This window comes from Poecilia formosa, unplaced genomic scaffold (genome assembly GCF_000485575.1).
Source record: "Poecilia formosa unplaced genomic scaffold, Poecilia_formosa-5.1.2 Scaffold0, whole genome shotgun sequence".
NCBI classification, from domain to species: domain Eukaryota; kingdom Metazoa; phylum Chordata; class Actinopteri; order Cyprinodontiformes; family Poeciliidae; genus Poecilia; species Poecilia formosa.
The window spans coordinates 2,753,160-2,881,193 of NW_006799939.1; the positions used below are offsets into that span (position 1 = coordinate 2,753,160).

General features: G+C 41.7%; 11 protein-coding genes and 1 long non-coding RNA gene across 24 annotated transcripts in view; 7 read left to right on the forward strand and 5 right to left on the reverse strand.

The window, feature by feature from the left end:
* Positions 1 to 592: 592 nt before the first annotated feature.
* On the reverse strand, positions 593 to 23,109 carry LOC107836148 (uncharacterized). Its single transcript, XR_001662010.1, has 3 exons — positions 23,009 to 23,109; positions 6,600 to 6,603; positions 593 to 604 (listed from the first exon to the last, which is right to left on the reverse strand). It is a non-coding gene; the product is annotated as an uncharacterized LOC107836148 (long non-coding RNA).
* On the forward strand, positions 14,559 to 19,966 carry LOC103135444 (kelch-like protein 38). 3 transcript variants are annotated; one of them, XM_016671070.1, is made up of 6 exons: positions 14,559 to 14,846; positions 16,281 to 16,503; positions 16,609 to 17,501; positions 17,592 to 17,733; positions 17,827 to 17,932; positions 19,047 to 19,966. In XM_016671070.1, exons 2-6 carry the CDS (start codon positions 16,282 to 16,284, stop codon positions 19,334 to 19,336), a joined length of 1,653 nt encoding a protein of 550 aa, XP_016526556.1. In that variant the 5' UTR covers positions 14,559 to 14,846; position 16,281; the 3' UTR covers positions 19,337 to 19,966. The 3 variants fall into 3 exon arrangements, with proteins under 3 accessions (XP_016526556.1, XP_016526499.1, XP_007548273.1); XM_016671013.1 differs by having other exon boundaries at positions 16,281 to 17,501; positions 19,047 to 19,336; XM_007548211.2 differs by lacking the exon at positions 14,559 to 14,846 and having other exon boundaries at positions 16,282 to 17,501.
* A 2,195-nt stretch (positions 23,110 to 25,304) lies between the features above and the next one.
* fbxo32 (F-box protein 32) lies at positions 25,305 to 32,992 on the forward strand. The gene is made up of 10 exons (XM_016671134.1): positions 25,305 to 25,546; positions 26,024 to 26,145; positions 27,025 to 27,074; positions 27,192 to 27,284; positions 29,981 to 30,074; positions 30,892 to 31,076; positions 31,151 to 31,333; positions 31,594 to 31,737; positions 31,817 to 31,914; positions 31,945 to 32,992. The coding sequence occupies exons 1-9, from the start codon at positions 25,434 to 25,436 to the stop codon at positions 31,904 to 31,906; spliced, it is 1,074 nt and encodes a 357-aa protein (XP_016526620.1). The 5' UTR covers positions 25,305 to 25,433; the 3' UTR covers positions 31,907 to 31,914; positions 31,945 to 32,992.
* Positions 32,993 to 34,466: 1,474 nt separating this feature from the next.
* On the reverse strand, positions 34,467 to 42,026 carry prelid3a (PRELI domain containing 3A). 2 transcript variants are annotated; one of them, XM_007548645.2, is made up of 8 exons: positions 41,897 to 42,026; positions 39,355 to 39,411; positions 38,142 to 38,310; positions 37,926 to 38,015; positions 37,675 to 37,745; positions 37,412 to 37,514; positions 36,322 to 36,398; positions 34,467 to 36,241 (listed from the first exon to the last, which is right to left on the reverse strand). In XM_007548645.2, exons 2-7 carry the CDS (start codon positions 39,387 to 39,389, stop codon positions 36,327 to 36,329), a joined length of 540 nt encoding a protein of 179 aa, XP_007548707.1. In that variant the 5' UTR covers positions 39,390 to 39,411; positions 41,897 to 42,026; the 3' UTR covers positions 34,467 to 36,241; positions 36,322 to 36,326. The 2 variants fall into 2 exon arrangements, with proteins under 2 accessions (XP_007548707.1, XP_007548627.1); XM_007548565.2 differs by lacking the exon at positions 41,897 to 42,026 and having other exon boundaries at positions 39,355 to 39,835.
* LOC103135593 (elongation of very long chain fatty acids protein 4-like) lies at positions 41,337 to 47,978 on the forward strand. 2 transcript variants are annotated; one of them, XM_016671199.1, is made up of 7 exons: positions 41,337 to 41,576; positions 42,552 to 42,627; positions 43,047 to 43,234; positions 43,395 to 43,475; positions 44,459 to 44,630; positions 45,663 to 45,790; positions 45,892 to 47,978. In XM_016671199.1, the coding sequence occupies exons 2-7, from the start codon at positions 42,561 to 42,563 to the stop codon at positions 46,216 to 46,218; spliced, it is 963 nt and encodes a 320-aa protein (XP_016526685.1). In that variant the 5' UTR covers positions 41,337 to 41,576; positions 42,552 to 42,560; the 3' UTR covers positions 46,219 to 47,978. The 2 variants fall into 2 exon arrangements, with proteins under 2 accessions (XP_016526685.1, XP_007548504.1); XM_007548442.2 differs by having other exon boundaries at positions 41,337 to 41,571.
* Positions 47,979 to 52,260: 4,282 nt separating this feature from the next.
* On the forward strand, positions 52,261 to 88,478 carry LOC103136326 (protein SOGA3). 8 transcript variants are annotated; one of them, XM_016671475.1, is made up of 12 exons: positions 52,262 to 52,657; positions 53,611 to 54,513; positions 67,136 to 67,360; positions 67,800 to 67,958; positions 68,901 to 68,972; positions 69,344 to 69,663; positions 69,826 to 69,982; positions 70,110 to 70,179; positions 70,791 to 71,337; positions 71,417 to 71,546; positions 71,639 to 71,972; positions 76,206 to 76,291. In XM_016671475.1, the coding sequence occupies exons 2-11, from the start codon at positions 53,734 to 53,736 to the stop codon at positions 71,747 to 71,749; spliced, it is 2,571 nt and encodes an 856-aa protein (XP_016526961.1). In that variant the 5' UTR covers positions 52,262 to 52,657; positions 53,611 to 53,733; the 3' UTR covers positions 71,750 to 71,972; positions 76,206 to 76,291. The 8 variants fall into 8 exon arrangements, with proteins under 8 accessions (XP_016527048.1, XP_016526961.1, XP_016527028.1 ...); XM_016671542.1 differs by lacking the exon at positions 76,206 to 76,291 and adding an exon at positions 73,902 to 73,988; XM_007549560.2 differs by lacking the exons at positions 52,262 to 52,657; positions 53,611 to 54,513 and adding exons at positions 64,689 to 65,084; positions 66,038 to 66,940.
* LOC103136405 (elongation of very long chain fatty acids protein 4-like) lies at positions 54,599 to 60,405 on the forward strand. Its single transcript, XM_007549680.2, has 6 exons — positions 54,599 to 55,054; positions 55,474 to 55,661; positions 55,822 to 55,902; positions 56,886 to 57,057; positions 58,090 to 58,217; positions 58,319 to 60,405. The coding sequence occupies exons 1-6, from the start codon at positions 54,988 to 54,990 to the stop codon at positions 58,643 to 58,645; spliced, it is 963 nt and encodes a 320-aa protein (XP_007549742.1). The 5' UTR covers positions 54,599 to 54,987; the 3' UTR covers positions 58,646 to 60,405.
* Positions 88,479 to 91,894: 3,416 nt separating the features above from the next.
* On the forward strand, positions 91,895 to 96,440 carry echdc1 (enoyl CoA hydratase domain containing 1). 2 transcript variants are annotated; one of them, XM_007548931.2, is made up of 7 exons: positions 91,895 to 91,985; positions 92,479 to 92,560; positions 92,799 to 92,977; positions 93,439 to 93,581; positions 93,651 to 93,703; positions 94,050 to 94,130; positions 95,005 to 96,440. In XM_007548931.2, the coding sequence occupies exons 2-7, from the start codon at positions 92,493 to 92,495 to the stop codon at positions 95,420 to 95,422; spliced, it is 942 nt and encodes a 313-aa protein (XP_007548993.1). In that variant the 5' UTR covers positions 91,895 to 91,985; positions 92,479 to 92,492; the 3' UTR covers positions 95,423 to 96,440. The 2 variants fall into 2 exon arrangements, with proteins under 2 accessions (XP_007548993.1, XP_016527336.1); XM_016671850.1 differs by lacking the exon at positions 91,895 to 91,985 and adding an exon at positions 91,998 to 92,150.
* Positions 96,441 to 97,481: 1,041 nt separating this feature from the next.
* On the reverse strand, positions 97,482 to 101,702 carry LOC103136488 (E3 ubiquitin-protein ligase rnf146-like). Its single transcript, XM_016671639.1, has 3 exons — positions 101,539 to 101,702; positions 100,817 to 100,874; positions 97,482 to 100,018 (listed from the first exon to the last, which is right to left on the reverse strand). Exon 3 carries the CDS (start codon positions 100,004 to 100,006, stop codon positions 98,834 to 98,836), a length of 1,173 nt encoding a protein of 390 aa, XP_016527125.1. The 5' UTR covers positions 100,007 to 100,018; positions 100,817 to 100,874; positions 101,539 to 101,702; the 3' UTR covers positions 97,482 to 98,833.
* A 2,026-nt stretch (positions 101,703 to 103,728) lies between these two features.
* On the forward strand, positions 103,729 to 104,942 carry LOC103136570 (malate dehydrogenase, mitochondrial). The gene has a single exon (XM_007549917.2). It carries the CDS (start codon positions 103,832 to 103,834, stop codon positions 104,843 to 104,845), a length of 1,014 nt encoding a protein of 337 aa, XP_007549979.1. The 5' UTR covers positions 103,729 to 103,831; the 3' UTR covers positions 104,846 to 104,942.
* Positions 104,943 to 104,974: 32 nt separating this feature from the next.
* Positions 104,975 to 123,806, reverse strand: LOC103136649 (R-spondin-3-like). The gene is made up of 6 exons (XM_007550031.2): positions 122,850 to 123,806; positions 116,133 to 116,327; positions 115,386 to 115,529; positions 115,149 to 115,295; positions 114,611 to 114,796; positions 104,975 to 108,420 (listed from the first exon to the last, which is right to left on the reverse strand). The coding sequence occupies exons 1-6, from the start codon at positions 122,947 to 122,949 to the stop codon at positions 108,203 to 108,205; spliced, it is 990 nt and encodes a 329-aa protein (XP_007550093.1). The 5' UTR covers positions 122,950 to 123,806; the 3' UTR covers positions 104,975 to 108,202.
* Positions 123,807 to 127,943: 4,137 nt separating this feature from the next.
* The window catches only part of LOC103150320 (E3 ubiquitin-protein ligase rnf146-like), a 2,486-nt gene continuing 2,395 nt past the window's right edge, over positions 127,944 to 128,034 (reverse strand). The window contains exon 4 of the mRNA XM_007569923.2: positions 127,944 to 128,002. Within this exon, the coding sequence (XP_007569985.1) occupies positions 127,944 to 128,002 (59 nt within the window). The remainder of the gene's footprint in view (positions 128,003 to 128,034) is intronic.

The following is a 128,034-nucleotide window of genomic DNA, read 5'->3' on the forward strand; positions in this document are numbered from 1 at the left end:
CGGAGGGTGAGAAGGGAATTTTATATATATATATATATATATTTTTTTTTTCATATTTATTTGTAAAACCTTTAAACGACTTTCCAATTACTCACTACTCTGTGTTGGTCTTTCACATAAAATACCAATTAAATATAAACACTCTGGTTGTGAAGTGACAACCTGAGAAAATAAGTTAAAGGGGTAAGAACGCTGTTGCAAGGAACTGCGCCTCAGGGGGAACAACACAACCTACAAAATAAAATTTCCCCATCATTACATTTCTTTCTTCTCTGCTTTTTTCCTCTGGAACTGAACTCTTGTTAGAGCCAATTTCCGCCTTGCTGGATGAAAATGCTTTGTGCAGTTCATAACTTTGAGTTCACACAAAGTTTGTCGAAAGAGATTATAGTGAAGGTGATAGAGGGGGACTGTGCAAAATGTTAGGAGCTAATCCCTCAATAATAGTCTAGTTCTGAATGCTTTAAAAGAAAACGTTTAACACTGTAATAGTTTGTGTATGCACTCCTGAAACACAGGACCGGGGTTTCACAGCAGAGTTAAACTGGATGTGAGTGCACATGCATGGCGTGTGTTTCTTTCAGGCATCGTGTTTTAATGTAAACTCAACTTTCAACATTCCAACACTGTGGCATAACTCCTCTCTGTGCATTACGTCAGATGCTAATATGTGCTCAAGTTGTGTGAAAATGCTGACTCAATGTTGGACATGGAGAGCAATCTGACCATGAGCCTCAAAATTAAACTGCTTTGTTTTTGAAAACGACATATACTATATGCACATTATATGTCAAATTGCACACACATGCACACACTAGTTTTTCACAGGGCCAAATCCACTGTTAGATGAAAGACATAAAAACCTGTGAAACTGGTTTGAAATATTCATCTGAGGGACGGAGATCTTTGAGAGTGCGCCAGTAATAACCCACAAAGGTGCTGAACCATAGCTGGGAGAAACATGCCAGGGGCATCTACTGCCTGAGATTTCTGTGGGAATCTCTGATGGTGTGCAAAGGGTCATTTGCATTACCCCCTTTCAGGTGCTTTTTATCTAAACCTGCCTGCACGCAGCATGTGTCGCCGTAGTAGCTGCTGCAGTTGCCTGGACAACTGATCTTTGGAATCAGGTTGTGAGACAAGAGAGGAGAGATGCACTGAGGGGTGAATTGCGGAGATTGATGGTTTTGTTTTGGCAAAGTAAAAAGTAACGCAGAACGGTAAAGTACCTGGAATCCACCTGGAACGCAATCACCGTCCAGTTCTTTACGTTCGAATTTCGTCCTTTAGATGTCCTGCCGGTGAAATTGTTTTTTTGTGGTAATGCAAAGATAAAATTGTAAACTCCTTTTTATCTGCCAGAGTCTCTTACATGCTGTCTCATTAAATAGTATAATTTAGTAACTGAAATAGTTGCAAGAAGGAAAATGTCGGACATCACTTTTACTTTTTCAGTTGTGTTTTAGCTTGTATCCCATGTTTCCTAGTATGGAGATCTAACATACTGGCACCCTATTCAGTAAATTAAGACTTCTGTAATGTACCCGGTCACCCTTAAATTTAGCACAAAGATGAATGCTTGCTTGCAACAACAACTGCAATTTGATATACAAGAATTTTAAGAGACTAAGGCATACAATGATTCCTACTCCGGTGCTTTTCATTATTGCCACCGATGCACATTAGCACATTATTTTCTGATAACTGTGTGACCGGTCTACGTTATTTGCATCAGCAAATGGAAACAGCAAAAAACTCTCATTTCTAAAACATGTTTCTCACTGTAAATCTATGCTAATTTAAATAATCACATCATTTAGCCTTAAAATAGCGCAGCAAAAATCATGCCACATTTGTGGCGTTTGGAAATGAAGCTAAAATACTATAATTTGCCAGAAAGCATTCACAGCACTTCACTTTTTCTGCATTTTATTATGTTACGGGCTAGTTTTCTAATTTTAATACATTTGCAAAAAATCTCCAAAAACATTTTCCAACATTGTCATAATGGGGTATTTTTGTGTACAAGTTTGAGGAAAGAGATTATGGTACTTTAACACAATTTGGAATAAGGCTGTAATATAAAATGTGCAAAAGTGAAGTGCTGCGAAGGCTTTTCAGATATGCGTTACAATCAACAGTTACAGTCAAATGCTCTGATTCATTTGGCTCAGACACTGAGAAAAATAAAAGTGGCTACTGCAGTCATTTACTGAGAAGAACACATATGTGTGGAGATGAAGGTGACTGATTTCATTTAACCGTGCAATCTTCGGAAATCAACAGACATTTTCTACTCATTGATATATTTTATTGCAGTGAAGACCAGCATGCAAGAAAAGCTGAAGTGCTTAGAAAGACCTTCAGTGCACATTACCTCAATTCATTCTGCATAGTATTGCAGAAAAAAAAAAAAAAAAAACTTCTCACATTTCTGTTTGACTCTGCTTCCATGTAGACCCGACCACCAAAGTTTAGGAGATGGGGAGCTCAAATCTAATACCTCCAGGGAGACAAAATGTTTCTACTTCTATTGCATATTAAAGGCAAGCTATTTCCTCCGAGTGTGGCATGTCTTTTTTCAATATCAGGGGCTCCTCGGAGACACATACGGCTTTGGGCTGGCAGCGGCGCGATGAGACTGCGAGTTGCTATCTGACTGACTGATCGTTTTTAATAATACCCACTCTCTTGCCCACATTTGTTCATATCTAACCAGGGAGGTGTTAGAGTGGAGCAGTGCAGCGCTGTTTTTCTATTATCATGAAACCGGGACAGTGGACACATCGTCTGCGGCGTCAGGAGGAAGAGATTTCTCTGTCTCATGTTCTGAATAACATCCCAGAGCAATGTGCGCGTCATTCGTGCTCACTTTTACAGTAAATATAATGCTTTGTGTCAGTAGCCGTGTCTGTGGTGTATTGGTTGGTGCCTGCAAACAACACGTAGGAATGAGTCCTGAGCAGAATGTCGTTCACTTTCAGCAGGTGAGCAAACAGAGGGCAAAGGCTACACGATCCATGAGGTAACACCTCTCCACTTTGGTCGACTGATTATCAAAACACTGATAATCGATCCGATATTAATATCTGTATCAGTCCGATACTGAAAAAAAGTTCTAGTTCGGGACTTACAGATTGGGTGACAATGTGCCCAATCCATAAGAGCAGATCTGTTCAGTCTAATTCTATACTTTTTGCTCTGAGTGACTTAATTAATTATTTTAAATCATATTTAGAATTCCTGATTGCACTTTCTGAACCATATTTTTAGTTTGACCAAGGGAGTCAGGCTATTGTTTTTTGTTTTTTATCAGTTTCTTTGTGATTCATTTTACATTGGCTGTTGTACTCCCAATTCCATTGACTGAACAAATTAAAGTTGTGTCGTTCTTACATATTTGATCAAGCTTGTGAAGCTATTGGTCAAATATGTATAGACATCAAACAAGTTTGTTATTTAGCACATTCATGTCTGTATTTTAACAAAAGGTTTTTTTCTTAAAATACTGTTTTTCTGTATCGAATCGGTATCGACTGATACTAAATCTCAGATATCCGTATCGGTATTTCAAGGTTCATCCCTAAGACCACAAACTGTTCCCTAATGGACCGACAGACCTGAAGATGTCCTTGCTGTTCTACCTAAGCCAACTCTACTCCTCCAATGTTAATGTTGTGAGGTCCACATGAACTCATAAAGCCTCCTGGAAAATCGGGCTTCAAGCTAGGCTGATTGCGCACAGACATAAAATTGCCTTTATCCACTTCATCAGCTTCTATGTTGACTCACTGCATTGACATGTACTCCTCCTCTCCGGTTTAAGCCACCTGTCTCCTTCCTCTTGTTGAAACCATGGAAATCTTGTTTAGCCCTCTGGATGTTTTGCCTACTCATAATTTAACAGGATCACTAGCTCAAATGTTGCATATATTTATTATAAATTCCCACCCTTTGGGTCTGAATATAAGTATTTTGAGCAGGTGGGTGTTCATTCATCTTTAAAGAGACCTGCACCTTAGCCAGCAGCCTCACAACAAAGGTACACCCAGTCCTAAATATATTTTCCAAGTCCAAAACAAAAACCAAAAACATTAAAATGGAAAATTCAATTAACAATCTAACTTTTCAATCAGGCACATTTTATTTGAATTGTTGCTATAGGTCTTGTACTTGCCTTCACACCAAGATAATGTTATTTTAAAATAATTCCTATCTCCAAAGTGCCAAAGATCTTTATGCAAAAGCTTCTAAATAAACTACATATTTTTCCTAACAGGATTATTTACATATAAATCCATGGTTATTTAAAACTAGAGCTGAGATATGAATTTTTCAGCTGCTTTTCTTTTCTCTGGTTCTTGTGAAGCTTTAACCTCTTAATACCAATTTTTACTAATTCGGATTTCTCTTATATATCGTCTTGCAAACCATCATACAACTCTGACCTGTACACACCGGGGGTAAGATACTCTTTGCTCATAGCATCTCCACAGAAACCCACACTTATTGTGCCATAAAACCCAGACCATCTGTTAGCATGAATATGTTGGGGGTTTTTTTATCCAAACTGCTCTGTTAATGATAAACACTGGCTGCAGGTAAGACACTGACAGCTAATAACTCTGTAGATAACCATTTTAGCAACTTCAGATATTTGCCTTTTTTCCTAATTTTGAAGAATCTTTCTCTATAAGCAAAGTCAACGGCATTTGGTTGGATTGATTTAATAAAAGTAGCTGCCTTTAAGAACTAAACTTTGAAGATAATAAAAAAACAAAACACAACTAGACTATCTGCTTTAATAAACTCTGTAAGCGGTGGAAGCCAGAAGCTCAAAAAAGGGTTATTCACTAAATGTGAGATTTCTTCACATTCCTCGTGGTTGGAAAAATGTAACTTTTTATGTACGCTGCGATTTAATGACACAAGTGTGGCCTAGCTGAAGAAAACATGTTTTCTGCTTATGACACTGATTGATCCGTCGCCGCTTCCATGGAGTCAACCTTGTCCTTCAAAATTTCTGTAAATTACACATCTACCGCAGTGAATGCTACGTCCTCTGTAGCTATTTTAAAACTGAATAAAGAAGAAATACTACCAATTATTTTCACAGGCAGACATTGCATGAGAGATGAAATGAGAACTCGGCCCCAATAGAGCTCTCTGCGCCATCGACGGCACCTGGGTTTGAAACGCAACATGCTGAACATGTCTGAAAGCTGCGAGAAACGCAGCGGCAATGCAAACAGGTTATGTAAACTGTACATTTGTCGGTAAAGAAAAGCTTCTTTCTTTTCTTTTATTTTCCTCCAGCAGGTTGAGGTCAGGGTCATTTTGACGTGACGAAGGAGAGAGAAAAGAACAGATGGTGATAACCGTTATTCCGAACAGCACAAATGTACACACTATTTTATCTTTTCAGACACGCTGTTCTGTGCTGTTTACCAAAAAGTAACCTTGTTTTTCAGTTCTCACTTAACTCGCGTGGAGTTGGGGAGGAGACGGAGCAGAAGCGGGCAAAAATACAAAAATACAACAAAAAAAAAAGCTGACTGCAATGCACTCGGACGCTTTTTGTCGCATTTTCTAAATATGGAATATTTTTGCTGTTGTCGGAACTATATCCATTTGACGCTTGATATTTAAATACAGTGTATAAAAACACACATGACCTTTCCAGGTGACGCCGTCTGTTTTGTGGCGCATATCTCCTCCCTGAACGTTATCACTGGTAAACATCTCCATGGTGTTTAAACCTGGAAGCAGCCGTCTGAACAGGTGAATGTGAAACCTTCAAGAATCTGGGAATTGTGTGGTGGGGGGAAGGAAAAATTAGACTTCTGTAGGTCTACAATTCTCCTCCAGATGTTCTTACAAATCCATGACATTAACATTCGAGCTTCCCCATGTTATTTAAAGTACTATTAATCAAGTGTATGCAGAAGTAGTGATAAAAAAATAAATATTCTTCATCTAATAGAAATATTTTTTTTAATCCTGAGTGATGTGAAATGTGAAACATTTAGTCTGAATTAATGTCAAGCAGACAAAGGAAACTTTTTCTGCTTTCTAACCATAAGACCAAATAGGTGGAGCAGCAAAAGCAAATGAGGTGGATTAGCAGTGCTTGTCAACAACTGACGGTTTCATCCATGAAATGTTACTGTGGAAAACTACTGCCTGAAAATTAGACTGTTAACATGACATGACAGTTTTCAGTCAGAGGCCTCCTCAGATTGGTTGCAAGACTGACTGCTACTGGAGCTTCGCCGTCCACAACATCTCTTTGAGGATACTTGGATGAGATGCATTGCTGCAAAATGAGGTATTGTTGAATTTAATGTGTAGGAAAAATTCTCTGTAGTACTATTTTGATAAAAAGCACTCAGGCTTTAGATTCTTATTTTTCCATTTTCCAAATCACCACCAAGACACTCATGTCAAAATACTGTGCGGGTCCTAAGAGTCAAACTGCTCATGCAATGGTTGTAACCATTCCTGAAAAGAGGTTCTGTAAGAACAGTATGGCGGTTCAGCATCAGAAGCAGGAAGTCATACTTTTTACCCCCCCGGAATATTATCCCAGAAAATCGGACGTTGCTGTTTAGAAGATGAGCTTCTGATGTTCCCTCAGAGTGATAATCTCTACAGGCGCCCGAACGGATCCGTTTTTTTTCCTACAAAACACTGCCAGCATTAGACAAGGTCAGAACAGTCATCATGATCCCCACAAGCTGCATTTGCACAAAAAGGACACTCCATTAATTTGGACGTTATTTAAAGAAGCGAGAGAGGCCGATATGGGGGAGGAAAGAAAAGAGGAGTGCTGGAGGAATGAGGGAGGAGGAGAGGTGTAGCAGGTTTCCAGGAAGCAACGGGGACGGAGCAAGAATGATAACATAATGAAACCAAGAAGAAAAAAAAAAGGTGGATGATGCATGGCTGGGGAACTCTGTAACATTCAACCAGAGCTAAAAGCTTGGCATTGTGAAAGAGAGAGAGAGAAAAATAAATGATATACAGCTTTATTGTGGTGCTCATTACCACTGCTGATGTGCCTCTGAACGTGAACGTTGACCCCTGAATTATGAAGCGGCGGACTTGTTGCTTTTGCAGCCTCTTTTTTTCTCTAAATGAGCAGCATCTTCATAAGTAGAGAGAGAAATGCTCTCAATAGAAAAGGTTCAACAAACATTCATTGGTGTGATTTGTTGCTGTGGAAAGCAGACGACCCACAGTGTTTATTTGTCTCTGGTTGTTTCCTTGCATATACGGAGAAATGCGTTTGAGATTTCATCTGGTAGGTTTTACGAGGAAGAGACTGTGCAAGATTAGCACCGGCAATCTATAGTTGTCATTTGATCCAAATGTCCAGTTGTTAATAAACATAGTTTGTCAGTTTAGAAAGAGAAAGGCGATTGGATCAGACGACAAAAGATATTTTTCAGGAGAAACTTTTGAAGCATTTTAATCAGAACCCAAATATTTGTATCATTTGTTTTGCAGACTGTTCACAGAATTAAGTTTGCATAAGAAGCAAAACAAAACAAAAAAGATAAACTGAGATTGAACTATGAATTCTTCTTTTAGAAAGAAAAGGCAACTTTAATCTTTACTTAGAAGAGTTCTCATATTTTCATGTTTGTTACATAGAATACAATGTTGTCTCTTCTGAGTGTTTTTGCTAAAAAAAAAAAAAGTGGGTCAAGGGTTAAATTGGTCTCATTGGAGCAGGATGGGCTTTTGATCAATCTGGATAAAAGTTTACATAAAACATGTATGGCGTTACCATAGTTACTTACCGGCTTACCAGAGGAGACAGTTATCTTCAATAAACTCAAACTTGCGCGCCCATGTTTTTTTAATGATGTTGTGCAACATTAAAAGCTCAAAATGAATGACATACATGCTTATGTTTGAGAGCATCTACGCTTTTTCACGCTTATGTTTGAGAGCATCTACGCTTTTTCACAGAGCCTCCCATGCTTTAGCCAGCATGCAAATTCAATTCAGTTTATTGAATTTAAATGCATAGCGCCATTTCACAACAAAGTTTGTCTCAAGTTGCTTTCAAAACAACAAAGTCTTGTGATCAATGTGACGTAATTTCTGTCTTGTTTTTAAATATAACACAAGAAATTAATTTCCCCTTGATTTAACTGAGGTATTGAATTTTTTTTTTTCATCCTCCGGTGATGCTGTTTGAATATTTCCATGTTGAACTAGTGAACAATTCCTGAACAACGTATCCAATTTTTCACATGACTGAATGCCCACGAGCTAGTTTCAAGACGTGTCTTCTGATTAGGCAAATGTCTTACAAGGAGATTTTAGGATCACTTCATCTACCATCAGCATGGCAGGTACAGACAGCTGGAAGAAGGGAGGAGGAACCCAGAGTAAAACTGAGGTTTGTAAATGAGCCAGAGATGTTATTGTTTCATGGGGCTGTCACACAGAAGCATAAAACTACTAAGGTTCATTTATCCAACACTTATTTCAACTATTGAGTGGAAATAAGAGTTAACAGATTAGCTCACGTCAAGAGGAGAAGTAAAGGAATCCGCTTTAATCTTTAATCCACACCAATCAAACTCCCAATTTGTTTGTCTACAAAGTCCGGTTGGTCTGAGGAGGCGTGAATGCGCAATCGAATGAGCTGAGAGACCAGGAAGCGAATTACAGCGCAGAGCATTCTGGGTAAACAAACACACAAGGCTAACGCTAGGAGTAAGAAATGACTCGTGGTCTGTTACCAAAGACAAAAGAGAAATCTTTTTTTTTTTTTTTTTTTTTTTTTTTTTTTTTACATTTAGTGAAGAAGGAAAGTTGCGCTCATGTATTCTTCAGGGGGTTTTGTGTTGTTTCTTTCAATGGTTCTTGATGCAGCGCCACCACAGGCCAGGAGGGGAACAGGCTTTTCAAAGGTTTGTTTTGTTTGAGACAGTGAAGTGTGAAAGCAAACACCACACTAGCTGAAAATGTAACAAATGTTACCAAGTCTACCGCATTATCAGAAGCCTAAGATGTATAAAATAAACACACATCTAAGACTGTTGCTGTCTTTATTTTTATTTTTTTGAGTAAAAGCCGCCTGTCCTTTTTCGCTGTTTTTCTACCACAAACTTGTCGAACCTTTCTGCACCTCATGAGCAGCGATTTGCTGTGTTTTCCAGCCTGACATTTTCCCTGTCTGTCAGTCTGTCCCCGGAGCCACTGCTCCCTGAGCGTCCATCTGTTTTCCAGCGTGTGTCTGCATGTGGCCCAGAATACAGAGGGAGACGAACGCTGTCAGGGGCCTTCAAAGCCATCGGAGTAATTTCACCTCCAGAAATCCCACCAAAGTCCTCCTTTCCCTCCCTCCTGTCTTGATGTGGTCTCCCCTCCCACCTCCTCCCCTCCTTCTGTCTCTTTATCTTTTTTCTCCCTTTGTATTTCTACTCTCTTTCATGCACCACCCTCTATTTTTCTCTGTATCTCTGTCTCATTCCTGTGCTAGCCCTCCCTCACACCAACCCAACCGCTCTACCCTCATCTGTCTCTTTCTGTCTCTCTCTTTCTCTCTCTCCCCCCCTCTCTCTCTCGACCATACCTCAGGTACACCTGGCTGGCTGCTGAGGGCTGACACTTTAAAGACACTGGCTTCAGCTCCGGGTGCAAGTGGAATATCAATAGCCGCCGTACGAGTGCTCGCCATCGTCGTTCTATCTCTCACACACGGAGCAACATGGAACACACACCCAATATCCCCCACGCACCCCGTTGACCTCCAGCGCAGCTCACTGGTGCTTCTGACTCTATCAGAGGGGATGTTCAGCGAGGTCGTGTTTGTCATGTTGCGTGGTGGCATGGGCTCAGGGACCGAGGAACCTTGGGAAGAGGGCGCAAAGCGCCTGCCACTCCACCTCCACATTGCTTCGTTATTACAATGCACCGTTTTTTTTTTCTTTTTCTAAGTAACATGTCCTGCATGTGTTGGTTACATCAGAGGAATTTTAAGCAGCTAACTGTAAGGCCCCCTAAGACCTTATCCGTGCATAAAAGCGTGAGTGTGTGTGTGTGTACGGAACCCTCCTGTTTCTGTGCACCCCTGCTAAAGCCTCCATCCCCTTCCTTCAATCTTTGTTGGTTTTTGTTGTTTCCTTCAAAGCTGAATGGATTTCTCTGCACCTGGGAGCAAATTTTCTCAGCAGACTGACTCAGAACTTATACTTAAATCATTTAATAACTTTTTATAAAAAATAATCCCAAAATTTGATGCACTAGCCATAACTTGTGTCTTTGAAACCTAACAGCTGTTTAGATATCCAGCAAACACTTGTCTTTTATGCTCATGTAAAACACTGCAGTTTTGTTGGCCTCAAAATAGCAAATCATTTATTCATAAAGGGTTTTACAGACCGAGTTAAACTGACCTGATGCCTTCTCCGAGCCTCGTGAAGCAAAGCTGGGCTTTCTCGCTTTGAAATTTCCACAACGTCAGGCCTGACACCTAGTGGATACAGAAACCGCCTGGAGGATCACAAGTTCACACGAACTTAAAGAAAACTAGGCAGAGCGATTTTATTCATCCCTCTCAACTCTTAACCCCCCCAAATAAAAACCAGGGTAACTAAAATGCATTCAGAAGTCCATAGAGTCCACCTCTGTGTCATTCATAGAAAATATAAGGGAACAAACTGCATCATGAAGACCAGCGAACACAGCAGACAGGTCAGAGACAAACCCAAAGAGATGTTTTTTTCAATAAATCAATCAAATAATAACTTGTTGGAATGGCTCACTCAAAGTCCAGACCAAAAATATAATTGAGAATATGTATCACAGTTTTTCAAACCAATGCTTGCAGATCCTTTCCGTCCAGTCGGACGAAGCTTGGGCTATTTTTTAAAGCGCAAATTTTCTGCAGTAGTTTATTGGTATTTCCTCATAGAAACACCACACTGGAATTTATGTTTGTGACGTGACAAAAGCTACAAATACTCTTAGCTCCTTAACAGGGTTTCTATTTTCATTAAAGGTAGCCCCTTCTAATCCAGCAGCAACAAAAAAGATGACCAGCGTTTCTTTTTCTTTTTTTTTCTTTTCTTTTTTTTATTATGGCGCTCTGGACAAGTTTGTGCCAACAAATTAACAGCAGCATAACACGCTTTCAGTGAAGGAAGGAAGCATTTTATTGGTCGCATCTTTAATTAGCAAATGGGACATTAAGACAGTTATGCAGACAATAACCGACCGGCTGATGTGTGAATGAACAAACCTCTCGATCACCATGACTGTCTGGGGAAAGTGGAGGCAAAGAAATAGTTGTAACATTAGTTGTAATTCCTCCAAATTTTAATCACATTGCATCTGATTTCTTTTTCTTTAATGCAGATCATGACTTGCAACACTTCCTCTATTACTAGGAGTTTTCATTGAGAGCAGCACAGAGCTCTGAAATAAAGGACTTGCAAGAAGATTTACACCATCCAAGTTTACGCTGCGTAACTGTGGCAACACATGAGTGTATTCCTGGTAGAGTGGCTTTCTTAAGTGTGTTATATCAATAGATAAATCTGTTTGGGCTAAACTCTCTCATTTTTTTTAAAGCTCAGAGTGTGACCACATGGTAGCAATCTGTGTCTTCAAAATAAACTGACCTGAAATAGCAAGGATTACAGACGTCTGTGGTCCATAAATCCAAATTGCCTCGGCTTTAAAGGTTTGTGGAGCTTTTGACACAGTATAGCTCAAATCATAACCCATCTCTCTGGGCAATGACTCACTCTATGAAAAAAGAAAAAGAAGAAGAAGAAGTCAGTGGTAGAAAATCACAGGAATTTAGCCAGCTTTGTCTGACTCTTCTCTGGAAGTGAAGCTTGTTTTGGGCTGTAAGTCTCAGCAAGCTTAGTCAAGCACAGAATCGGCTCCTCCATGCCCCCCGGCGCCAGAGTGAGGCCATCTAAACAGAAATGACAGAGTGACAGGCCGGGGCACATGCAGCCCAAATTTCACAATGGACACAAAATCTCCTCCAAGGAGGAGATTTTTTGGGAAAAAATGTGGAATCGAAGCGATAGCTGGTGCAGTGAGGCGCAAGGAGGCGCCAGTGGCCATTATCGTTTCAACAGAGGATTTTAATACCTCTGTTTTTTTTGTAGTTTTTTTTACTCCTCTGCAGAGCTGGGGAGATTGATGAAAATGTTCTTCAGCAGTTTCCCATTGATTTAATAAAAAGGGCCTTAACTGAGCAAACACTGATGAAAGGGAATCATTATCTGGGCTTGTATGAGGTCCAGAGCGCTTCGGTTCTTCCATATTTATTGCCGGCAGTTTGCCTTATCTGCAGCCCCCGAGATGTTTTTAGAAAGCACCACACACATTTTACAGGGGAAAAACCCCCTGATATAATTTAAACTAAGTATGGACTATTTACAGTGACTTTCAAACAATTTCCTAGCACTTGTTGTTGATTGACCAACACAAAGCAGTACACCATGGGATTAAAGAAAAAAAATGCATTTCAAAATTATTTACATATAATCTGGAAAAATTCTTGTTTATTTTTACAAAAAAAACCCCAAAAAACAAGGTATTTACTTTGTGGGCTGCATAGAAAAGCACACCACACTTTTCAAATATTCACAAAAATACACTAAAACTCATTCAACTGCATAATTATGAAAACCTTTGCGTCACCAAAAGCTCATTTAAAGCTTGTAGTTATAAGAAAAATGAATAAATAAATAAGTAAAAAAGTGAAAACAGTACATTTTTGCAAAGCCCTGAAAGGGGAACGCTTACATAAAGTTAAGCACCAACTGAACTCTTAGTTACTTTCAAAAAGACATTTCACTTTACTAAGGAGAAACATTTTCCCCTCCCATTCACCACCTCCACATACACACGCGCACACACGCACACACACAAATGCACAGACAAATCAGTGAGACTTAAACCCCCCTGTGTATTCCTTCTATTAAATCAGGAGAAGATAATCATTTGGTGATATGAGGGATGCAACAATGGTAGTGGGCGGCAACAGTATTTTTGATCTTTTCTCTTTTTTTTGCTCCTGTATGAAAAAAAAAAAAAGCTTTGCAGCAGCGTCGACTTTTAATATAGCTTGTTGCCTGCAGGCAGACATTAATGAGTCCTTTTTGTCAAGGTGAAGGAACAGAGACAGCAGGCAATGTGCCCAAGTTTAAAAGGATGCACTCACAGAAGTGAATGGGTGTAATGTGTGGGTGATGAGTTGAGACTGCTTTGCGTTCAAAACAAAGACGCTAAGCTTTTTTCTCTCTCTCTCTCTCTGTCTCTCTCTCTTTACAAAACAAGATCTGTGACACAGCTGAAGCACGCTTATTTTTTTGAGAATCTTAAAGTAAAAGCTAATCATCTACGCCCGCAATAAATCTACTGTTTTATTGCTGACGATAAAAGCAAATCAAACTTTGGAAGCAGTTTGGTCTCAGGTTGTTCTTGGTACTGATTTTGACCGCGCAGCCACTAGATGGTGCTGTTTAGTTGCCACTGTTTTTGAGAAAGTTTCCCTGGCTGCAATGCCAGGATTATCATCCCACCAAGTGTCTATTAGCCGGCTAACATTTAACCTTAACTTTAGCGTGCTTGCTTTTGCATCAGACGCAGCACGCAAACTGCATCATTTTGAGATTAAACCGCGAATTCACACGCTGAATAAAAACCTGTGCCCACGTGTAGCTCAAGCAGCTTATTGTGTCTGATTTGCCATGCTGGGTACAAAAGCTCTGGTACAAGGAAAACACGGCATATCTGTAAAAGGCGATGACTGAAAGCGCTTTTTTTTCTACTGTTTGTTTTTGTTGCTTTTCTTTTCTGTGCCCACATTTCAGGAACACGCTTTGATTCTTTTCCAGCTGTAAAAGGGAAACGAGCAGACAATCCCATTGCCACCTTGTGTGGACGTCCTCCACAAAAGCTGAGCAGAACGGGGCCTTTTTCTACCTCAGGGGGGAAGACAAAACAAATAGAGATGGAAATTAGCTTAAAACAAACAAACGAACAAACAAAAAAGAAAAAATAGCGCAGCCGAAGGGAAAAGAGAACATCTTTTTTGTTAAATAAGAGTTCTCATGAACACCATCTGTAAAAAGTGAAGCCAGACCCTTCTTTTTTTTTTCCTCAGCTTGATTCTCAAAAATCCCAAATCCCAAAGAACCTGTCACGACTTGTGTGTAAAACAGAGCAAGAATATTTTGTCCATTCTTCTTGAATGCCAGGCTCCTAATTTCTCTGTTTATGTTGCTTCAACGGTAACATAATCTTGTTTTTTATACCCTGCCTGGCAGAGCGAGCAGACAGCAAAAAAAATGAGTGTTATCAAGTATCAGCGCTGCTATTACTGATATAGTTATGTGCCAGATGGAGATACAGATGATTGGGTGGTGGGGGAGGGGGGTTCAGAAAGGCAAGCTGTATAGCTGACAGGGGGGATCACGTATGTTTGACACAGAAATGGAGGAGGGAGTTTAGAAAGAAAGAAGTTTAGGTGATGGAGTCAGTCGGATTCTCAGAAAGTTCTCTTCCATGTCACATGTGAGTCTGCGGCGCTGTTTGCCAAAGAGAGCGGCTCTATTTTTAGGGGAAGGAATGTACACAGGCCTTGTGGAAAGAGACCATAACAACAAACAGTGTGCAACACTCTGCCTGCAAAGAGAGAGAGAGAGAAGCACATGCAGTCGCACAGCATCACCACAACAACGAGGAAAAGAAAGTACAGCAGAATGCCAAGATGTCTTTTTTTTTTTTTTTAATCTGACCTTGTTTTAAAGACGGCACCCTCTGCAGAAAACAACCAAGACGACAAAAACACGAGACAGGTAAGAGATGTTTGGGAGGGTGGTTTTGTGATCAGCAATGTGGCATTTCATGTGTTGCATAGAGACACAGAATATTGTTTTTTCCAGACAAAGTGTAGTACTGATGAATTGCATTTGTATTATTTTTTTTTAGCATAAAACAACACATTCCTGCACTTTAACAAAACATAAAATGAAAAAGGCGAGGACATTTTGAAACACACAATTGACAATGTTTAAGCCAGAAATCTGGATGAGTAACCTGATCGTAGCCTGATCAGATACGCACAGCCACTTTTTAAAAAAATAATATATCTGAAAGCGGAAGTGCTGAAACTGCCGGCAAAAACAAACTACAAGACTGCAAGTGTTTACACGAGCTCACTGGTGTTTAAGCTGTGGTTAAAGCACCACAGGTGGGACTTTGGTTATTTGGTGGCTGAAATTTGAATGCTACATTATCTTAGCAGAGCTAAAAAGCACCAATGGCCAAAATACTGATTTGCATAAGCAAATTGACGTTTCCCTCAGCAGAAACTAGTCAAGAGAGAAGTGCAGTGGAGAACAAGAACAACATGTAAACTAAAGCAGACCAGGAACAAGTGCTGTTCATGTTCAGTGTGCTTTTGAAGATTAAATATTGGAAATCAGAATGACATTTATGTCGTGTTCGAAATCAAAGTCAGAAAAACATTAGAATTTTCTCAATTATATGCTAAGTGGCCATGCTAGTTCATGTTAGCAATACAAGCTAATAACCAAGGATTTCTCTTCTTTACATACTTTTTAAATTGCTTTCGCAACATGTTCAACACAAGTGGGTATGGAAAAAAGAGAACTCTTCTGAAGAGCAAATAAACAGCTTTGGAAAGCATCTTGGATTTTTAAGGTTGATGAGAAACCTCTGACTTTCCTACTTATAGCATTTTGCTAATTATTACAATTTGAAACTTGAAAATGAGTGAATCGGCTAAACTGAATTACTCACACAAAAACATTTAGCTCTTTTTGGTTTACAGCAGCTTTAAAAGGCCCGTCAGAAAGGGGATACTTGAGAAACTTGGTATTTCCTGCTATGGAACTTGTCATAAAAAGTTTGAAAACCATTTGTATTTGACACTTGTGATGCTACGAAAGATACAAGTAATCCAACAAATCCAGGTGCCTGTTCAGGATGCGGGTTGTTTTAGTAAAACAGGCAGTGAAAAATGAAGGCATCTTTCTAAGAAAGAAGTTCTACGCAGTTTGTTAAAGTTATTGTAATTTTTCTCTAAAAATACATGAATTATTTAATGTCATCTTCCAACAATAGGAAAAATAAAATCTTTACCATCAAACTTTATAATTTAAGCTCTGAAATGCTGAGCAATACCTCAAAACAGGCTTGTGAAACCATAAGGGTGGAACAACACGTACAAACATGGAACCAAATGGGCTGGCATGATCTGTTCTCAGCATGGATCCACCAGCTGCTGAAGTCCTTCACTACAGCGATGAGGAACAGTCCTCCACCCTGCTTCTGCAGCTGCACAAACTGAGGGCGGAGAGCATCCTGACAGACGTCATCCTGTGTGCTGGTCGCACTGAGATCCCCTGCCACCGTAACGTCCTGGCGTCCAGCAGCGCCTATTTCCGAGCCATGTTCTGCAACGGCTTCAGGGAGACGAGACAGACCAAGGTTGATATGAAAGGAGTTGGACCTGTCATTCTGACCAGTATTGTGGACTATGTTTACACTGGACTCATTAGCATCGGCCTGGATAATGTGCTTCATCTGATGCAGGCGGCGTCCATGCTGCAATTTGGCCGCCTTTTTGAGGCCTGCTCCCGTTTCCTTCAGTCACAGCTGAGACCAGACAACTGCTTGAGCATGTTCAGACTCTCAGATCTGATGAACTGTGACAGTCTGAGAAAAAAGGCAAAAGAGATGGCCATGGAGAGCTTCACTGACGTGTCCTCGTCAGAGGACCTGTGTGAACTTTCTTTACAGGAACTAATGGGGTACCTGGAGGACGACAGCCTTTGCGCTCAGGAGGAGGAGGTCTTTGAGACACTTGTTGCTTGGATCCGTCATGATCCCGTCTCCAGGCGGGGGACCGTAAGCAACCTTTTCAAAAAGGTCCGTCTTCGACATTTACACCCCACCTACCTCTTCCAGTTCATTGCAAACGACCCTCTGATCCAGTCTTCCACCCTCTGCACCGAGATCATTGAATCTGTAAGGCGTCTCATGTTTTCGATTGGCACAAGAAGCATCAGGGACTTTGTGGTCGACTTTAAACCTCTCTGGGCTGCACCACGGCGCTGCAGCCATGATGACACCTTGGTGGTGGTTGGAGGAAGGAGGAACAATGAGCTGACTTCGAGAGAGGCACTGGTCTTCGATGAGAAGAAGCAGAAGTGGCAGCGGCTCACCAAGCTGCCTGTACGTCTTTACAAAGCCTCCCACGTAGCCCTTCACAGCATACTGTACGTTCTGGGAGGCCTGACCACAAACACAAGCAGCAGCCAAGTCAGCCGGACGGTGTACACCCTCTCCCTCAAGACCAACCAGTGGAGGACAGCAGAGCCCATGCTGGAGCCTCGCTTTGCCCATCAGACCGTCTCCTACCTGCACTTCATCTTCGTCCTGGGTGGCCTCGGGTCTGATAGACAGCTGACAGCCGGTGTTGAAAGGTGAGACCTCAGTCAAAGCCTCCTGGTGGTAATAAAAGTGAGGCGCCACGGTGAAAACATTCACAAACACTCTCCCGACATTGTTTTAAGGTACAACAGTATGTTCAACCAATGGGAAGCCGTGGCACCAATGCCAGAGACGGTGCTGTATCCTGCGGTCGCCGCTACCAACCAGAGAATCTACATGTTTGGAGGACAGGATGCCACACACGACCCCGTCAGACTGATACAGGTGAACTCAAGGGACAAACTTCTCCTTGTTCCTTTGTTTCCTCCTTTTTCCCCCCATTTATCCACTCATCTATTGTCTCTCCCCCTGCCTCAGGTATATCACATCGGCAGGAACATGTGGTGTACGATGGAGAACAGAACAGTGAAGAACGTGTCTGCTCCTGCTGTTGTTCTGGACGAAACAATCTACATCATTGGCGGTATGTAAATGGAGCAAATACTTTTTAAAACCGGATGCACAAACAGAAGATAGAAGTGTACTTTGGAAAACATAGTTTAAAAATAAAATAGTAAGGCTTCTCTGGTTAGCTTGACGGCTACTACAGTAAATGTTTGAGAAACGTCAAACATTGCTAAAGTCGACAGCAACCTTTGGTCTGGGAGCGTTAGCAGGGAGCTGTCAGCAGGGAGCCTTCTGGGTCAATAAGGTGGCGATGTATTCAGAGGCCAGGCCGTTTAAAGCTTTGAAGGTGAGAGGGAAGATTTAGAAATCAATTCAGAATCTATCAAGCTACCAGTGAAGGGAGGAGGGAAAGTGCAGCTTTCATGTCCTTTAGACCTGTAATGAGTTTAGCATCAGCAGGTTGATGCTTGGAGAGAGGGAAAGCAGCTCTAACACCTGAGTAAAATGCATTTCACACTTTAAGGTGAAGGTAGACGCAACTGTAAAGCTGAAGGAAATGACCCAATATATGAGACTGCCAAGGTGGGACCAACAAGGTTGAGTGACAGCTTTAAATTAAGAATCAACGTTAAGCTTGGGATAAAATATGACTGTTTGATTCAAAGCAGCAGGAGCAACTTTAACTAATAGATGATATTTGATAGAATAGCAATGAAACAATTACGTGCGACAACCAAAAATCACGTTGACCCAATTTAAGATAATTTTGGGCCAGTTTAGAATGTAATGGCAAAAAGACAAACCTCAGCTTTTATTTCATGTGTATCCAAGTATCATCCGTGTAGATGGTTCACCATCTAAATATTAACTAGAGGAATCATGTAATGGAGAATAGAATTGGCCCAAATACTGGTCCCTGAGGGACACCAGAACTCAATTCAGCCACTATCCAACCGCCATTTTCTAACACCCTTGTTTGTGTCCTTTTATTCTGTGTATGTAAATATTTGCTTTCACCTGTAATTGCAGATGTTTATGGTTGTTCCTGAGATACGTTTGCCCATTTAAAAAAGATCTCTTGGGGTTCAGCATATGAAGGAAAACATATTACTCTCACGTTTCGTTTTAAATGCCTCTGTGGATTGCGACACTGTCCCCTCTCTCTCATATTAATGCCTCTGCTGTCACAGGATACACCAGGCGAGTGATGGCCTACGACACCGAGGCCAACAGGTTTGTCAAGGGTGCCAGCCTGAAGGAGCGGAGGATGCACCACGCTGCCACCGGCCTCAACAACAAGCTCTACGTCACAGGCGGACGCTACGTCAACGGCCATGACGCCATAGAGGACACGGACGCTTTTGAGTGCTTTGACCCAAAGACGGACACTTGGACATGTAAAGGGAGGCTGCCCTTTAAACTGTTTGACCACGGCTGCCTGACTCTGACATGCGTCACGCAGAATTGGAAGAAGTCATGATGAAAGCAAAGGACAATTTTTAAAAGATGTTTACACTTTTTCATTTGTTTGAGTAGTAAGACATTTTTATTAAATTGATTTAAAGCGTGTTTATTGAAAAAAAAAAGATCAAAGCACCCCTTTTTTTTAAAAAAAAAAAGAGAAAAAAGTTTAGCATCTCTTTGCGAGAGGTTTCTTTTCAACACCTACACCTTTAAAAGAGAAGTGCTCCGCTGCACAGCCTGTTCTTAACCTGTCTAACTTCACAAAGGGTGAAAGTGCTATTTTCAGCCGGCTCTGAATCATGAGATTTTACTTGTCATCTTTGAATCCCGGAGGCTCTTTGGTTTCAGCTCTCAGGTCTCTCTGACTGCAGCACGTGTGTCTGGCAAAGATTATCCCAGCCTTTAATGAAAGCAAAAAAATCAAATGGCCCCAATAAGATTTTTAACGTTTCTTTCATGAAACGCTACGAATAACGAAAATTTAAGTCAGTCTTCGTTCAACAGAGGCTTTCGATCTAGACCCTTTAATTTAGTGTCTTTTGCTATTTGAAAATTGTTTGTCACTGTCTTTTTGGAAATGTTCTGGGGTTTTTTGTTGTTCTTTTTTTTTTTAGCTTTGAAGTAATAAAATTTGATTCCAAACATGCGACTTGTCTTTATGTCTCAGCGTGTCACAGAAAAATACAATGACTTGAAAAAGAATCTCAGAAGTAAGTGCCTATTTGATCCTCTACTTCTCACTCAGTGCCCATATATTCAATGTTCTTTCCCTCCCCACAAGTAAAGAATTCAAAAAGTTACACAAAAAACTTATTTCTCTCTGACATGCGTTCAGCATCAGGAATTGTAAGTGCTGACTTTCACAGAATCTACAACAAATCACATTTAAATTTCCACGTTATGTCTTGGAGAAGCACTTTCTGATCTATATGTGGGACTGTACGTCCACTTCACATTCACACACTGCTTTATGTTGGTTTGTGGCTCTCATGAGGAAAATGTGAGAAAGTTTGATCTGTGTGCGCACTTAAAAGCTGAAAAAAGCAAATATAAACATATTAACATATTAAAGTTTCTGTCAAACCACAACTCACTTGTGTTTCTGTGCGGTGATTTCAGGAAAGTGAGGCCAGAAGGGCGAGCGAGGGCGGGGAGGAGAGCAAGGCTGGAAAAACTACAGGTGATCTGACGTTATTTTGAGTAACAAACAAGGAGGCAAATGTTACACCACGTGAATCATGTGGCTCTGATGGTGAGCTGGCAGATGTGGGAGAGAGAGAGCAGAGACAGAGAGAACCCGATGAGCCGTGTTTCACAACAGAGAATCTGAGCGAGTGATGAAACTCAGCCACAAGATGCAGCAACAGGTGCATGTTTGAGCAATCGTGTGTGTATTCGTGTGTGTATTCGTGTGTGTGTTTGTTCCTGTGATTTAGGTTCTTAGAGGGTTGGGCATGACAGACCAGCTGTTGTGTCTTATCAAAACAAAAACAGAGATAGTGGAAATGAGAGCCAAAGTGATATTAGAAGCAACCTCCCAGAATAAAGTTCATACAATCCTGCAACAAGGTTTAAATGTTTATCACTGATTCTACATTACATATTTTAACAGGCTGTAGGTCAGGGGTGTCAAACTCATTTTCGTTTTGGACCGCATCCCGAAAGAGTTGTGGTAAAGAGTTTTTGTTTTGTTAAAATATTAATAAATGTCTGTCTCTGCATTTGATAAGAACTTCTTGAAATTAAATGACGTTAAACATCTTTTCATCTTGATCTTAATTGGGCAGAATACAGATAAAACTACTGATTTGACTAATAAAATAATACTTAAGCACACAAACGTAATGCTAAAGATTCTGGAGAGCAACAAGAAACATCTGGTGGGCCAGATTTGGCCCACGAGCCTTGAGTTTGGCACATCATGTGCTGAAGGAAGATCTCAACTAAAATGTTCCTAACAGCAACAAAGTCATAAATGCCACGGTGAAAATATCCCAATTATTAGCCTGAGTTAAGAATAGCTGGTGCTGAGGAAAGGAAACAGTGTTACCAATTTTCAAAGATGTTCTGACACAATGTTTTCAAAATATAAACAAAACTTAAAAAAAAAGACAATTAAAACAACAAAACCTGATATTGTAATGGTGTAACAACAAAATCCAAAGTATTTTATGGTAAAAAAAAAAAAATCCCCATTTTGGTTCAGGACACAAGAGGAGCGGAAAACACGTGGCTGTGAATGCACCATCCTCACCTGTAACACATGGTGTTGGCAGCATTAGGCTGTGGGCTGCTTCTCTTCAGAAAGAACAAGGAAGAAAATAGACTCTAATAGGAAACCTGTAAAACCCAATCAAAGCCCAAAACCGAATCCAAATGAGAATCTGTGGTAAAACTGGAAAACTGATGTTTACACTCAGTCTGATCTGAAGCTGTTTAGATGTGTGAAGTTTTGCTTCAGCTGATTCTGAAATGCAGTTTTTGCTAAAAGATACTACTTGTTGTTTATGTTCTTTGGAGTTGAATTAGGTTGTTTTTATAAGGCATAAAATCCAAATTGTGCTCATTATTCTCTAACCAGAAGATAAATAATCTCATGTTGGTCCACTTTGTAAGCTAAACAGGATCTATTCAGTCTCTGAGAACATGGCTTAGTCACCCACTGACCAGATACTGCCTGGGACTTTCCATGTCATCCTCTCGTTGAGCCTGTTCTATAAATAGAACTAAACTGACCCCACAAACAGATGGCAGCGTATTATTGGGGCACTCCATTAGCATTACATAGGGAGTCACTGCCTCCCATGTAATGCATGGCAGGCACCTATTGTTTTACACCCAACAGAATGTCTCTTTATTATAGCTTATTTATTATTCTTCCATTACCATTAATTATTAATTAATTAATTATTGCACTGCCATAGACGTTTTTTTTTTCCTCAGGACATTAGCATTTCACTGCCCCCACTACTGCACTGCCTTGCTGCACTGCCCCTAAAGTTAGCTATTAGCTAATTTTCTTACTTATAAACGATGTTTAGTATACTGAATGGAGTAAGTCAATGACAGACAGCATGCGAATGATGTCCCACATGCTACTGATAGTCTTCACGCTAACATTAGCACTTTGGACAATTTTAGCTTATGCATTAATTTTAACATACTGAATGGTACAAGTACAGCTTAGTCCACATGCTTCTGCCTCTCCACAGGTTATTGACTATGATTTAGCTAAACTTAGCATTGATGATTATTTTTAGCAGCAGAACGCTGGGTCCAAGCCGACGGGCACACGTTGGCATGCCACGGTTAAATTTCTTCAGGAATTTTCTAGTTTACTAAATGTTCTTCAAGTTCTCACTGTCATGCATTGTCAGCCTTAAAGTTCTCTTCTATTTTTCTTTACAAATATAACACCATCTCAGTTAACCACATAGGAAACTACTTCAAGCCTCGCCATCTGAAGTGTGAGTGCAATCATACATAGACAGTGGACTGCATGGCCACATACAGAGCGTGCAGTGATCTTTCTTGTTTTGTTTACTCCTTATAAATATTACAACACCTTGTAAATGTCATTTAAATTATGCCAACAGGGATTTTGTGTGACACACCAAACACTAAATATGCATTTGTACTCAGCCCTCCTGGTTCATTTCTTTGTAGAACCAACTTTGTCCTCAGCTACCTCAGAAGTTGCCTTGAAAGTTCATTAAAACTGCCAACTTTGCATTAAAGTCTCATTATTTATAAAATAATGCAAAGTTGGCACTTTTAATGGACTTTCAAGGCAACGTCTGGAGGAACTTTGCATTAAAAGTATCATTGTTTACCGAATCACACTTCATGACAACAGTCATAGACATTCATAGACTCCTTCATGTTCATGACACGTGCTACGTCATGTTCATGACGATGTCATGTCAGTCTTATGCACACCCCGTCACATAAAGTGTTACCAAATAATCTGCCAGTGGAAGTAGTACTTTTTAAAAAAATCAGTATTAAGGATTTACTGATTTAAGACTAGCTCTGTGTTTGTGCAATGCATCGACTCTGATCAACTTCCTGCTAAACAATAGCATCCCACAGCATGATGCTGCCACTCCCATTTGTCACAGTGGGGATGGTGTACAAAATTAGCTGAAAGCTATCATTTCATTTTCTGCTCTTTTCATAGTGATGCACTACTTTATGTCAGCCATCGCATAAAGTATCAATAAAAAAAAACATTGAATTTTTATGTTAGTAAAGTGACTAAATGTAAACAAAAGTCAAACACTTCACTAATGAAGCCCTGCAGAAAAGGATGCAGCCACCAGTGAATCTTGTGCAGTAAAAAAAAAAAAAAAAACCCACATCAGCCACATGTGCTAAACTGGTCGCCCTCAAGAGACAGGACATAGCACAACACACACGCAGAAGGTGAGCTAAAAATTGCCCGTTGCTTCTCGTAAAGGTTTATCTGATGTGCACAGTGGCTGACATGTTTTAGTGATCACAGAGTGTCCCGTGAGTTAAGGGAAAGAAGAAACATTTACTCCTCTACTAGCCTGTGTTTCAGTGCCGCATCTCTGCTATGCTAACATCCTTAGTTTAAAAAAAGAAATTGTATCCTCCTTTGTGGCCTTTTGACCTGAATGATTGCATCAGCTCCATTTCTGATGTGCAGGACTACTTTGAGAAAGTAGCTAAAGATGAGGACATCTAGACTGTATGCATTTCCCTTGGTTGAGATAGTAAAGGCAAAGTTAATATTTGTTAATAACACAAGATCGAATAACAGTGATATAACAATGATATAATTAAGTCTTACAACAGAGGTCAAAATCAACCAAGCAACCCTAAACGTTGTTTTTTTTTTTTTTTTCTGGATCATAGTTGATGTTTAAAAAAAAAAAAAAAAAAAAAACTTAAAATATCATGAAAATAAAGTTTAGCTACTTTCTCAGCATTTAAACAACTTCTGGATCCAGTTCTGTACATATACACACACAGTCATGTTCATTAAATTATAATATGCATTCCATCCAACTGTGTGAATAATCTATATAATGTGTTTCACTTAGTGATAAAGTTCCTGAAGGAAATGGACTTTTCAATAATATTCAAACTTATTATTAATGGGTGTGCTAGGACACCAGAACATATCAACCCTCACACACACTCTGTCGTATTACGTGCCCAACATAGATACACAGGTGCAGGCACAACATAATTACATGCAGACACAGAAAGGAGACAATAAAAATATGCCCGGTAAATAAATAAATACACTAGAAACCCTTCACTCAATACAAACACAATCTGCATTGCAACCAAATGCTCTGGAAGAATCTAAAGCACAAGTCAATCTATTTATAAACTCAGGATTGACAAAGAGGACTGGCGGGCTTCACAGCCAGTTCACTGGATGTGCTTTCATCCTAATATTTACATTCACAGACATGTTCCCCGAACATGAATACATTATGTGTTATAAAATGTAGTCAATCCCACCTCAGTAGCCCCCAGGCGGGGTCTTATTGTGGAAATATGCATTAATCAGAACTGGATTCTGAATTTAATTCCAGCCAACACTATGCATTTAGGCCAAAGAAGATCCTAAAAAACAATTCAGCAAAATAAGATGGGATTTTTATATTTTGTATTAAAAATAGCATGAAAACTAAAACGTCAGGACAAAATACAACCCAAGTACTAAACTCAATTGTTTCTTCCCAGACAGTAAACATCATAGTAAGTATGTTTTTCAAAATATTCATGCTTCTACGCTTTTTTAAAACACTCTCAGGTGAATCTGATCGGTGTCCTGTGCTCCTATCTTTCCATGACATCGAAAGATCTTCACTCCTCCTCTCCTTTCGCCGTGAGCTGTCGCAACGCTGAGGTTGATAAACAAAGCCACGTGTTGCGAGGAAGTTTCCAAAGTGGGCGGAGCTTCGTTGCTTCCGGGTTCCGAGTCGGAGGATAAAAGGCGAGCTGCGCAGAGTCAACACAAGCACACAAACGCACTTAACATTAAGAAGGAACAAGGAGTTTTGCAAAGCAGAGGCCTGCGCGTTTTTCTACGGCTTTCTCTTCGACGTTCGGCTGTCAGTAACCGAGTCGACATGCCTTTTCTCGGACAGGACTGGAGGTCACCGGGTCAGAACTGGGTGAAAACCGACGATGGATGGAAAAAGAGGACAGCAGACGACAAAAACAACAACGTCTCTGTGGGGAGGTTGGTTGTTTGAACGGCCTGGCCTGAGAAAAATGTAGCAGTCTGACAGAGTTAGTTTGTTGCTTAGTGTTAGAAATATAACGGGGGGGGGGGGGAGAGAGAGATAAGATGTGGGAGATGTTTTGAAACGAGTCCAAACTGCATTGCAAACAAAAGGCAGAGTGAGGGGCCTTCGTGTAAGTTTCCATCAGTGTTTTTTTTTTCTTTTTTCTTTCTGGTTGGCAAGTTCCTTTTCAGGCTAATCACCCAGCTAATAATAACCTGACAACAAGTCAAGGGATTAACAAACGTCTGCTGAACCTGGCCACTTTCCAAAATAACAGCATTTGCTTTCTAAAACACACACCAAAACAAAACAAACAAACAAAAAAATCCATATTTGATCATGGGCCATCGTTACATGAAGTCAGAATTAACTTCTGCATCATTCTCTTAACTTTTGTGTGGCTCACACATGAACTTTGTTCCCCTCCCCAGCTTCTGCAAAGACAACAAGCCGGAGTGTTTTAACAAGGAGAACCTGCTGCTCTCTCTCAGCTATGAGATGTCTGCCAAGAAGAGGAAAAAGGATCTGATGAACAACAACAGCAAGATCCCCTGTGAGTCCCCGCGAAGAGAGACCCAAACACACGCAGAATAAATGAGTTATGTAATAAGGCACGAGAAATGCGGTCCAGATCAGAAGCAGAACGTGTCAGAACTTTTCCTCCCCCCCTTTTATTTAATTTTGATACAGCGGCGCACAAGTTGTTTAGCCAGAAATCGAAACGTTCAAAATGTCCTGTGTCTAACAATGTCACCAGATCAAATGCTGCATTCTTTGTTTTGTTTTTTTTTTCCACAATGATAAAGTAGATAATAAATTGGTTCATTCGATTGGCCTTGAAGCCGGAGCTTAGGTCTAGGATTAGCAGGGACACTCCGGTGGGATCTGAGATGAATTTAGCACTATCGGTTTAATGCGACAAGTTCATACCTGCAGCTTCAATCAGTTTTATTTGTTTTTGTTTTCTGCAACTATACAGGATGCTGACCTTTTATAGAGTTTCAATTTTTCCAGCCAACAGGGCATTTTTTTTTTTACCCCCCTTTTTTTGACTTGGAACCTGGATTTTTGGACTTCCAAGAACAAAGGGCATAAATCTCAGCCTCAAAAGTTAAAGATATTTACTTTGATGCCAATGCGATCTCTTTTTATTTATCCCCAGAAGCAACAGTACATTATTTTATGCGTTCTAGTCCTTTTAGAAATAAAACCAGCAACCAGAAACCTGTATTGGCTGTGTAAAGCGCGCTTGCTGCATCTCTAAATTTGGAGCATTTCATTACCGTTCCGTCAACAACTAAACCAGCTCTGAAATTGTATCTTATTTGCGTCGCGTGCTCATGCATTTATCCCAGAGCTTATGAGCAGCTCAGTGACGGCGAGGCCACTAACGTAAAAACACTTTCTTCCTGGCTTCTCTCCGTCTTTCCAGATTTCCACAGGGAAAAGTGGATTTACGTTCACAAAGGAAGCACCAAGGAGGTAAGACCGTCTCAATTAGCTTTCCATCAACTTTCGCAATCACAGTTGCTAATGTAAACAACTCGGCGCTCTTGCGCGGGATTGCAGCCTAATACTCTGATAATTAAATTCTCCCAGCGCCACGGATATTGTACGTTGGGAGAGGCCTTCAACCGCTTGGATTTCTCCAGCGCCATCAAGGACACGAGGAGATTTAATTACGTTGTCAGAGTGAGTCCTCCTCTTTTCTTTGCTTTTTAGTCGCTTCTGTCTCTCTGTGTTTGCCAGGGGAGGTGTTTTTTTTTTGTTTTCTGTCAGAGGCTGAGAAGGGGAACTGGGAGGTTGGTGGGGGGTTAAAGTTAAAGAGGGTGGCTCTTATCAAGGCTCTGCAGACTGTGGTGATGATACTGAGGAAAGTTTGCGTTATTTATGATTACTGAAAACTCCGTCATCCCCTACCTCAACTTCAAACGGGGGTTTTATTAAAAATCTAGGTCTGTTTTTCTCAAACTCATTTTTATCCCACACAAACCGTCAAGGTTTACACTTGGAATGCCAAACGGCTCATCCTTGTTACATTAGTGCAGAAAATTTTGTTTCATTTCCACTGCTTTGTTCCTCTTCTTGATGCTATTACACACTGCCTCCCCCCGCCTTTACCCTTTTTATGTGACCATGAAGTGTCACCCTGTGCTGTTCAGTGGGGAGGGGAGGTTTGAGGACGTTTGTGACAGCTGTGTTGTGCGGTGAGGTGTGAACCCCCGTCAGGAGTTTATGAAATCAGACCTGATGCTTGTCAGGTGATTCAGACCCCTAAACACGTACACACACTTGAATCTACCCGATTAGGCCCGCCATCTCCTCTTTCCCCTCTGTTTTCTGTCTCATTCCCTTTGGTCACTGGTGCATTTTGTCTGCTTACTGGGGACACAAGTCATCGATTAACGAGTTGATTTAAAGGAGACTGAATCGATTGACAATTAATACATAAGAGGCCATTTTCTTAAAAACCCGATTTTCCGCTTGTGTCAAGAGGATCCATATCAAAATGCTGCATTTTTCATAATATGGAGAATTAAAAAAAAAAAAGCAAACAAACAAATATATTCTAACATAACAATTTCTTGTATTAAGTTGATAACTTAAGGAGCTTCTCAACTGTTTATGTTTCAAAACAGAACCGCATAAATACATTTTGTGTCCCATACTGGACTGTTTCTCTTCCCAGTTCTGGTATGGCGCCGCCATCTTTGTTTCTATATCAGTTGGCTCTGCTCAAGAGTACTAGTGCTGCCCTCTTCTGGATGGCGGCCAAACTGCAACACTGAAAGAAGATACATTCTTAATTGACTGGAAGTCATTTTGATCTAATAAACCATTAATCAACAATTAATCATAAGTTGATTGTTTGCCTCATTACTGCTTACGCAAGTTTCATCTCAAACTCGCAGAATTTAAAGATTTAGCTGAGATAAAGGCATCAACATGATGGTTCTGATTTTGTATGTCATTGATTCAAATCGGCAGGGTTCTTCTTCTCGGCCCCAAGGAGTTCTGGAGCTGTCCAGTTTTGAGCGGGTTCTAGATAGCAGTGTGTTAGGTCCAGAGAACAATAAGGGTGTAACTCTAGCATCCAGCCGTGTCGGAGCCGGGTCGCCGCTCCTCGCTGTCTGACGACATTTTAGGGTTCGTTTAACTCGTTCTCAGTTACACAGATCGTCTTCTTGTTCAGCACAGATGAGATTCTCTTTTCCTGGGTCGGACAAACTAAATGAATCAACCTAAACCTTTTAAATGCTAGATTTGGCTCTTTTAACATGGACTATAACAGTTCTTAAATACTTTTCAACTTTAATTCCTAGATGTGTGTCGACAAAAACTAGAAATGTCAATTGGAAGTCTGGGGTTGTTTTCTCAAACAGTAATTGTGTATATATAGAATGTTAATAATTAAATTTGGTCATGTATTTCTTGTCGTTTAATGGCCCCACTCCTACAGCAGAAAGTTTTGTATGAATCTGAAATATGATGATGGAGAAATTAAGTTTAAGATTACTTATAAACTTTTTGGTTTTAACCAAAGACTTGGTTAAAACCAAAAGTTCTTGAGGTTTTTGCAATCTACATTACGGGTCTAGCTTATCTCCATAGAAACGGCGTGCACATGGGTCAGAAAGTGGATGCGGAAGCGCACACCGTTCTGCCCGACTGAACTCGTCCTGAGCAATGAAAGGAAGGGGATTAAGCATTAGGAATGAAGAAGAATGGCATGTGGAAAGTTTGAGTCTGCCAAATCTACATTTGTTATAAAACCACTTTTTGCTCCATTGGGATCCCGTAAAACTAAATCTGACATCGAAGTTATGGGACAAAAAGTGGGTAACTTTTCTGTTTATGCCTCAGATGTTTTGGGTCAGATCTGAACATGGCTCTGATTTTGAGTTTCTCCATGACGTCACAGTGCCTGTCAGATGAGCCACCCTTTTAGCCCGCTGCATGTCTGTGAGCCAGTGGCAACAACTACGCATGCACGAACACACACACACACACACACTCTGAGAAGTGAGTCAGCTAGTTCGCAAGGCTGGATGATCAGGGGTCAAATAACTTCAAGCTTATGTTTTCATCAGCCAACGTTGTTGATTCCCGTCTAGGCCGTTGCCCAACACTCTTCCAGAAGCTTCACCTCCGCAAGGCGACTCTGATCAAAACAAATCAGAGCTGAGGCTAATGGACCTTCAGTCGAGAGCAGTAACCAGGTGGACAGCTCCCAGTTTTGTTACAAATGTTCAAGCATGGAATTTGTTTTTCTAAGAATCCAGCAGCCTACTAAACACAAAGTAAGGAGGCGGTGGAACAGAGCGTCTCGGAGGCTGACGGGGAGAAATTTATGTTTCTTTTTTTTTTTTTTTCTTTTTCTGCTGCAGCTCCTGGAGCTTATTGCCAAGTCGCAGCTCCCCTCGCTCAGCGGCGTGGCGCAGAAAAACTACATGAATATTCTGGAGAGGGTTGTTCAGAAAGGTGAGCCCTGTCACGCCTCCTGTGCGTGGGTGTGTGTGTGTTTGTGTACATCCACGCTGATCACTTGGGTCTCAGGAAAAAACAAAAACAAAACACAAGTAGTAATATTTGGACAAGCAAACTTGAGAATCTACTTCCTGTTTTTGCCCTTTTCCGTTTCTTTGCATCTGTATCTCTTAGAATTTCTTTTCTATTTTTTTCTTCAAAGTGACTATGTATTTCTTAAAGGCAATAAGTGAAGCTGGACACTTCCGCAGGAGTCTGCGGAAGTGTCACCTCTTGAAAGATTCGCTATCTTCATCACATTACAACTACAAGCATCAGCTGTAATTGTAGTAAAATGGGATTAGAAGAAGTATCAACCTGGGTGGGAACTTAACTAACAAACTACGTTAAAGTTTGTGGTTAAAGTGCGACAAAACGTGGGGTGTGAAGAAGTGTTTTAGTATTTATTATTGTAGGTGAGAAAATGAGCCAAGACAGCTTGGACTTGGCTCTCTAACTTCACTGTGTAGAACCCTGACAGTCAGCAGACCCTTCTGCAAGCTGCAGTGTAAACTAAATGTTCCTTCAACTAAACAGACTTCGGTTGTTTAGGGAGCGTCACAAAACCTTCTGGCCAAATCGCATACATGCAACTGAGAAGATCGCAGCCACTCATTTCAGAGGCTGCGATCTGTAGCTAAAAATCTGTTGTTGTTGTTGGGGTTTTTTTTAGCTACAGATTGAAGCTTTGCTGTTGAAATTTCCATGCAACATCCTAAAGATTTGAATTTTATTTTATTTTTTTAACATCAAGATTAATGATCCGTTTCAGTTCTCGATGACCAGCAGAACGTCCGTCCCATCAAAGAGCTGCTGCAGACGCTGTACGTGTCGCTGTGCGGCCTCGTCCAGGACATGGGCAAGTCGGTGTTGGTGGGGAACATCAACATCTGGGTCCACCGCATGGACAACATCCTGCAGTGGCAGCAGCAGCTGGACAACATCCAGATCAACAGAGTGAGCGTCTGTCCGCATCGCACATCCCGACAAGGTCACGACTCTGTTTCTAACGGCATCTCGCCCTCCTGCAGCCTGCGGCCATGGGCATGTCGCTGACTGACCTGCCTGCCAGTCTGCAGCTGAACATCATGCAGCGGCTGACGGACGGCAGGGACCTGGTCAGCCTGGGACAGGTGTGTCCGGAGCTGGGGGCCCTGACGGAGGACCGCCTGCTGTGGAAGAAACTCTGCCAGTACCACTTCACAGACAGACAGGTATGAAGATGACGAGGGGAGGAGGACATTGGTGTGGGGGACCACACCAATGTCTGATAAAGTCGTTTATTGGCCAGTTTGCAACTTAAGACTTATTTTTATACCACAGCATTTCATAAAGGTTCTCTACATTCAGCTTGTATTCAGTTTGGCAAAAATATCTTAAGACCTCTACCAACTTCCTCCTGGGTTTTTGTAGCTGTGAATCTTTCTCTTACGGGTTAGGGTTTCCTTAAGCAGTCTGTGTTCCCCTTTTTTAGATCCGCAAGCGTCTGATGGTGTCGGAGAAGGGTCACCTGGAGTGGAAGAAAATGTACTTCAAGCTGAGCCGCTGCTATGCTCATAGAGAGCAGTACAGTGACACGCTGCACCTCTGCACACACTGCCACATCCTCTTCTGGAAGGTACATCTCCGTCTTCTGCTCCGTCGAAAGGAAGCGTTTCGACTCACCGTCTAACGACTGTCTCCGCTTTTGTTCTTAGGATACGAACCATCCCTGCACGGCCAACAATCCCGAAAGCTGCACCACGTCCCTCTCCCCTCAGGACTTTATCAGTCTGTTTAATTTCTGATCTCTGCAACACACGCGTGTGCACACGCACCCACACACACACACACACACACACACACTCCCCTACTTCTTCAGAAAACTCCAGAAGTATGGACTGGACTGTACATATTGTTCTTGTACAAAGATGTTTTTCTTTTTTTGTTTCATAAACCGATCATGTCCTGGATGTACATTTACTTGCAACACGGACCTGGAGAGGACACAGGCTGTGGGACAACTATGCAATTTTATTTGGTTTGAATATTTGGATGAGATCAAAAGAAGCATTCGAAAGTGACTGAATGTGATGGAGAATGAAAGGAATGTGGTGAGGAGGGGGGGGGAGGGAAAGGGAATATCTGGCTGAAGTTTTCAGTTTTAATACGGTCTATTCCCTTGTTTATGGGATGTAAGTTCTATTTTTGTTCAAATTTGTTCGATTTTTTTTTTCAATCGAAAATGGATTAAAGTAGTGATGCTAAAAGGCCTCCACTCTTGGGAAGGTGCAATATGTTTTATGTGGAACTGTGGTCTGCTTTAATTGGAAGGGGAAAATGCATACGGGGAAGAGAAACAAGATGTTTTGTTTTTATGCTTTTTTCCACTTTTATATGGATTTGATATGGGTTTTTTTTTATTCTGCTTTGGCAGTCATAGCAGCAACTGAGTGCAGTATTACCAAATGTAATCAAAGCCACTGTAACTGTGGTGTGCCTTTACAAAACTTGAAGCAACACCGGCAAAATCTCCGTCTTGGTTGCACCTTTTCTAAACTCTGACTATTATTGGGGTTTTTTTCTGCGTTTAATTTTACGGAGGAGTTAATTAAGGTGCAACGCTCTGAAACCAAAGTTGGTTTTTTGTTTTGTTTTTTTTTTTGTGAAGACTCCTGCATGTTTTCAAACACCCAGCTGATTGTGTTGTTTACATATTTATTTCTTGAGACTTTTGGTGACTGGTTCAACTTTCACACTTTAGGTTTAAAGAAGTGGACTTTCTGTGTAAAAGGGGCCTTTGTCACTGCTCAGACTTTGAGGAACTATGTACATGCTATGCAATGCGGTCTGTTTTTATGTTTAATAAATAAGCTGATCAGTGCTGTCTGTCCTGTTTTGTAGGACTGTGAAGTTACTTAAAAACATGAATTCATCAGTACTATACACAGTTTAATAGCCAAACACTTCATTTTGTGGTTGAAAACATGGGACCTCTTGGCGTTGAACTGGCTTTAGAAGTAGATTGTAACGGCAAAAGTGTGCCATCTATCGGCCAAAGGGGGAACTGTAGCACCGAATTGATGGGTGTTGCTGTTCAGTAACCATATTGTGGTTGTCCAATTTTTTTTGTTTTTTTTTTAAACAATGCAAAAATATTAATTTTTTTTAAGCACTACGTTTTGGGTTGAGACATGGGGGGCCATTATCAAAATTGATGTGATGCAAATATTTGACAGAAGTTTTGACACACACAAAACATTGTATTTATGTTTTTAGATTTTTTTTTTATACTATTCTTTCATTCAGTCACAGAACATTTTAAACTTTGTAGCTTGCAAAAATTTTTATTGCTCTTGTTGAGGTAGAAAACCTGTCATTCAGAAGACTGTGCTCATACACCTGTGGAGGCGTATAAATATTTATCTGTGACACTCTGCGGGTCAAGATGGGATGACTGGGTCAGCCTTTTATGCTGCAGAGACGTGTTATTCTCTGTGGAGCCAGCAGATATCTCTGGAATGGAGCACAGACACACACACACACACACACACACACACACACACACATTCTCTCCTGTATCTCTCAAGCAGCTATGACGTCCAGTCAGTCTTGGTCACTGTTTAACCCTGTGTCAACCGGCGTCGATGAATCTAATAACGTCCGGGGAGGAATCAGCGACTCGTGTTTCTCTAATCAAAACAAACACCCAAATACATGTTTTTGAATTTTTGACACTCTTGAGCTTATCGCACCCGATGTCGGAACCATAAATTTCACTTCCTCTTCTCTGTCGAATAACGGCTCCATCTCAGTCAGATTGGAAGGACGGCATCGATAAACATTGTTTTCAACCTTTTCCTGCAAATTCTCAATTGGACTTTGGAGTATTTTAACACCTGCAGTTCACTACAGACAACGAAACCCGAAAAAACTTGAATACTACATGAGAACAATAACAAAAGGTACTTTAAGTAAAAAAAAAAAGTCAGGCTTCTGAATGGTATGTTCATTCCTATGCACACAATATTTGGTTAGTCCTCCGGCTGCATGAATTACTTTAATCTAATCTACATTGTAGCCGTATGTTTGCTTAAGCACAGCGATGGTGGTGGTGCATTTAGGGTGACGTGTGTTGCTAGTTTTCAGCCACATGCAGACTTTTCCTTGTAAGCAAGCAGCTCAGTTTCAGTCTCATTTCACAACATCTCTGTTCTCGCTGGCCTGTCTGGTGGAGCCATTGGCTTACAATTTTTCACTACTTTATAACCATCAGTTTGGCTTTGGGTCAGAGTTCAGACACCGTTTTATATTTCAGTCCAATTTGAACTCATCTTTTCGAAACGACAGACCAGTTTGGATCACTCATTGTTTTCACTTCTGCTTTAATTATTTTAGCATCTCTTTCATTGCAGCCAGGCAAATGTTGCGCTTCAAAACAAAAAAGTATACAAATGTTTTTTATGCAACACAAAATGAAAGCAGTAGCATTCACTAAATGTATGTTTAAAATATCATTTATACAAATATGCTATATTTACTGCTATCCAGAAACATGTTTTAGCACATTAGTCCCAGTTTGCATCACCACACATAAAGTACTGCTCCTGATCTCCAGGACACGAAGGTTGCATCTATGGACAGGCGCGTCGTCTGGAAGCATGAGGTGTATGACTGGCAAAGGCATGAAAGCAAAACACTCGTGTCGCTTTAAGGCCAGATAAATGCCAACATCTGCCCACCTTGGACACCACCATGTCTTCTTCTTCATCTGTTCTTGGTACGTTTCCAAAACACTCATTGATGTTAAATATCAGATGAAGGGAATTTTGATGGTACAGTCCGGTATTTCATTCATATCCATGTTTTTTTTTTCTTTCAGATTCATCTTTTTTTTTTTCTCCAAAGTCCTTCATGTTTTGCAAAATTGTGCAAGATTTGTACTTTCCATGTTGGTTTCAGACCTGGATGACCACATATTGTGTTTTTTTTTTAAACACATCCCCTGGGATGGTGCATAATCTAAGTATTGTATTGGTATGACTCCACAAAGGTGATCTTAAAATAGTATGCCTTTCAACTTGATTAGATCGATAAGCATAAAATTTATTACCCAGGATGAATATTTGACCTCTCAAAGTGGTGGATTTCCTGAGACAGAGTTAGCTCTTAAATGCATTCTATACATTTTTAATTGTGTTGAGGCTTAATGCTAAACTGTTATAGCAATTTTAAAACCACCTTTACCAGAATATTCAATGGTTTCCAATTCAGACATTTGGCTGTTGTGTCAAGACACAGTTGAAAAATTCAACGATCACGTCTGCGGAGATATCAGATCCAAAAATACCAGTTGGGGGCGGGGGGTGCAAATCAGTCCCACAGCATGATGGTACCACCACCCTGCTTGCAGTGTTTTCAGGTACAAATGCATCATTTTTGTCTCATCTAATCATATTTATTTTGCATGGAAAACAAATGAAGACTATGAAGACTGACACAGATAAAGCAGATGTTACACATGAAAAATATTGGCGATCCAGGAGTGAAACTAATGCGGCAAATATAAATCATGCCCAATCAGTAATATAACATTTTTTGTCCAGTGTAACACAAATTAAGCACCAGTAGCATCTCCATATTTTAACCCGTTTCCCACTGTAGGAGTTTTCATATGGTATCAAACTAGTCCAAGTAAAGCCTTTGAGACAGTTGCATGACAACAATACGCTGTACCTTGTTTAAAAAAACAAACAAAAAAACATTGGTGTGTACCTTCTTGTTGCGTCCGTCTTCCATATCGAGTGTTTTTTCTAAAGTGTCACTTCATAAGTACAATAGTGACATTCAAGATTGTAAAGTCTGCTAGGTTTGCTTAGCAGACACAGGTCTCTGTTTTGTTGCCATGTGGTTTAACCGTTATTGGATTATAAATGAGGAGCTGGAAATGAGTCACAACCGCCAAACCTGGCAACGCAGTCCCAGAAAGTTTCAAGAACCATTTTTGCTTTGGCAAAGGTTTAGTTTTCTTCACATGAAAGAACCATCTGCAGAGGACCGGAAGATGCTCAGAATTCCCCCCTCATTCCCCTTTCAGGCACGAGGAGCGGCTGAGGAAAGCAGTCGTCAGTGGATCTGGAGTCCTACGATACGAATAACAGAGCATGTTCTATGGTTTCTTCTGGGGATCTAGTAGAAAATGTCTAAAGGAAGGCAGAGTTACCAGTGTTAGTAAATGTCACAGAGTGGTACATCGTCCCCTTCAGAGTTCTGGATGACCCACTCAATAGCGTCCCAGCCCTATGGATGGACAAAAGACAGTGAGCACAAACGTACAAAATACTGTAAGAAATGCTATGAATGTTAATGTTCACTTCTCTGGCAGCTAAAGTGTTACCACAAAAAGCAAAGTAACCAAAACATGACCTTATATGCAAAGGTCATATGAGGATAACACATCTTTATTATTTCATGTAATGAAGTGAGTTTGACAAGTATCACCACTTCTAAATGTTCTCACTTTTAAAGTTCAATCTTTCCGGTCTCGTTTGGACATTTTCATAAAGCAACAGACGTCCGTCTCAGCAGGACAGTTTAGCTCTCCTGCACACACTGTCTTTGAGTGTCTAGTGATTAAAAGATACTGAAACTGGGAGCCATGTTGATCTTACATCTCTCTGTGGAAATTATGCTTAAGATCTTTTCAAAGCTGCAGGAGTCATTTTCAGTTTGTTCATAAATAGCGTCACATTTGCCAGGAGTATGTTACGGCATTTATAAGCATCTGCATGAAAAAAAAAAAAATGCTCCATGTGCGTTTGGTTATGAAAAATGACCAAATCATGATCCATCCACCTTCATTGGAGAAGGGTTCTTTGTTTTTCTTCTTCCAAAATAATCACTGTTTTGTAAACATTTTGCATCTAGAGCAAGATGGTTGACTTTCCTGTGCAGCAAATCTCTTCAACAAAACAACTTCATGCACAACATTCTTGCAAGCTGATGTTAGGAAAGCGGAGAAAGCCACCAGACCTAAGTCCAATTTTTAAATCAGTGTCAGGACTGAATATTCAAAGCCTGAATAAATGAACATTGGACTTTTGAGTTTTCTAAAACGTATCTTCAGACTCGTGTCTTTCAATTTGACAAATATGTGATACATTCTGTTGGTCTGTCACATAAAATCCCAATAACAAACATAAAGTTTGTGGTTGTAGCGTTACAAAGCATGAATGCTTCTGCAAGGCAGAATTTAACTAAAGATCTTCACTCAAAGAGAAACTATAGATAAAAAGGTTTTATTTTCGTCTTACCTTCCGGGCGTTGGCAGACATGCTCCTGACCATTAGGCCCTCCAGATAGCTGCTCAGACTGACTCCCTTCACCGTGATGATGGCTTCCTGTGTCAGTACAGTACTGAGGAGCAGACACGGACACATACAGAAAGATAAGAAGTGATCGTCGTGACATCTTGGGAGATGTCGCATCTTATTGTCCTCCTAAACTCCGTGTAACATGCACTCTCTGACAACAATCTTCAAGAAATTAAGTGAAAAATGGAGAGATGGTGACTTACACCTCTGGGTTTTCTGGGTGTGGTGTGTAAACAAGCCTCTCATCTACGGATATCAGGTTGGTGAGAGTAATCTGGTGGGTACAATTTATTCAAAATATGTTACGACTACGACATTTATATGTACATTTTTATACTGGAGAAATAATGATTACAGATAGGTGTAAACTGTGCCACAGTTCACCCACTCACATTGGCAGATTTTCAGGTTCAAAGGCAGCACATTTCTGAATAAAATGTTGGGACTGACTCACATTTGTTGAGGACAACTCCATCTTTTTCACCTCTGGGTCAACTATAGAATGTTCCTTCACATATGTCTGTGTGTGGTTGGTCCCCAGTATCTACACACACATAAATACTCAAGCCAGTCTGAAGGAAGATGCTTCAAGAACAGTGACAGGAATAAACTCCCTGTTTATGACCTAAATGTAGAAATGTTTCTGAACATCTCAGTGGTTTTGACTGACCGCTCGTACAATAGACGGTAGTCCCCACTCTGTGCTGAGGAGTCTGTGGCTGTGAAGGCGTCCCTCTGAGTCCAGACTGCGATCCAGCACGTCCACGCCAACCACATTGGGGTTCATGGGGTTGGGGTACTTCCTCATGGCAGCCTTGATCACAGTCTCCCACGGGTAACTGCACACAAATCGGAGCATAATTAGTCAGAAGCAAGAAGATGGAAAACATCAAATATTTGCTGTTGTCGGACAAAATAGGGCTTGCTCTGTGTTGAAAAAGAAAAAAAAAGAATTCAATCTACCTGGGTTACATAAAATGATGTAAACACATCTATAACATCTTTGCTATGTTTTGTTTTGTTTTTTCTTCCAAAAGGGATCAGGGATAACATTATATCCATTGAGAGGTGACGTTAACAAAAATGATTGTTCATTAGTAATCACACATATTAGTGGACGGACTCTTTTACAGCCTCAGAGTGACAAATGACAGTGAAAAGTTACAGTTTTCTGCCATTTGGGGTGATCCCAACACATGAAACGCGATAGTGATGGTACTGTCAAAAGTTGAACATTTTTCAACTTTCTTGTATTGCATCGGTTAACCACATGTGTACCTCTATGTGCACGAGCTTGAAATTTTACACGCACAAATTTTGTCCACCACTTGGAGGAGGAGGGCAAGTTGTCGCCTCATTGCACATGTTCCACAGGAAATGAATGGAGAAGTAGCGACACATCACCTCCCGTGTCTATCCCATTAGTCAGCAAGTGAACATTGTGTCCTAAAGGCTGTTGTGTTAAAATCAGGAACAATTTAGGTGAGTGGAGTGATTTAAGCAAGTTTGACAAATTGCTTGTTACACTTCAGCCCATGCAGAGTCGAATTGTAACAACTGGATGACTGGGTCACCTCATCTAGAAAACTCAAGCTCTGCTAGGGTTTTCCTGGTCCGCAATGTATTTATCAAAGTAGGTTTATTTTGTTGTTGCTTCTTTGTTTTGTTGCCAATATGGATTCCCTTTTTTTGGTTCAGAAGGAGGGGCTTGCCCAGGGCATCATTAATGCAAAAACCGCCACTGCCCATTGGTCAAACAGGACTTACTGACTGAAAAACAATCATTATGAAGCTACATATTTCACCATCGCAGAACTACAATAACATACAGATTGTTTGGAGCTTTAATAAAGCTCCAAACAACAAATCTCAGCGGTACCAACCTGAAAATATGCTCGGTGCTCCAAATCTTCATCATACCAGTGAACGTGTTCTCCTCACTGTTAGAAAAAAAAGAGAAGAAAATCCAAAACTACACCTTATCGGACCATCATTATCATCATATAAGGAAATAGATCCGAGATGTTGGAACCGGGCCTGAAAGCTGTGGATGAGCTCACGACAGTCAATGAGACGAGCCCAGAGGACCCATCACCGTGGTTCCTGTCATGTCTGGGCCGTGCAAAAACTGCGCAAAAAATCCTCTGCTGATTCCCAGCCAGAAAACAGATAAAGGGATAAAGAATGGCTGGGACAAGAGCCGGTGCAGGAGCCGATTAACAAAGTGTCAAGAGTCACCGAGTAGCATGCGGCATTCTGCTCAAATGGTGCCAAAATAAAACGTCGCTGACCTCTTTAATCAACGTTTTATTGAAATGTGAAGCCCAGAAATATAATTTGAATTCATATAAAGACGAATATCAACCACGCACAATGCGGCTGCAGCTCTGAATGATATTCATCCCAGCAAAATGATTTGGCGATACTTTTACTGTGGTGAACCCACGGACAACTGCCCACGGGGCTCTGCTCCTTCCTGTCTGCTCCGTCCGGCTGACGTGATGCAGCTGATGCTTTGCTGCTGCATCCGCCTCCCTTTGTGCGCATGCGCATAGCATCTTCACTCACTTCTCTTCTCCCTCACTCACAGCCCCGCACAAGTGGAAGAAAAGAGGCGCGCTGAGTCAAGTCACCCAAGGACAACGCGAACCGCACCGGAAATTCATTTAACGACCTTCAAATAATAATAAAAAAAAGATAAAAGGTCACTAGTAACACGCACACACAATAAAACCTTTTTAATACTAAAATCTGGACCGTAAATTGACAAAAGCATTGTCATGAGTGATGAAAACCCTTAACTAAATATCACAATTATTATTATATAATATAAGATACAGGCACATCAAAATAAATTGAATACAAATTCTTTCTACTTAAGAAAAAGAGTTGGATTTACAATGTTTTTAACTTACAGTTGTAAAAATTATCTTTTTTATCAAGTGGAAGGAAATTAAATCAAGTAACGAAACACAGATTAACACATGCCTACAAACTGTTGACTTAAAAGATTAAAGTAAACAAAAGAAATACCCCCTTACCCCCCAAAAAAAACTGTTTGATAGTGCAGAAAGAAAAATATAATGATAAACAATATGTATTTCAAAGTCATTTAAACGGAAAAAAAATATTTAACAAGTCTATCTCCCTTGGGAGATTGCTGCAAATAAATTCTGCAAGAAAACTAAAAATCTAACCTCATTGGTTCTCAGATGAGACTGTAGCACAACCAATATGGCTTTGGATGAGGAATTTATTTGGCCAGGGACTTACGGTGTTAGGACATCAGAGAGGTGTACAATGGTGTAAACTGTTGGACATCAATAAGATCTTACAATCAAGTAAAAAATTACCGCTAGCTAATGAAGAGATGCTAAAACGTGAATAATGTGCTCTCTTTTGATGCCTAGTTTGGTCATTCATCTCTGTTCCCTTGTTCTCCCCATAAAACACTTTAAACCACATTGCGTTAATATGAAACTGAATATCAACATGGCATGGGCATTAACGTCACACTATGAGTGCAAATGGCATCCCTCAGACTCAAAATGTGCAATAAAAACTGAAAAGGATCCAAGTGCACAACCCTGAGGTACTTCACACTTCATCTTCCTTGATGACACTTCTCAAGGATCTTTCTCTAAGTCCTTCAAATACCAACAAGTCGCCTAGAAACCGTAACACAAGAACCAACCCAGAGTTGGAAACACTAAGATACAAAACGGATTCAAAGAGTTTCAGATTTCATCATAAAAAGCATCTGTATCTTAACAAGCGGCTTTAGGTGCCTCTTTATTTTTAAACACCTGTGCATTCTTTTGAAAGATAAACCGGAAGTGTAAGATAGGATGGTGTGTGACTTTCCCCTCCCCTTCCACGGGTCTGGGGTGCAATTCGTAGAAGCAGCCTGGCATTGGAGGATAGGATGGTACCTTGAGGAGAAATTTGCTGTTGGACCAGCGGCCCCCGTCCATTTCACTCTGGATGCAGATTCATTAGTTTGCACTGAGCGGGATCGGCAAACAGTAGCGGTATCAGCTGCATCTGCGTGACCTTGCGCTGACTGTAATATCAGAGGGATTTCAGAAAGCAGCTGCGCGGTAAGGTAAAGAGCATCCCTACAGGCGCAGGGCAGCAGAAGGCGACATCGGTGCCGATTGTTATTATGTTTTAATGCGTGCTTCACACACATAAGTAATTAGTTAAAAAAAAACAACAACAACAACATATAGATCATTTGTTTTGATTCGAAAGTTTAAGCTTTTGGTCACTCTGGGACGAAATGTAAAGGAATCGGATTGGAAGCAGGCCTGGGTAAGCCTTGCATTGCAGTTTTAAGGCCGCGCTGCTTCCCGCTGAATGTAAATTCTAAGACATACAATAAAGCTCCTTCAATATATATTTGAACCAAAAATATAATATTACATTGCCAGCCGTTTATTCAGATGGTGATGTGGATCCTGTGCTTAGTTTGTCGGTGGAGCGCATGGTGGATGGCAGATGCTGCAGTAGCGCTTGATCCGCTCCGAAGAAGAGGAGGAGGAGGAGGAGGCAGGGGGCTGATTTTTATTCTTTTTTTTTTTTTTTTTTTTTTTATCAAAAAAAAAAAAAAATCCCCCTGTATGTGCTCCGCAGTGTATTTTTTATTATTATTATTTTTATTCTTTTTGTTTGACTTGTCGGGATATGATCTGTTTTACTAGAGCCTGACACAACCGCCCCCCAAACCCTCTCCACCCCAACCCCTTTCTCTCCTCCCGCTGGTGGTCGTGTTTTGGCCAGAGATGCGCTGACACATGCGCTCTGCGGACCGGTGCTCCCCTGTGTGCGCAGCGAAGTCTGTGGCTCACCAATCAGAGCCTCGTGGGACAACAGCCTTATTAAAAAAAAAGACCAAATGATTGCCACAGGCTTTGATTATCGGACACCTATTAACGGGTTACTATTTCAGAACAACGCATATGGAAAACGGAAGGAGCAAAAATGATTAGATTCAGCGCGACATTAGCAATGACTGCTCTTCAGACTCAACAGATTATGAGCTAAGCTATTTTTTTCTTACCCGTCTCTTTGATTGCAGGTCGTTACCATGGAGATTGTCACGCATTTAATAAACGACACCATAGAGTTCTACAAATGGACCCTGACTATTGCAGGTAATACTGAGCAGCACGTTGCTGGCTCCGAGGGTGGGATCCATGAGAAACTGAAGATAGAGATTTTGTTTGCGGTTGCCAGAATTTGACCGTACTCCATAAACTAGAAACTTTGTGGCGGACTTCTCAAACATCGTCTTGTGCTGCTAAAAATGACCGTGTAAAATGAGTCTGTGACACACATCACTGTTATTTCCTAAAGGACAATGTCTACATCTTCAGCTTTCAGACTTGGTTAATGCTTGGAGGAAATCAGCTTGGTGATGGCACTGAAATTGAATTTTATGTTACTGTAAGAAAGATGGGGAGAGAGAAAAAAAAAAAGAAACATCCTGTAAGCTTTCTGACAGCAGGTCCTATAATGTGAACATTTAGCATTTAGCATTCTTCATGTGTAAGCGGGAATGTGTGTCTTGCAGATAAGCGAGTGGAGAAATGGCCTCTTATGGACAACCCGCTCCCCACGCTGGCTATCAGCAGCTCCTACCTGCTCTTCCTCTGGCTGGGGCCCAAGTACATGAAGAACAGAGAGCCCTTCCAGCTCCGCAAGACGCTCATTGTTTACAACTTCAGCATGGTCTTCCTCAACTTCTTCATCTTTAAAGAGGTACATGCTGCACTTTTTTTTGTTGTTGTTGTTGTTGTTATTGAAACAGATTTAGCCGCACACCCATGTCCTTTCTCATCCGTGCATGTCCCCGTCACAGCATTCCCAAAATTGGTATTGTGCAGCGACGATGAGCCTTTTGCTCTTTTTGTTTTTTCAGCTCTTTATGGCAGCCCGGGCAGCGCAGTACAGTTACATATGTCAACCTGTGGACTACTCAGACGATCCGAATGAAGTCAGGGTGAGTGTTGTGGAGTCTTGAAAGCTGAAAAACATTTTAAAAAAAACAACCACATGCACACTATCTTACAAGATACTGTATCCTGCTAATGTATTCCTGCCACTGTTATACATGTTGTTAGACTTCTACCACAAACCTCAGAGTTTTTATTAAGATTTACTGTCATGCACACACACACACACAATATATATATATATATAGAGAGAGAGAGAGTCAAATGGAAGAAAATGGATAATTGGTTTTCAGAATGGTTTTGCAAATAAAAAAGTTGTTTCAAGTTTTCCTTCCAGGATTTCTCAGAATTTACTTCAGTTCATTGACTGTAATAGCATTTTGTACGTCGGGCAAGATGTATCAACTCAGTTAGGCCAAATACCAATGCATGTTACACTTCTGAGATATTTTTATTTCTAAAATATATATATATATATCTTATATTGTTCCACCTTAGAATATAACTGCATGCACTGAAGTGAATGCACTGAATACAGAGTACATTTAGTCTCAGAGTTTATTCCAACTGTTGAATAACTTGCTTGCAAGCTTGACAAAGTCTCTAAAAGGTATCAAGGACTAGTTTTTGCACGTTTTGACATTTCTTGTGTACAAAGTTCTAATGTACCAAAAGTGATTAGGATGGGCAACGTGAGCATTTCATTGTCACTTCACTTTCTGGCGTCGGAAACCTGATTAGCGTCCGTTCAGCCGGACCACGGAAGAACGCGTGAGCTGACGGAGGAGTCGGTGTTCTGTTTCACCTCACTCTTTGTTGCTCCATGACATGGATACAAGCTCGACACAGAACCCGTGAGCACATTGTTCTCATGTTTACGGTGAGGTTAGGATGTCAAAGATGAGAGGGAAAGAGAAACACGGTTCCCTCGCACACGTTTGGCTTCTGGTTTTATTGTTGTAGCTCTGTTTGTGTTCAAGTGTTTTTACCTTCACCTCCCTGATTCGCCACGTGTTCCTGTGGGAGACAGGTGGCAGGAGCTCTCTGGTGGTATTTCATCTCCAAAGGCATCGAGTACCTGGACACGGTGTTTTTCATTCTGAGGAAAAAGTTCAACCAGGTCACCTTCCTGCACGTCTACCACCACTGCACCATGTTCACGCTGTGGTGGATCGGCATCAAGTGGGTGGCCGGAGGACAGTGTGAGTTGCTCACAACGTCATGAGTCTCTGCGGTTAATGCAAAATACACACTTTTTTAAACAATTCATACGTAACGATTATGTCGAGCTTTTAAAATAATGACTAAAAAGCTTCTTCAAATTTAAAGCGTCAGTGTTTGACCTAGTAGATTACTGCGGAAAAAGACGGTACATTGCAAACTGAACTCAACAAACTGTGAAAAATTCAATATGTTGGCCTTTCAAAAACGATGGTCACTCTTCAAAATAAAAGTTTTTGTAGAGTTTATGATTGCAATAAATCGGCGCCACATTAATAATGGGACTAAACTAATCTTGAAAATATAAAAAATCATGTTGATTTTTCAAAATGAATTCAAGATTACTCTTCAAAACAAAAGCCTCAACATTTTGTGGAATACATTGGAATATATTACAGCAAAAGGAGATTACATTAATCATGAAACTAAACCAGACATGAAAAGGGGATTATGTTGAGTTTTGAAAATGAAGCTTGAAGATACTCTCCAAAATAAAAGCTTGATTACTGCAAAACGACATCCCACGTTAGTAATATAACTCATCCAATCATAAAAAGGGGACTATACTGACCTGTCAAACTAAAGTCTGAATAAAGCTGTGAAATGAGCCATGTTTTTCTAAATGAATAAATGGGGGAGGGAATAGCTATACTTATACTTCTATACTTGATGTTTCAAAATATTAAACATAATCTATTTGCTTTAAAGTGAAGCTTAATTTTAATTCAATTCCATCCTTTGTTATATATGTCAGATATAAAAAATACTTCCACAAAGATGTGAGGCCTTAAGAAATTCGTTGACTAGAACTAGGCTGAAACTAAAATGATAAGAAATGACTAATTGTGATCAAAATGAAATCAATCAAATTTAAATTAAAATATGTGGTCTAAATGAACACTTCTCCAAAGGGGCCTTTGCTGAAGTTTTACTAAAACTCTTTGTTGCTTTAATGGAAAAGTACAAGAAGTATTTAAAGACACCCTGACTTTACTTTGTTTATGCCCCTGCAGCGTTCTTTGGTGCACACATGAATGCTCTGATCCACGTCTTGATGTATCTGTATTACGGCTTGGCCTCCTGCGGACCGAAGATCCAAAAGTACCTGTGGTGGAAAAAGTACTTGACCATCATTCAGATGGTAAGAAACAAAAGGCTTTTTGGGGGAAAGAACATGTAGGTTGGATTTTATTTAAATTTTTTTTAGAGTAATGGATTTTTTTTTTTAAATAAATGCCTCAGGTCCAGTTCCACGTCACCATCGGCCACACCGCCCTGTCGCTGTACGTCAACTGTGACTTCCCCCACTGGATGCACTACTCCCTCATCTGCTACGCCATCACCTTCATCGTCCTGTTCGGCAACTTCTACTACCAGACCTACCGCCGCCAGCAGCCCGCACGCCGCGACACCGCCTCCTCTTCGAAGGCGGGCAAGGCCGTCTCCAACGGCAACCTGAACGGCCTGAGCCGAGCTGCCAACGGAGCGCCGCTAACGGGGAGCAAAGAGGAGAAGCCCCAGGAGAACTCTGGCAGGAGAAAGAGGAAAGGACGCGCTAAAAGAGATTAGACGGGGGGATGGGGAGGTAAGGCGAAAGGCAGGCGAGGGTCTCCACTCGAAACATGAAACGCTTAATTTGAGGAAGATATAGAGGGACGGACGTGTCCGGGTAAGTTTATTTCTTTAAGTCATGTCGACCTGAGTTGTTCAAGATAAAAAAAAAAAAAATATATGATGAGATCTTCTGTGGGAGGGAATTGATCTGTTTAATAGAAGGTGTCAAAGGTCAGACGCGAGAGGGCCACTAATAACCCAAAAGTGTCATCGAGGGGCGGTTTGGATATATCGTAGTATTCTGTCTTTTTTTGTCGTGGTTTAGATCTGGTATGAAAACGAGTGTTAAGTTTCCCCGACATGGAGCCTGAGAAGAAAACGTCTCACGGATCCGCCTCGGCGGCGCCGCCGCAGCAGCTCCGTCAGAGGAAGTCTGGGGCTGTAAATAGCAAACACTGTAATGAGGCAGGAATACAGACGGCAACACACGCACAAATGTTTCAGTTTCTACTTGAAGTTTGTTTGCTCATCATCTTTTTAGCTATAAAAATGACAACGTCGTTTTGTCCTCCTTTTTCAAGCTCGTTGAAAACGAGACATCTTTAGATTTATTTGTTTAGATGTGTGTTTCTTTTTAATCACTGTTCACTTTCGTATAGGGAATCTGACTTTGAGGATGCCATCTACTTACACGCAGCAAAGAGTAAAATGTACATAGAAGCAAAAAAAAGAAATGAAATGAGAGCGGGATGACGTTGATCCATCTTTGTTCACCAGACGGGATAATGATCGTCTGTTTTGTCTGTATATGACTAGAACTGATTTTTGTATATCCATACTCGTTTGTCATGTGATGAAATGTTACCAATGTTCTCTGATGAGAGTCTCTGTTTCCCCCCTTTTGACAGAAAAACGGGTGGATTTTTGTCGTTTGACATGTTTTTCTGTCTTTTTTTATATATTATAAATTTTCTTATCTCGCGGTTTTGTCTTGGAACCGGGAAGGAAGGCGTCATCGCGGTTCTGGGTTCGCTTTTGCGTTTACACTGATTTTTTTGTTTTTGTTTCGGTGACTACCTTTTAGCACCGCTTCAAGTAAAATATGTTTGAGCTTCTCGTCTGTTTGCAGCCAACGCTCAGGCTTGAGCTAAGTTGAATGTAAATTTATCTACAAAAGACTCGGATTGAAAGAGGTGGCCTTTTCCCTCTTTTCAGTCCGAGTCTGTCTTCTATTTAAAACTAGAGCTGGTGACAGGGATGCTATTTTACTGTAAGAAAAAGAATAAAAAGAAACTTTTCATTGCCTGTCAGATACAGTGTACATCAGCTCTATATCAGCAATCAACCAATGCATTTATTATTATTTATGATCAAATATTTAATCTTATGTAAATACCTGTTTCCATCTAATTGAGCGTGCTCGTCTGTGTATTTGTCTTATTTTTGTGATGTACATATTTCATTGTGATATTTTGTACTCCTCTCATTTAAGAGTGGGCATTTATCCGTCCACATGGCTAATGTTTATGTTTATTTATTTTTTTTTTTGCTTTTCTTTTGGAGTCATATCTTTGAACTTTCTTTAAATTTAATTAAAATTAATGCCTGTACAACTTACCTGTCTAGATCTTGTGAAGCGCAATACATTTTCACGGACACTAGAGGGCACTCTAGCGACACAACTATAGCCAGCTGAAATTTCATGAACAAGACGCTGAATCCCCGTGTTTAAATCATTTATTGTAATGGCGGTTTAGACCTTTTCATTTAAAAAATATTTTTTATACGAGATTAGTGCAATATCTGTGAATAATATGATGAAACAATGGTTTTCTAGTTTTAATGGTGGAAGAAAATGTTTCTCAAACTGTTTTACAACTGGGGTCACAAGGTGATATCACCCTATTGCAGGTTAGAAAAATACATATAATAACTTCACACAATCTATCTTGAAAACATCCAAACCCTTTACACCTGAAAGTTGTGAACAGACTTTGACTTCATGCCTTTAGAAATAAAAGCATTTCTTGATTCTTTGAGAAATGTGTGCTGGTCATTTGATAGTGTTTGTTAAACATAAGTGCATCTTCATATTTTTATTACAGGAAATGCTACGCATGGTCAACCTTTAAAATAATTCAGTGCAATTAACAATTTTATCATGATAATTTTCATAAAGCCAATGCAGCCTCGTAGACAAATGTTGAATCAACATGCTCTCTAAAACAGGCTGTGGAATACTTCGTAAAATATTTAATATGATGAAAATTGCTGAAGTGAAATTAAGGTTATCACTACGTTATATAGAGAAGACTCCAATATTTCAAATTGGATTTTAACTATCTGTCTCCTGATTCTTAGACTAAATATGGAAAGCATAGATACACCAGATCCTTCAATTAGTAATAAAGTCTCAATTGATATGTTTATGTTCTGTTTTTTTTGTTTGTTTTTTTTTAACGCTTTTCTTATGTATATAACAAACTAAGCAGGGCCAAAATGTATGCAAACATGGCTGCACCTATAAAACTTATACTAAATAAATAAGCCCAATTTTGCGCTACAGTTCCTGCTGGCGCTGTGTTATTTGTACAGATGAGCTGAAAAAATAAAACCCATGTGTTTCAAATTAGGTTTATTGAAATGACTTGCTCTTGTGCCAGTCTCAAATTTAGATGACTTGTTATTCCTGGGGTTTGTTGTCAAATAACACCCAGGTAAATTATGGTGTCTGATAGTGGTCTGAAATTAAACACGGTCGCATAAAAACACGGGTACCGTGAAAGAAATGAAAAACTCTTTTGTGTTTTATTTCTTTTTTTATTTCTTTCTTTTCTTTTTTTGTGTGTGTGTAGCCTCTTAGAAAATGCCCCTCCCATTTCGATGAATTTAGACAAAGGTTTCCATGGTTACTTCACACAGCAGCTGTGCGCCTGCCCCCACCTCACAGGCAGAAAGAAACCCTCCCCACCCAACCCCTCATCGCCTCTCTCCTACAAACCTTTTCTCCCTAAATCAGCTGGCATCTACATGGGAAAGCACATTGGTGCAATAAACCATTAAAAAGGGTGCATGTGTGTGTGTGTGGGTGTGCGGTTGGAGCAGTCAGAGGAGGTATTTTGTTGTGTGTTAGATTGTGAAACTTGTTGTTCTCCATGCATGTTTGTGCTGCACCCCCATAGAGTTTCAGAGTGGGAGGCCTGCAATTGCAGAGGGCTATTTTATGGATGGTGTTTGCGTTCTAGTTCAGATTTCACAACTTGTTGATTCAGTTCCACGTTTTCAGCAGCAGCGTTTTCTTTGGACTAGACTCAAGTCTCTTTTCCCACAATCTGTTTGGGTGCAAAAAAATAAATAAATAAATAAAATAAAATAAAATAAAATAAAATAAAATAAAAAGACATTTTAAAACCTAAAAACACTATTTCTGATCATAACTTATATGCTTGAGTAAGTATGAATGTAGCTTTTGCATGCAGATCAATGAAGCATCCTTTCCAGAGGAAGCGAATGTTGTCAATGCCAAGTGTTAGCCTGTCAGAGTGAATCAGAGCTAAGCTAATGATGTAGTTTCTTTAGGTTGTATAAACCTATCAGCTTCACAGGAATCCCACAGTTGTTCCTGCCTCAAAGTTACAATATGCAGAATAGAAAGAAAAAAAAAACTGACTGAACTTATAATAATTTAACATGATCAGCGTCAGCAACGCTGTTTGATGTATCTGATTAAAAACATGTGTATGTGATTAAAAAGAGAAATCTGAACACGTATGTTTCTTTTACGTGGTTGAAAAGTCCTCGTGCGGTCTAAATGTGGTTGACGAGTTGTTGACTAAATGAGGCTAACGACTTGTGGTTTTGTTTTTAAAGGCATCACAAAACCATCACAACATCTTAAAATCTTTGCTTAGTGAGCAAAGATTTCTCCTTTTTAGGTGCTTTGAAGTGTTGACCTTGTATGCTACCGGTGCGCTCCGTTTCTCCAGGATGTCTCCGGTCTTTGTTGACCTACGCACAGCTTGTGACAGAGATCTGTGCCGATACAGTCAAATACTCCAAATTTATTTTCATTGGATCAGCATTGATGGACTCGTCTGAGTTCTGCTGAATGGTATGCGCTCTCTATCTTACAGATTTATTTATTTTTTATTTATTTACTGGGTTTATGTTAGTCCTCTTAGTTAACGCAGTGTGTGGACAATTCCAAAGCTAATTTTGTTTTCATTCAAGGCCGGGATTAACACTAAATACCATCTTAATGAGATAAAGCTTAAGCTCATTAAGCAACACATAATGTATTAATGTATTCCTGTGTGGGGTTTCTACACCGGCTGAACCTGATGTTTGAAAGCCCCTGCAATGAATTAAAAAAGTTAAGACCCCTAATAAATGACGAGCTCAAAGATGCTGAATTAGCAATGAGCTAAAGAATAGGTGCTATGCGTGGGAAAACACGTTTTGATTTTTCTGTCATTATCCTGCCTTGAAAAAACAAAAGAAAACACTAAAAGACATTGGCAATACTGTGTGCTGCCAGTTTGGTATTTATTTCCTTAAAATACACGTAGCTACATCGTATCGTTTCTGCACATCCCTGTAGCACAGAGTATTTGAGTTTAATAAGTGAAAAAAATCAGTTTGATCAGTTAAGAAGTCTCACCCAGTTCCCTTTTTGGCAATTGTGTCAAAGCACGACAAGTTATGTGGAGCAGAACAGCAAACCTTTCTACACAAATAAACGCTTGATCATCTCTGATTACGCCACGCACAGGGCAGATTAATAATGACTGGTAGACAAAGGCCTCGGTGATGCAGACATCTGTCACTGAAAATGACTGAATGGCCGGGGTTTAAATGTGGGGGATGTGGCCACGTCGCAGTGAAAAGGGAGAGCGAGACCCCGAGCATCTGTCGTCCTATTCAAAGAAAACAGATCTTCATCCTTAAGTTGCAGCTTATTGGTCCTGCAACATTTTTTCCCCCTCCTGCTAATTAAACTGAGATTACAAGAGAGAGAGCAGCCTGACTTTTCTTCACAGATCAAGACAGAGTGTTTCCACAATCTGCAGAGACAGAAGGTAATGGATTACACGTCAGTACGGGGCCAAGAGGTGTGGCCTCGCTGAAGCCTTGACAAGAGTTAAAATCCAAGCTGTAAAACATTCGGGCCAGAGCAAATCCCAGCTGAAGACTTTGTTTCACTGACATACACGAAGCAGTGGATCGTGTGTTCAACAACAAGCCAGCAACCGAGAGCGTAGGTGGGCACCTATCTATCAACCATGAGTAATGTGGCAAACTTTACTGTTCTGTACTGTTGCGATTGTCCCGACTCAGACAGTCAGGAACACATCAATCATTGAAAGCGAAGGATTCTGGTCTGTCTCCAAACGCAATACAGCTTCTTGTTTTCATGTCTGGTTTGACTTTTTTTTTTTTATTATCTGCAACACTATATTTAAAATAATAATAATAATAATAATAAAAAACAGCTGGAAAGAAATGTCACAGTCGGTCCAAGTTGACATTTGCTGACCAAACCAGGCTTTATTTCTTCGTCTATATTGTTGACTCTTTGACACCGAGTCGTTTTGTGCATTCTGAGATTCGAAGAGGAAAAACGAAAGGTTGACCGGTGGTTTGCAGAAGTGTTCGTGAAATGTTTGCATGTTTTTCACATTGCAACCACAGACTCGGTGTGTTTTGGAGGGAATTTCATCTGGAAGTCAAATATGACTTAAAGCGCAGGGGAAAACGACCCGTGTGTTTCTAAATCACTCACAATTAAAATGTAAAACGCAGCTGTGCATTCAACCCCCATTTACTTTGACACCCCTAAATATAACCCAGTAAAGACAAATATTGTCAGAAATGACCTAATTACTAATTATTAGACACCAGCATAAATACAACTGTTTGGAAAGTCTTTCGTGACGTACTATAAACGCCTGCAGCAGCTGTAATTGCAGTGGTTCAGAAATCATTTTCCAGAATTATAACTAATCAACTACACAAGACAGATCTTCTTTCTCAGTGTGCTCATTTATTTATTTATTTATTTATTTATTGCAAACATTCTGGCCTCTCCAGCTGAGCTTCCATTCAAAACCTCATTAAGCTAAAAGTCCTGCAGTTGGGAAAATGTCAGAACTCCGTGTATTCAACCTCAGTGCCCATCTCACAGTCCGCCGGTTTGGAGCAGAGGACCCTACTGTCCAATCGGGATGGGACAGACATGGAGGACAGCAGGACCGGTAATGTCCCGTCTCTCCTTCCAATGAGAGCAGCCGGCCGCCTGCGCCTCCATCCCCGGCCGCGGCCCTCCCAGTGATGATGTAATGTCATGAATATTGAAACAGGTTGGCTGGAGCTCGGGAGGCGGTCCAGTCAGCATCTCCTCTCTCCTCTTCATCACCACTATCTGCCCGAGATTCGACAAAGCGGAACAGAAAAGGTAAGAAATTGATTCCGGGATGATTATTTTCAGAATTAAAGGTTTAGTTTGTTTGTTTGTTTGTAAAAAAAAAAAAAAAAGAAAATAGAAGAAAACACACAGGTTTTGCGTGAATTAGGCAGCAGTAACCGGGATGAAGGACAACGTTGGACTGTTGTCCATATTGTTTTCTGTAGCTGCTGTCAGGCCGGCAACGTGGCTGGTTTGCTGTTGCTTCTCCTAGAATGTGGAACGGAGTTGCGCTTTCTCTTTATTCAGACTCATTTAATGTCGCTCAGCTGAATGAATGGATGAAAAGGAAGCTCTTCATTATTAGAGCTTTAAAAGCCCCACACGCACACAAAAGAAAAACTAAACGAATCATGTTAGCAATTAAATAGACTTAAAAAAAAGAGATATTTGTTTTCCCATCAAGTGGCCTAAGACACTTCTGTTTATCTGCTCCTCCATCCGTTCGAGTCGGCTTACTGAGTCATCCGGCATGTAGGATGTGGCGGATAAAATGATGGCTGACAGGAAGCAGCTCCACTCTTTATGAGTTGGTGCTTCTCGTCCAGCGTCGAAGCTGCTTTTGTTGCCGTTGAATCCGATCAGAACCGTTTCACTGACATCAGCGCTCTGGTGTCAGTGAAACGGCAGCGAGGTTTAATTGGTTGTCTGCCGCCTCAGGTCAGTGACATTACATTTCCCTCTCTGCCCGCTCGTTGGGCGCATCTGACGCAAATGTCTAACTACCCGGACTGCAGCTGATCTCACACAAAAGGCAGGAATCAAACGGAGACCCAAAAGGGCAAACTGCATAATCATTGATCACATTGTATCCCCCCCTAGCCCCACCCCCGCCTTTTGCTGGCAACTTTCCACTGACAAGAGCCTAATCTTATTACCTTCGATTGGGTTCAGGGGGAACCATTTTTCTTCTTCTTCTTTCCCTAATTCATTGTTTTCCACAGGGCAAGACAAAGAAACTTGGGAGACATTGGTGGACCTGTAGAGCGATCTCTACAGATTCTTATTAGTCTGGACACAGATGGAGAGGGTGGATACTAACGAGAATGAACTGATCCTCTGACACCATGATGAACCCATCCTCTGCCGACTCCTCTCGGCAGCCAGACAATAGCAGCCGGAAGCAGGCGCGCTCGTCGTCTCCAGCCGGTGTCAAGGAAACCGGATCTAAAACTGTGCAGAAGGGCAGCGGCTCGGCTAAGCCCGTCACACCAAAGCAAGCGGCAGCAAGTGGAGCAGGAGGAGCAGGAGGAGGAGGAGGCAGAGGTAGTCGAGGTCATTCTCCCGTTTCCACAGGCAGGGAGCGGCAGGCCGGAAGTGCTCCTCCCGGCAGAGGCGCGGCCGCTGTCCAGTCTGCTGGTGCTGAAAGCCCGACACCGAGCAGGCCCGCGGCGGCGCAGGCAACCGAAGACTCCGCCCGCCCCACCACCGCCGGCGCCGCCGGCGACGCCTCCTCGCCCTCCAGAGCCGATTCGAGCCGCGTTGTCTCCGACCAGCCGTGCGCATCCAAGTCCCCGAAACTGAGGAACAAAAACCCGAGAGGCGCAGAGTCCGCCTCAGCTGGAGGCGGCAGCAGCAGCAATAAGAAGAGCTCTAAAAGCACTGTGGGATGCGGACCCGGTTTCTGGAAGGAAGGATGCTTGCAGTCCGAACTGATACAGTTTCACTTGAATAAAAGCCTGGGGAAGAAAGGAGCCAAGATGCAGACAAAGTCCGCGTCTCCGCCAGCGTCGGAGCCGGAGCCGGAGCTGTCCCCCGAGCCCGCCGCTCCACAGCCGTCTGCACAGCCCGACGAGAGGCTGCAAGAAGAAATCGAGAGGCTGGAGGACGAAAATGAAGATTTAAAGGTAAATATAGCTAAAGATGCACACACACAAACANTTATTATTTTTATTCTTTTTGTTTGACTTGTCGGGATATGATCTGTTTTACTAGAGCCTGACACAACCGCCCCCCAAACCCTCTCCACCCCAACCCCTTTCTCTCCTCCCGCTGGTGGTCGTGTTTTGGCCAGAGATGCGCTGACACATGCGCTCTGCGGACCGGTGCTCCCCTGTGTGCGCAGCGAAGTCTGTGGCTCACCAATCAGAGCCTCGTGGGACAACAGCCTTATTAAAAAAAAAGACCAAATGATTGCCACAGGCTTTGATTATCGGACACCTATTAACGGGTTACTATTTCAGAACAACGCATATGGAAAACGGAAGGAGCAAAAATGATTAGATTCAGCGCGACATTAGCAATGACTGCTCTTCAGACTCAACAGATTATGAGCTAAGCTATTTTTTTCTTACCCGTCTCTTTGATTGCAGGTCGTTACCATGGAGATTGTCACGCATTTAATAAACGACACCATAGAGTTCTACAAATGGACCCTGACTATTGCAGGTAATACTGAGCAGCATGTTGCTGGCTCCGAGGGTGGGATCCATGAGAAACTGAAGATAGAGATTTTGTTTGCGGTTGCCAGAATTTGACCGTACTCCATAAACTAGAAACTTTGTGGCGGACTTCTCAAACATCGTCTTGTGCTGCTAAAAATGACCGTGTAAAATGAGTCTGTGACACACATCACTGTTATTTCCTAAAGGACAATGTCTACATCTTCAGCTTTCAGACTTGGTTAATGTTTGGAGGAAATCAGCTTGGTGATGGCACTGAAATTGAATTTTATGTTACTGTAAGAAAGATGGGGAGAGAGAAAAAAAAAAAGAAACATCCTGTAAGCTTTCTGACAGCAGGTCCTATAATGTGAACATTTAGCATTTAGCATGCTTCATGTGTAAGCGGGAATGTGTGTCTTGCAGATAAGCGAGTGGAGAAATGGCCTCTTATGGACAACCCGCTCCCCACGCTGGCTATCAGCAGCTCCTACCTGCTCTTCCTCTGGCTGGGGCCCAAGTACATGAAGAACAGAGAGCCCTTCCAGCTCCGCAAGACGCTCATTGTTTACAACTTCAGCATGGTCTTCCTCAACTTCTTCATCTTTAAAGAGGTACATGCTGCACTTTTTTTTGTTGTTGTTGTTGTTGTTATTGAAACAGATTTAGCCGCACACCCATGTCCTTTCTCATCCGTGCATGTCCCCGTCACAGCATTCCCAAAATTGGTATTGTGCAGCGACGATGAGCCTTTTGCTCTTTTTGTTTTTTCAGCTCTTTATGGCAGCCCGGGCAGCGCAGTACAGTTACATATGTCAACCTGTGGACTACTCAGATGATCCGAATGAAGTCAGGGTGAGTGTTGTGGAGTCTTGAAAGCTGAAAAACATTTTAAAAAAAACAACCACATGCACACTATCTTACAAGATACTGTATCCTGCTAATGTATTCCTGCCACTGTTATACATGTTGTTAGACTTCTACCACAAACCTCAGAGTTTTTATTAAGATTTACTGTCATGCACACACACACACACAATATATATATATATATAGAGAGAGAGAGAGTCAAATGGAAGAAAATGGATAATTGGTTTTCAGAATGGTTTTGCAAATAAAAAAGTTGTTTCAAGTTTTCCTTCCAGGATTTCTCAGAATTTACTTCAGTTCATTGACTGTAATAGCATTTTGTACGTCGGGCAAGATGTATCGACTCAGTTAGGCCAAATACCAATGCATGTTACACTTCTGAGATATTTTTATTTCTAAAATATATATATATATATCTTATATTGTTCCACCTTAGAATATAACTGCATGCACTGAAGTGAATGCACTGAATACAGAGTACATTTAGTCTCAGAGTTTATTCCAACTGTTGAATAACTTGCTTGCAAGCTTGACAAAGTCTCTAAAAGGTATCAAGGACTAGTTTTTGCACGTTTTGACATTTCTTGTGTACAAAGTTCTAATGTACCAAAAGTGATTAGGATGGGCAACGTGAGCATTTCATTGTCACTTCACTTTCTGGCGTCGGAAACCTGATTAGCGTCCGTTCAGCCGGACCACGGAAGAACGCGTGAGCTGACGGAGGAGTCGGTGTTCTGTTTCACCTCACTCTTTGTTGCTCCATGACATGGATACAAGCTCGACACAGAACCCGTGAGCACATTGTTCTCATGTTTACGGTGAGGTTAGGATGTCAAAGATGAGAGGGAAAGAGAAACACGGTTCCCTCGCACACGTTTGGCTTCTGGTTTTATTGTTGTAGCTCTGTTTGTGTTCAAGTGTTTTTACCTTCACCTCCCTGATTCGCCACGTGTTCCTGTGGGAGACAGGTGGCAGGAGCTCTCTGGTGGTATTTCATCTCCAAAGGCATCGAGTACCTGGACACGGTGTTTTTCATTCTGAGGAAAAAGTTCAACCAGGTCACCTTCCTGCACGTCTACCACCACTGCACCATGTTCACGCTGTGGTGGATCGGCATCAAGTGGGTGGCCGGAGGACAGTGTGAGTTGCTCACAACGTCATGAGTCTCTGCGGTTAATGCAAAATACACACTTTTTTAAACAATTCATACGTAACGATTATGTCGAGCTTTTAAAATAATGACTAAAAAGCTTCTTCAAATTTAAAGCGTCAGTGTTTGACCTAGTAGATTACTGCGGAAAAAGACGGTACATTGCAAACTGAACTCAACAAACTGTGAAAAATTCAATATGTTGGCCTTTCAAAAACGATGGTCACTCTTCAAAATAAAAGTTTTTGTAGAGTTTATGATTGCAATAAATCGGCGCCACATTAATAATGGGACTAAACTAATCTTGAAAATATAAAAAATCATGTTGATTTTTCAAAATGAATTCAAGATTACTCTTCAAAACAAAAGCCTCAACATTTTGTGGAATACATTGGAATATATTACAGCAAAAGGAGATTACATTAATCATGAAACTAAACCAGACATGAAAAGGGGATTATGTTGAGTTTTGAAAATGAAGCTTGAAGATACTCTCCAAAATAAAAGCTTGATTACTGCAAAACGACATCCCACGTTAGTAATATAACTCATCCAATCATAAAAAGGGGACTATACTGACCTGTCAAACTAAAGTCTGAATAAAGCTGTGAAATGAGCCATGTTTTTCTAAATGAATAAATGGGGGAGGGAATAGCTATACTTATACTTCTATACTTGATGTTTCAAAATATTAAACATAATCTATTTGCTTTAAAGTGAAGCTTAATTTTAATTCAATTCCATCCTTTGTTATATATGTCAGATATAAAAAATACTTCCACAAAGATGTGAGGCCTTAAGAAATTCGTTGACTAGAACTAGGCTGAAACTAAAATGATAAGAAATGACTAATTGTGATCAAAATGAAATCAATCAAATTTAAATTAAAATATGTGGTCTAAATGAACACTTCTCCAAAGGGGCCTTTGCTGAAGTTTTACTAAAACTCTTTGTTGCTTTAATGGAAAAGTACAAGAAGTATTTAAAGACACCCTGACTTTACTTTGTTTATGCCCCTGCAGCGTTCTTTGGTGCACACATGAATGCTCTGATCCACGTCTTGATGTATCTGTATTACGGCTTGGCCTCCTGCGGACCGAAGATCCAAAAGTACCTGTGGTGGAAAAAGTACTTGACCATCATTCAGATGGTAAGAAACAAAAGGCTTTTTGGGGGAAAGAACATGTAGGTTGGATTTTATTTAAATTTTTTTTAGAGTAATGGATTTTTTTTTTTAAATAAATGCCTCAGGTCCAGTTCCACGTCACCATCGGCCACACCGCCCTGTCGCTGTACGTCAACTGTGACTTCCCCCACTGGATGCACTACTCCCTCATCTGCTACGCCATCACCTTCATCGTCCTGTTCGGCAACTTCTACTACCAGACCTACCGCCGCCAGCAGCCCGCACGCCGCGACACCGCCTCCTCTTCGAAGGCGGGCAAGGCCGTCTCCAACGGCAACCTGAACGGCCTGAGCCGAGCTGCCAACGGAGCGCCGCTAACGGGGAGCAAAGAGGAGAAGCCCCAGGAGAACTCTGGCAGGAGAAAGAGGAAAGGACGCGCTAAAAGAGATTAGACGGGGGGATGGGGAGGTAAGGCGAAAGGCAGGCGAGGGTCTCCACTCGAAACATGAAACGCTTAATTTGAGGAAGATATAGAGGGACGGACGTGTCCGGGTAAGTTTATTTCTTTAAGTCATGTCGACCTGAGTTGTTCAAGATAAAAAAAAAAAAAATATATGATGAGATCTTCTGTGGGAGGGAATTGATCTGTTTAATAGAAGGTGTCAAAGGTCAGACGCGAGAGGGCCACTAATAACCCAAAAGTGTCATCGAGGGGCGGTTTGGATATATCGTAGTATTCTGTCTTTTTTTGTCGTGGTTTAGATCTGGTATGAAAACGAGTGTTAAGTTTCCCCGACATGGAGCCTGAGAAGAAAACGTCTCACGGATCCGCCTCGGCGGCGCCGCCGCAGCAGCTCCGTCAGAGGAAGTCTGGGGCTGTAAATAGCAAACACTGTAATGAGGCAGGAATACAGACGGCAACACACGCACAAATGTTTCAGTTTCTACTTGAAGTTTGTTTGCTCATCATCTTTTTAGCTATAAAAATGACAACGTCGTTTTGTCCTCCTTTTTCAAGCTCGTTGAAAACGAGACATCTTTAGATTTATTTGTTTAGATGTGTGTTTCTTTTTAATCACTGTTCACTTTCGTATAGGGAATCTGACTTTGAGGATGCCATCTACTTACACGCAGCAAAGAGTAAAATGTACATAGAAGCAAAAAAAAGAAATGAAATGAGAGCGGGATGACGTTGATCCATCTTTGTTCACCAGACGGGATAATGATCGTCTGTTTTGTCTGTATATGACTAGAACTGATTTTTGTATATCCATACTCGTTTGTCATGTGATGAAATGTTACCAATGTTCTCTGATGAGAGTCTCTGTTTCCCCCCTTTTGACAGAAAAACGGGTGGATTTTTGTCGTTTGACATGTTTTTCTGTCTTTTTTTATATATTATAAATTTTCTTATCTCGCGGTTTTGTCTTGGAACCGGGAAGGAAGGCGTCATCGCGGTTCTGGGTTCGCTTTTGCGTTTACACTGATTTTTTTGTTTTTGTTTCGGTGACTACCTTTTAGCACCGCTTCAAGTAAAATATGTTTGAGCTTCTCGTCTGTTTGCAGCCAACGCTCAGGCTTGAGCTAAGTTGAATGTAAATTTATCTACAAAAGACTCGGATTGAAAGAGGTGGCCTTTTCCCTCTTTTCAGTCCGAGTCTGTCTTCTATTTAAAACTAGAGCTGGTGACAGGGATGCTATTTTACTGTAAGAAAAAGAATAAAAAGAAACTTTTCATTGCCTGTCAGATACAGTGTACATCAGCTCTATATCAGCAATCAACCAATGCATTTATTATTATTTATGATCAAATATTTAATCTTATGTAAATACCTGTTTCCATCTAATTGAGCGTGCTCGTCTGTGTATTTGTCTTATTTTTGTGATGTACATATTTCATTGTGATATTTTGTACTCCTCTCATTTAAGAGTGGGCATTTATCCGTCCACATGGCTAATGTTTATGTTTATTTATTTTTTTTTTTGCTTTTCTTTTGGAGTCATATCTTTGAACTTTCTTTAAATTTAATTAAAATTAATGCCTGTACAACTTACCTGTCTAGATCTTGTGAAGCGCAATACATTTTCACGGACACTAGAGGGCACTCTAGCGACACAACTATAGCCAGCTGAAATTTCATGAACAAGACGCTGAATCCCCGTGTTTAAATCATTTATTGTAATGGCGGTTTAGACCTTTTCATTTAAAAAATATTTTTTATACGAGATTAGTGCAATATCTGTGAATAATATGATGAAACAATGGTTTTCTAGTTTTAATGGTGGAAGAAAATGTTTCTCAAACTGTTTTACAACTGGGGTCACAAGGTGATATCACCCTATTGCAGGTTAGAAAAATACATATAATAACTTCACACAATCTATCTTGAAAACATCCAAACCCTTTACACCTGAAAGTTGTGAACAGACTTTGACTTCATGCCTTTAGAAATAAAAGCATTTCTTGATTCTTTGAGAAATGTGTGCTGGTCATTTGATAGTGTTTGTTAAACATAAGTGCATCTTCATATTTTTATTACAGGAAATGCTACGCATGGTCAACCTTTAAAATAATTCAGTGCAATTAACAATTTTATCATGATAATTTTCATAAAGCCAATGCAGCCTCGTAGACAAATGTTGAATCAACATGCTCTCTAAAACAGGCTGTGGAATACTTCGTAAAATATTTAATATGATGAAAATTGCTGAAGTGAAATTAAGGTTATCACTACGTTATATAGAGAAGACTCCAATATTTCAAATTGGATTTTAACTATCTGTCTCCTGATTCTTAGACTAAATATGGAAAGCATAGATACACCAGATCCTTCAATTAGTAATAAAGTCTCAATTGATATGTTTATGTTCTGTTTTTTTTGTTTGTTTTTTTTTAACGCTTTTCTTATGTATATAACAAACTAAGCAGGGCCAAAATGTATGCAAACATGGCTGCACCTATAAAACTTATACTAAATAAATAAGCCCAATTTTGCGCTACAGTTCCTGCTGGCGCTGTGTTATTTGTACAGATGAGCTGAAAAAATAAAACCCATGTGTTTCAAATTAGGTTTATTGAAATGACTTGCTCTTGTGCCAGTCTCAAATTTAGATGACTTGTTATTCCTGGGGTTTGTTGTCAAATAACACCCAGGTAAATTATGGTGTCTGATAGTGGTCTGAAATTAAACACGGTCGCATAAAAACACGGGTACCGTGAAAGAAATGAAAAACTCTTTTGTGTTTTATTTCTTTTTTTATTTCTTTCTTTTCTTTTTTTGTGTGTGTGTAGCCTCTTAGAAAATGCCCCTCCCATTTCGATGAATTTAGACAAAGGTTTCCATGGTTACTTCACACAGCAGCTGTGCGCCTGCCCCCACCTCACAGGCAGAAAGAAACCCTCCCCACCCAACCCCTCATCGCCTCTCTCCTACAAACCTTTTCTCCCTAAATCAGCTGGCATCTACATGGGAAAGCACATTGGTGCAATAAACCATTAAAAAGGGTGCATGTGTGTGTGTGTGGGTGTGCGGTTGGAGCAGTCAGAGGAGGTATTTTGTTGTGTGTTAGATTGTGAAACTTGTTGTTCTCCATGCATGTTTGTGCTGCACCCCCATAGAGTTTCAGAGTGGGAGGCCTGCAATTGCAGAGGGCTATTTTATGGATGGTGTTTGCGTTCTAGTTCAGATTTCACAACTTGTTGATTCAGTTCCACGTTTTCAGCAGCAGCGTTTTCTTTGGACTAGACTCAAGTCTCTTTTCCCACAATCTGTTTGGGTGCAAAAAAATAAATAAATAAATAAAATAAAATAAAATAAAATAAAATAAAATAAAAAGACATTTTAAAACCTAAAAACACTATTTCTGATCATAACTTATATGCTTGAGTAAGTATGAATGTAGCTTTTGCATGCAGATCAATGAAGCATCCTTTCCAGAGGAAGCGAATGTTGTCAATGCCAAGTGTTAGCCTGTCAGAGTGAATCAGAGCTAAGCTAATGATGTAGTTTCTTTAGGTTGTATAAACCTATCAGCTTCACAGGAATCCCACAGTTGTTCCTGCCTCAAAGTTACAATATGCAGAATAGAAAGAAAAAAAAAACTGACTGAACTTATAATAATTTAACATGATCAGCGTCAGCAACGCTGTTTGATGTATCTGATTAAAAACATGTGTATGTGATTAAAAAGAGAAATCTGAACACGTATGTTTCTTTTACGTGGTTGAAAAGTCCTCGTGCGGTCTAAATGTGGTTGACGAGTTGTTGACTAAATGAGGCTAACGACTTGTGGTTTTGTTTTTAAAGGCATCACAAAACCATCACAACATCTTAAAATCTTTGCTTAGTGAGCAAAGATTTCTCCTTTTTAGGTGCTTTGAAGTGTTGACCTTGTATGCTACCGGTGCGCTCCGTTTCTCCAGGATGTCTCCGGTCTTTGTTGACCTACGCACAGCTTGTGACAGAGATCTGTGCCGATACAGTCAAATACTCCAAATTTATTTTCATTGGATCAGCATTGATGGACTCGTCTGAGTTCTGCTGAATGGTATGCGCTCTCTATCTTACAGATTTATTTATTTTTTATTTATTTACTGGGTTTATGTTAGTCCTCTTAGTTAACGCAGTGTGTGGACAATTCCAAAGCTAATTTTGTTTTCATTCAAGGCCGGGATTAACACTAAATACCATCTTAATGAGATAAAGCTTAAGCTCATTAAGCAACACATAATGTATTAATGTATTCCTGTGTGGGGTTTCTACACCGGCTGAACCTGATGTTTGAAAGCCCCTGCAATGAATTAAAAAAGTTAAGACCCCTAATAAATGACGAGCTCAAAGATGCTGAATTAGCAATGAGCTAAAGAATAGGTGCTATGCGTGGGAAAACACGTTTTGATTTTTCTGTCATTATCCTGCCTTGAAAAAACAAAAGAAAACACTAAAAGACATTGGCAATACTGTGTGCTGCCAGTTTGGTATTTATTTCCTTAAAATACACGTAGCTACATCGTATCGTTTCTGCACATCCCTGTAGCACAGAGTATTTGAGTTTAATAAGTGAAAAAAATCAGTTTGATCAGTTAAGAAGTCTCACCCAGTTCCCTTTTTGGCAATTGTGTCAAAGCACGACAAGTTATGTGGAGCAGAACAGCAAACCTTTCTACACAAATAAACGCTTGATCATCTCTGATTACGCCACGCACAGGGCAGATTAATAATGACTGGTAGACAAAGGCCTCGGTGATGCAGACATCTGTCACTGAAAATGACTGAATGGCCGGGGTTTAAATGTGGGGGATGTGGCCACGTCGCAGTGAAAAGGGAGAGCGAGACCCCGAGCATCTGTCGTCCTATTCAAAGAAAACAGATCTTCATCCTTAAGTTGCAGCTTATTGGTCCTGCAACATTTTTTCCCCCTCCTGCTAATTAAACTGAGATTACAAGAGAGAGAGCAGCCTGACTTTTCTTCACAGATCAAGACAGAGTGTTTCCACAATCTGCAGAGACAGAAGGTAATGGATTACACGTCAGTACGGGGCCAAGAGGTGTGGCCTCGCTGAAGCCTTGACAAGAGTTAAAATCCAAGCTGTAAAACATTCGGGCCAGAGCAAATCCCAGCTGAAGACTTTGTTTCACTGACATACACGAAGCAGTGGATCGTGTGTTCAACAACAAGCCAGCAACCGAGAGCGTAGGTGGGCACCTATCTATCAACCATGAGTAATGTGGCAAACTTTACTGTTCTGTACTGTTGCGATTGTCCCGACTCAGACAGTCAGGAACACATCAATCATTGAAAGCGAAGGATTCTGGTCTGTCTCCAAACGCAATACAGCTTCTTGTTTTCATGTCTGGTTTGACTTTTTTTTTTTTATTATCTGCAACACTATATTTAAAATAATAATAATAATAATAATAAAAAACAGCTGGAAAGAAATGTCACAGTCGGTCCAAGTTGACATTTGCTGACCAAACCAGGCTTTATTTCTTCGTCTATATTGTTGACTCTTTGACACCGAGTCGTTTTGTGCATTCTGAGATTCGAAGAGGAAAAACGAAAGGTTGACCGGTGGTTTGCAGAAGTGTTCGTGAAATGTTTGCATGTTTTTCACATTGCAACCACAGACTCGGTGTGTTTTGGAGGGAATTTCATCTGGAAGTCAAATATGACTTAAAGCGCAGGGGAAAACGACCCGTGTGTTTCTAAATCACTCACAATTAAAATGTAAAACGCAGCTGTGCATTCAACCCCCATTTACTTTGACACCCCTAAATATAACCCAGTAAAGACAAATATTGTCAGAAATGACCTAATTACTAATTATTAGACACCAGCATAAATACAACTGTTTGGAAAGTCTTTCGTGACGTACTATAAACGCCTGCAGCAGCTGTAATTGCAGTGGTTCAGAAATCATTTTCCAGAATTATAACTAATCAACTACACAAGACAGATCTTCTTTCTCAGTGTGCTCATTTATTTATTTATTTATTTATTTATTGCAAACATTCTGGCCTCTCCAGCTGAGCTTCCATTCAAAACCTCATTAAGCTAAAAGTCCTGCAGTTGGGAAAATGTCAGAACTCCGTGTATTCAACCTCAGTGCCCATCTCACAGTCCGCCGGTTTGGAGCAGAGGACCCTACTGTCCAATCGGGATGGGACAGACATGGAGGACAGCAGGACCGGTAATGTCCCGTCTCTCCTTCCAATGAGAGCAGCCGGCCGCCTGCGCCTCCATCCCCGGCCGCGGCCCTCCCAGTGATGATGTAATGTCATGAATATTGAAACAGGTTGGCTGGAGCTCGGGAGGCGGTCCAGTCAGCATCTCCTCTCTCCTCTTCATCACCACTATCTGCCCGAGATTCGACAAAGCGGAACAGAAAAGGTAAGAAATTGATTCCGGGATGATTATTTTCAGAATTAAAGGTTTAGTTTGTTTGTTTGTTTGTAAAAAAAAAAAAAAAAGAAAATAGAAGAAAACACACAGGTTTTGCGTGAATTAGGCAGCAGTAACCGGGATGAAGGACAACGTTGGACTGTTGTCCATATTGTTTTCTGTAGCTGCTGTCAGGCCGGCAACGTGGCTGGTTTGCTGTTGCTTCTCCTAGAATGTGGAACGGAGTTGCGCTTTCTCTTTATTCAGACTCATTTAATGTCGCTCAGCTGAATCAATGGATGAAAAAGAAGCTCTTCATTATTAGAGCTTTAAAAGCCCCACACGCACACAAAAGAAAAACTAAATGAATCATGTTAGCAATTAAATAGACTTAAAAAAAAGAGATATTTGTTTTCCCATCAAGTGGCCTAAGACACTTCTGTTTATCTGCTCCTCCATCCGTTCGAGTCGGCTTACTGAGTCATCCGGCATGTAGGATGTGGCGGATAAAATGATGGCTGACAGGAAGCAGCTCCACTCTTTATGAGTTGGTGCTTCTCGTCCAGCGTCGAAGCTGCTTTTGTTGCCGTTGAATCCGATCAGAACCGTTTCACTGACATCAGCGCTCTGGTGTCAGTGAAACGGCAGCGAGGTTTAATTGGTTGTCTGCCGCCTCAGCTCAGTGACATTACATTTCCCTCTCTGCCCGCTCGTTGGGCGCATCTGACGCAAATGTCTAACTACCCGAACTGCAGCTGATCTCACACAAAAGGCAGGAATCAAACGGAGACCCAAAAGGGCAAACTGCATAATCATTGATCACATTGTATCCCCACCTAGCCCCACCCCCGCCTTTTGCTGGCAACTTTCCACTGACAAGAGCCTAATCTTATTACCTTCGATTGGGTTCAGGGGGAACCATTTTTCTTCTTCTTCTTTCCCTAATTCATTGTTTTCCACAGGGCAAGACAAAGAAACTTGGGAGACATTGGTGGACCTGTAGAGCGATCTCTACAGATTCTTATTAGTCTGGACACAGATGGAGAGGGTGGATGCTAACGAGAATGAACTGATCCTCTGACACCATGATGAACCCATCCTCTGCCGACTCCTCTCGGCAGCCAGACAATAGCAGCCGGAAGCAGGCGCGCTCGTCGTCTCCAGCCGGTGTCAAGGAAACCGGATCTAAAACTGTGCAGAAGGGCAGCGGCTCGGCTAAGCCCGTCACACCAAAGCAAGCGGCAGCAAGTGGAGCAGGAGGAGCAGGAGGAGGAGGAGGCAGAGGTAGTCGAGGTCATTCTCCCGTTTCCACAGGCAGGGAGCGGCAGGCCGGAAGTGCTCCTCCCGGCAGAGGCGCGGCCGCTGTCCAGTCTGCTGGTGCTGAAAGCCCGACACCGAGCAGGCCCGCGGCGGCGCAGGCAACCGAAGACTCCGCCCGCCCCACCACCGCCGGCGCCGCCGGCGACGCCTCCTCGCCCTCCAGAGCCGATTCGAGCCGCGTTGTCTCCGACCAGCCGTGCGCATCCAAGTCCCCGAAACTGAGGAGCAAAAACCCGAGAGGCGCAGAGTCCGCCTCAGCTGGAGGCGGCAGCAGCAGCAATAAGAAGAGCTCTAAAAGCACTGTGGGATGCGGACCCGGTTTCTGGAAGGAAGGATGCTTGCAGTCCGAACTGATACAGTTTCACTTGAATAAAAGCCTGGGGAAGAAAGGAGCCAAGATGCAGACAAAGTCCGCGTCTCCGCCAGCGTCGGAGCCGGAGCCGGAGCTGTCCCCCGAGCCCGCCGCTCCACAGCCGTCTGCTCAGCCCGACGAAAGGCTGCAAGAAGAAATTGAGAGGCTGGAGGACGAAAATGAAGATTTAAAGGTAAATATAGCTAAAGATGCACACACACAAACACACACACGAACCGCAGCATCAGCTACACCTGTTGTATTTGCATGCGTGCTGCAGGGGCATCACCACGCTAGCGCTGGCTTATTTTCTATATGTGGGGGGACCTTGTCATTTTTATTTGCTGCATGCAATGAGCTGATAAAGCATTGATTCGCTGTTTTCTAGATTGAGATTGAGGAGATGCGGGCAGAGATGGATGAGATGCGGGACACTTTCTATGAAGAGGACGCCTGTCAGCTGCAGGACATGCGCAGAGAGTTGGAGAGGGCCAACAAAAACTGTCGCATCCTCCAATACCGGCTGAAGAAGGCCGAGAGGAAGAGGCTGAGGTTTAATGAAAGCGGCCAAGTGGATGGAGAGCTCCTCAGAAGTCTGGAGCAAGACCTGAAGGTAAGTCCGTGATGCCTGTAATCTGCCCTTATGTATGAAAAACAACTTTTTGCCCTTAAAGTTACTTTTTATTCATATTTTTGCCAAGTTACACCGGTTTGATGTGACAGATCAACACAGAATAGTGCGTTATAGTAAAGATTGCGGACTGATTTTCACAACTTGTTAGAAATTAAACCTTGCAAAGAATCACATGTTTTGTATTTAGCCTCTTTGTTGAGTCATTTCTGGCTACATTAACATTTTGGATTCAGATGTATTGAAGCAGAGTCCTAAACCAGTGCCATCGATCGTGGTCATCAGGACCCACTGTCATGCATCTTTTATTGTTTCCCTGCCGTCACACACCGCCAGACTTAAACAAACGACCTTTAGCCTGGCGTTTACGAAAACATTCACAAGGCACTGTGTGTTTGCCTTTCTTGGCCTCTTCCTGCAGGTGGCAAAGGACGTGTCGGTGCGCCTGCACCACGAACTGGAGAATGTCGAGGAGAAGAGGACAAGGACGGAGGAGGAGAACGAGAAGCTGAGGCAGCAGCTGATAGAAGTGGAGGTCACCAAACAGGCCCTGCAAAATGAGCTGGAGAAAGCCAGAGAGGTGAGAAAGAAAGTCGAGGCGACGCGTTTGTTCGTTTTTCTACTTCGTTGGGTCAGAAGGGGAGGAAAATTAAACTTGATTAAAATCGATTTGGATGGCAATGGAGTGTGAATGAGGAAAGACAATGTGTAACTAAAAAAAAAAAAAGCAGCAGATAAAGAGTGCAATTTCAAGTAGTGACAAGGCAGGATGCAGTGAAGGTGGCTAGAAAGAAATGTTTCATACTGTAATAAGCAGCTGTAGAGCCCTGAAACTATGTTAGGAATGTGGATTTTATTGGTCATTTGGGTAAACCATTCATTTAAGTTTATGCTTAAATATGGTTATTTTTTAAATTATTATTTCAGAGATTTCTGTCGAAATAATCCCTCCTTAAGAGCGACACAATGCATGATGGGAGTGGAAAGTTCATGACCCGTGATTTCGTACCGTACAGAGAGAACTATGCACACTGTACGCTCGAATCGTGGATTTTGTTGTACAAAGGCAAAAATCTATATGCGTTTTTAAGTTCTTCTTAAGGGTAAAACACGACCTTTCACTGGTTTATGGGACTGAGTTAGGTTTTCAAGGATTTTCATTAACACACAAAACCAAAAATGCATAAAATGAGTCAAATTTAAGTAGCATCGCCTCCTGCTTGTTTGTGCATTTCAATCCTCCCCCCCTCCCAGAACAACTCCTTTCAATTAATTGCAACACAACACATTTCTGACCCCGTAAATTGTTCTTAGGGATGTTTTTGATTGTGTGCTTCAAAAACAGAAAATAAAATCTGAGCAGCCTGATTTATATTTTAAAATGTTGCCCAGTGATAGGATTTATTAATTAGTGAGAGTTTTTTTTCTGTAAATAAACTTGGTAATGTAAAAAAAAATTTGGATTAAATCACCACTTTCAGTTTGAAAACAATATGACATAATTGCCATTGCTTCTGTGCAGCTCTCCCTGAAAAGAAAAGGAAGTAAGGACGCGCAGAGAACTGAGAAAAAGATGCCACAGACGCCCGTTGAGGTGAGTCAAGTCTTGTGTTTACTCAACCACTGAGTACTAAACCTCCATGGATATTTTAAGTAATAAGGCCTAAATTGCACAATTCCCAGACAATTAGTAATACCCTGTAAGATGTTTCACATTTTGTTCCATTTAATCTGTTCTATTCACATTTAACGTGACCAACAAAACAGTACAGTGTAATTGTTTCGCAAGAAGAAGGAAGCATTATTTTTAAAAGCTTTTTCCGAATAAAATCAAGTGTGCTGTGCATCTGTATTTTGACCCCGAGTCAAAATACAGATTCTACTGTAATGAAAATTGTAGGTGCTTAAGACATAAAGAAGTCACAGAAACCAGAGCAAGTAAAAAGCAACCTTACCATTTTGCAGGAAGAAAATGAGGACCTGAGGTGCCAGCTCGCCTTCATCAAGGAGGAAGCCATCTTAATGAGAAAAAAGATGGCGAAGATCGACAAAGAGAAGGATCGTCTGGAGCAGGAGCTGCAGAAGTACCGCTCCTTCTATGGGGACGTGGACAGCCCGCTGCCCAAAGGCGAGGCCGGGGGGCCTCCCACCACCCGGGAGTCTGAGCTGAAGCTCCGCTTGCGCCTGGTGGAAGAGGAGGCAAACATCCTGGGGAGGAAGATTGTGGAGCTGGAGGTGGAGAACAGAGGACTGAAGGCTGAACTGGATGACATGAGAGAGGACAGGTACCCTCATCTCAATCAACACTTTAGATGTTAAAATGTGATGGGAATTTGAAAAGTGAAGAATTTTATTTGATATTTGAAAGCTTGTCCTTTTCTTTTTTCTTTTTTTTTTTTTTAAAGAAAGCCAGCAAACCTAAACTTATATTTACCTGTATTTTCTAGTCTGGCAGCAGGAGGGGATGGCAGTGGCGGCGGCAGCCAGCAGAGCAGGGAGCAAGGCGAGGCTTTGTCCGAACTAAGGCAGCAGCTGCAGCTGGTGGAGGATGAGGCAGAACTCCTCCGCAGGAACTTAGCTGATGTAGAAGAAGAGAATAAAAAGGTTTGTTGGGTGGATTACATAAAATATATATATTTATGTATGTTCTGCTGTTTTACACCAATTAAATTCCAAACTTTCTGCTGTTTGACCAGCCACCTCACCAAAGATTGAATTTACATTTCCTCAGGTAACAAATGAGCTCAATAAGCTCAAATACAAGGCTGGGTCCCATGAGGCCGGATCAAGACACGGAGGAGGTTTGTTTGCTTTTTGAAATGAAAACTATGTTGCACGGCAAATAAATGATTTCACTTGAGAGTAGGGTTGGGCAATATGACTGAAAAACATGTCATGACACAAGCATTTCACATCAGGCGCTGATAATTATTTATTTTTTTGTTTGTTTGTTTTAAAAATATGAATTACTGCCAAACTGGTGATATGACCTTTCCTGTTTTATCCACAATTTCTTCTGGAGCTGTTGTATTCATTTTCACCTGTAACTGCTGCTGTGCAAGTTATTTAACAGGTTGTTGCTAGGTAACCAAAGAGAGAGTGAGTTAGTTGATGCCACTCTCTTTGCTTAGCTGACTTTGAGAGGTTGAGCAGTTAAAGCCTTTCCTCTACTCACATCCCCCGTAATTCTGTTCTGCGAAATTGTTTAACATAATATCCGATGTGCTTTGTATTGATATTGATCGCGTGTCTATCACGATATATATTGTTATCGATTCATTGCCCAGCCCTACTTGAGAGATCACTTCCTTATTTACTAACGTAGCAGTAGGAACGATCCCATATGTCTTCCAATAGCATTGTTGAATTATGCTAGTGCTTGAAGTTCATTTTCACTTTTACTTGCCTTCAGGTGGGGGTGATCAGGCTAAACTGGAGGCGCTCCAAGAGGAGCTGAAAGCGGCACGCCTGCAGATCAATGAACTGAGCGGCAAAGTCATGCAGCTCCAGTACGAAAACCGCGTGCTGCTCTCCAACATGCAGCGCTACGACCTGGCCTCCCACCTGGGCATCCGCGGCAGCCCGCGGGATAGCGACGCGGAGAGTGACGGGGGCCGGGACGACGACACTCCGTCGGCCTCCGCCGCTTCCCCTCGCCTCCTCCCGCCGCACCGCAAGCGCGAGGGCCCCATCGGGGGAGAGAGCGACTCCGACGAGGTGAGAAACCTCCGCTGCCTCACCCCGACGCGCTCCCTTTACTCTCCAGTAGATAGCCGTTTTTTATCCAGAAGCCTGCGGGACCGGCAGCAGATGATAGACATCCGCATCGAGGCCGAGAGGCTGGGCCGGACCATCGACAGGCTCATCGCTGACACCAGCACTATCATCGCTGAGGCCCGAGTGTACGTAACCAACGGGGAGCTGTTTGCCAGGCTGGATGAGGAGGAAGAAGGTGGCAGGTAATAAACAAATAAATAATAAATCACTAGACTGCATTGTGAAAACCCTGGATTCAGCTTTTCCACGTCTGCTCTGCAGGATTAGAGAGCATGAGCTGCTGTATCGAATCAATGCCCAGATGAAAGCTTTCAGGAAAGAGCTGCAGACCTTCATAGACCGTCTGGATGTCCCCAAGCAGGACGACAAACAGCCAGAAGAACCGCTGTCTGTAAGCCACTGCAGACGAACGCACCTCTGTGGTTTCCTTGTAGAGTTTTCTCATTCTGATCAACTGCAATCCTGCTCTTCACATCCACCCAGATGTTTCAACCCATTATTTTGCTCATCCTCATCCTCGTTCTGTTTTCCTCGCTCTCTTATGCCACCATTTTCAAACTGGTATTTCTTTTCACCCTGTTCTTTGTTCTGTAAAGCACACGCTCAAGACCACGCAGTGCACTTTTCTTTTTCATATTGTTTGCTACATTATTCGTTCATCTTAAGTTCTGTTCTGTTACGTTCAACGCATCGCATACGGTCACTCAAGGTACAGGACAGTTCCACTTCCCCAAGTACGACTCCAATCATCCGTGGACTGCAATGGCTTGCCACACCCTGGACGCAGCGTAGCTTAGGAGTGATGCTGGAGAGTTAGGTGAGTGTTGTCGCATATGAATTCACTTTCAAGCACACACTGAAAAACTCGAGCCCACTGTGTTTTAAGCAAGCTCTGGGATCGTTGCAAGAAAGGACAAAAAAGAAAAAAAGAATCTGTTTACTAAACTGTGAACAGCTTGAAACCACATTGTGTAGACTGCACTCGGTTTATTTTTATGTAATTCATCCACTGGGGGGTTTTGAATGGGTTGACAAAACAACGGTTTCTGAGATATTCCCAGCTCGTCCGACATTTGCTATACATCTGGGTGCAGCCAGAGGGGGACGGTGCATGCTGAGGTTTGGGTTACAGCAGCAGTGGTGCGTTGCAGTGAAAATGCATCCAGTAACTCAGGTTCATGCCCACAATAACAGTGACCGTTATTGTCAGTGCTACATTTGTTTTGTTTCCTGAAAGCCCCTCTGTGCTGAGTCACTGAGCTGATGGTATGATGTGTAACTCATCATCTTTTGGTCGTCTTTTGTAACACAGTAGATTAAAAACACAAACATACAGACAGACCACAAAATGTGTGGGGTTTCCGTGTACTTGTCATTCTTTGTAATGTTCTGCGTAATGTTTTCCTCTGTAAGAAGTATTCACAGCCCCAGAACTTTTTCATTTTATTAGGAACCCCACTCACTCCTTCCTTCCAAAAATTCTCTGTGCTTAGCTTTGTCTTCTCATCAGCTGTGACCACTTTCCTTAACCCACGGCACGATGCTGCTTCACCACACATGTTTAGGATGGTGTGCAACGTGTGTTTAAGTTTGGTTTCATCTGATGTTTGCCATGTACATATGTGACAAACTTTAAACAAGGCTTTTAAAAAATGGCTCTCTTCTTCCATAAAGGTCATATTTGTGGAGGCCTCTGAAGGCACAGAACAGTTTTATTCAATTTCACACTCTCTATCAACTAATTCAGTGACTTCTGAAAGCGACTTGTTACACCAGACTTTATTTCAGGATATCATCAGATTAAAGGAGGTTGGATAAAAATGAATGCCACACATCTAGTTTTTTTTTGTTTGTTTTTTTTTTTTTACACAATTGCAGAGCCATGTATCGCTTTCTTTCAACTTCCCAATCATGTGGCACTTTTCATTGGTTTATCACATGAGATCCAAATATAATGGAGTTAACCATGGTTGGATTTTTGACAAAATGCAAATAGAGAAAGATAAAAAAAAAATAATAGTTTTGCAAGTCACTGTGCGTGTCTTGAAAGCTTCCCTGTGCTGAGTCACTGAGCGGGTGACGTTATGTGCAAGAAATGGTCTATTGGTCATTTACAGAAGAAAAATGACAAATATGTGGGCATTGTGTGCACATTTTTTCTGTAATGTTCTATATTTTTCTTGTATCTTTGATTATTCTATGCGTCTTTCTTTTATTTTGCATCAAGTTATGGTATTTGTCCATATCTTGAGAGTCACTAAACCTCCAGATATTGATGCTACCCCTTGATATCATCGTTTTTTGTGCTTGGTGTATTTTTTTAAACCTTTTTCCCCCCATTCTCATTCTCCAAAAGCTATGCATTTTTGTTATAAGAGTACAAGTTCATCATTACAGACCCTTTTAGCCCTCCACATAGACAGAGAGACTGGCGTTTTACCTATTTGGATTGTGGTTTTTTGCAGCAATAGACTATTTAAAAATAGCCACGGGTGGGGTCTGCAGACCCAGCACAAAAATGTGCAGATGGGGGGTTCTCGTCTGGCCACCAGGATGGGAGGTGGACTCGGTCCGCTTCTTTTATCCCACCGGTGGGATGTTGCACGTCACACACTGTCTTAGGGCCAGCTGTGGGAGGAAGAGGAGGAGAGACACGAGTAGGAGGGAGGAAGGAAGGGAGGAAGGGGAATTTTATTCCAGTTAATGAAAGCATCATTTTAACTGCAGGCATTCCCCCTCACTGCAGTTGTTTTTAACAGTGCTGTTGCGTCCCAGCCCAGACCAAGTGTTCAAGTGTTTCAGCTGTCCGAAAAGTAGCTGGGCAATTGGTGGCTGTTTTAAAATAAGGACGACCACTTCCACGTCCCAGAACCTTACAAGACGTACGGTAAGGCTGCAAATAGCGTGTGCTTCGTACGAGTTAAGACTTTAGACCGCGAACTTTAAAGGTAGCTAGCTGGTATGTGGCTTACAAGTTTACGACTAGGATAAGGTGACAGTTATGAACAAATGAACATCGTTTTCATGTGGAGTTGTGTGGCTGTCTGCTTTCTAGGTTAATGGACGCCCACCCCTCTTTGCTCTCCTCGTGACAGTCAGCCTCCTCTCATACTTCATCTAACAGCAGAAACAAACCTGCTTTGTTTACAGCCAAGCTAAAGATAATTTGCTGTGGAAAAGTAGCAGTTTGTTAAACGCTTCCTCTTCTTGGCACTCAAAATGGGTCGTTTGCGGTCTCTTAAAAGAACCGACTGCTCACTTTTGGCCATCAAAGTTGCCGCGACGCGGTGCTCGAATCGATCCGTTGCCATGGCTACGGCGCAAGGTGGCGACGTAATTAAAAGACTTCGGTGTTGATTAAGGGGCTCTTCTTCCGCTGTCGCCTCTAGGCGTCGTTCAGCCTCAGAGAGAGAGAGAAAAAAAAACTCCTGGTTACAGAGGGGTAAAAATACTCGCCGCTGCTGTTACATCAGAAGCACTCCGTGGTATTTTTGGGAGCTTCTCCTTTTTGCCTCGGAGTGTTTACGGGCGCCTGTCGCTTCAAGGGGACGGCTCATTCTTGGTTAGGACGCGCAAAAGAAAAGCAGCGCAGGTGGACAACCGAGAGCGGGTCTGTAAAGGACAAGGACTGAGCGAAGTGGGGGACCAGCATGGAATCTTGACCTCATCTTTGTGAAGACATGGAGACGGCCGAAGCATCCCGTCCCGTCCAGCGTGTCCCTGCGACGGTGACCAGGGGTGAAGCCGTGTGCCCGAGGCGGGATTTGGCCGGGTGTGGATAACTCCTAAAAGTTACTAAAGTTGATGTTGATGGAGGAGTCAGTGAACTGATCAAAACTGTTCAGAGCAGAAATGGCTGCTCACAACATCGTTTGGTGACTTTCCATTGCATATTTGAGTGTTTTATGTGCATGCATTTGAGCGATGTGGAGCGCCTTTATGAACGGCGCAGGGCTGCAGGGCGGCAGCGGCGGGGGCTACGTGCAGTCTCAGGGGTGGGAGTTTGTGCCTCGCTCCAGGATTGAGAAAGCTGACAGGGGCCGGGGCAAAAACCGCAGCCCGCTAAGGAGGATCTCCTCCCCGCCCACCGTTTTCAGCCACATCCAGGAGCCCCCGATCGGCGCTTCGCAAACTGGAGGAGAGGGAGGGGCAGGGACCCAGCAGCTCGAGGTCCTCAGGGGACAAATGTGGCCGGGCCCCGAACCCCAGCAGCAGCAGCAGCAAATGCACCACATGCGGCTTAAAAAGAAACTAGAGGATCTGAAAAAGCGACACGTTCAGGATAAAGAAGACTGGATGCGAGAGAAGGAGTCCTTATTGAGACAAGTTGCTGACATCCAAGTAATAGATTAGAAGGAATAATTTATTCAGCATTTCTGTACCAGTATTAACCAAGGAGTTTATTTTTTTTTAAGTATGGCTCCCCACTCAGGGCATTTGTCATAAAAGAAAAAATCTTGGCCACAAGTTTTTCTATTTTCTATTACTCATTAGAAGTCCAGTCAGTTGGCAAACAGGAATGCGGTGGGGCTAACAGTAAGAGCAACTGAGGAGAGTAAGAAAACAACTTGGCTTTTACAAGCATATGATATCCACCCAACATAAAAAGCTGTTTTATAGTCTTTTAAACATCATAGTCCTGCATTTGACCATCTCTGGATAAAAATCTAAAACGCGTCGTCTGATCAAACCTGAACTGATTTATTTTTTCATGAATGGGAGTCAATTAAAAATTAATAAATTCGTTCATAATATGTGGGAAAGGCTGTATTCTTTTTGTACTCTCAAAAGGGAGCACTTTCAATCTTGTTTTATCCATAAGGTTTACATTAGATCAAAAAATGAACATCAAACTAAATGTTTGTTAGATAAGTATTAGAATCTATATATACATATATATGACACAAAGCTTAGGATTTGCTCAAAGTCACGTCCATACAAGAACCACCACTTCCTGGTTCTTCGGAGCTTCAAATTCAGATTTTGTGAAGGTCAAACATGTGATCCACGTTTAACAAGAAAGCGGGATGCCGTTTGTGTATCAACGTAGGGTGGGGAGAACAGGAGGATTCTGCTGGACCTGAAGACGGTTCTGGAGGAGGTGCAGGCCGAGGTGAAGAAAGAGGAGGAGAAGAGGAGTGAGCTCCAGCTGCAGTACACCAGAGACAGATGTGCCTGGGAGCTTGAGAAAGCTGAGCTCAAATGCAGGATTGCACAGGTGAGAGACGACCGGCCATGGCGATCAGACTGTAGATTGTTTCTATGCACCGGTATTCAGTTGCTCTGCATGCTCAAAGTGTTTGAACATGTGCATGTGCGCACGCGTGTCCGCACAGCAATCAGCAATATTTCACGTGTAGATTTTCAGCTACGTGCGTGGCTGGTTGGTCATTTTCTGGTAACCCAACTGGAATTGCCAAGTCGGTATGCTACAGCCTCTATCCAAGTTTAGACAAAAAGGTTTTCACTGCGGGGACATGCTCTGTTAAACCCTGCTTAGAAAGACATTGATACTTTTAGCAGCTAGCTCTAAGGAAGATAAATACTAGCCTATTACGTGGACAGCTACTGGCAGAAATACTGAAGGCTAAAGGGTTTGCATGGCAAAGAAAAGCCAAATGCGCTTCTCTTGAAAAAGTGCTTTTCTTCTCTTCACAGGACTACAGTTTTAGGGATTTAGCTCCTTTACAGATAGGATCAGAAATGGGACTTATTTGGCTGCTGCAAGTCCAAAACTGATTGGACTTTTTCACCATTTAGACAGAGAAAAACAAACTTTTAAGCCAACAAATTCTCATTTATTAATTTGTACATTTAGACTACTTCGCTGTACTTGTATACTTTATCTATATTCAGTTGAGGCTTGTGTGATTTGTATCAAAGACTCAAAACGAATTTATTCCTCACACAGACCCCCCCCCCTTCTTTGAATCTAGAACCAGAAAGAAAAAGTGGAGAATAGTGGTTCAACAATCCTGTTGGCTAGTCATGTGAAACCATTGATGATGAGATAGATAATATTCTAGCTTTGCTAGAACACACAGACACAAAATCTCCACCCTCATCTATGTTTGTGTTGTTTTGCTCACAACTAGCTTTTATTCTTAAGATTCTGTAAATAGAGCAGGGAAATGTGACTTGGAGTGTGGCCAGCCAGAGCAGGATTAGACCCATTGTAAGACTTGTTTTGTCTGGATGCCATGTCCAACCACAGATGAGACGTTCGCCAGCATATTTACTAAGCGATAAGCGAGTCTTTTTATGAGGCTTAGAAAACAACGCCAGGAATTTGAAGTTAGACTCAAGACAACTATAAATTTACACAAATAGACTTTACACGCCAGCACCCGGCTCGTCTTAAAGATTTTGTAGAAATGCACAGAGAAATGGAACAACATTCAGCTCGACTCATCCTGACTCGTGAAGACTCAAAGACTTGATTGTTTTACAGTTGGTGACCAAACTATCCGTAAAAACTCAGTTGGTCTTAAAGAGACAGATATAAAGATTTCTACAATATTTCATGGCGGTTCTGTGGTTAATTCAGGCTGTGAGAGAGAGCAAAACCTTAAGCAGACAACGTAAAAGCTGAACGGTATACAGCAAAGTTTGTCTATTTTTTTTTTATACACCACTGTTTCCAGTTAGTTTAGCCAATCATGCTGGTTTCTAGTAAGAAACGCTAAAGGCAGTTTAAAATGTCACCTGTGCCGTCATCAGTTTTTTTTTGTATGCTGATTGTGTCACTGTCTGTGCTCCAAAAATAATGCTCAGTCACAATCGGAAAAAAAAATAATAAAAAATATTGAATGCTGTTCTAATACCTTCTTAAGCTACAATTATTAAATAGAAATCAGAATAATGAAAAAAATTAAATCAGCCGGTTTGAAAAAAAGACTTTAAAAAAAATGGAGATCACAAATTGATTACAGATGTCCGATGGGTGAATCTCAAATATTTTATCATACATTTCCAACGTCCAAGACTCCTCCTGAAATATATACATTTTTTATGTTTTCTGATCAACTTACTTTGAGATGCTTTTGACTCGTCAATGGAAAAACACAAAACACACTTCATAAAGTAAACAGCCACATTCAAAACATACCGCACTATGTATATAGTTACTTTCAATTGAAAGATGAACAGTTGAAGATGCAAGAACCTGTCATTTTTCACATGTTGGTGTTACTGCACCAGTAAAGCTGAGAGTCTATATTTAGCTTCTGTGGAGGGAAAAGTGCAGGTGTTAAACAGCTAACGTGCTAGGGGCAGTTTGAGTGTTAACACTAATTGTTGTCCAGAATAGTACAGAGTTATGAAGTAATAGAGGAAAATTGTAGTGGGTTTCGCTGAAGTGCAGCCCTTTAGTCCAATCATCTGAGTCATGCAGACAGGGCAGGCTGAAATGAGCTCCTTTGAATAATTTTCTCTAATGATGCTGTTTGCATTCTGGCGAGTTAAAGCTGCTCGCTTTTGTTCCCCCTTTTTTTTTTCTTTAATTCGACTTTGAGTAGTAAAAGTGTCGGAAAATTTAGAAACACCAGATTCACTTAAAGTGAAACGTTCAAGTGTTTGTTATCCGAGCTTTTACAGGAATGGCATCTGGACAATGTCACAATGAAACGTCTAGGAGTTAAATATCACATTATCACTTAAATTAGCCAACGCCGTTTACCCTCATGTATGCGGCCTGAATTTGAATGCGCTGATTCCCTTTTGGACACGTCCAGCACCAAATACCAAGAAAGCATCCAAGCTCTCTGGCTTCAGCTCAGGCCCCAGTATTTCCAGGCATGTTTCTCCGTGTGGCTCTGATTTATGAATGCTGCTGGCAGCTAGGATACATCTCATTCCGCCTTAGCAGTCAGCTCCCCTTCCTCTCTTTACCTCGGCATCCCCCCCTCCTCCCACATCCTCTCAGAATGTGACATTGTACAGGGCTGGGTGTCCGCTATTAATAGTGGGTCACCCTGGTGACACAGTTACCTTTATAAACCCCGTGGCACTCAGAGGAGCCCAGGCTGGCTTCGAGTGTGCAGAGGTTGCTCTCTAAACAGACTCAGTGTAAAGTGTTGATGTGTAAATACCCGAGTGTCTCTCCAGGGGCTTCGTCGGGATTTTCACAGTCTATTCCCTGGACATCTGTAGTTGGACGAAACGACTTTCCCGTTCCAGTCATTTAAAACCGAGATTGTTTCTTTAATGCGAGTCCAAGCATCTTGTTTTTTGCATCTCGAGCCATGTTTACATTCGAAAGTTTATATAGATTGTGGACAGCAACCGTCATCATCCGTCTCTAATTGCGGAGGCCTCTGAGAAAAGCCGCGGGCAGACAGAAGATGTTGACTTGTTTTTCTACACCATAATTTCTTGACCCCAGGCCACAGTCAGAAATAGCAGCATGGAGAAAGGCTTTGGTCGGTGTCTGTGGCGGAACACAGAAATAACACACTTCGGCAGGCTCGTATGCAAAAGTTGCGTCCACACTCGCTCGCACAGAGAGAGGAACACATCAACGTACAGAGGCGTTGTCTTGGGGATTCTTCCAGTTCCAAACCCAACATTCTTCCAATTTTTTTTAAACTAGCAGCAAAACTTCACACATACCACAGAATGTACACTGAAATACACCATCATTCCAGGTCTTCAAAATAGTATATTGGCTTGTTTACAGAATTCTATGTAAAATTCACTCCAAGCATTGCTTTAAGTACAGATAGTTTTTCATATAGTGACCTACAAAAGTATTCACACTCCTTGAACTTTTCCACATTTTGTCATGGTAAAAATCACAAACCACAATGGTTTTTTTTTTTGGAATTGCATAATAGACTAACACAGTGGTGATGGAGCATGAAGTTGTAAAGTGGGAGAGAAAGGACTGTTTGACTTTTCAATAAATAAAAATCAGAAAAGTATGAAATTTGTCTGCATCTCTGGATAGACAGCTTGCTAGCTGGCTATCCGGCTCATTAGCTAGCCGTCCTGTAAAGAAGAATAGGCAAAACTGTTTACTGTCCAACACTACAATGTTTGTAGATTTGCATTTTAGATGCCGAGAATGTAGTTCCAATATTGACTCAGGGGGAGCTGAACAAAATTTGCTTGTTAAGTGCTTTCTTTTTTGCTAAAAAAAAAAAAAAAAAAACTATGAAAGCCATCTATCATTTTCCTTATACTGCTTCATCATGATTTAACATAAAATTCTAACAAAATATAGTAGCATTTGTAGTAGTAACACAAGTGGATTATGTAATATGGCAATTTTCCCTCTTGACAGGACTTTATTTTCCTGTAAGACCAAATATTTCAGGGGAAAATCCCAGGTTGTTTAAAAACATGTAAAAACCCTTTAATCTAACTAATTAAACCGTTTACAGTTTAATTGAGTGGTGCATAGGCAGCAATAAAGAGTCTGGTCCACATTTGCACACAGATATCATCTGCATGTCACAAATCGTTGTTTTTCTTGAAAGCTTAAATTGGGTCACATCTGCAGACGTATGCTGCCGTGCCTCAACCTACCATTTCCTGCCCTGTATCCTGTGCTGAAGCACCATAGAAAATAAACTTGAACTTTGCATCTCTGAACCATCTGTGTGAGTTCTAACAGGATACACTCAATCCGTCTCCCTCTTCCCTCCTGTAAACCCACTCACACTCGTCCCCGTGGTACATTATTTCTCCACTTTCTCCATCTTCACTTCCTGCCGCTCCTTCATTCCTCCAATTCCACCTTCAACAAATTCTCCCACCACCGTCCCCACATGTCTCATCATCTGGCTCTCGTCTTTTGGTCCCCAACTGTAATATCCCATTATTCTCTATTCTGTTTCTACCTCTTTCTTCCTTGCCATCCTGCTCTCCAAGCTGGAAGCTAGAGAAGCCACAGGGTTAGGGAGCGGAGGCCTCCAGTCGCCCGCGGGTCTCGGATCGGTGACGTCACGGAGTCCCCGCGAATCGAACAGCGAGACCTCGACGCTCTGCCGGGAGAGGGAAGAGCAGCGGAGGATCCTGGCCGACACGCATTCTACAGCCATGGACCTGCGCTGTCGTCTGGATCACAACGAGAGGGACTGGCTGAGAGAGAAGGCCGAGCTGCTAGAAAGATTCGATGTGGAGAGGAGAGAGTGGGAGTGCCAGCTGAAGGACATGCAGAAGAAAATAGAAGAGGTGAGATGCTTGACAATAAGCTTGTAAGCCGGTTAACTAGTGTAAGACGAGAGCATGACGAAAAATACTCTAAAATCCTGATTAAAAAGAATACCGTTTAATCAACGCATTTTAAACTTTCCGTCAGTTTTGAAGATGTTTCTATGCCTGCAGTTTGTAACGGTACTCCTACTCGTCCTGTTCAACATCAGCCCTGTCAAAACTATTTTTGATCATTGACACTGCAGCGATTAAAGAGCGGAAAGAGTCAGCGGAGTTAACAGTTGTTATTTCCTTTTATCTGTGAAGAGAGACTGAAGCTGTCTACAGCTTGGGTTTATGCAATACCGGCTCTGACTTTAAAGTCTTTTAAAATGATTTTCATTTTTCTTGCACAACCTCAGCTCCGACTGTGAGCAGCGGATTCATCATGTTAGCTAAAACATAAATCATCTCAACTCCCAGTTTTTGACTATAAATCTTTTGCGTTTATAGAAACCTGAGGATGACACTTTGATAACTAGGAAGCTGAAAATACATTGAGTAATTTTAGACTCAGTCATCAGTCTGTTCATCATCACACATCCACATAGATTGATATGCTTATAAGGTTAAAAGCAGCTTTGTTGAGGAAATTCAGCTTGTGTAGGTTGGCACAGAAAGAAGTTTAAACCAAATTTCTCTCAAATCTCTTATATTTCCTGCATTTTTACTGTATTATTTGTAACTTTTTGCAGCATAAAGCAGGATGTTTTGTAGGGATGCACAGAAATAAAAAAAAAACTACCAATGTCAATATCAGATATTATTATGGTCCAATACAGATAACTTATATGTGTATGTATATATAAAGATCATGACATATATAATAATCGCTCTTCATCATTGTGAGATTGAAATAAATATCAGTTGTTAATCTTGACCGAGTTTTATTTATCGGACAGATATCGATATGATAAAAAATGGCTAATATCGGCCAGTCCCGATGTTGGTGCCGATATGTATTCATCCCTAGTTTTTTTATCATCTATTTTTCTCTTTTGTGTTTCCAGCTGTACTGTGAGGTGAGATCCAGTCGAGGGGGTCCGGCCCTGGACGGCATGAAGCAGGACGACGACGCGGTGCTCCGACTCAGCATGCGCTCCACCAGCACGGGCTCCAGCCTGCTCAGCGACAACTCCCGGTCGGAGCTGCTCAGTAGCAGCACTCCGTCAGAACCAACCAGAAACCCACCTTCACCCAGATTAGGTCTGAACAGAAACATCAGCGCCGACGGCGGCAGCCCGTGTGGATTTAACGTGGATGTGCGGTTCAGTCAGAGCGATCCCTTACAATCCGAGCTTCTGGTTGAAACTAGATCCAGAGAAACCTGGAAGCAAGACTCGTCGGGTGATAAGAAAGCTGGAGGTGCAGCAGAGCTGGAGGCTTTTTACTGTGGCGCTCCGGATAGTGGGACGCCACAGGAATACGTTTCCATAGGGAGTGATAAAGGTCTCCAAGGAACTCCTCCGGAGAGTCCTCTCTGGGCCAGACTGAGTTACGGGAGTGACAAGAAAAAGAACACGACTGCGCTCAATGCTGTGAGTGTTTAAAGCTGATTTTCAACATGTGTTTGTTAATATCAGGGGACTATTTGTGAAGTATTTATTACTTCCCAATTACAAAACGTTAATCTCGTCTCATTGTCTTTCTGTCTGTTGTGTCTTTCTTTCTCAGGCTCTAAAGGAAATCGCCCGCGTTAGCGAGGAGCTTTGTAGCTACCAGGACGAGATCAGGAAAAAGAGCGGAGATAAGAGGTGAATTTCTTTTTGCAAGCATCTTGATAACCAGAATCAGAAGATTCTGGTTATCATCAGATAGTTAATATCATATGTGCCTCACTGTTGGAGAAAGGCACATTTTATGTAGATGTTAAGAAGTCCATGACTTGTACCTGAAACCAGATGTTTGCACAAAAAAAGACACTTTTTTCCCCCCAATTGATGACATTAAATCAAACTAGGATTGCCAGAATTGCTTTTTCTTCTTTCTTTAAAATTTGAATCGTACCGTACCTAAAATTTGATGTACACTTAATTATCTTGCTTTGTTGTGGCATCAGCAAAAACAAAAAAAACCCCCAAACGAACCAAAAAAAGAAAAAATCAGTCTGATTTAATATTTGACAGAGAAGAAAGAAGATACGCGTCATTTTTTTACTGTACCGAAATGCTTAGACTGAGTCTGGAAAATAATAGATTCTGCACATGGAAAACTTTAATTCTCACTTGTAAAGAAGTGAAATTAGACAATGTCATATTGGCGGGTTAAAGTTGTTTCCCAATTTCTTCTAGGAACCAATCCGAATCCCTGTGTCCATCTGAGGGACATGAAAAAAGCTTTCTGCAGGTAGAAGAGGCTCCTTGTGACCTCAGCCAGATCTACGATGACCTCCGGGCTCTGCAGCGAGAAAACTGGATCACGTTGTCACCAGAAAGCACCTGGAGAGCCAACAGAAGTTCAAGCGACACCTGGATGGCAAACACCTCTGACCCATATCCCTACAGAGACGCAGAGACAAGTCCTGGAGAATCCTCCGACATGGAGACGGCGGCTCCACCCATTCCTCCTCGTACTTCCTCCTGGAACCTAAACTCCTCTAATCCAGACACAGAACTCCACATCCCAGAGTCCCCTATGGCCACAATGAGGAAGTGCCATAGCCCCTGTGTTCTGTTGGACAGAAAGTGTAACAGCCCATCCATTGTCAGGAAGTTTGAGGCCATGCTTCAAGAGAATGAGGGAAAAGTCTTTAAAGACGGCGTGCTAACATCCTGCTCTACACCTTCCAACTCCAACTGCAACACGGGCTGCTGCCACAATCGCTGGTCCTGTGACGCCAGCAAGTTGACCCACAATAAACAGCTGATGTACGAGACTGTCCAGAAAAGCTTCTCCGAGGTCAACATATTGACTGCTGGGACAGATCTGTGCCCAGAGAAAAACAATGACGTCGGAAAGGTCCAAGTGTTTCCAGTTATCCAAGAATTCCCTGTGGATTCGATTTCACAAGGAAGTCCCAGCCTCCAGGGCTCCAGAAGAAACCTGATGCTGGAGCGAAAAACAGCCGAGTTCAACAGAACTTTGTTTCAGGCCGAGATGGGCCGGGGCGTGGATATACAAGAGACCCGTTTTGAGGCTTGCCAACCAGTGTTTGGAACATCAAGCCACATATTACCACCCAAAGACGCCACATCTCCATCCATGTGCTCTGATGTTTCCACTGACATCACAGATTCATATTCTAAAGTGTCGCCATCACCCTCCATCTCAACGTCTACCAAACAGAACACTGAATTGGAGCCAGTGCAGATGAGGAGCGCTTCCAAAGAAACACCTTCCGTCCTCTCGCTGGAAGAGCCGCATCCTGGACTCAAAGAGGCTCCAAAGCCTTCCCAGAGTGAGGTCAAGCACAAACTGCGAAAAACAGGCAGCTTCTCCAGGAAATCCCAACATAGAGCAACCCACGAGCCTCCTTCGTCTACAATCACCCAGCCAGACGAATCTGTGGAGAGTTCAAACTCCAACAGGGAAAATCCCCACGAAACAAAACCTCAGCCAGCCAGAGCCAGCGTCTCCCCGCTTCAGCCATCTGCCGAGAGCAAGAAAAGGCATGTGGCGCAGCCAAGACAGAGGTCAGACTCTCCTCTCCAGCTCGACTCCTCCAGACCCGTACTTCGCATCATGAACGAACATCCGTGGAAGCCTCTCACCCTTGCTGCGTACCCTCGACCGGAGGGCTCCAGATCCAACTACGGCGCCGTGGAAAGGATTCTGAAAAACTACGAAAGCGCCGCACGAGCGCAGCAGAACGAGATGGTTTCCAACCCCACAGAACTGGACATGCTGGACATGACCCCTCTGCCTTTAAGTCCCACTCTGAGACACATGCACACATCACCCACCACACAGGTCAGCCTCCACAGCGTCAATGAGACGCAGCTGAAGGTGCAGGTGAGTCAAGCCTTGCCCTTCCTTAGCTGCACAGTTCAGTGTTCAGGTATTTCAGTTTGTAGATTAAAACTAAAACATGAAATCATGCATAACATTATGTTCACCTACCAAATAGTGTGTTGCCACTGGGCTTCAACTTATTATCATTTCAGTGATCGAGTGTTCGATCAACTATTCTGGCGATTAATCGATTAATCCGATTATAAAAACTGGCACATTCTGCAGATTTTTCATTTAAAACTTTTTTATACATTGGAAATGCATTAAAAGATGCAAATAAACAAATAATTAAATTCCGCTTTCGTATGAAAAGGAACATTTTATTGCCTAGCTATGCAATAACCTGGTATTCCTTTTGTATAAGCTTGATCATCTGCAGGAGACAAAATACTTCTAACATGTGAAAAGCTCAGCTCGTTCTACTTGATTTACCAACACCATGAAGAGCTAATGTGTCACTTTTTTGGATGAACCAATTAATTGGATTACAAAAGATGCCTAATATGAGATTTATTTAACAGAATTTGAACCAGATTAAGATGAAATTGCCACCTGAGGAGTTCTGGCTAGAACATATTTACAGATGAGGAAAGTTTTTATTTAAAATCATAAATGCAAAATGTCAATTGTTTTGTACCATTTAGGCTTAATTACTGCTCTGAGTACGTTCTTTCAACAAATGGCCTTTTTTGAGACTGCATACTCCAGTTAAAAATTAATCAACTACTAAATTAGTTTCAATAATCGATTAAACACGATTAATCGTTTCAGCCTTAGTTGCCTCCGCCCCGTTTTGTAGCCATGACCCATCAAGGCATGAACTCCAGCAGACGCCTGAAGGTGTGCTGCGGTCGCCAGCAACCAACATGCCAGCAGCAGATTCTGTCCTGTAAAGTGCGACCATGCTTGAAATGCGAGATAGAATCTTTGAAATGAAAACCACTATTACTAAATATTTATTTGCAATTTCTACTTCAGAGAAGAAAGCAGAAAAAAAAAATCGATTAAAATTGGAAATTGGATCCGATATGAAAAAAGTTTTAGATTTTACTTCAATATGTGATATGGCGATATGTCTTGAACCTTCCTATCAGTGGTCATAACGTTATGCCTGATCACTGTATATTTCACGGTTCGGTGAGGCTGTATCCTCAAAGCTTGCTGTGTCAGTGGACCTGGAGGATCTTGTGCGTTGCTTTCTGTTCCAACACTTTGTTAAACAGTAAGTAATTGCCCTTGACAGAGGCCAGCTCTGTCAAGGGCTGTTGTTTATTTCTGGTATGTGCTAAGAGATAAAAGCAGGCCAGAGCCTCCATTATAATCTGGGCTTCTGGGCCACTCCATTGCTGAAAGGCTCCCGAGGAGCTGACAGTGAAACAGGCAGGGGACCGGCAGCCCGCACCAGCCTGATGTTGGACTCTAAGTCCTTCCAGAAGGCCCCGGTGATTTCTGGCCGTTGTGTGGTAATTACTGAAGTATCTGCAAGAAGCCGGCTGACTAACTGGCCTTGGCAGACCACAAAATGAGAATGCTGAAGTAATTACGTTGCTTTAAAGTCATGCTAATCTTAAAGATGTTGTGGGAGTCATTATGAAGGCAACTTCGAGAACCTCATGAAAAGAACGAAATGGGGAGGACCACATTAGTGGAACTGTCAGAGATTAAACGCTGGTGATTCAGAAGAGTTGGCGAGGGGAAAAAGTGCCTCACATGTCGGCTATCTTGACTTCAAATGCTCCCCCCCCCCTTAGGGATGAAATCAATCAGAGTTACTTGTGTGACCTTTACGCAGGAGCGTGGCGATGTGTTTAGGGTTCCTGTTTGAAATATGCCCGTTATTTTCCCCAGGCTCAAGAAGACAACCGCTGGAACACGTGATGTTAAGTAACTGAGTGCGTCAGCTTGGATGCAGACGGAACAGCGGGATAATCCTAAATGCTAACTCTGCTGCCTCTCTACAGGAAGACGAAGAGTCCTCGGTCACGCCTCCCTCCGTCCACAAGAACTTTTCGAGGCCCGCCCGTCCTGCCAACCGTCGCCTCCCCTCCAGATGGGCCAGCCGCTCCCCCACTTCGTCCTCCTCTCCCTCGTCCTCTCCATGCACCACGCCTGTCATCCCCGCTTCCTTTCCCCTCCAGAAACACTCTTCCTCCTTCACTTACACACACGGCTTTCACATAGAGACCGTCATCATTTGAAACTCCAGGTTGTTGTGTTTTAGGAACCAACCAGAAGCCTTCACTGACGAACTCCGAACATTTTATCCTCTTTCTTTTTTTTTTTTCTTTTTTCCTCTTGTATACACCAAATCAATACGAAGGACAGAAAATGTATTCCGAATGTACTCATCGACAAACTGTGTTTGTGGCATCCTGTGGAACATACCTGATGAAAGAAGGTGAATAACTCCAAACAGCTACAAGTATCGTCATTATGGCCCAAGTGAACCTGCCAGGCGTAACGGACAGCATCTAATGAATAATCTGCTCAGGTCTGGATTCCAGCGTTGACCACTAGCGTAGCTTTACAAATCTACTAATAACAGCTTTTAACTAATTTATCTCTGCTACAGACTGGATTTACAACCTGAAAAAAAAAGAAAAAAAAGACTGTAGTTTCAATTAAAATGTGTGCATCAGTACGTTCAGCTCAGACATGGAGAGGTGGAGCAAAGATTTCTCCACACATGACATCCCTACCATAAAGTAACCCTGCAGCACATGACTGGACTGTACCTTGACTGTGACCAGAATATTTTGTTTTTCATTGAAGTTTGACTTTATGTTTATTATTGTGAAGCAAAAACAAAAAACATTTACTTTTAGTAATAGCTGCATAAAAATCGACTTTTTATAATATGTACCAAAGGCTGGTTTCTTGTGCATTTTCTTGATTTTTAAGTGCATTGTTTGGAATAAAATACATCTTTTTTTGCCATAGCTAACATTTTTTTAAGGTTTGTGTGTAAACTGTATTTACAAGTCTGTTTTTTTGTTTGTTTTTTTTTTTGCATAACATGCTCCAAAAAAGAGATAGGAATGCCTTTTTTTACTCTAACTAAATACTCATGTTTGAGGATGTTACTTTGCTAGGTAGTGTTTTTTTATGGCTGAAAGGTGGTGAAACACGATGCCTTTGCTGTTGGTTTTGTATAATAAACAATATTCCAATAATGCCTCAGTTTGACGTTTTTCACATTTTGCCATGTTAAAACCACAAAACTTTAATGTATGTTATCTTATTTGGGATTTTAAGCAGAAGACTGAAATAAAGTAGGACGTAGCTGGGAACTTGGAAAAAAAACTGATTTGTGGTTTTCACCTTAAGAAAACAAAACAATAAAGATCTGAAAAGTGTGGCTTAAGTGAACATTTGTAATCCCACCTTTCATTGCAGTGACAGCTGCAGATATTTGGAGTCATCTAGAAACTGATGTCTGCCTATGTAAAAGCTTGTGGTTGCAATATGGAGGAAGTAGAAGGAGTTTGGGATGCTTAGAGAAGATGCTAAGTTGTTATGTAATGTTTTGTAGTTTTACCTAAAAGTGTGATAATCAATAGCCTGAGTTTTAATTCCTAATGTCACTTGAGGTCTACCATGCTATGCTGATTGTCCCTTGGCAGAGGTGCACTGCTATCTCACTCTTAAACTTTGCAGCTTTCACATAAATATTCACGTTAAACTCATTTGATTTGTATGCGACACTGCAGCCGACCAACCAGAACCAAACAACTGTCTGGCTTCCTTTGCCATTTTTTTTTTTTTTTTTACCAACTTGCAGATGTCTTTGCTGACACCCTGATCTCCTCCTCTAAGTAATATCTGCACACTGATCAGACAAACTGAAATGTGGAAAAAAGCCTAACATTTGATCTGATAAATCATCACTTGGCTTTCTTTATTACATCTTTTCCAGGACTGTTGATAAATTTAAAGAGACACGCTACCCTGAGTGGGACAGACACCCAACCCCGCCTCTCACCCTGAAACCTGGCACCCTTTGCTGATGGAAATAGCAGGTGTGGCAGTGTTGTGGAGCCAGAAATCTTACCCCTCTCCCGATAGATATAAAAATATTTTCATTCTCTCCTGAAGCTCGCCCGAGCTCCGCGCCCAATGTCTCATCCTGCTTTTCTGTGTCAAGGTTGGGAAAGAGGGTTAATTCCCGGTAAAGACCTGTGCTGGTTGTCTGGAGGTCTCCAGATGGAGCGACCATTATATAACCAGCGCTGACTGCCTGCAGGCTAGAGCTGCTTAAAATCACAGCACTGGAAAGAATTTCTGCAGCGATCTGCGTTTGATCAGCCCAGCAGAGTGACAGCGGTGGCTTATTTTCTAGACACAGCGTGGAAGCAAACGCTACTGCAGGATCATTTTTGCTGTTGGAATAATAAACCGTGCCACTATTCCTGATTTTAATCTGTGGGGTCAGCAGTGTTTGTCCAGCTGATCACAGTCATACCGGTGACAGTAAAAGTACGGATTTCACTTTTCCAAGATGGCTTGGTAGCGTCGCTATATGCTTCCTGCCAACTGGACAGTGGTTTTGCTCTAAACTAGAACCACCTTGTGGCTCATAGTTTATTTTGAAAAAAAAACCTTGTACACTAACCAGCCACTTCTTTTTTAGGTACAACTTAAAGTCAGTTTTTGTCTTTAGAACTACCTTAATAAATGACATAAATTCAACAAGGTGGAAATGTTTTTAATAGATATTTGTCTATAATGAGAATAGCATCCCACTGCTGCAGCAATTTTAATCTGCACATCGACAATGTCAGTCTCTTGTTCCACCATCTTGGATTTGCTCAGTTTTTATATATATATTTAAAAGTTCATTTGATTTTTAAAGATCACACACAACATATATGATCATAAATTCACATAATCATATAATTTCTGTATACTCCACAAAAACTATACTTCTTTTATATAGAAAAAGAACAGACTCCAGACAAGCTTGTATGATTCTTGTTAGCCATTTAATTTGGCTATCAATAATTCAAAAGATGCAGTCTCATTCATAAATTGATCCATTCCCTATGCATTCAGGTCTATCTTGGCTTTTCCATTTACGAAGCTGCAGTGAAACCAGTCTAAAGGAAATTGCATGTTCAGAGATGCTCTGTTGAAACGAGGCCTTCTTGCAGCAAGATAGCAGTTCTACTGACTGCGCCACAGTAAAAAATTAGAATTTTTTTAAAATATATTTTTGAGGTGATTTTGCCTTAGGTAAATAAACTAAGTTCTCAATGTGCGTGACGTATCTCATCTCAGAGCTGCTTTTAAAACCAGGCTGACTGCAGCACATTGCCACACTTCCTGTGAAGGACAGCTCCTTATTGATCGGCACATTGTGCATCACTTTACTGACCGCGTACAACGCACTCGCAGTCACATACGGTCGTACATGGGGCAGCACTTGGGCATGCATGTGTAGCTCTTCCTCTGTATCTTCCACTTTGCCAAGCTGCAGTCTCAGACAGTCCTCCATTAGCGGCTGAATTATCAGTCTGCAGCTGCAGCACTGAAATCCAAGCCGCAGTTAGACACAGGAAAGTCTGTCAGTCTGTCCCGCCCATCTCCAATGCGGCTTGTACAGACTGTGCATCATGCAGACATCACAACGCCACTGGATCCTGCAGCTTCAGCATCTAGCGGAGTAATACGCATAAATGCGTTGCAGGCTAGATGTCTGAGCTGAATGTCTAGAATCGGAAGGGGAGACAGCCCGTCTGGGAACATCCCAACTAACCTTTCTGAATTCCTTCCCCACTTTTAAATAGACCAGAGACGTGTTGACTGTCAAACAGAGCTCACCCTGTTGTAGCCTTGGATACAATGCAAAGGCACCTTGTTGATTACCTTTTATGTTTGCACTGCAGAAATAGTGCACCTTCACCCCCGCACTCCCCAAACACAACATTAAATGTAATAGAAGTTATGCAGAGTTATTTGAGTGCCAAAAAGTAAAGAAAAAGCTTTTTTTTTTTTTTTTTTTTTTTTTTTTACTTTACTTGTCTGTGATTTATGAGGGTTTTTAAAAAGCAACAGAGGAAGTGTGGATGGAAGGAAAAGATTTATGCATCAGAAGACATAAATCAGAACACAGGAGGCAGACATGTTTCCCACTCATTTTCACTTTTTTTGTCATTTCCAAACAATCTGGTTGATTTTTGCCCATATAAAATCTACTTTCTTATACGCAAAGAATGTTAAATTGTTGGTTAAAGACTTACCAACAAATTACTTGCTGTGAAAAGAAGTGACTTCTCCTTAGATGATATATTATATACTCAATGTTCATGTGAAAGACCAAAGAGGCCCACTGTTCTGTAGCTCAGGAGAAAAAACAAATTATCTTATCAGGAACAGAGAACGTGGAAGACAGTTAACTCTCTTGTCAGATGAAGAGAATTTTAATTGTGTTACAAAACCACAGGTAAAAGTATTAACTCGTGTTAGGTGAATACCACTGCAGGCTTTTATTTGTAAATCAAATAAAAAAACAGGGGTCATTTTGATTTTACTTCCACAAGAGCGATTTAAAATCCGCTGTGGGGCGCCATCGTGTGGCGGAATTTGAAAACTAAATACACCGGCGCCCAAGCGGGCCTTGTTTCCCTCTAACTCTTGTTCCTAGTGGTGCAGATTTAACGGCGACACCACACGGCTGTACAAGGTTGGTGCGGAGAATTTACGTAATTATTATTTGGGTGGCCTCGGTTTTCCTCTGTACCCTTTGTTTGACTGTGTAGTGACATTGTGGATAATTTCTATGCGATTCTTTTTTGCTACATTCAAATTTTAAAAGTATTTATCGGTTCACTTCTCTCTCATCACTTGTGTGAATGCCTTCACCTATTGCCAAGTTACAACCACAAACCTCAGTGTTCTGTCTTTTGTGTGAAAGGTGAAACACAAATCTCTGTGATACCCATTAATTTAAAGGAGAGTAAAAACGGCATTTTTAGCATTTTTCAGAATTAAAAATGCAAACATTACCGTACATTAGCATCAGTTTCTCTGAGTAAGCCACCATAACCTATGTACACTACATTTTAAAACGACAATATAAAACCCAAATAAAAATCTAATTGCTCATATCACCTGTTTCAACTTGATGTTTTTGTGAAAGTGATGCTGCAGGTAAACGACTTTTTCTCCCTCTTCAGTCATCAGCAGCATCATGGTCCTCTGTGCCCTGAACAGACAGCTCCTGAGGAGCAGCAGCAGCTGTTGTGTTTTCATGGCCAGGTAATGAAGTAAACCAGCTCAGCTGTTCACCTTCTTAACCCGTAATTTGTACAGAAAATCCATTCTCCCCCGGGGAGGAAAAAGCTACAATTCAGCGATTTTCATAGCCATCTCATGCCTACCACTCAAACTAACACGCACTCCTGTCCTTGTTGGTTTGTTGTCAATGAATGTAGCTTTGAAGCGTGTTTCTGGCGGGACAAGTGAGGGTTTAAATGGCGCCTCTCTGTCCCCGCAGGCTGCAGACATCGAGCCGCCGCCGCCGCTGCCTTTACTCCAGCACCCATGGCTTCAACCAGGAGGAGACCAGACAGAAGCTGCGGGCCTTCCCTGGAGGCTCCGTCGACCTGCTGAAGCAGGACTCCGGCGTCGCTGTGCTGACCATCAACAACCCCGCTCGCATGAACGCCTTCTCCGGTACCATCACTTAAATGTTGGGTGGAAATCGTTTAATCTATCAGTTATTCTATCGATTAATCAGGTAAAAAAGGCACATTCTGCTTAACTTATCAATACAGTGTAGGGTTGATGTGTTGATTTTTTTTTATTACTTGATAATAATTGGAGAGCAAAAGGTGCTTAATAGGAGATTGCTATAATTATTTTTTTTACATAATTGAACCAGATGAAGCTATAATTATGCCACTTGAGGAGTGAGAAGTTGTATTTATTATATGCAAAATGTACATAATTAATTAGTGCTCTGAATTTTCAGAAAATGGCAATTTTTTTAGTCCAATTAACAATTAATCGATTGCTAAATTAAATGACAGTCATTTCAATAATCCATTTTTTTTTCAGCCCTAGTTTAGTGTGCTGTTTCAAGTCGTAGTCTTTACGGTCCAGTCTGATGTTTTGGGTTTTGTTCCTCCTGCCAGGCAGCATGATGGTGGACCTGGAGGAGAAGGTGAGCCAGCTGGAAAGCTGGACTGAAGGCAAAGGCCTCGTCGTTCGGGGCGCTGCCGAGACATTCTGCTCCGGGTCCGACCTCAACGCAGTCCGAGCAATATCCAGCCCCCAGGTACCTCTGACCGGCTGCTTTGTTTTGGCCATCTGGACACATCTGAATGAGTCCCTTCTTCCCTCATAGGACGGGATGAAAATGTGCATGTTCATGCAGGACGCTCTCACAAGACTACTCAGGTAAACGCTCAAGTTTTGCAAACTGCAAATGAAGCAATAAACATCTTTTATTTTATTTTACTGTTTATTTGACTCAAAACAATTACAATATTTAAGAGTGGGCATAGTCCGGGTTCATCTTTAGCCGATTCTTAAGCTTCGAAGGAAATATTTTCAGAGTTGCAGAGCAAATGCATGTTTTACTACCTTACAAATCACCACAGATTTGGCCCATTTTCATCAAGGTTTAAGTTAAATGCTAAATGCTACTATTCAGTGATGCATGGTGGTGGCAGCGTCATGCCGTGGGGATTCCTTCAAGGCGCTGTTTCTCATGTGTGCTGACAGAGTAGTGTTCTCATTGCAGGCTGCCCCTGGTCTCTGTTGCTCTGGTGGAGGGCAGAGCCTTGGGAGGAGGCGCAGAACTCACCACCGCCTGCGATTTTAGGTAAAGAGCTTCCACTTTTGGTTTGTTTCAAATATATCAAAGAAAACACTTTTTCATTTAGAAATGAATAAATAGGGCACAATAGCATTCCAACATATATATTCATTATATTTTACATGTACGTCTCCATACACATTTCTTCTGTTGCTTTTTTTTTTTGTCACACTGAAATGTTTCAGATCATCAGACATGTTTGAATATTATTCAAAGATAACCCAAGACAAAATTTAGTCCAGTTTTTAAGAGATTATTTTATCTGGTAAGGGGGAAAAAGCTGTCCATATTAAGCTGACCGAAAGTGAAAGAAGTAGGGCCAATGTTGTTTTGTGTCATCCTCAGCACTTGGCAAAATGTAAAGTTTCAGTTGTTGACTGTGTGTTTATGACTTTGTGTTTTTGTTTTTATGATGTTTTGAACTCCCTTGTTGCTGGAATGTGCTACACAAATAAACTTGATTGACTGGTATATGATTTCTACATAAAAAATAATTTATTTATGCCCATGCATGAGGAGGATTGACAGCACTAAGACCCTCCCCCTGGGTCTGAGTGGTCGTTTGTGACTGATATTTTTGCAGATGGCAGAGAGACACAAATTTCACAGGTGATCTGTTTTCTATAATAATGTCACAACATAATGATAGTTTTAACAAATATGTAAAACAATAAACATTTTTTATAAGTGACATACTGCAGCTTTAATAAATTTCATCATTGATTGAAAACTTGATTTTTATTTTACTCTGCAAGAATAAAATCTGAGTATTGATCTGAAATATTTCAATATGACAAAATAAGTAAAAACAGAAGAAATATGTTTTTTGTTGTTGTTTTTTCATGAAAATGTATCCTAAATATAACAATCTTCCTCACAGATTAATGGCACCAGGCAGCGTGATCCAGTTTGTCCACAAACACATCGGTCTGGTTCCAGGCTGGGGCGGCGCTGCGCGACTCGTCCGCATCGTTGGAAGCCAGAATGCTCTCAAGTTGCTTGGCGGCGCCGTGAAAGTGGACCCTGAACGCGGCCTTTACGTCGGACTGGCAGACGGAGTCCTGGAGGCCGACGGGGACGCCCCAAGTGCCGGCACCCCCCTGCAGCAGGCCGAAGACTGGCTCCGCCGCTACACTGAAGGACCAGTCCCTGTGATCCAGGCGGTGAAAAAAGTAGTGCTGGCAGGAAGAGAACTCCCCCTGCTGGAGGCTCTGCAGACGGAGAAGGAGGTGTTTGGGACGGTGTGGGGCGCTCCGGCTAATTTGCGAGCCTTGGCCAGCAAGTCCAAGCACAAATAACTTGGCCCCAGCGTCCTGAGATTTGTCCAGATTAGCAAAGATCAGCGTGTGCTGCTTCTGGGTCGGATTCAGTGAGATGAGGCTGATTGGTGTTTGATGTTTCCAAACTTTTGGTTCACTGAAACCATTTTAAATCTGCAGTATGTAACTTTTACAAAAAAAAGTAAATATTTTTTATATATTCGTTGAAACTGTCACCATGTTATGAAGGTATAGTATGAGACAGATAATCTGTGAAAAAAATCGAGCGCTGTCCTTGTCCCATTGCGATCTTCAAACAACCAATCAGAGCGTGGAGGCGGGTCTTAGTGCTGTCAATCATAGCCATGTGTGAGCATATTGCGAATGCTAAGGCTAGTTAGCATGACCAACCGATGACAGCGGATAAAGTGTTTTCCTGTAATGGTAAGTTGTTTCTCCACCATTCATGTTTAAATGGATAATATAGAATGGGAGTTTAATTTTTTTTTTTTTTTTGTGAAAATCTGTTTGCGTATGCCAGTTGCAAGATATTCTGAGTGACAAACATCATCAATGTCTGCATATCATTCCTCCTACATTAGACCAGAGCAACCTTTTAACTCACAGGGTTTGGATTGTGCTCCGAGCATCATCAGATTTCTGCAACGAGCCAAAGTGAAATCCCAGAGACGTGGTGTGTGTATGAATAATTTTCATTCGCGGATCTATCCAAGCAGTGCTCAAAAACCACAGATGTGCTCAAACTGCAGCAGCAGGACGGACCCCTGGCGGCCGGCAGACCCTTATCTCGTGCTGCCGTTCCAGAGGTCGCGTTTCCTGGCGGAGGTCCCAGAGAGAGCGTTCAAAATGCGCCGTGAGCAGAATACCAAACGCCTACAAGGTGAACAGAAAGCCCTGGTGAATAGCAGCCCACCATGGAAGTATCCTCCCAGAAAAGCTGAACAATGTGGCAATGATGAACTTAAACTATATGAACGCATCAAGAGACTTTTCAGTGTCACGCATAAAATGAATCACTCTTATTAAAAAAAAAAAAATTAAATTTTATTGTATTGCATAATATAAGGGGGCTATTTTGTGATTTATGGATTTATAGAAATGCTATACATTTGTGCCAACAATCAGAATCTTCACACTTCAACCAAAACTGCATGATTGTTGGGGCTCATTAGTAATTAGTTAACTAATTAGTAATCAGGCTCCTTGTTTTTTAATGTTCTATTTAAAGAAATGGAAACGAAACATGAACTCTTAACTACTGAAGAAGCTTAACTTCTACGAGGATCAGAATATCAGCCGATTATTAGTCTCCATCAAGAGGAAATCAATTAGGGATGGGAATCGTAATAAAAAAAATTCATAAAGAATTTGGACAATAAATTCTAAATGTTGGATAACCCCAAAAACTTAATTATTTTTGTACCGTTTACTGTTTCATGAGTACTTCACACTTTACGTAACTGTTGTCCTGAAAAAGCCTGTTTAGAAATGTCTTTGTAAGAGCAGCATTTGGGTATGTGGGCCTATTATTTCTGTCAGGCAGTCAAGGATGTACAGTTACCTTAAAAAAATGTTTCGGGTCGTTTTTCCTTATAATGCCACAAAATCAACTTTTAAGTCCATAACCGCCCAACCTGCCCACCTCTACGATCAACTTCTCTGGAGTCTAAAGGCTTTGAGCTGATTTAGTCCTGAGGGAAAAGTTTGGATTTAATTCATTTAAAGCTGGAAGACAGTAAAGGATCCCAGAAGGCTCTTGGTTCTGACTCAGTTTGCTGGTTCTGCATATTAAATTTGGATCCAAGTTGCTAAAGGTATAACTAGTAAGCTTGCTGAAGGATCAGACTGGTTGATTTCCATCTTTTATAATTACAAGACAAGTTTGCTTTACGGTTTAACGCATTAATCTCCATTTAAAGCTTTGAATACCATTACATAATTTCAAAAGTTTACCGAGCCCTAAACTAGACCAATTAGCTGTTTTTTGTCAGACGAGTGAAATATCAGATCCTGTTATCTCTGCAATAAAATACATTTCATTACATCAGTAAGATAAATACTTGAATGACCACAAATGTTTTTAGCATGATGGAATGATGAAAAAAGTTTATTCTTAAATTACAAACCATGTAACAAAAGTCTGAAGCCAAAACAGTTACACAAACTTTATTCTCCAGAATGGAAAGTCAAAAAAAAGATGATTTAATAGAAAAATAACATCACTTGAAATTTCTCCAGGATGGACAGAAACTAGAGCTTGTTTTTGTTCTTTTATGTCCTCTGACATACATTTAACCGCCATAAGAAATGGAGATAATTAAAACCCATCAGCTCTCCAAATCCTCTCAACCAGACAGTAGTGTTCAAATAAAACTTTTCAAATAAACGACAAATCACAAAACTTTGGGCACACTTGAGAATTGATCAGTCAGGGATCTTGGGGACAGTAACAGAGCTGCTTTAAAGTAAAAAATAAAATAAAATAAAACACACACAAAAAAACAAACACCAATATTTCACATTAAAATGCCAATTCCTTAAGGCTGGGCACCAATAAAACAAATAATCACAACTTCTAATGCTTACATTCATTTCAAATAGACATCAATCTTTACGATAAGTTTGGGTTTCAATGAACTAATCTGAAATAAAAATAAATCGCAAGGCAGCCACACATTTACCTGCCTCCTAAATCTGCATTGTTAAATATTAAGCAAGTAATTTAAACATCAAAGTAGCTTTAGAAGCATGATGGGAGTTTGTTTTTTTAGTTTTCTATCTGTGTCTGTAGATAAAACCAGACGAGGTTTCTCCTTAAAGGAACATTAGCTCAGTTAACTGTTGAATTATCGGCCCAGAGAAAGCAGCTGACTGGGTTAGAAACTAGGATCAAGTTGATTGAATTCAGTGCAATGGAGGTCGAGTCAGGTGACATTTCTGCGTCAGCCAAACGGTTAGATGATCCCAAAGCAGTCATTTATGAAGATGACCGCTCTCTGACTCGGCCTCACAGAAGCCTTCAGGGTTCTGGATTGTAGATGAAAACCAGGCTTAGATTTGGGCAAAACGGGTTTGTGAGTAAAGTTCACAGTGTAGCTTCAACGTTTTTTGAAACCTAAACAGAATACAATCTATAGGCATCAAATTAAAGTAACGCAGACAACTGACAGGAAGTCTTTAACCTCTCATGATGATGATGTGTTAAATATAAACTTGTAAGATCATTTACATCCCAACCACGTCGTCTCTGTCTCAGTTTGAGGGCATGAGCGGCTGACTGGTGGCGTTGAGAAAACAAATCCAAACCAATAGACAGAAAATGCTAGAAAAGAACCGCGGAGCTGTTTGTGTGTGAGCGTGACATGCCTCACTTCTTCCACCTCAGATCTGCATCTGAGCAAACTGCAGCATAAATTAAATGGAGTGGATTCACACCTCAGTCACTGTACACTGGCCGTCTGGCATCCTGGACCTCCCACTGCTGTGGGAAGACGGAGCGGGAGATGCCGACGCGGCGCGGGGGGGCACCCTGTCCTCCGGGGGTGGTCTCCGTCTGCGCGGCCAGTCCTCCCAAGGCTCCGCGTGGTCGCCGTCTCCCCCCTCTTCTTCTTCTTCTTCCTCCTCCTCCTCTTCGTCGTCGCTCCAGTCTCCGGAGGCGGACTCCTCCACGGAGGTGTGAGGGTCTGAGGACCTGGAGGGGGACGTGTCTTCCTGCTCGTCATCCTGTCCCTCCCCCTCCCCGCCCTCTGACCGGTCGTGAGGCGGGGCTGACCTGGGACTGATCTGCAGCTGGGAGAGAGAGTCCTCCACCGTGGGGCTGGTACCGGGCCCCGGTTGGGCCCCAAGAGACGGGGGGGACTGGGCGGCAGCGGAGGGGGCCGGAGCGGCGGTGAGGACGCCGGCAGCCTGCGGCAGAGCGCCTGCCGTCGTGGTGTCAGCACCATCTGCAGAGTTCTCCCGACCCGCCGAGCTCAGCGCCCCGGCGACGGCGTCAGCGTCCAACCGCAGCCCGGCCACGCCCTTCTTGGGAATGTCGATAACGTCTCTTTTCATCTTGCGCCGGCGGCCGTGCTCGTTGCGCCGGTACTGCACCATGTTCTCCAGGTCGGCGACGTACAGGAAGCCGGCGATCAGCATCTCGGCCGTCTTCTTCCCCTTGGAGAAGGCGTCCTCCAGCTCCCGGCTCGTCCTCTCGTCGTACTGCCACCAGCCGTTGCGGCCCTCGTAGTACCAGGCGTGGTCGCTCGTCGCCCCGCTGCGGCCGCCCGCCGACGCCTTCAGCTCCTCCGGAGAGAGGAGCGTGGGCCTTTCCAGGAAGTCGTCCGGCACTTCCTGCCTGCAGAGGGCGCAGCGTTTGCTCTGCCAGGAAGCGCCCTTGACGCACAGGAAGCAGAAGACATGATGGCACGGCAACTGGACGGGGTGGACGCAGCTCTGCAGACAGATGGCGCACTCCGGCACGGACAGGGCGGGGGAAGAGCCGTTTGAGTCGGAGCAGGACGATTCGGTGCCGCTTCCGCTACCGCCGCCTCCGCCGCCACTGCCCTTCTTGCTGGATGGGAGCGAGCTCACGGAGTGGTCCACCTCGCCACAGCTAGCCATCCTTATCGAGCGCTGCAGAACAGGAGACGATTAAGTTCCCCACCAGAAACCAGATGTTTACATACACTGCCACAGCTGCATTTCCATTGACAGTAAAATTGCGCCAATTGAAATGATAAAAAATGTATTTGCTAAATCTAAACATGGCAATTTCAATAAAATGTTTTTGCACTACAAATGGTTGATTTTTTTTTTCCTGTATCACAATTGTTGTATTTCGAAAAGCTACAAAAGAAACACTTTTCTCTCTTCACACGAGTCATGATCACCAACAAGATTGATAATTGATAATGACAAGTTTAATAACTTATCATGCAAACAAACTTCTGCCACAACCTACTATCACTACGGGGACAGTGTGCTCAAGGTAATCTCCAATGCCGGTTCTTCACGACAATTTTTTTTGCCTGTAGGTCAAAAAGTTAGAACCATGGTCTAGTCTGACTAAAGTACTTTCTTCCACACGTTTGCCAAATCTCCAACATGGCTTGTGGCAACTTGCACGTCTTATGATCGTAAGACATAAGATGTACAAAGACCGAATTTGTGCACTGTACAACTAGTTGGGCTCTGAAGGAAATTTGCTTCATAAAATCTTTTTTTTGAAGTATCAGGGTATCATATTCCTAGTTATATGTATAAAAAAACAAAAACAAAAGAAGAAATCCATGTCATTTTCTATGTACTCCACAATTTCATACTACACTCCATTGACCTAGCACAAAAATAAATGTAGTGTTTGTTGTGATGTAACACGAGGATTATGGTAACATGTGCCTCGCTTTTGCACACATGATTTTTAACACTTACCTAAAGTTGTCAATGCAGATGAATCATCGGGAGAGCTTCTGAACCTTCAAACCACCCACTGGAGAAACAAAATAAATGAAAAACAAAACAGTCAGATGAAACTTGAACAAACTAGAACGTGATATCAAGCTACTTATTGTGTGTGTGTGTGTGTGTGTGTGTGTGTTTTTTTTGTCTTTTACCCTACGAGGTAAAGAGGTGGATTCTTATTCTTGCATTTACAATGAAAAACTTAAAGTTCACGTTAACACATTAAACTGTGTGTAACATGAGAAGGTACTGTAGGGGAACAAAGGGATGCTCTGTTTACAGGCGACAATAAGGGAACTGTGCCGCTTTTTGCTAACTTAATCTCAGCTGTCCTTATGACGGGGCATGTGATTGAAATAATAACGGAGTTTGTTTTAACATATACATTTAACACTATATTGCGGGCAATTTGAAAAGAAAGGGTGTTTAGCTAACAAATAACAGCTGCGCAACACCGTGTCATGGTTCTGTTTAACCCTGAGAAGTTTAAACAGAGGTCACAATGTAGGGTTCAAGAGCGGTAAAACCCTTCATTTCAGTAAAACCTGCTGTAGCTAGCCAAAGCTATCTGGGCTAAGTGGTCAGCCTCCAGTAAATAGACGGATCTCATTTGACGGCGCTACCTTCTTCCAGCAGGACGATATAAACAGGAGAGGGGAAAACACAAGACACCACAACGATTAACTACCCACCATATCTTTAAATTTCTTTCTACTGGGCTTCTTCACGGTCGAAACTCGTCGTATCAGAGCCGTACGAAACGCAAGTACATCGACTTCCAATGTTAACTGGCTTTGTTTTCCTCTCAAAGAGAAGCTGAGATAAACGACACAACGTAGCCGAGCGACCTTACGTCACTGGACGTCCAATTCATATGGTCCAATCACACGAGACGATGCATGAAAACAAAGGGTTCTTTTTTTTTTAAAGGAAATACTAAAATAAAAAAATCTTGATTTTTTTTTATAACAAATTAATGGAAAATAAAGCAAAAATAAATAGAATACATTTACTAAAAACAAACAAAAATAACTCGGAATAATAAAACAAATAGGTAAGATTGAATTACTCTGGGTTCTGTGAGAATTAACAAACTAGGTATTCTAACAAAACAGGTTCTAAATACAGGAAACAGGAAAGACCATCAACAGTGGAATCAAAAATGGACTAGAGTGCAAAGGAGACAGCATTCATATCAATTACAGAGAGACATGACCTGTTGAAGTTGGGGAAAATCACTAGACTTGCTTCGGGTAAGAATGCTGAGATTTTTTTCATGCAGGTGAAGCTTCATTTTTTTTTCTTAGCTATAGAAAACATGAAAGACGCATAGAAAGTATCAAGTTATTCAAAGATAACTCTCATTAACATGAAAACTCTTGACAGACCTGCAGAGAATCACTCTTCTAAAAGAATGGCAAAAAGAAAAGCATTTGACTTGTGGTGGGGTCACAGCAGACATGTGGAAGAAGGTGTTCTGATCAAATGTGAACACTAAACCTTTTGACCAAGATGCAATGTGCTGCAGAAAAGTAATGCACTCTAAGCACACCATCCTTACTGTGAAACATGGAAGTGGCAGCAACATGCTGTGTTGTACTTCAGGAGGAACAGGGATGCTGGTCAGAGTTGATGGGAGGATGGATGGAATCAATTAAAAGGGCAATACTAGAGGGAAACCTGTTTAAAGCTTCAAACATTTAACATTTTGTATCTATTTGTTAAAGAGCTACAAATGTCCAGTTAGTTTTTAGCACAGATATAAGACTTTACAAAATCGTGCAACAATGAAGATGAAGAAGGGCTTGCATTTACTGATAGTTCTTGGAAGCACAGTAACAAAACAAACTTATTTTTTTACAACCTTGCTATAAATAAAACTTCTGCTCATTTCTTAGTCATTAAGAACATGAAAAACCACTGAAAAATGTAAGACATAGTTTCACATACAGTGGATATACATAAAAGGTTGGACACAGGCATGCTTGAAATGAAGTAATGCATGGATGTGAAATAATAAGAAAGGGATACATGGCTTCAAACATATTCTTGTCAATACTGTAAAAGAGCTTAAACTCTATCAATATTGGACAAAGAGCACATGTGAATGTCATTTGTCAAGTCTTGCCACATATTCTCAATTGGATTTAGGTCTGGGCTTTGGCTAGCTTATGCTAACCCATGAGCATACCTTAATCTAAACCATGTTTATGTTCTTTATTTGTGTCTTACAGTGAACCTCCCATTCATCTTCCTGGTAACTCTGACCAGCTTCCCCATCCTCGCTAAAGAACAGTCTGCTCAGAGCATGATGCTGCTATGGTCAGTGTGTTCAGGGTGATGTTTAACATTAGTATTTCCTTCACACACAATGCGGGACATTGTGTGTGAAATTAAAAAGTTTCAAATTTGGTCTTCCAGAACAGCCAAACAAGATACATTAACTGTTCAATTTCTGTGGCAAAGTGAAAACTATTCTTTTTTGCTCCTAATGAAAGTACATTGGTTGAACTGAATCCTAACTAGGGATATCAAATTATAATATGCATGCTAGCTGCAATTTTCAGATTTTAACATGCAATTTTGTTTTACAAAGCAATTCATGCATTAATTTGTATTAAGCTCAAACATAAATCTCAATAAATGATAGCCTATTGAAGAATATGGTTGCAAAGTGACAAAATTCTTTGTTATTATTATATATCAAATCATTTTGTACCTTATTGACATCATTTTTGGAAAGTAACATGTTATAAATTCTTTTGCAGGGCACTGTGTGAGCGATCTGATCCACACTCCCAAACAGTAGATGGCAGTAGTGCGCCATTAATGTCGACGCCGACCGCCGCTCAACAACAACGAGAAGAAGAAACCGGAGTGTTCCTGTTCGCTCGTTGCTAGAGGACGTTGGTGTCACAGAGGAGAGCGGCTCGTCGACTATTCTTATTTTCCCCAAACTAACCTCAAAGAAGAACCGAAAGTAAGATGTTTTCCCGTGCAGTGAGACCCACCGTCGGCCTGGCTCGGAGCCTGTCCACCTCCTCGCAGAACCACGCCAAGGTGGCGGTGCTGGGCGCTTCTGGCGGCATAGGCCAGCCGCTCTCACTGCTGCTGAAGAACAGCCCCTTGGTGAGCCAGCTCTCCCTTTACGATATTGCCCACACGCCCGGGGTGGCCGCTGACCTCAGCCACATCGAGACCAGGGCCCAGGTGAGCGGCTACATAGGCCCCGACCAGCTGGGCGCCGCTCTGAAGGGCTGCGAAGTGGTGGTTATCCCCGCCGGCGTGCCGAGGAAACCCGGTATGACCCGAGACGACTTGTTCAACACCAACGCCACCATCGTAGCTAACCTGGCGGACGCTTGCGCACGCAACTGCCCCGAGGCCATGATCTGCATCATTGCCAACCCCGTGAACTCCACCATACCCATTACGTCGGAGGTGATGAAGAAGCACGGCGTGTATAACCCCAACAGGGTGTTCGGGGTCACCACCTTGGACATTGTCAGAGCCAACACGTTTGTGGCGGAGCTCAAAGGCTTGGACCCGGCTCGGGTCAACGTCCCGGTGATTGGCGGTCACGCTGGGAAGACCATTATCCCCCTGATCTCCCAGTGCACCCCTAAGGTCGAGTTTCCTTCCGACCAGCTCACCGCCCTGACCGAGAGGATCCAGGAGGCCGGTACGGAGGTGGTGAAAGCCAAGGCGGGGGCGGGGTCCGCCACCCTGTCCATGGCGTACGCAGGTGCCCGCTTCACCTTTTCCGTCCTGGACGCCATGAACGGGAAGGAGGGCGTGGTCGAGTGCGCCTTCGTCAGATCTGAGGAGACGGAGTGCAAGTACTTCTCCACGCCGCTGCTGCTCGGCAAGAATGGCATCGAGAAGAACCTGGGGCTGGGCAAGCTGTCTGCGTTTGAGGAGAAGCTGGTGGCCGACGCCATGGGGGAGCTGAAGGCTTCCATCAAGAAGGGCGAGGACTTTGTGGCCAAGATGAAGTAATCAGGAGTCGGTTGAGTCAAGAAAACCAGCTGTGATGGATAATTTGTTCGTCTTACAAGGCATCAGACTAACTAAAGATCCATCAGTGTTTCCTCTCTTTTTCTGTTGGCAGTTGGGTCCTTTTCTTTTTTTGACTTTTATTCCTCTTTACCAACCACAGCTTTCTTCTGTGTGTATAATTCGTGCCCATTCTCTACCGTACTGTGATTCGTTTTTATTTTTGCAAATTTAAATGCAGTATGTATTTGCATAGACTTTTCTGCTGTGAACAAGGAGGGAACGCTGTCATATGTCTACTGATGCAAAAAAACGGTTGTTATTACTGAAGAGCAAAATATTCACTCCACCAATAAACAGACTAGCTTTAAAATGCTTCCTTTCTCTTACCTTTCTTGCATAATAAGGGTTTAAAAGGGTGAAAAGGTCACTGATCAGGATGTCTGGTCAGGTTTCTTTGCGCAGGGCCGGACTTTAGCAAGGGCTTTCCAAGGGCAGAAACCTGGGGATCAAAAAATACATGTATTCATAGAACTAATGTGTGGCTAAAGAAGTATAATACAAGGTTAAAAAGCCCAAATCTCTGAGATTTTTATGTATATAATCTGAAACATTTTAAATTATTTGAGAATGATATCTGACACCCAAACTGTGTCAGTGACTGTGCATTGTCACCACACACAGGCCTGGGGTGGTTAGTGTAATATTTTGCATTTGTTATTTTTATGGGTTCTAGAAATAATTCTATTAATTAAGTTTTGTTTGGGTCGTCTTTTTTTTCCATTTTTTTTTCCATAGTATTAACAGAGAAGAAAAGGAGAAAACATCCCAAAGTCAGAACACATCTAATAGTCTGCTTTTATGGGATCTCTGCTATGCCCAGCAGCATGCCAGAGTACGAAGACATTTTAAGAAAGTACAAAAACAAAGATGAATTCATAAGAAAGTATACTGCTATAAAAGGCATGAAAACCACTAAGTCGATGTGTACCTTTCAATCTGTTGCATACATAGACTGGTAGAGATGAGGTAAAACTGGCTCTAGCCCAGGGCTCATATTCTTTTAAATCCAGCACTGAGGGTGGCAGCTAAAACTGGGATCCCAAATCAGCAAGTTTATGATCTAGAGTTCTTTGGAAATTCAGTTAAATAATTATAAATCACATCTACATTGAACACATAAAGACAAATACTAACAATACTTAAAAAAAAAAAAAAAAGATCTGACAAATGTATCACATGTTTATATTATTTCACTCCTGCTTAATTGACCATAGTGGAAACAAATTCTCAACCAGAAGCCATGGTCACAAATCAGAAGCTGAACAGCTTTAGGAGCCACAGTTTTATGAATCAACAATTTACATATTTAACATTTAATATCGAAAGCTGTTGAAATGTACAATGACTAATCATAATTTTTTTCTAGGAATTTACACTAGTTGATTATTAAATGTGGTAGGCTATCAAGCACTTTATGACACCACTAGATAACACAGAAGCATGTTTGTTTCTCAAGCTAACTCTGGACTGTCCCAGCAGTTCTTAGCTGATTAGCATTGTTGCTAATCACCTAAGAACTAATCAGGGTTTATGGAGCTGGACAAACAACACGCACAAATAGAAACCATTACAGCTTTATTTTACATACAGTTTTTTCTTTTTTTGTTCTGGTTGATGAGCTTTATTTGGAGCACAGAATCTATTTACACAAAAGGAGGGGAGAAAAAAAAAAGAATAGTGCTCCGGAAGATTTAGCACTTCTTTGGATAAACTTTGCTTTCATCCCAGATGTACATATTTCAGTTTTGGACACGGCACTCAGCTTTCCCTACATGTGTCAGTATGAAGTTGGCAAGAGCTAATACTCATATTTTTGTTCTTTACAAAATTTCCACCAGATAGATCTACACAACAAGTACAACAATAATAATAAACTTTTCTACACACAGTGTCTTTCAGAAGTATTCTCGCACTTTGAACTTTTTTTTTTTTTTCATTTTGCCGAGTCACAAGCACAAACGTCCAGATATTTAATTTGGATTTTAAGGGACAGCCCAACAAGTGGTGAATAGTTGTGAAGTAAAAGGTAATATGCTAAAAACGTTTAATTTTGGTCACATTGAACCAGAGCACCTTTTACCACAGATGTGTTCTCATTTCTTTGTTTCAGCAATTGCTTTCTTCTTGACACTCCTCCATTAAGGATAGATTTTTAGAGTTGCCTTGGTCCTCTTGACTGCGTCTTAGATTTATGTTCTCCTTTTCTGGCCTATCAGTTAACATGGACACCCTTATCTTGGTAGATTTACAGTGGTGCTGTACTTTTCTAATTTTATGATGGCGAACTAAACAGAGCATCATGTGATTTTTAAAGCTTGGTTTAATGTTTTATAACCTAACACTACTTCTTGCTGAGCCCTTTGGTTTTCCTAATGCTCTTTGTTCACTAATGTTCTCTAACAAACTTTATTTATAACCTATTCCTGTGTTATAATCAGATTAAGTTATGAAAATGTTGAGTTTATTTACAAATCAGGTGACATCTGAAAGCAGTACATTGCTTTGTACAAGATATTGTTGTCCAAAGAAATGTATTGTTGCTTATGGACAAAGGAACAACTGGAGACTTAAGTGTCACATCAGTCACTAATACGTGACTGATGTCTAGTATGTGTGATTGATGTCACACATATTAGATTAAAGGGGGTTGAATGCAAGTCACACTATTCAAATTTTTATTTGTAGAAAAAAGATAAAATTATAGATTTTCTTTTCATTTCACAATTTGCACCAGTTTATGTTGGTCTAGTACATCAAATCTCTGTAAAATACATCAAAGTTTATGGTTGTAAAGCGACAAAATGCAAAAATAAAAAAGTTCAATGGATGTAAATACTTTTGCAAAGCACTGCAATGCTGTAAAATCAATCTACATTTGGAACCACAGATACACATCGTTGTACCAAAGCTCCATTAAATAACCGTATGAACAAGCACATATGTCTCCATCTCAGTCAGTTTGTCTGATGGTCCTCTGCAGTCACAGAGTGTTCCCAGTTTCCAGACAGCAGCGTCTCCATAAAGCTTTCACGTGAGACACTTTGAACGGTGATGCAGTTTTTGAGATCAAAAGGGCTTATTACAGTCCATGAATAACGCTGATGTAAAAACGGTCTGTTGAAACCATACAAGTAGCAGCAACACCCCTGTAAGGAGGGGTCAAAAAGGGGAGAGATAGTAGACGGGGGACGGGGGGCAGGGGGACATCCCAACCCCTCTGAGGGGTTGGGATGTCATGGAGCAGGAAGGAAGGGGAGACAACCAGAGGTGGGGGTCGGTCATCATCTGTCCCCAGCTTTATTGCACGAGGCCGTCTTCAGGAGAGATTGTCTGTGAGTCGTGGCCTCTCCGGTGTCGGTTCTCCGTTTTGTTCCTGTTATCAGAGTCTTCCCGTTCACCCGCATCCCTTTCCCGCTCCCGCTCCCGCTTCCTCTCCCTCCGACCCTCCTGGCTCTCCTTGTCCTTGCGGTTGTTGCGATTCCGCCTCTCTTTTCGGTCGGTCTTCCTCCGTGCTCCTGAAAACCGAGGAAATTTGACAAGGGAAGAAGATTAGTGTAGTTCAGCTGAGTTCATTGTTATTCAGGCTGAAGTTATTTGTTGACAGGAATTTTCTCAGGATAAAAGTCATAGTTTCAGTGCATGAATTTGGTCTTACTGAAGAATAAAAAGGAAATGTCTCACAGTTAAAACCAGATGTTTACATACACTGAAATTATAGCCAAGTGTAAACACTATGGGAATGTCCAGCCACCATACTGCTAAGGAAGAGTCAGATTCTGTTGCTTTCAGATAAACAAACATCTCAAAACATCAGACAGGAAGTTAGACTTTGGGCACAAGTGGTTCTTCCAAATGGACAACACAGTTCTTAGCTCTATCCCATGAGATATCTGTGGCCAGATCTGTGTAAGCAAGGCGGCCTATAAACCTGATTCAATAAGGCCAGTTCTGCCTGTAGAGCAAAGGTCCGCAAACTATTGTGGACATCTTGTATTTCAACTTATGAATGTAAAGAAAACAAAAAAAACAAACAAACAAACAAACAAACAAACAAACAAAATTATAAAACAGAAGAAACTCTGCTAATCTCTGATTACCTACCTATTTATTCTTAGACAGCAAGTGAAAAATCTCATCCTTTACATAATATTTGTATAAATCTGATTTTAATTGTAAATCTGAGTGCATTTCATGTCGTATGAATTTAATAAACCTTAAATAAAATTTCCTTAACTACAGGAACCACAAAAACAGACTGACTCCTAATCAGGAGCATTGTTGATTTTTTATATTTTTTTTTTACCACTAGGTGTCACTCTTTATCAACAAGTAGCTGCTCCGCTATCAGCCTGTCAGCTGTTGTGGCACTCTGCATGTGATGAGCAGACCTTTGTCGAAAATAGAAAGCCTTTAAATAACACCCCCCAATCCCTCACCCCCAATTTTATCTGTTCTTGCAACACTGTCTCATAAACAAAAGTGGGAGTTTTTGGAATGCTGAAGGTTTTATCTCTGCCTGAGCCGTGGTTATTAATGATAATAACAAGATATACCCTCAGGGAGGTTGGAGACGGGACCTACGAGTGAAAGCAGAGGAGGCCCTTTCCTGTTGTTGTACGGGTGGCGCTCATGTGTGAGTGGAACGGAGCAGCACGGCCTGCTGTTGGCTGCCTGTTTGGGGATTGTGAAACTGCTGAAGTAGGCAGTGGGCTCAGACACAGGGAGAGAGGAAAAGAGAGATCTGTCTCCCCTGTCTGCAAGCTTTTTTGCCTCCCGCCTCACCCCCTACATGCATTAATCACGGCAGGTCTCTGGTTGGATCTGGAACCAGGTCCGACTTAAGCCTTTTACACCGGTGTTACGAGAGTCTCCCTAACTACTGTGCAACGTTTCCTGCTTGACGTTCTGAGACGAAAAGAGGCCTTGAGATGGAAATGGGGACGCAACAATGTTCAAGTGTTGACTGCAACAGATGGCTTGTTTTCAGTGCAACAGAAGTGATAGCAAAGGGAACCGGTTTCATGGATGGATGAGCCGATGGATAGATGGATGGACGGGGTAATCTGGTCCACTGACTCATCCAGGGTATGCCCTCATCCTCTATAAACACAGGAAGTCCCCTTCGCTCTCATTGTTTTCTCTGTCCTGACACCATAACTATTTACAAGTTCAGTGGATTAGTCATACTGTAGCCCCAGTGCTTTTGTTGAACCAGAGCAGAAACCTAATCCATGCCAGTGTTGAGATGATTAGCGGAGTGTTTATCAAGCCAACATGCATTTGGTTTGCTGGAACAGTTTCCGACAGGCTAAACGTAAACTGTGAGTGGACGTGCGGATAACGGTCCCTTAATGGGACACCTGCTTTGTTTTACAACATTTACCGTAGACACTCTCAAATTTCCATTTGTTATGAGTTGCTATCAAAAACTTGAAGGTACAGAGAACTTGGCTCGTTCAAAAATAAAAAGTAAAGATCTTTATTCATTGCTCGAAGATTGAAGTTTGGGATAAATAATTTTCTTGGAACCGATGTGCGTCTTATAGGACTTTATGTATGATTAATGATTAGGTGGCGATGGTGGAAGGAGTTCAATTCCACGGATGAAGCAAAACACTTTGTCCACCAGAATGTGAATGTGTGCATGAATGGGAATGACTGATTTCATTGTAAAGCGTCTTTACATTGCATTAGTGCAATAAGTTGTGAACAAGTTGTCTTGGTCATGTGTGTTAGTAGGATAGCTTACGAGATGTGGTCACTGATCTGGTCTGTTGTGGTGATGAAAGATCTGATCCAAAGTCATGACTGGTTTGTACCTAATGACCCTTGACCTATGGTCATGAGATGTGGACTGTAATTAAAGGAGCTGAAAGGAACGCCCTCAGTACAGTGGTTGGGTGAAGAGCGAATGCAAGCAGCTTGAGGTGGAATCACTGCTTCTCAGCACTGGAAGGAATTGGTTTGGTTCAAGGAAATGATTTTTGGAGGTTTTCCGTGCAAGTAGCACTAGGAGAAGACCGTGGAACAGAATTTGCTGGAGGGTCTATAAGTCTCTTCTGACCTGGAAACACCTTGGGAGGAATAGATCCACAATCCATTTTTGGATTGACGTGAAAAAATGGATATGTCAAGAAAACTGCAAAATTCCATGTGAAATGTTTGCTCCTAATTTTAATTTGTAGACATCCACAGGTTTTTCTTCTTTTTTTTTGTCCACACAGTTGATAAGTGTTTAGAATTGAATTTATTCCTGAGACAGATTCATGAGTGATCAAGATAGGATGGTTTTAGGTTATGGTCGGATATGTTTTGGTCAAGATGGACCATGTTGATAATGAAAAGGGAAGGGTTCGATAACAGAGTCTTGAGGCACCCCTAGTTTAACTGTAGCTGTATGCAGAGTGTTATCAAATGTAACAAACTGCTTCCTGTTAGATAAATAGTACTTAAATCAGGAAGGAGTTGTACTGGTCATACCAGGTAGGGGATAACAAGAGATGTATGAAAAAAAAAACCCCTGATTGGTCCAAAGTTTTGAAGTAAGAAGTAAAACAGTGTGTGGAACAGCATGCTCACACAGAACAAGCTATTCACCAGTGCTGCGGTTCTCTCAGAAATGATGAATACCATTTGCAAGAACATGTTGCATTTGTTGTCTTGTTTCCCAGCATAAGTTTGTCTGTAACAGCAGCTTGTAGAAATCAAACACAAAGACACAAAGTAGAGCACTTGCCTGACTTAAGAACAAAGAGAAAAACTTTATAGAACATGAAATCCCCAAAAAGGACAATGGAGGAAAAAGCTATAACGAAAAGAAACCCTCAGGGAGGTAATAACTGAAAAGCCATCATGTTGTGTGTCACTGACAGACAGAGCATAAGTGTTCAGAGGGATATTTAAAGAGACACTGTGGGTTTTATGTTGTTACATCCTCTGTGGCAGCCGTTCAGTCGGTGGGGGAGCTTTTGGCGGGAGACAGACCGGGATTAAAGGCCTTGGGCTGTCCCACAACTGGAATGCCTGCTGCATGGCTGCCAGGATGTCACCGTGGGGGTTGTGGTGTGAGTAATACTCACTCACTCAGATATATACATACATGCTGAGTGGATGACTGACGGTAGCTTGTATAGCTTTATGTTTCTCAGTGTGCCTTTTTCTGCATGTGTTGAGCCCTGCAGACAGACAAATGGTCCATCTGGCTACAGAGACCTGGAAGGTGAAGCTCAGTACCACTGAAGGACAAATTAGTCAGAAATCATTTGAGGGAAGACAAATGAGGATGTGTGGGTATGTGTATTCATATTCAGTGGATTGTGATGAGGCTCAACTGGATGTCAGAGCTGATAGATCTGCACATATAGGCCTGTGTGATGTCAGCATGAGGCTTGAGGGGATCCTTATTGTAGCTGTTGATTAACTATGCAAAATGAGAGTCAGGAGTTTATATAAAGATTAATGAAATACTACAGATGTCTTGATTTTTCAGATTGTTTCATGAGTAATAATTGCATATTACTCAGAAAGAGGGATGCAAAGTAAATGCAGGAACAGTAACACCGATACTAATCCTAATACCAATCCCAATACCAATACGAATATGCTTAAGTATGATATACCATCAAACTTCTAACTTTTAGGAATTTTTGTATTTTTTTTTCCTTTGGAATTATTTTGATAAAAACTGAGACAGATTTTAGATGAAGTTTAACAGGTGTCTACAAAATACTTTAATAACATAAACACAATAAACAGAAACAACAGAAGAACAAAAGAAATTTTGCTTTGATCCAAAATATTGATGCTTTGATGCGTAAATGACTTTAATAATTGAATTCCTCCTTTTCTGTTGGTTTCAAAACCACGATCTCCATCAAGGGACCAGAGGTATTTTTTTTTCTTCTTGTGAAAAAAAAATAGAATGTACAGAACTGTAAAATAAGGTGTCAAAGAAAACTTGAAGTTGGTATTACTAGGAAAAGCCTCATTGGTGCACCTCTAAAGAAGTAAAAGTAATAAAAAAAATCATGCATTAAGAAGGAGAAGAAGATGTGAAAAACAAAATAACATTTGCCAACTACAGGAAGAGGAAAAGGAGACGCAGGGTGTGTGTGTGGAGGTGGAAGGGGTGGGTGGGGGGGAGAATAGCAGCTAAAGGAGAAAGCACAAAAAGAGGAAGAAGGGAAGAAGGATGTATCAGTGTTGGAGGGCTGCTGGAGGATTACTGGGGGCTCTCTGAGGTCAGGCCACTGACCCCCTAGCGTGTGCAGAACGTAAACACCGAGGAGAGGATGCGCCGAGGCAGATAATTAGCCTCCATTCACTGTGGAGTCTCTTGGAGATCAGGCAACTGAGTAATCATGAGGGTAGCACTGATAAGAGCGGTCTGCTCTTTCCGTCTCACTCTGTTTGCATCAGTTTCAGTTCAATCCAAATTAAGGTTTCAGGTCTCGGTCTGAGTGAATCGAAGTGCCACTGCGGCGCTTATGGCTTTCCTCGGCGTGTGTCTGCACGAAGGCCGTGTGTGTGAGGGGATGAACATCGAGATGCTGACAGACAGTGATTAAATGGGAGACAGAGGTTACATTTCCCAGTCCAACTCGTATCAGCTCTATAGCACTGGAATTTGAGTGCCTAGAAGCGTGTGCAGTTGTCTGGCCTGTTCAAAGCACACACAGCCTAGCTTTAGCTGGGCATATATGTCCTGCTATTGTGTGTGCATGCATGTGCATGTGTGTGTGTGTGTGTGTGTGTGTGTGTGTATGGAGCAAATTATCGTGTGTGTATTAGCAGCTGTGGGGATAAACCAATACTGATCCCCTGGTCGCCTCGTGCCTCCCAAGAGGAGGATGTTGATGTTGAGCTGGCTGTCTCTACTCCAGAGCCAACTGCTTTTTGCTGCATCACACACAGACACACACACACACGCACGCACGCACACGCGCGCACGCATACGCGCGCACGCATAGAAGCACAAGCACAGTGTTTGTTCTGTAAGTGTGAGGCCCCAAGGGACTGGATCTCAGCCTCCTACCCTGTCTGCAATCTGTCATGTAACACTGCAGAACCCCCAGAGGAAAAAAAAAACACAACCAGTCGTGGCCGACAACCGACCACCTTGGTACCCACAATTGCACAAAAAAACCCAGAAAAAACCTCCAAGTGGTTGTAAAACTGCTGCAGGCTGCATATTTCAAAAAGACGAGCCTCGTCTGAAAGCAGTTTTCAGCCCATTCATTAGAAATCATCATGCTATTCCCTGTTTACTGAGAGCACAGAGAGAGGCTTTCACTGTTTCAAACCTAAAGTGGGATCTGGAGGGGGTGTCGGGGGGGTGGGGGGAGGGGGAAACCCCACAAAAAATACAGGGTGCCCATTGCAACATCCCGCATGTGTGCTCCCCCCCCACCCCACTGTCCTGACTGCAGCCACAATGACAGTCGTCTGAATAAACAGTCAGAGTCCTGAGCGGAAGACAGGCTTGTTCTGGTTGTACAAACTGAAGCAGAGCGGTCTGGAATGCATGGAGCTGAAACCGAGCCATGTGTTCCAAACACAGCGTTGGCAGTGAACCTGAAGGATTGGGAGCAATTACCATTGGCTGGATTTGGTGGCTTTAATCGATACGTCCAGCTTTTAGGGTCATGTTGGCCTGGAGGGTTCTTTAATGAGGAGAGAGAGACGGAGCGAGGAGGTTTTATTTACCTTGACATCTCTTTTTCTTGACCAGACACTCTTTGACCTCAGAGATGTCTGGGCAGGGATTGCCAAACGGAGATGGATACTGCTGGACCTGCCTTGTGCGGGTCTCCTGGCCCCGTCTGAAACCGCAGGTTCTGCCCGACCGAGAGCAGGGGCTCCACTCACTCCACTCGCCCACCTCGCAGTGCACTAGCAGAGCAAACATGGAGAGGGAGAGGTGACAGTGAGGACTAAGTTTGTCTCCTTTCCTTGAGCACAAAGTATATTCATTCATCTAAAACATTTTCACATACTGAATGTGCTTTAAGGAGATTTGGCATTGGCAAGTCACTATTCTTTCCAATGCCAATGGTCGTTTACGCCCAGTCTCAATAAAAGACGCAGGTGCATCTCAATAAATTACAATAATATTTATTTCAGTAAAACAATTCATTAATTTGACTGATATTTCCAAACCTTTATTTCTGATAATTATGATAATTTTCCACTCAAAGTCAATAAAAGCTCGACATTTAAGATTCGAGTATAACACGGGACTTACCTTGTGGAGTGCACTCCATTAGTTTGTCATTGGGCTCATAGTCGTCTGGACAGATATGGTGGCACCTTCCATTCAGCTGATAAAGGCCAGGCCGGCACCGGGTGCACGTGTCACTGTTCACACACGATTCACACTCCGCAGAGCATCCTGCAGGAACATTCACACATCTGAGCTCAGAAAATACCACTATTTTCCCACAAGCCTTGAAAAAAGTAAAAAAAAAAATGAGACACTCACTGGGAACGCACTCCCTCTGTGCGTCGCTGTGGACCATGCCTACAGGGCAGCTGTCCAGGCACTTGCCCAGGTGAAGGTAGAACCCCGCTCGGCAGCGCGTGCAGAAGTTCTTGTTAAAGCACGAGTCACACTCCGACCTGCACTCTGATAAAAAAAACAAACAAACAAAAAAACACCATCGATGATCATTAAAACACCTGTAGGTAAGTTGATGTTTCACTGGCTGGCTGCAGCACAACACTTAACCTAATTAAGTGACACACAGAGCAAGTTACCTCAGTATATTTGCTCATATTGCCATGTTAGTTAGTCTTAGAAGTAAATAAGAGTGAATGCCATTGGTATAATGCAAATCTGAAATGAAGTGTTCGCAGCTCTTGAACATTTCCAGATATTTTTACATCACTACTAAATATAGAGTGATGTGGTCATGATCATGTGACGTATTAGTTTACCAGTTATTGGACACCTCAAGGCAAATGGTTGCACTGGATTTCTTTAGAGTAAACAGAGCTGAATAAAAATGCGAACTATAAAATTTCAATAATGTGCAAATTGTACTGTGACAAAATGTAAAAAAAAAGAAATAGCTTGGTGTATGTTTAGTGGTTCTACTGTCTCTTTTACATAGAATACATAAAAGAAAATCCAACACAACGCTGCTATCACTCTGTCAAAGTTGGGTTTAGACTTTAGCTAAAGCACTCCACCGTGTTTCTCTCAATTTGTTGCTAGCTTTTTACTCACTCGTACAAGTGTTTCTCTCAGGTGACCGGGTGCCGTAAAAGCCAGGAGGACAGGAAGTCATGCACACCCCGATCTGTTTCATCCCGATCCTCTCCAAATGCATGAAGAGACGAGGCTTGCAGGACAGACAGCCATTGTAGTCTGAGCAGGTCAGACAGCCACTCTGCTGGCACCCCGAGCTGCCACCGGCCATCGCTGTAGACAGAAGCAGACAACTTTCATCATGATAAACAAAACACTAAGATTACATCTGAGAAAAGTCCGGGGTTTGACCAGTCACATGGCAGCTTGTTTTTACTGGTTTTTACAAGGTGTATGAGAGGCAAAATGTGCCAAAATTCAGTCTCACACTTTCAGATGCAGTCGATGCTGGCCTATTGAAAAATGCATGACAGGTTAAGTCCTGATTTTGTCAAACATCAAATAGTGTCACCTAGTCAAAAACTGAAATAAAACATAGACGGTCTTTGAATGTCCCTAACCAGACAAAAAATGTTTAACTAACTTAATCAGAACGTAGTTAGGCATCACAGCTATTAGCAGGGGACACTTCAAGCTTTTGACGTACTGAGCTGAGTAAAACATCGCAAACAGAACATCTGCATAAACTCATTTGTTGAATGTATATATGGCATTTCTAAGCTGTGATGCTCATACTGTAACTGTTTGCACCATGTCCAAAAAAAAACGGTGAATGCTAAATTACCAGACGTGTAGAAAGGCAGAACTTGTGTGTTGTTTATCAAATGCAACATAATTTACAATGTCACTGAAATGAAAGGCAGATAAACAACAGAGTTGAAGATATTACATTTAAATATCATTATAAGTGGCAACCCATCCCACATAACTAAGAGCTGGTCCGACAACTCTGATTTTAGTTTGTAGTAAAAATGATATTACAGCGTAGGTGTTTCAAAAAGTGCATTCAAGTCTTTCCAGAATGACACTACTGTGCACATGAGACCCCTCTGCAGTTCAACCTTAAACACTGCATCCAACCTATATAACAAAATAAAGACATATTGGTGGATTATTTGTTGTACAGCTGCCTTTAGTCAACAAATAGAATAAATGGACTGAACCTCAATATGGATTTTCTACTCATACTGACCAGTTAAATCAATCCTGCAGCAAAGTTTGATTCTCAAAGCCACAATATTCATACTCTCACACATTGATCAGGAGAGCAGCAGGTAAAATTAGGGTTAAGTGCCTTGCTCAGTGGCACATCGATATGTGCTAGGAAGAAGCTGAAGTTAAAACCATAAAACCACCACTAAAAACATTCAGTTTCTTCTACATCTACATCTACATCTCTTAAGTCTGTAACGAGGACTCACGAATCATCATAAGAATGAACAATAATTAGCAAAAAAAGCTAAATGTAAAACACGACACTATGGGTTATTTACCCAGTCACCATGAACTCTTACATCAACAATTGTTGATGATGACATTTCATCATCAACAACAATTGGACATTAACGTTTATTCATGTCGACAGCCGGTTTTAGACCTGTCTTGAAATTTCAACCTTGCATGGTACAGATCAGTGTAGCTGCTACAAGTTATGTCATGAAATCAGGCTGAGTACATTGATCACTCAGGTCACGCCTGAACAGTGACATGCACAATGCAGCATTTCAGCAGTAGCTAGCATTATAGTAACGGTTTCCTCTGTTGTTTTCTCTTTACCTGAAGGAACATCCCAAACCTTAGACGTCAAATGACTAAGCCAGATTCAGATAAATTATGGAGTAAAACCAAGTCCACAGATCTTTTTCATATTAGATAGAAAAGCCTTTGATTGAGGTATACCAAGGTTAAAGGAGTTATGATTTTAAAACAATTGAACCTTTATGTCATTTCCAGCCTTTGATTTGAAGCTCTTTAGCAAAAAGCCACAGAAAGAGTCAAAGGAAACTCAGAAACACAGAGGGACACACAAACCCTCATCCCTTCTCATCTCATCAGGTCATTTTCCCAAAAGTCCTACGGGATAATCAAGAGGTTTTAGGTAAATGTAAGATGGGCTTTTTACCTTCCTTTTGCTCAGTAGTTTTTTTCTCCTATGACCTCTCTCAAAAATTTTCATTTTTCCCCAGTCAGTCTGTCACTGTAATATGATGAACACTGACCCTATCTGCGATATGAGCGGTCTGAAGCGGTTTAGTCGTTGTTCTGGGTTCTGTTGCAGCCTCCTGGACTCGTCATCCAGGTACTCTTGGAGCATTTTGGTATGTGGGCCATTCCTGAGAAGCTTCCTACTGTTCTTTAGCTTCACGCCATGATTGAAGCAGCACACCAGTCCCTCAAAAGTAAGCTCAAGCCAAATCCAAAACACAAATCTCAGCCTCTCCTTTGATATTTGCATCTACAGATGCGTCCAGTCGGTGCCACCTACAGCATCATATTATGTACTAAAACTGCAACAAAAAAAAAAGTGCTTCTCCCATTTCACGTTACTTGACCTAGTTGAGTTAATTCTCCGTCTCCATCCCTAATGAAGTTTATAAGGTACAGAGGTGCGTCATGGTAGGGTTGGGATTAGGGTTTGGTTTTCCTCCGTCATCCTAGCATCACATGGAAATGCCTTATAAACTTTGAGTATTTCTCAAGTCAGGCCTTAGCTGCCAGTTCATCATAGATCACAGACACTTTGTTTGAAATATCCTGACTGTCTTTATGAGAGCCGTCCACCAGCCGACTTGCATTCCTGCTAAGCTGCGCAGAGACAGGAATCCAGCCAGGCTGAACCTCGGCTGGACTGCCTGCATCTCTGTAGTGCACCAAGGAAGTGCTACAGAGAATGCATGGGAAATGAGCAGGTTTTTATCTTTGTTTGACTTATGAAATGACAGAAGAAACACTTAAGCAATTGTGTTAGATGGGCAGTTATATGAAAAATGTTAACCTATTTATCTAGGATTGTTCATATATTGATGTTTAATCTTATATTTTATTCATATCTGGAAGATAAAGTGATTTCCACTGCATTTCAACAACAAAGATGAACCTCCTTTTATTCACAAAACATGTTTTATTTTCTTGTGGATAAATTTAGGATCCTAGAAAAAATGTAGGATTTGTAAATGTCTGAAATGACTTTAACGAGACACTTAGTGTAGCGATAACAGGTCTGAAGTTTGCACCTCAATGAGATCGAGGTCTTGATTTCAATTCAGTCCAGCTCTTTGGGTCAATTTTTTTCTTTCTTTTTTTAACAGATGGTTCCCACATTTTATAAAACCATGCTCTGATGTGATAAAATTCATGGTGGATTATGTGACGGCAAACTGTCCAGGTCCTGCTGCAGCAAAACATCCCCAAACCATCAGACTTACACCTCCACTTTGTTTGTGGCAACATCTGATGTCCAGATGTTTGAGTTCCAATTATTCCTCATCAGAAATGCATATTTTGCAAAAAAAAAAGATGTTACAAAAAGTTTTTTTTCTCTCCAGTCTTGTTATGGTTTACTCATCCTACTTGGGTTATTCTGCATTGCTGTAGTTCATTTTAAGTGTCCAAATGTGTCACAACAATGTGTTTTTCCCCCTTTTTTACATGAGTGTACCTCTGTTCTACATTCTATCATGCAAACATCACCAATGACACACACACACACAGACACACACACACTACTTGCGCCAAGAATTAAAATTTCTTTTGTAGGCATCATCATCATCATCATCATCATCATTGCACACCGGAAGTTTGTGGCTTGGGTTCTGTCTACTGCTTGGTAATCCTGCTCTGTTAACTGAGAGGTCATTGACTCTCCTCTGAGTCCTATCCCCCTTTCTGTCCCTCCTGGTCTGTACTCGTTCCCCAAAACAATCCCTCCACCCTCCCTGATATCACTAAAAGTGTAGGATGTCTGCATCCTTGGAGGAAGCGATCTTAAATTGACTATTTATTGGCCCGTGGAAAGGTTGGGTGACTGCTCTTTATTCTATGTGAGAATGAAGGTGATGTTGCTCTCTCATCTACAAAGCAGAGCCACATGGACCAAGGGATGCTTTGAAAGGCAGCTGAATGGGTTCAGACTGAAAACACACTTTGTTTATTTGCGTTGGACAGCGGTCGCCTGACGGGTGCTTAAGATTTGTCTTCTGCACAGAATGCCGCCAGCAGAGTCTGTTCTTGAGGAAAAATATCATAAACCGAGGTTTTGTCTACATGACCTTCCTGTTTGCATCCTGCCAACCCTGTTCAGAGGGAGGGCTTAGTGCTGGTTAGAGGAAATAAACAGCTAAAGGTCCTGAAACCTCTGAGAGTACAAAGAACGCCACGTATTTACACACGCAACACCGTTTATGCTCCTGGGACTTTTTTAAACGTTTGGTCAGTTTCAGTCAGTAATCAGTTTCATTTGGATTTTCCTGATGGAGCTTCACATGGTGCCACATGTCTTTGCACCAAAGAGCAGGCCCGTGTTTAATTTGTTCTCAGCAGAAACATAGCTGTTTTATTGAAGAACATCAGTGACCAAACAGCAGCATATAGACCAAAGAGGGCAGGGAGAAGCTTAGAAAGAAGTTAAAATCACGATTTGGTTATAAAGAAATGTTCCAATCTTTATGCTTCAAAAGCACAATTTTTAACTACGTATTTTTGGTCCAGTTTCTAGTTTAAATATCTTAGTACTCTTGAAATTGACAAAAATAACTTACAACAAATTTTTCTACAAACAACGGGAACTTGTTTTAAGTCAGTTACTCTGTAATATTTATAAAACTTGCTACTTCCAGAACTTAAAAGTGACTGATACTTTTTTGTCAATATTAAGAAACTTTTGACTTAAAACAAGCTTTCATATTATACTGAAAAGTTACTTGTAAGTTAGTATTGTCTTATTTTATGTTTACTGAGATTTTTGCACTGGGAGCTAGACCAAAAATATGTGGTAAGATTTTATTTTATTTTTTCTTGTAGTTAGTTATTAACTACACGGTTTCTTAATGGAGACCAGCAGTAGTGGACTTCTTAAATCTGGCTTTTATGAAAGAGTGAAAAGCAAAAAGCCACGGCTGGAAGAAAGAAATAAAAAGTCCAGTTGAAAGTTTGCGGTAAGCCATGAGGGACACAGAGAACGTGTTTAAACTTGGTGGTGGAAGCATCATGCTGCGGAGATGCCTTTCTTCTGCAGGGATGTGAAAAGAAGCTAGAACTGTTGAGAAGACGCATGAAGCTAAATACAGGTCAATCCAGGACGAACACATGTGGTGGACTCTGAAAGACGTGAGACAGAAGTAGATGGAAGCGTACCCACATGTTAGAACGGCTCAGTCAAAGTCCAAAACTAAGGGTGACTGACAATGCGAGACGGCATTTGAAAACCAAAGTTCACCAAAGATTTAGACTGAGCTCGAGCTAAGCTGCGAATAAGAATGAGCAAAAATAAAAAAGTTTTTGAGCTAGGGGAGCGGAATACAAATGCATGCCACACTTTTAAGTTTTTGATGGACAAGATATAGGAAGGCATGCGTAATTGGGAACAGACGAAATGAGATATGGCTAGTTGTGCACTTTTGGCACTGCACTGATGGTCACTGCAGAAACATTTCAAATAAAGAACTATCCCTGCGGTCCAAATCGGAGCTCTAAATATCAAATCAACTTCTCCGCCGCAGGTGGCATGGATAAAAACATCACTCCAGAGCTCTGTCACCGCAGATCACAGACAGTTTTCAGATATGCTGACAAGTGATACGTGGAATATTCCAGTTATCGCTGCTCTCCTCAAACAGAATCAGTCACAGAGCCCATCTGGAGACCCTCAGTGATGCAAGGTGCGTGGGCAGAATAGAAAGAAAGAAAGAAAGAAAGAAAGAAAGAAGGAAAGAAAGAAAGAAAGAAAGAAAGAAGTAAAGAAAGAAAGAAAGAAAGAAAGAAAGAAAGAAGTAAAGAAAGAAGTAAAGAAATAAAGAAAAAGAAAAAAAAACTTTATTTCATACTTATTTCAGAGTGGATAGACCTGGTCAGAGCCCAAGAAATGAGACATGATGTTGGACTTCTGGGAGATAAATGGGAGAAGAAATACCGGCAGAGCCTGGATGGAACATCTCATCTTCCTCACTGCTGCTGACAGCTTTGCATTAACAGTCACAAGAGGAGTTCAGATGACTGCAGCCATCATCTGGAGAAATATCTCCCAATTTAGAATAACGAGACGAATAGAGGGATATTCAACTCGTGGTGTCTGGACTGGATAAAGTTTGCTGGCTGAAATCTGCTGCGCTCGCCGCTAGAGAGCGACGCAGGAAGCTGGAGCTCCAGCTCAGAGCGGCAGCTGCGGGACTGCAAGTGGCTCCACACTCGTTTAATCAACCCAATTAAGTTCAATCACAATACAACAAAGATGGTGTGACAGAAAGTTGTGCGAGACGGAAAACAATCTCCAGACGGAAATGCTGCTGATTTCGTTAATATCACATAAAACACAAAAGCAAGAAAAAAAGACAAAGCATCTCAGACACGTCTCAAGCGTATCCAGTCCTGTGTGATTAAATTGACAGAAAGTTAAGCTATGATTAGGGAAAAGGTTACCTTTGATTTCTAAGTTAAAAAAACACACACACAAAAAAGAAGAAGAATTTGAGCAGCATTCCATAAATGAATGAATAATAATAATAGGAAAAAGATTTTATTTCTTCCAACCATATTCTGACCTTCCTGTGGAAACGTCGGACATCACGCCGATCTACTCACCTTTGTGCTGCCGGTGCCTGGAGCTGCTGTGCGGCTGACAACCAGAGTAATCCATGCAGTTCCAGATGATCAGAACAAAGGAGATCAATTGTAATTGCATAGTAGCCCAGAGGTGAGACTCCTAAAGCCAATGTCAATGTTCACCAAAACAAGTTGGCGTTTTTTCTCCTTCTTCTTCTTCTTGTTCTTTCTTTCTTTCTTTTTATTTTTGTGTAAATGTTTTCCTCCGCCTAAAGAGGTTGAAGCTCGGAAAACTCCTAAACGCAGCAGGACGCAGCCCAGCTGTGTGGTGTTATGTGGTGGCTGTAGCGTACCGTGGCCCAATGATGCCTGGGCCGTTTAGACTGTAACATCCTGGATAGGGTCCACATATGTGCCGAGAAAACAAGTCCTCGTTAGAGGTCCGTTATCCGTTCCGAGATGGGAAACATTTCCTTTAAAAAAAAAGAGGGAGAGAGAGAGAGAGAGAAAAAAAAACGCACTAACAGAAACAAACTCCAATTTCATTTGTTGCGCATATACGCAAAAACAGAATTAAACATTAGTATGTGAGTTTAAAAAAATGGTGAATAGAGAGGCTATAAGAAGGTTTTAGTGGAACACCGAAGAAGCCTGAAAAGTTAAATCCATTCGTCCGAACTCCAAATTAGGGAACCCTCTCCTCTCATCTGGTAGAGAGATGCGCCGTGCGTCCCAGAGTGTGTGGCTACGTTTACTGCGTCAGGCGCGCTTGTTCAGCTCAGCATCAGCTGGAGCACTCACAGGCGCAAGCAAACAAAGTAAAACAAGCAAACAAATAAACACAGAAGAAAAAAAACACTCAATCAGTATGAGGAATCATTAAAACGGATCTCCCAGCAGAGAGTTTCGCAGGTCTTGTAAAACCGACACCTCCTCCTGCTGCTGCCTCACCGTGTGTGAACCAAAGTAAATCTCCGCACTTTCAGCGCGTTTCTGCTTTGCGTGCAGGACTCATTCACTCCCTTGATGACTTCAGCCTTCTGCTCTCTCTCTCTCTCTCTCTCTCTCCTCTCTCTCTCTCCCCTCTCTCTATGAGCTCTAAAGTTTATTTAGAGGGCATGCCCCCCGCGTCAGAGAGAGAGAGGGAGACGCGCTGAACGGATTCAGATGCGCACTGTGCTTTCTCTTATTCCTCCTTTGAGTTTGTTCCTCTGCTGGTGCTCATCCGCAGTCTGAATGTGGAAATGATTGTTTGGATTACTGAACTATTTATGTTGTTCGGCCTTTCAAACCAAGAGCAGCTCAGACCGATACTAACATAAAGTTTTACCACAGACAAAAAGAAAAAAAGGAAAGAAAGAAAAAAGTAAAGGAATCAAAACTGTCTGGTTATTCCTTTTAACTGAATGATAAATTTATGCTCTGAACGGTTTGGTATGGACGGTGCACATCAGCATTAGGAGCGCGTGTTAAAAAAAAAAAGAAAAAAAGAAAAAAAAAGTTGTCAGCTGCACATCCGGTCAACGCGGAGTCTGCACCCCCAGCACCTGCCTCCTGACGCTGAAGTTGGTATGTGATTCGCAGCTTCCAATTTGGTGTTAAACATTTGATGAAGCCTACTAAATTGTTTGGTACAGTTATTGAATTGTGTAAAGTTTTGCTTTTAATTTAGATTTTTTTTTCTTTTGCTGAAACAAAATCAGAGGGACTTACCATGGGTGGCTTGTGCGTGTGCGTGCGTGGTTGTATGTGTGTGTGTGGCTGGTTTTGGTGGCTCAGGAAGGAGGGGATTCCCCAGGACTACATTTATTCAACAGCTGTCTGAATGTTGCTAGAAGATTTGGGCAGCTTTGATCATACATTTGTTCGAAAAGCAATGGCGTATTTATTTGGGCTAGAGAAAAGACTTGACATCATTCTGGACAGATGCTGTGCAGGATGATGCTCTGTAATGATGTCGGCACTCAGTTGCTTGTGGTACTGACTGTAGTTCACGGAGAAGGAATTTATTACATTAGCCTAATCTATTCAGGCCTCAAACTTTAGGCAAAGAACTGATTATAGAGTCATTGTGAACAAGCAAGTATATGTACTGTTATTGTACAATTTAATGTCTTTGTTTGTTTTTTGACCCACTCTTTGGTAGCCTTACCACCGTATACGCTCTGACTCATTAATCCAACCACATCGTGTTAATTCCAGGATTAAATTGGTCCATGTTTCACTGGGTTAGCAAAAATAACCTACACTTCACTGATGCTGACCCAGCAGTTTTTAAAGTGGACTGTCCTCCAAAGTAACATGAGCCGACTAAAAAAAAACTCTTTTATGTCATTCAAATCTACCTTTTCATAATTACCTTCGTATTAATGAATAAAAACTCTAAAATGAGTGAAGAAAGTTCAATTTAATTCGATGTTTACAAAGTGGGATTTATCTCACAGGTGAGTTATTCCCCCCGCCCCCAGATCCACCGTATTTATTATTTCTACTCCTATTCATCTTCAGAATCATTCATATAAAGTTACAACATCGTCTAATCGATTCTCGTGTGATTGTTTTTTGGGGGATCCTGAGCAGCATGGATCATCATTTGAAGAGAGGGGGAAAAAAAAATCCATGGAAGCGCCAGCATTTCCCAGCACCACCTCTAGAGGGAGTTAGCTCCATTAAAAGCTTGTGATGAACTTGAGCTCTTGATCCCTTCTCTGATGATGAGTCCAAAAAAATGGAGTGTTGTTTCTCACATCGGGCACATGTAAACTGATTCCGGTCTGTCTTGAGAGAGAGCGCGCGGACCCGGAGAACACAGGTGAGACGAGACACTCCGGAGGCGAAGGTCTGCTTCTGGAGACGAGACGAGAGGAGAGAGGGAGGGCCAAAGGCCTCATCTGTCTAACTAGAGTGTTGATGTTTAAGGGGAACAGTATGCACGACTCCAGTGCTTTTCCTCACTGTGGCTTCTGGTCTTCCATCAGTCACCGTGCTGAGGAAAGCAATGCAAACATTGTGTGGGTTTTCTTTTTTCTTTTCTTTATGGGAATACTTCCCAGTTTGCCCTGTGCTAACTCAGGACCAGGACACCGAGACACAGCAGAGATTGATGCATTGTTTTAAACTCCTTCACCTCCGCACAGGCAGACCTCTTAATCCAAACTCTGCCAAGGGATATTAAGTGAAGTATTGTGCAGCTAATACGCACTGAAAATTACAAGCTGCCGCTTCACTGCCGTTAAAAGCTGTTAAAACGCGTCACATTGTGGAACATAATGTCACATATGAAGCTAAATTGATTTTTTTTTTTTTGCTCAGAAAAGGGAAGAAATTTTGAGCTAAATTCTCAAACCTCCGTCCGTCTCTCCGCCGTCTGCGGCTCGGTGGAGGGGATGTGGAGGAATAATGCTTGTCTTTGTGCCCTAGACTCAACAAGCTCCACCAGCCCCCACTGGTAACAGTTTTTGTGTGTGTGTGTGTGTGTGTTTAGGTGTGTGTAGGTGCGTATGTGGCTGAGGGGTGTGGAAGGTTAAGGTCACTTGGTCAGTCCCTGTGACCGGCCCATGAGAGAATCAGTCGACACCTGTAAATGAAGTCTGGCAGGTGCATAGAGCCGGCTGACCAAGGATGGATACACGTTACAAGTTTTTTTTTTTCTTCTTCTTTTTTCTTTTTTTTTCCTTTCAAACTACACCTTGTTCTATTTTAGCCCTAAACTAATTTAGGTGTTGTTCTCACAGACTGGTGTATGGGGGTTCATACCAAGAATGCCGATGACACAGAGACAAAGATGGTCGGGGGGAAAACAACACATAATGTCAAGTTCACAATTGTTTCTTTCTTTTCTTCAAAATAATCCGCCCCTGCCTCCATTTTCAGTATCTGCTTAACACTGACTTAACCCTTTCAGGTTGTCTTTCTAATGGTGAGAGACAGTTTCACTTTGCCAGCTGAAATAATTATAAGGGCATGTGAGTTATCATGAGGAATTTTATTTATTTGTTTTCTCTGTTGTTCACATTAAACAGTGCAGTTTGCTACTTATATGGAAAATATAGTGGAAGGATGACATCATATGCTTTTGCAGGTCAGGCCTGTTTTTCAATCTGTAAGCTATTATTATTATTATTGTTATAAATCTAAAGTTTTTTGTGTACTGGAAATACTGAGATGAAGATTGTATGAAATTATCATAGCTTGATAACTATAAGTGAAAATGTGAAAAGCTTATTGATTTAGCAAAAAAAAAAAAAAACAATATAAAGAAAAATGTTTTCTTTTTCTACTTGTAATATTACAAAACTGGGAGATTAACAAGCTGATGCTGGTCAGTACATTAGTCGGGATATCTGCTTAGTATTTTAAAAATTTTCACCTAGCAATGCTTTAGAATCTTCTTTTGAATTTTTCCGGAGTTAATGTTGACATCGCTGCTACTTACAAGTGCGGAAAACATGCTGCGTCACGCACGATTAGAATCCTGGAGAATGCGTGGATTAAAAACAGATTGGAAAACGTTAACAAAGACGCGGTCAAGGCTAGCGGAATGACAACAGCAAAAGTTAGCTTTTGCACCGCAGCAATGTTTTACCCTAAATCGTGTCAGAGTTTTTAATTTGCGATACGGTAACGACAACTATAACCTCGTAAGGTTCTGTGTAATTTCCATCACATAGCAGGTCTCATATCCACATGGTTTCTGCTTCATCTTTCAATACAAACTCTCATCTACCTTTATGTCGACCCAGCCTTTTCTTTTCTTTTTTTTTTTTCCAGTGCGGTGTGGATAATTTGCTGTAGCATTATGAAAACGATTTGGCCGTGATCTCTCGTTGATGTTAGAAAATCTGCATGCAGCCTGTCAAGAAGTACTAAGAAGCCTGACGTGTAAATCACACCAGTCATTCAGCTATTTATAGGCTGTATGAGATCCCTGTGACATTGCAAAAATCCCATAACCTCAACATAAACAGGCATGCTACTCTTCTAATCCTCGGCCGCCTCGGAGCGGTGAACATACAAGGACACTGCAAAGCTCGCGCCTCTGATCTCCAAACTGTTCATTCCCCCCGATTCCCCTCCCGCTCATGACTCATAAAATTCTCAGGTGACAGTGACAACCACCGCGCTGTCATCGGCTTACGAATTAGGCCCGGCTGAGTGTGGACAGCGACGGACGGAGCGAGCTTCACCGAGGTCTGTGAAAACATTGGAGTCTGTGGCATTACAG

What these genes read in the sequence shown, in the direction of transcription:
- LOC103135444 (XM_016671013.1), top strand. Translation starts at nt 16,282, where the DNA reads ATGGATCCACCAGCTGCTGAAGTCCTTCACTACAGCGATGAGGAACAG. An exon ending in ACCCCGTCAGACTGATACAG is followed by an intron (nt 17,734 to 17,826) that starts GTGAACTCAAGG and finishes CCCCTGCCTCAG; the next exon opens with GTATATCACATCGGCAGGAA. An exon ending in AACAATCTACATCATTGGCG is followed by an intron (nt 17,933 to 19,046) that starts GTATGTAAATGG and finishes CTGCTGTCACAG; the next exon opens with GATACACCAGGCGAGTGATG.
- fbxo32 (XM_016671134.1), top strand. Translation starts at nt 25,434, where the DNA reads ATGCCTTTTCTCGGACAGGACTGGAGGTCACCGGGTCAGAACTGGGTG. An exon ending in GATTTAATTACGTTGTCAGA is followed by an intron (nt 27,285 to 29,980) that starts GTGAGTCCTCCT and finishes TTTCTGCTGCAG; the next exon opens with CTCCTGGAGCTTATTGCCAA. An exon ending in ACAACATCCAGATCAACAGA is followed by an intron (nt 31,077 to 31,150) that starts GTGAGCGTCTGT and finishes GCCCTCCTGCAG; the next exon opens with CCTGCGGCCATGGGCATGTC.
- prelid3a (XM_007548645.2), bottom strand. Translation starts at nt 39,389, where the DNA reads ATGATGAAGATTTGGAGCACCGAGCATATTTTCAG. An exon ending in TGGAGTTGTCCTCAACAAAT is followed by an intron (nt 37,746 to 37,925) that starts GTGAGTCAGTCC and finishes TGTACCCACCAG; the next exon opens with ATTACTCTCACCAACCTGAT. An exon ending in TGTCTGCCAACGCCCGGAAG is followed by an intron (nt 36,399 to 37,411) that starts GTAAGACGAAAA and finishes GTCCATCCATAG; the next exon opens with GGCTGGGACGCTATTGAGTG.
- LOC103135593 (XM_016671199.1), top strand. Translation starts at nt 42,561, where the DNA reads ATGGAGATTGTCACGCATTTAATAAACGACACCATAGAGTTCTACAAA. An exon ending in GTGGGTGGCCGGAGGACAGT is followed by an intron (nt 44,631 to 45,662) that starts GTGAGTTGCTCA and finishes ATGCCCCTGCAG; the next exon opens with CGTTCTTTGGTGCACACATG. An exon ending in ACTTGACCATCATTCAGATG is followed by an intron (nt 45,791 to 45,891) that starts GTAAGAAACAAA and finishes TAAATGCCTCAG; the next exon opens with GTCCAGTTCCACGTCACCAT.
- LOC103136405 (XM_007549680.2), top strand. Translation starts at nt 54,988, where the DNA reads ATGGAGATTGTCACGCATTTAATAAACGACACCATAGAGTTCTACAAA. An exon ending in ATGGACCCTGACTATTGCAG is followed by an intron (nt 55,055 to 55,473) that starts GTAATACTGAGC and finishes TGTGTCTTGCAG; the next exon opens with ATAAGCGAGTGGAGAAATGG. An exon ending in ATGATCCGAATGAAGTCAGG is followed by an intron (nt 55,903 to 56,885) that starts GTGAGTGTTGTG and finishes TGTGGGAGACAG; the next exon opens with GTGGCAGGAGCTCTCTGGTG.
- LOC103136326 (XM_007549285.2), top strand. Translation starts at nt 75,080, where the DNA reads ATGTGGAGCGCCTTTATGAACGGCGCAGGGCTGCAGGGCGGCAGCGGC. An exon ending in ACACGACTGCGCTCAATGCT is followed by an intron (nt 82,891 to 83,026) that starts GTGAGTGTTTAA and finishes TTTCTTTCTCAG; the next exon opens with GCTCTAAAGGAAATCGCCCG. An exon ending in AGACGCAGCTGAAGGTGCAG is followed by an intron (nt 85,304 to 87,264) that starts GTGAGTCAAGCC and finishes GCCTCTCTACAG; the next exon opens with GAAGACGAAGAGTCCTCGGT.
- echdc1 (XM_007548931.2), top strand. Translation starts at nt 92,493, where the DNA reads ATGGTCCTCTGTGCCCTGAACAGACAGCTCCTGAGGAGCAGCAGCAGC. An exon ending in GCTCTCACAAGACTACTCAG is followed by an intron (nt 93,704 to 94,049) that starts GTAAACGCTCAA and finishes TTCTCATTGCAG; the next exon opens with GCTGCCCCTGGTCTCTGTTG. An exon ending in ACCACCGCCTGCGATTTTAG is followed by an intron (nt 94,131 to 95,004) that starts GTAAAGAGCTTC and finishes TCTTCCTCACAG; the next exon opens with ATTAATGGCACCAGGCAGCG.
- LOC103136488 (XM_016671639.1), bottom strand. Translation starts at nt 100,006, where the DNA reads ATGGCTAGCTGTGGCGAGGTGGACCACTCCGTGAGCTCGCTCCCATCC.
- LOC103136570 (XM_007549917.2), top strand. Translation starts at nt 103,832, where the DNA reads ATGTTTTCCCGTGCAGTGAGACCCACCGTCGGCCTGGCTCGGAGCCTG.
- LOC103136649 (XM_007550031.2), bottom strand. Translation starts at nt 122,949, where the DNA reads ATGCAATTACAATTGATCTCCTTTGTTCTGATCATCTGGAACTGCATG. An exon ending in CAGGCACCGGCAGCACAAAG is followed by an intron (nt 116,328 to 122,849) that starts GTGAGTAGATCG and finishes TTCTGTCTACAG; the next exon opens with CGATGGCCGGTGGCAGCTCG. An exon ending in TGAGAGAAACACTTGTACGA is followed by an intron (nt 115,530 to 116,132) that starts GTGAGTAAAAAG and finishes TTTTTTTATCAG; the next exon opens with AGTGCAGGTCGGAGTGTGAC.